Source organism: Heptranchias perlo, chromosome 41 (genome assembly GCF_035084215.1).
Source record: "Heptranchias perlo isolate sHepPer1 chromosome 41, sHepPer1.hap1, whole genome shotgun sequence".
Classification (NCBI taxonomy): Eukaryota; Metazoa; Chordata; class Chondrichthyes; order Hexanchiformes; family Hexanchidae; genus Heptranchias; species Heptranchias perlo.
Window position 1 is genome coordinate 2,301,591 of NC_090365.1, and position 144,179 is coordinate 2,445,769.

The 144,179-nt window shown below is 44.1% G+C and overlaps 2 protein-coding genes across 4 annotated transcripts in view; both read left to right on the forward strand.

Moving 5' to 3' along the window:
- The first annotated feature begins 27,520 nt into the window (after nucleotides 1–27,520).
- Nucleotides 27,521–98,669, forward strand: eml2 (EMAP like 2). 2 transcript variants are annotated; one of them, XM_067974863.1, is made up of 21 exons: nucleotides 27,521–27,701; nucleotides 33,917–34,099; nucleotides 35,596–35,725; nucleotides 56,369–56,397; nucleotides 59,664–59,793; nucleotides 61,309–61,458; nucleotides 62,522–62,591; nucleotides 65,176–65,286; nucleotides 67,494–67,589; nucleotides 69,638–69,772; nucleotides 70,780–70,879; nucleotides 73,623–73,777; nucleotides 74,776–74,901; nucleotides 75,735–75,866; nucleotides 77,835–77,902; nucleotides 78,743–78,831; nucleotides 84,365–84,462; nucleotides 85,379–85,466; nucleotides 86,284–86,376; nucleotides 88,271–88,401; nucleotides 94,568–98,669. In XM_067974863.1, exons 1-21 carry the CDS (start codon nucleotides 27,653–27,655, stop codon nucleotides 94,691–94,693), a joined length of 2,289 nt encoding a protein of 762 aa, XP_067830964.1. In that variant the 5' UTR covers nucleotides 27,521–27,652; the 3' UTR covers nucleotides 94,694–98,669. The 2 variants fall into 2 exon arrangements, with proteins under 2 accessions (XP_067830964.1, XP_067830965.1); XM_067974864.1 differs by lacking the exons at nucleotides 27,521–27,701; nucleotides 33,917–34,099; nucleotides 35,596–35,725 and adding an exon at nucleotides 51,374–51,519.
- Nucleotides 98,670–130,946: 32,277 nt separating this feature from the next.
- LOC137305921 (TNF receptor-associated factor 3-like) overlaps nucleotides 130,947–144,179 on the forward strand; it is a 40,137-nt gene continuing 26,904 nt past the window's right edge. For both annotated transcript variants that reach the window (XM_067974865.1, XM_067974866.1), the window contains exons 1-2: nucleotides 130,947–131,173; nucleotides 142,566–142,834. In XM_067974865.1, the coding sequence (XP_067830966.1) occupies nucleotides 142,584–142,834 (251 nt within the window). In that variant the 5' untranslated portion in view covers nucleotides 130,947–131,173; nucleotides 142,566–142,583. The remainder of the gene's footprint in view (nucleotides 131,174–142,565; nucleotides 142,835–144,179) is intronic.

Here is a 144,179-nt window from a genome sequence, read left to right on the forward strand (position 1 = left end):
TACTGACCTACTCTCAGGGACCCCCCTGCAATTATTGCGCACTGAGCCATAGAGACCAGGAAGGGCCCGGGTAGGCTCTTCACTCAATTGGAGTTGTTCACTACAACTAGTTTAAGCACTTCAGGGCAACAGAAAGAAAACGAAAAATCAGCAGTGGCTCCTGCTCTTGATCAGTGTTCAGTGAGCCCTCTGGCAAAGTGCTTGTGTGCGGACGTTTGGTGAGAACAGGATTGGGCTAGGGTGCGATGCTCCTCAAGGTTGAATGGCCTTTTGACCAAGATAGCGTCTCAGCGCCCATGGGACCACACCCCAGCAAGGAGACAAAGTCTTAAGGAGAGGAGAAAGTTGGTGGACAAAATCAAAAACGAAAATACAACATTAAAAAATATTTTAAAATTAATACAAAGTAGGTTCTCCTGAGAGTGTAAGTTTATTGGAATTGTTTTAGGAACATTAAGAGCAGGAATAGGCCATTCAGCCCCTCAAGCCTACTCCGCCATTCAATTAGTACATGGTTGGTCTGTACCTCAACCCCATTTAGCCACCTTTGCTTCATGTCCCTTGATACCCTTACCTAACAAAAATCTATTGATCTCAGACTTGAAAGTTCCAATTGACCCCCAGCATCCACGGCATTTTGGGGGGAAAAGAATTCCAGATTTTCACTAACCTTTCTGTGAAAATGTGCTTCCTGATTTCACTGCTAAATGGTCTGGCTCTAATTTTACAATTGGTTCTTGATTCCCCCACCAGAGGACATAATTTATCGATATTTACCTTATCAAATCTTTTACTCGAGGGAATACACACCAAGCTTATGCAACCTGACCTCATAATTTAACCCTCGAAGCCCCGGTATCATTATGGTGAATCTGCGCTGCTCTCCCTCCAAGGCCAATATATCGTTCCTGAGGTACGATGCCCAAAATTGAATGCAGTCTCCAGATGGGGTCTGACCAAAGCTCCGTACAACTGCAGCATAACTTCTTCCCCTTTGTATTCCAGCAGTTTTTTGCTGCATGGATTGTTTCTCAACGCAAATTCTAGAATGACAGAGTTGACACAGGAAGTTCCGGATTCTTCCTGCCAATTAACTATATAGAAAAAATATATTGCTACTAAGTTTCTTTCACTTTAAAGTCATGTAAATTTTCAGCTGTATGGAAATCTGAGGACAGCATATATCTGTCATACTGTCAAAGAGAGAGGACGGTGAGTTCACGGTAGTTTTTCTGACCTTGCTAAAGTGGCATCTCCCCTCCTTCCCCCCCCCACAAGGCATGAAGCCAGGAATTTACAAGCAGCCGCCAACCTACGGAAACATCCCTCAACAATCAACCTCTGATTGACCTCGGGTACCTATGCTATTCTCCCACATGGAGTGTGAACAGTGGCCTTAAAGGAGACGCCGCAGATTAGACACAACTCCATCATAAGCCGTGAAACATCTGCTTCACATCCCAGACCGCCTGCGAGCAATGAGGGGTGGGGTGGGGGGGGGGGGGGAGTGGTCTATAAGTAAATGGTATTTCTCCATGTAAATAGAAGGTGAATAGTTTTCATTTATAATTGCTGCATGTTATATGATTACACTCTTCTCTTACCTCATCCCCAGCCTCCTGTTCTTGTCCCTCACTCCCTGTCCCCTACCCTTTTACCTCAGCTCTGTCTCGGCTCCATTTAAGCCAGGTCACGTGTCCCTATTCCTCCACCGCCCCCCCCCATTTAAGCCAGGTCACGTGTGCATGTTCCCCCCCTCCCCCCCGGGTCTGATTAACTGAGAATCCCGAGGCGCGCAATTTTGTATCCGTCTTCGACCGTTGGGTTCGAATTTGGCGCGCGCGAAATGAGGGGGCGCGCGCGGGAGGAGGGGAGGCGGGGGTGGGAACGGCACGGGTGTTGATCCCTGATTGGACAGCGCCCGCGCCGAAACGGCGTGGTGATTGGCGGAGGCCTGTTGCTACCTGCGAGGGCAGCTGCTCGGAGAGGATGGCGCGCGAGCAACTGGGAATCTCCTCACACCGCCTCCGGGCGGTGTCCAGTGAGGGTCTGGCTTCACGTTGCCGCCGCCGCCACCGCTGTATCTCCCTTAAAATTTTCCGTCAGAATTTTAAAAAAAAATCTTTCAATCTCTCAATTTGTTATTCAAATTTCCCCTCATTTTTCCCTACTCCCAAAAGTTCTCTTTTTTCCCTCCAATTATTTGTATTTTGGTGGCCATGACATTCTCATATAATTAAATGTTGCATAATTTATAATTTAAATTAATATTGTTAGAATAATGAGAAAACTATAATTTTATTGCATTGTAATTTCTCTTAAAAGTTTCCCATTCAAAATCATTTCAGTATTTAAAAATATCAAAATCTTCAAAATATTTTTTCTTAAATATGTTTTTGGTGATTTCCAGAACTTCCAAGTTCGACATAAAAATAGGAATGTATTCCATGTTTAAAATTCAGGAATTTAAATTTTATATCATGGGTTGCAGACCAGTTTGGGATCTATAGCCAGACTTCATGAAAATGTTAGTTTTCATAGCAAACATTTTTCATTGAGAAATGACAACTTAAATGAAGAAATTGTGATTAGGAACAAGAATAATAAATATAATTTCTAACCGTAATATAATTACAATGCACAATAATAGTGTATTCTTGTGGTGTCAGCCTTGGTTCAGGGATAGCACTCTTGCTTCTTAGTCAGAAGATTGTGGGTTTAAACCTTACTCCAGAGATTTGAGCACAAAATCAAGGCTGGCACTGCATTGCATTACTTCAAAGCTGCACTGTCCAGCATCTTTCATATAAATTGTTAAACCGAGGTCCCGTCTGCCCTCTCAGGTAGATATAAAAGATCCCACGGCACTATTCTAAGCAAAGCAGGGAAGTTCTTCTGATGTCCTGTCAAATATTTATCCCTCAACCAAAATCACTAAAACAGACTATCTGGTCATTAATTTCACCGCTGTTTGTGGGACCTTGCTATATGTAAATTGGTTGTCATGTTTTCCTACATTATAAAAGTGACTATACTTTGAAAGTACTTTGGGATGTCCTGAGGTCATGAAAGGCCCTATATAAATTAAATCTTATATATAATTGCTGTTCTCCCGATCGGCCATCAAAATTTTGCCAGAAACCCTGGATACATTTGCATAAACGGGGTTTCTGCTGATCTGCCGAACTAATGGCAGCCGATTGGGAGAACCAGCGAGGAAATTCCCTCCAACTATATTAAAAGTCTTATTTATAGAATGCATTTCCTGTAACCGTCACGTTTACTTCATGTAACACTCCTTTGTTACACTTTGTTGATTACACACTATTGTGAAACAGCACACTCACTATGAGCAAAGCCATGGGACATCTGCTAGTAACATATAAAAGTAGTCTATATTGTTTGTAAGTGATAGGAATTTCTATATGTGTCAATCTTTTTTCAAGAAGTCTGATAGTTTATGAAATTTAAAGATGAGCTATATTGGACCTTTTTCCTTTTATGAGTAACTGTTTCCCTGCACCAACTGCAACCAAACAGCAGATAACATCTCAGTTTTCCACCAGTTCTAATGAACTGGTTGCTACGATTGGGTTTTGGATGACTCTCCTTCCAGTTTTCTGCCCCTGTGGGGAGGTGGCTCCTCATTGGCATAAGATAAATATGAATGAAAGAGGCAATTTGACCCATCCTATTTTAGGCAGCTAGAAGGAACCTGCAATAACTCATCACAGAATTCAGCTATTTTTTTTACCCTACCTGGAAGTCCAAGTCGACCACACTTGGTACGAAAGAGAATTTCTTGACATCAGACAGATAAGTCCTGGTGGAGATTGCAAATTCAGTGGAGTGGGGGAATGAACCTGTGTGCCACTTGCATCACTTATATAATTTACAACAGACTGATATCTCACATATTAGTCTGCAATGTAGGCTTCCTCAGATATAATTCCTGTGTTTTTTTCACTTTTGGGGGGAGAGCCCACAAGCCCCTCTGATGTCTCTATGATTCTAGAAATTAAGTCAACCAACAACCCAAGCAGTAACAACAATCCAAAGAAACTTGTGTTTTTTTTTGTTCAGCTTTTTCCACACACTGCTGGCATTGAACCAGGCCTGGATAACATCCTGAGAAACCATGTGATGGACAACAAGCCCCAGTGACATTAGCCTCACCATGCACCAATGCAATGATTCATTTTATACAAAAAGAAACCACTGTATGAACTCCCTACAAAACTCGAGAGAATGGGCAGGTGGGAGATGTGTAATATTGAGGATTGAAGAAGATCCTGCAAGCTTGGTAATCTTTCTATTCAGTCTGGTGAATGCTATGTTTTAATTATTTTGTTTGATTTTTTTTTTAAATGAAGGTGAAATAATGGCATCAGTTTTATAAAAGGATTCTGGATTCTAAGTATTAGGGTTAGGGGAGAGAGTTCTTCAGCTTGTTGTATATTAATACTAATGTAAAGATTAGTGGGATGATTTCCACTATTCAGATTTCTGACTAAGACACAAATATATTTTTTTGGAGCACTTACAATTTTGTTAGAAATAGAGAACATGCGCAATGTTCTTGCTATGTTTGACATGCCTTTAATACTTAGCGATCAGAGGAAACCTTCCCAGCAGATAGTGGTCACTATCATTGAAGTCCAGAGCGACGCTAACTTTTAAAGAAGGAAGCTCTTAAGCAAATTACTTTTTCACCAACAAATATGGGCCCGACTCTAAACCAGTGAGATTTATAACACATTCTTTATTTTAGCTCAATGATAGCACTCTCGCCTCTGAGACATAAGGCCATGGTTGAAGCCCCACTATGGTCTTATACAGTCTAATTGTAAACAATTTTACAACACCAAGTTATAGTCCAGCAATTTTATTTTAAATTCACAAGCTTTCGGAGGCTACCTCCTTCCTCAGGTGAACGATGTGGATTTCCACATCGTTCACCTGAGGAAGGAGGTAGCCTCCGAAAGCTTGTGAATTTAAAATAAAATTGCTGGACTATAACTTGGTGTTGTAAAATTGTTTACAATTGTCAACCCCAGTCCATCACCGGCATCTCCACATCATTATACAGTCTAGGCTGACACTTCAGTGCAGTATTGAAGGAATGCTACACAGTCGGAGGTGCCAAGGATCTATCTACCTCTTCAGGTGGATGTATAACATCCCAGGGCACTATTCAAAGAAGAGCAGGGGAGTTCTCCCTGGTGTCTTGGCCAATATTTATCCCTCAACCAACATCACTAAAAAAACAGATTATCTGGTCATTATCTCATTGCTGTTTATGGGACCTTGCTGTGCACAAATTGGCTGCTGCGATTCCTGCGTTACAACAGTGCCTATACTTCAAAAGTACTTCATTAGCTGTAAAGCACTTTGGGACGTCCTGAGGTCATGAAAGGCGCTATACAAATGCAAGTTATTTCTTTTTTATTGTTAACTCCATGCTAAATTAACAACATGGTGATGGTGTTGAAACTGGTTAAAAACTCACTTTGATCTTTTTACCCCCACTATATGTCTCATCCTTAGGCAGCTTTTATGCGAAACTTGTTATTTACACTTTTATATCTGCGTTACATGAAGTTAAGTTATGGAGGAAAGGTTGAAAAAGTTGAAGAATTCGATGTGGCCTAATTGACGTTTTCCAGATTATGAAGGGAATTGACAAAGTTGATCCAGACAATAATACATTCACTGTGGTGAAGGGGTGAAATCCCAGATGACAAAGGTTAAACAATTAGGAAGTTAGGAGTAAAGAAAGAAAGTCAGGTGGAACTTAGCACCCAAAAGGTAATAAAGTTATTGAATTAGTTACCAAGGAAGATCATTGAAGCAAGCAGTATGAATGCTGAAGAGACTATTCAGTACCATTCTGGAAAGAGAAAGGATTGAGGATCTGGTGAGAAGGTAGATGAGGGGGTAGGGGTTGGTCTTTCAAAAGGGGACAAGTTTGATACCCGGACTTCAAGGGTTAAGTTACGAGGAGAGATTACACAAATTGGGGTTGTATTCTCTGGAGTTTCGAAGGTTAAGGGGTGATCTGATCGAAGTTTATAAGATATTAAGGGGAACAGATAGGGTGGATCGAGAGAAACTATTTCCGCTGGTTGGGGATTTTAGGAGTAGGGGGCACAGTCTAAAAATTAGAGCCAGACCTTTCAGGAGCGAGATTAGAAAACATTTCTACACACAAAGGGTGGTAGAAGTTTGGAACTCTCTTCCGCAAACGGCAATTGATACTAGCTCAATTGCTAAATTTAAATGTGAGATAGATAGCTTTTTGGCAACCAAAGGTATTAAGGGATATGGGCCAAAGGCAGGTATATGGAGTTAGATCACAGATCAGCCATGATCTTATCAAATGGCGGAGCAGGCACGAGGGGCTGAATGGCCTACTCCTGTTCCTATGTTCCTAATGGTATTTTACTTCTCTAAAAATACTTATACTCTTTTGTGTTGTCTTTTAAAATTATTCCAGAAATTGTCTTCTGCTATCTACTTTCCTGCCTCTTATTTTTGTCCTGTACAAATTACAGTGTAATATTTCACATTGAGTTTATCTCTCATACATTCTGTTTCAATGTCTCTGTCTTCGACCTGCCATGTTTTGTGTGTGTGTTTTGTATATTTATTGCACATACAAGACATGGTGGCAAGAAAATTAAAACTTAATGCAAACTAGTCAATCATTGCAAGGCATGAAAATTGTAACCTTGTCAATGTGGGTACTAGAATGCAACATCACATAAGAAAAAGGTCAGATAAAATATACCCTGAAGAAAAAAACAGCAAATGTCATAATAAATTCTGTTCTCCCCTTATACATCCATTTGATTAGGTCTTTTCTCTCATCTTTCATGCTGTTGTATTGGAAAAACCCAGCAAACGCACTCTGTCACCCTCTTTCCCTTCCTTTTATTCTCTCCTCTTCTGGTCCATGATTGTTCTTCCTTCTACTCCCTCTGCCCCACCACATTTTCCCTTTTTGTCTCCTTGCCTCCCTGTCTTGTTGGAACAGGTAGTAACCCTTCCTCTCTCTTATGTTTCCCTGCCAGAAATCACCATCAATCTCTCTCCCTTCTGACCCCATATCCTCTCCATCATAAAGACTGTCTACTCCCACCTCTGTAACATCTCCTGCCTCTGCCTTAGCCCACAGGCTGCTGACATCCATGCCTTTGTCGATTATTCTCGACTATTCCAATGCTCTCCTGGCTGGCCTCCCATTTGCCATGCTCTATCAACTCCAGCTCATCCAAAATTCTGCTGCCTATATCCGATCTAACACTGGGTCCTACTCACCCATCACCCTTGCTGGACTACATTGGCTCCCCATCCCTCCAATTTAAGATTTCAACCTTGTTTTTAAATCCCTTCACAGCCTTGCCCGTCCCTATCTCTATAATGTCCTCCAGACCCTATCACCTCTCCCCGGAACTCCCCATTCCTCCGATGCTGGACTCTTGTGGATCCTGTCCTCCCCTTACCCCACCATTGGCGGCTGTGCCTTCAACCACCGAGACCCCACGCTCTGTAATTCCCTTCTTAAACCCCTCTGTCTCTCCACTTTCCTCTCCTCCTCTCAGACCCTCCATAAAATCCATCTCTTTCGTGTATGCATCTGTGAAGCACCTTGCAATGTTTTTCTATACTAAACGCACTATATAATGCAAATTGTTTCATTCTATTTACCTTTTATTTGCCCCCTGGAAATGAAGAGACTATTGTCTTTGTCACACACTTCCATCCCTCTTTCAGTTTGTCCCTCGTCCTCGTTCTTTGTATAAGACTACATAACTTTGCTGTTCTCTTTCCCTTTCATCTGTTCTCTGTCTTTCACTTTGCCTTCCTTCCAAACAGCAAGTCATTATGTTCAATATGAAAACCCAGTTGCTCGCTCTCCTCTTCTGCTCATTCTCCCTTTCGTTCTTGGCACGACTCTTATGGTGTCTTGCGTCTCTTTCAATGCTAGTCACCTCACTCGTATGCACAGCATAGCCATTAACGATGAACGCTGCCAATTGAATGTAATTGTCGTAATTAAGAAGCTGGGATTGATGGATCTGAAGTGGAAGCAAGAACATGGGAATTTGGAGTAATCATTCCCTGAGGATGCATTGGTGCATGTTATTCACATAGTGTGACTAAAATATGCTAATATTGCTTAAAGTAAACCAGAGCTTCATAAATTATATTATCTTCCTGATTGCTATTACCACTGCTAAGAAGCATATTTCTTAATGTCACTATGAATTATATATTCCAATGCTATTACCAGAAAACCTCTTTTCTTAAGTATTTTCAAGCATTTTACTTGTCAGGTTTGATACGTATACAGTAACAGCTGTGTTGGAATGATTTACAAGGCTGTAACTCAATTGAGGAACTCAGATAACATCATAAACTCCTAGAGAAGCTAATTTGCATCCCAACACTGTTGACAGCTTGTAACAGTCTGTAACACAACCGTTTTCTCTATTATATAAAGTAATTGCAGTAAATATGAATTATTGCTTTTTAATTATTTTGTTTTCTTAAGTTGCAAATTTAACACAAACTTATTCCACATGAGCATGCTGTTCTACATAAGCATGCATTATATAACTATGTGCGTGTTTAGATACATATCAATTGCCTTTCTGCTTTATTCCTGCTTTCAGTGGAAATTCTCGTTGGGCATTTCAACTTGAGCTTCAGTTCCTGAGTGGGTTTTGATTAAGACGTTGCACCATATGGTACTGAGTCCAGGATAGTTCCTGGCTGTGCTGAGTTAGCTGATCTCAATCAAGGCTGCGTTAGGAGCCTTACCGCTGGCCTTGGCAGCCCTGAGAGATAAGGGCGGGGGCGGGGGGGGGGGGTGGAGGGTGTGTGGACACTGGGTGAGGATGAAATCTGGCTCAGCTGTGATGGCCTTCATGATTGAATAGTCTGACACCTCTCAATGGTTAGGCTGCTCACACGTGAAGAAGAGCCATTTTGGCAAAATGCCAGAGGGCTGCTGTAATTTATGGAACTATACCCTACAGAAATCAGCTCCTTCAGAATAGAAGGGCTGAAAAATGAAAGGAAAAACACAAATCTCTCACCACACATCAGTGTTCCAGAGTGGAGAGACATTCATTTTCGATGCACTCCTTTGATTTCAGTGTATACGCAGTGACGGTTACTCATCTTGGATTAGTCAAACATTGTTTACAGTGAGAGCTACAGTCGAAATCTGGGCTCAAAAACTATAACTCTTCTAACATTTTCCAGTTCTGACGAAAGGTCTTCGACCTGAAACTTTAACTCTGTTTCTTTCTCCACAGATGCTGCCTGACTGGCTGAGCTTCTCCAGCATTTTCTGTTTTTATTCCAATTATACTGCAGCTTGTTTCCTGAACAGGAAGAGAAAAAAAACATGGACTGTTCATCCCTGATAACTTCTACCCTCCTGTGGCTCTCTTGCAGTGAACTTTCCTTGATTTGTAAAAATATTTTAAATGCTTTTCTGGATGGACATGATCATGTATGAGCTGAGTCAGTATTTTAAGTTGTCCAGCGGTGAAAAATCAATATTAAGACCAATTAATATGCTCAGACCCCAAGAACACAAAGATGTCATAATCTGGCCAACACAGCTCCACCCCATTTTTGCCATTTTCACAAAATCAGTTCTATAGTATCACTATCTGTTGTCTCCTTCCATAAGTAAGTTGCAAAACATATCATTACCTTTAGCACTCACTTGTCTATTTCTCTATTTTTTATATTGCACTTTCAGAAGTTCACATTTACATTCACATATATATTTTTGTGACGGCAATGTACATTTAGATTACATGGAAGGAGGATATTTCTTGGTCTGGTTGTGCTCCTGCTAGGAGTGATACAGGGTTGGTAAGGAAAGTTAAAGGAATCAGGAAAGGTTGACCATATTGGGTGTCTCGAAGAAAGCTTGGTGGATAGAACATGTGTTGGTTGCTTTTTAGTTGGTAATTGCGTATGATAGCATATGGGGAATTGACTAGGAGGAGTTAATGATTTTCATGGGAGCTGAGGTAACATCACCAAATACAATCTTTTCCCCAGGGTGTGTGCACAGTTTTGTTATTGCAACAGAGTGCTTGCAGCTGCAGTTATACTCTAGCTATCGACCTGAGACTAGAATCTGCTGGCTGTGATGTGTGGTCGGCAGACTAGTGTTACACTGCAGACTGACCTCAGTTTGTTCAGTGCTGAGGTGTAGCACCAGCAGAGCTCTGCACATGTAGCTCCACTCTGTGGCTAATTTTCAATACTAGGAGAGGCAGGTGGAAGCTTACTCTTTCTCCTAAGTTAAAAAGACTCTCTGCAAAGTTCCCATCGAGTCAAATAGACCCACATGGGTGCTTTTAAAACGCGACTCTGCATCAGACTGGGGTTATCCCACAGCCAGTATGAATTCAGACCTGTTTGAGGTTGCCTTTTGGAGGGGCTCTTAGATGGCTTGGCTTTATTGCAAAGAGTTGTCAGAAAGAGACCTGATGTTCAAGTTATACTGCAACATTATGCGCCCTACTCTCCTCCTTTGGTTACCAGTCCTCTTTCACAACTTCGTCGTTCGGATGCAGTAGCACAGGTTGGCGAATAGACTTGGAGACAAACTCAGGTTGCCAATTCACTCTGATTTGTTGTATCCACCTCTCTTCGACATACCCAATTATGGTGTCAACCTTTCCTGATTCCTTTGACTTTTTCTTATCCACTTGCTGGCGTGAAGGGTGGTTGGCTATAAATCACCGTATCATCTCCGACCCTGCACATAGTCAACCAGGTCTCAACTGGCCACATCATGGTTGGGCGCTTCTCACCCGCTTTTGAACTGGACAGGGACATTGTGCTTCAATTCTTCACCTATGGGGCCTTCATGACGACGACAAATGTCGTTGCAGACAAATATAAACCATGTCCAGAGTATTGTGTCCAATTCTGGACACTGCATTTCAGGAAGGATGTCATGGCCTTGGAGAGGATGCAGAGAAGATTTACCAGATTGGTACCAGGAATGAGGGATTTCAGTTATCTGGAGAGGCTGGGATTGTTCTCCTTAGAGCAGAGAAGGTTAAGGGCAGATTTGAAATTATGAGGGGTTTTGGTACAGTATATGGGAAGAAACTGTTTCCAGTAGCAGGAGGGTCGGTGACCAGACGACACAGATTTAAGATAATTGACAAATATTCCAGGAGGGAAATGAGAATTTTTGTTGTGCAGTGAGTTGTTATGATCTGGAATTCACTGCCTAAAAGGGTGGTGGAAGCAGATTCAATAGTAATTTTCAAAAGGGAATTAGATATATACTTGAAAAGAAAAAAATTGCAGAGCTGTGGGGAAAGCGGGGGGAGGGGGGGTCGTGGAGTGGGACTAATTGGACAGCTCTTTCAAAGAGCCGGCACAGACACAATGGGCCAAATGGCCTCCTTCTGTGCTGTATGATTCTATGTCCTACTTAGTTAAATCATGCCCACTAATTAAACTAAATAATCAATGGGAATGGGCGGTGTTTTACGTGCTGGTGATGACAATGCTGTAAGATGGCTGGGATTAAATGCGGAGTCTACATACACCAAATAATAAAATGCATCAATGCTCACCCTAAGCCGGTTTGCACTGATGTAAAGCGCAGTCTAATTGCACCTTTAGTTCGGCTCACTGACATTTTAACTGATTGCTTGGGGGTGCAAGAGGGTGCCTTTCAGTTTTTCTTGCCTCACAATGGAAAATCTAACTGAGGTGGGAACTCACTGTGAGGGAAGATTTGCCCAGTGAGCTAACTGTAGTGAGATCATAAATCCGTTTATAAAGAATGGGCTTATGATTTTGTTACACTGAGCACATAAGGGAAATCTTCCCCTATTGTGTTGCGAATTGTCGTCATAAGACCATATCCTATCATTCTGCAGCACGTTGATAAATTAACTTGTTGAACCACCCAGCTGTCATAATTTGGGGTTAACTTAATAAAAAATTCCAAGTGCTGTAAGTGTACAGTGACCAGACAAACAGCAGTTTGCTATTTCTAGATCTTCATATTCCATCTTTTTCTTTTGTTTTTCCATCCTTCTTCCTTCCTCTCCCAAAGATGCTGACTCTCGCTGGAGTACAGTTACATGGTTGCGCCAGTACCTCACCCAAACAGCCCTTCTTCATGTGTGAGCCTTGACGGTGAGCGTTGGTAGGCTATTCGACCACGGAGGGCATCACAACAAAGACTGATTATATTCTCACCCAGTGTCTACGAACGCACACTTTCCAGCAGCACTTACTGGATTATAATCAATGGGAGTGGGATGTGCTATTTCAGCCTGTATCGAGGCTCTGCACCCCCATTTTGAAAGCAAGCAGTTAAAAATAATTCTGATTAACTTTGTTTTCTTTTTCTCATCAGGTTTCGCCCCTGCACTCCACTCCTGAAACTGTTCACTCCTTGCTGGGATACAGATACTTGCGCATCATTTGCTCTCCATTACCTTGTCCAAGCAACCATTACTCATGTGTGAGCCACCACAGTGATTGTCACCAGGCTATTTGATCGTGGGGTAACACCAAACCCGATCCTTTCCTCACTTGGGTGTCCACGCTTTCCAGCAAGTCATTGGATAGAGATAAGGAGCAGGAACCCTGGCTAGTTTTGTCCCTGTTTAACTCATGGGGCGCTGAGACCAGTAGAACACACAACCATTGCTCTCACTCAGTCCGTTTCCAAGATCAAACCTGGAACCTTGCTGGCTGAGCAACAGGGGAACTATTACTCTGATTAACTTTTCGCATCTTCCTTGCTGTATTTGTTGCTGTTTGAGTATTTCGCACCAAGTCCCATTCACCTATCATCCCTGTGCTCGCTGACTGACATTGGCTCCCGGACCGGCAATGCCTCGATTTTAAAATTCTCATCCTAGTTTTCAAATCCCTCCATGGCCTTAACCCTCCCTATCTCTGTAACCTCCTCCAGCCCTACAACCCTCCGAGATCCCTGCGCTCCTCCAATTCCAGCCTCTTGCGCATCCACGATTTTAATCACTTCACCGTTGGCAGCTGCCTAGGTCCTGAGCTCTGGAATTCCCTCCCTAAACCTCTCCGCCTCTCCACCTCTCCTCCTTTAAGACGCTCCTTAAAACCTACCTCTTTGACCAAGCGTTTGGTCACCGGTCCTAATATCTCCTTATGTGGCTCGGTGTCTAATTTTGTTGATAATCGCTCCTAGGGCCATTTTACTAAGTTGAAGGCGCTGTATAAATGCAAGTTGTTGTTGTTTAGACAGTGTGAGTGCTGACAACACCATTGTGGGAAACTGGCAGGGAGGAATTGCACAGGTCAATAGTGTGATGGAGCTGAATCAACATCAGTAGCCATTCAGTGACTTCCATGAGCTCCTCATTTCAATTGTTTGTGTCAGCTCAGCGCCCTTGCACTGTCAGAATCAGTAACTGCTCCCAGCCACTTTCTATCAATGTTGCCGCTGTTTGTAAGTTGCAATATTTCAAGGCACCAACAAAAATAGACGAAGAATAAAGCGCAAAAGAAAATTAATGTTAATCACAATTTATTTTAACTATATTTTCTTTTAGCGATGATGAGATTCTTTCGCCAATGATCTGGGCTTGAAATGGTTAACTTAGAAAAGGTTTGAGCCCAAACATTCAAGTTGTTGAACATTGTCATCAAATACCATTTATTAAGCCGGCCTGGTTTAATTCGATTTCACGCCTAGTTTATCAGCTATTTGGCTGTGTACTAAGATAGTGGCAGTTCATTGGCTGACAAGAGGTGAAGTCAGCTGAGAGCTTGTTAATAAATTAGTCTCAGATGCAGGTAGTAGACCAATCGGCTCTCTAGTATGGATGGAACTGAGAGCTGGAGTTTGGAGAAGAGCATCACATCCTTAGGTGTGCTGCAACGAGTCGTATTTTTTTTTAAAAATAGGAATTAATCATCAATCCTTAATCAGTTTTTTAAAAATAAAGATGGTAGGATCAAAGCCTTCAGAGAAAGAAGCTGTAGGAAATGCATTTACATGAATTTTTTAGTGTGAGAGACATCGAAAAAAAAATTTTCATTCAAAGGCATGTGAAGGAGCTGGAGTGAGCTGGTTGCTATGGTAACAGGAGGCTGCAGAAGGCGCCTGAGAAAGTGAAATAAGGAGGAAGAAAAGCTTTTGTTTGTGTATTTTGTTTTTGAAAAGAGATTGGAAGAAAAGGGGAATGGCGGATCGAACCCCTGGCTATGGTGGGCTGTATGACACAAGCTCTCTGCTGCAGTTTTGCACTGGTAAGTTCTGATACTCTGGGGCCTTCAGGTTCAGTCAAGGCCTACGTAACAGAAGCTAAATATAGGGCTCTCCTATTGCAGTAGAAAGCTATGAAATGCACAACTGTTAAATTAATATGCAGCTTTAATATATGATAACCTGTATCTGATAGTCTGATTTTCAGTAGCTGGATAGATGCTTAAATGGTCTAAAAAAAGCTGACTGATTTCACCTGTTTCTGATTTATTTTTTTCTTTCCTGGGATAGTTCATTGCTGCCTGCAGTTGGGAGACTAGAACAGTTTGGGGCTGTATTCTGACACATGGCTGCCATTTAATGCTGCTTTTTGCCATAAGAAATGTGCATAGTTTTGGCACATTAGTACTAATTGTGACAGATATTCTACTCTTATTTTTCTCTCTGCTGTGCTCTATATAGAGTCTGGTTGATAACCAGAGAAACTTAGAACTGGTTTGTTGAAGTCTTTTTTTTTCTTGATTTGGGATTAATAACCACTCATGCCTTTAGAGTTGCATCAAATAGCACCAACCTGATTGAGAACAGGCATTACATGAGGTGCTTGGGAGTAGTGCTGTCGTGACCGTAAGCTTTTAAATGCAATAAAGTGGGACCTTGTAGGAAGCATGTCAAATGTGTATAAAGGATACACATGGGAGGGGATAGTGGATTATGGAAAATAAGCCACCAAGTGATGGCAGAACAAGTGTTTTTTATTCTGTATATAAATCACTGGTCCACTACATGTGTTCTATTTATTAAAGTAGAGAAGTGATTGACTGACAAATAATGTTATGGTATTTAATTGGTTAGCTTGTCAAGTTTGAAAACAATTTTACATTCTTGCTGGTTTTAGTGACTCTTTGAATGCAGAGTAATACAGTGTCTAGTCATGTTCTGTCAGCAACTTTATGATCTGATTTATCTTTTTTGCTTTTTCTTTTAACTTTGCAACCCTCATCTGATGCTCACGATTGACTTACAATATTACACTAGTAGCTCGTATGAACTGTGAACCACTGGCTGTGTGTGTGTGTGTGTGTGTGTGTCGTCTAGTGTACTACTAGCTTGTAGCGTAGTTGAACCAATGTAATCAACACGGAGGATGAAGATTGAGTAATTTCTGACATTTTAGCAGTACTAATTTTTTAAGTCTCTGATTCAGAAGTAATTTGAAGTTCACTGCTATTTGTGCAGCAGAAGTGACTGGGTGGAAAAATAAGAGAGTCAGAACCTGAATATGCATATGTGGCATTTCATGACTGTAGGAAACACGTTGGTTTTTGAAACTTGTACAATATATTAATAATTGTGAAACAAACGGAGGTGATGTATAGAGTGTGGTTGGCTTTGTAATTTCTGCGCATCTTCTCCTGAGTCCTGTCGCCCTGCCTCTTGAGTGTGATACACCCAGTGTTTTTTCTTTCTTACCCCATGGGGAAGAAAAAGGGAGACTTGATCCTCTTACAAAACTGGGAAATTTGTATAAATTCTGAGGCCACTTAAATGTGAATTTTAGACATTTGTGCCACAGAATTCATAGCTGCTATTTCAGTCGTTCCGAGGAAGAGATGTACACAGCTCCCACCTGGTGAATGTTAAATGTTTTTGAGTTTGGTATCAGGGCATAGGTGAGAATCCACTTTCTCAAAACGTTACAAGAAAAAAGCTCTGCTTAAGTTTATAAAGGTCTCGGTGACTCTCTCCATTTGTTTTGACACTGCACTGAAGCTATGCTCCAACAAGTGGTGTGAGATGGTCTCCCACTGATCCATCCTGGGGTCAGATTGGGGCCAGAATCCAGAATTATACTGTCAGTTTTGCATCGGTGATAGCCATGGCTCAGTGGTAGTACTCCCGCGTTTGAGTCAGAAGGTTGTGGGTTCAAGTCCCACTCCAGAGACTTGAACATATAATCCAGGCTGACCCTCTAGTGGAGTGCTGCACATTTGGAGGTGCCGCCTTTTGGATGAAACGTTAAGCCAAGGCCCCTTCTGCCCTCAGGTGGCTATAAAAGATCCCATGGCATAATTCAAAGAAGAGCAGGGGAGTTCTCCCTGGTGTCCTGGCCAATATTTATCTCTCAACCAACATCACTTTTTTTAAAAAAAAACAGATTATCTGGTCATTATCCCATTGCTGTTTGTGAGACCTTGTTCACAAATTGGCCGATGTGTTTCCTACATTACAACAGTGACTACGCTTCAAAAGTATTTCATTGGCAGTCATGTGCTTTGCAACGTCCTGAGGTCATGAAAAGTGTTAATAAATACAATTTTTTTTTTCTTTCTATAAGTGACCTTAAATTCATTGGTGTTTCAGTGCTGAAATGTTCATGTGTCTTACTATGATCCACTTAAATGAATTATTACTTTTTAGCAAAAGGTATATTTTGCACTGGAGGTCGCCATTAAAGCGTGTGAGAATTTTATTTTAAACATCCTCTTGTAGTGTGTTGCAAAGTCACAATGAAGAAAATAATTATGGTAATGGGAATAGAGGGGAGGATTGTAAAATGAAATATTGAGTGTGCTAATGGAATTTCCAGCTGAAAAATTCATTATTTTAAAGAGTGAGTGTCTTAATTTTCCTCTTCTCAACAAATGCTAATCAGGTTGCAAATGATTATTTCCAGTGTGTACATAGGCAGACTGTGCAGGCACAACTTTATGAACAATTCTTGGAACCAAGAAGATCTTTGCAGACTCATTTTCAACTTGCATCGGGATTAGTCTGAGAGCCTTGGAAAGGGGAGGGAGGCGGGGGAGAAACGTGGGCAAAGTTAAGTCCTTCTACCAAGATGACTTGAGGTGGGGACAACACCCTCTAAACCTTCCTGCATCCTATAATAGCTGCTCTGCTGGGCATATCTCAGTGTTTTAGGAAACAAAGATCATTTGACCCAGCTAGCTGACCTGTCGCTTGAGCCCATGTGCAGGACCTGCTCAGATCATTTTCATCTCCTCCTAGCTTGGCACCAAAAAGACTCTCCAGGCAAGTGCCCAGTAATGACTGCTTCCAACAGAAGAGATAGCTGTTCAGCTCCTCACTGAGGTACTTACTGGGATGGACAAGGCAGAAGTTGGTTGTAAGGACAGCACTTCCAAACTACATGAAGGTAAGTCTCTATTTTAACGTATTCCAATTCTGTCATTTTGATTTGGGGCATTCTGTGCTTGAGCAATCTTGAGTAAGAAATTGAGCATGTGTGGAATTGTATTGCATGTATGGTCCCAATGGATAGAGCTAGTTTTAGCTTCACTAACTACACTCTCTTGTTCATGTAGCTAGAGTTCTTGCATTGTTTAAAAAGTTGGAGAAGGGAGTGTTTTTAATGGTGGATATAGTCTAGTTATTATAGAATTGCTAACTGTATAAGACAGCCCATAAGGTTGTGCAGAAACAGATCTTACTGTGTTAAATGATAAAACATTACTGTATACAATAATGGAACCATACAGTGAACTGATTTTATCTTAAAGTCCATAAATAATAGTTTGGAAAAATGCTATAGTGGGGTCTGGAGCTTTCACATGTCAAAGATTGGCCTCCTGTGGAATTTATTGTGACATTCATAGCTTTAGGCAAGGCTCACTTTTTAAGCTGCTGCTTTAAGCCCTCAACACCAGAACACCAGAAGTACTGATATTTGAATTCTGTATCCACAGGCATGGCAGTAGTAACAGAACCATTCAGAAGAATCCCAGAGCTTCTCCACACTCTGAGACCGCTTGACATGACAAATAATGTGGTACTTCCTCCAGATGCCACAACTGACTGCTTCTAAGGAGACTGCCCCCAAAGGTCTGAAATAAAAGATTCTCTGGTGAAGAAGAGGTAGACCCCAGTTTATTGGTGGGAGGGGATGAAGATGGCTTGGTCAAGTATGATATAAATCCATTTGAGCATGTACGAAAGAGACCAACATCAATTTGGAAGGCAGCGGAAACTGCAGTCCTGAATTTATAAGATTGCTTAGGGTGGAATCTACCACAGTTCACAGTTCATAGTGAGTTAAGTGATCTGAGCACATGGACAGTGAATGTGGATACTTGGCCTGTCGTTCGGCGGGCATAGGGCAATGGAGCAACAAGCCACGATGCATCTCGCAGCACCTCGTCCGTTGTATGGGATATGTAACCTGGCAGGTTGCTCGTGGCACTAGAGTGAATCCCTGTGGCTTGTGATTGCAGAAAAATCTGGCCTTGGGTTTTCCATCTCCTCTCCCTCCCCCCAACTCAAATGCAGTCTTCTCCAAACTAGGAACCAAGCTGCCAGTCACAGGCCAACAGCACCAAATGGAAGTGGAAATATATTCCATGGGTTTATCAGCAAGTAAAAGTGATCAACTCATGATAAAAGTTCTGATGTTCCCTGCATTGTCCAAATAAAAGTAACTTTTTATAATTGTCTTTGTCATAGTTTTACAAGATTCAGGTACAGCAGGAACTTGTATACATCTGTTTATTTAAAAAAAAAAAATCCCCTTAAATTAAAAGCATCCCAACAGAAGAGAAATGGACTTCAAGCAGTGATAGAAAAGTTAAGGGAGTTCGGTCAAAACAAAAGGTTTTGTGGAAGCTCTTGAAGCTGGGAAGATAGGTCGTGAGGTGGGGGGATTTACGGATTGAGATCCAGAGTGTGGGCCGAGACAGCTGATGGCTGCTCCACCAAAGGTGGAGTGGACGGAGCTGGGATGTACAGGAGAATGCAGGCACGTAGGGCTGGAGAAGGTTGCAGAGGTAACGGCGAGCAAGGATGAGGATTTTAAATTCAGTGGGATGGGGGAAGTCACTGGAGGTTGGGCAAGTGGGACTAAATGAATATCAGGATCTGTGTGGCAGAACTTTTAGGTTGCAGTTTCTTTTCAGTATAGGAGTGTTCTGTGATCATCTAGCCATTGTTGTGATGTGTTTTCTTTTTGGAATGATTCAAACTCGAGTTACTCGGTGTGGGTGAAAGAAGAAAAATCTCATTTTTAGGCCAGTGATGTACATGGACACATGGTTAATAGAATTTATGTTTCTAAGGTCTAAGCCAAGTGCAGATCATAGTTAACATTAAGTATAAAAATGGCCTCGGAAATGTACACAAAACTTCCAAAGACAGATGCTGGTGCTGGATTACCAGCAGTAGTTCTAGAGAGATCCTACTGCTCATGGTGCTCTAAAGCTTTCATCTACATTATATTAAAATTCTTGTGTAGGTACACACTTCCTGTGTTTAAAAAAAAATGTAATGTCCTGTTAAGATTTCTGAACATTTCAAGTCTGCATTTATTATGGGAACTTCCTATTTATCTCGGGGAAACAATAGGCAGTCTTGATTCAGGCCTCCCTCCAATAGCTGGGGTTCTGGCGGCTCTTCTGTCCCCTCTCCCAGCAGTTTGGATTTTAGTATCGACACCTGTGAATCTCCTCCATCCTGCTGCAGCCTTTCTCTCCTTGAAGTTCATGTAAATCCTCCATTTTTTTTTAAAGAACTACTTATTTGCAGGCAACATGGAAAAATGTGCAGGGCTGTGGGGGAACAACAGGGGACTGGGACGAATTGGTAGCTCTTTCAAAGAGCTGGCACAGGCCCGATGGGCTGAATGGCCTCCTTCTGTATGATTCTATGATATTATGGGAGAATTACTTTCCTGAAAAATTGCGTCTTGCAGGAAAGCATTCTCTGTTTTGTTGCTCTCCCCTCCTGCCCACTGGTCGGGTGGTGATCTCTGTAATACCCCTGAGCTCAGCTGTGTAATGCAAGGACCTGATTGCTTATTAAGAGTGCAAACACACAATACTAGCTTACGGCGTTTACTTTGCAGGAGCAGAAAGCCTTAATCCGACATAAGAATCACATTTTGGTGCATCTCTGGTGGGGTTAGTTCCTAGACCGTTAGGCCACTTGCATTTTGAAGGGAGAGTCGCCAGTCTGAAGTTGCTTCCACTCCTGTAATGTAAACATAATTTTAACCTTCCTTCAGAAAAAGCAACTGTTTTCCCAGTGCACAACTGTTAAACAGAACTCAAAATGAAGGGAGCATACTTTTGTCGGTGTATTGTAACATGTCCTCAATTGATTTAGGCAATAGAGCTGTATCTTGAGAATGCCTGTAATATATTTGATGACATTAAAGCTGGGATTGTTCTGCTTAGAGCAGAGAAGGTTAAGGGGAGATCTAATCGAGGTGTTCAAAATTATGAAAGGTTTTGACAGTAAATTAGGGTCAGGAACCAGAGGACACAGATGATAATTGGCAAAAGAAACAGAGGGGCGATGAGTTTTTTTTTATATTCAAGAGTTGCGATTGTGGAAGGCACTGCCTGAAAGGGTGGTGGAAGCAGATTCAATAGTAACTTTTGAAAGGGAATTGGATATATACTTGAAAAGGAAAAAAAATTGCAGGGCTGTGGGGAAAGAGCAGGGGAATGGGACTAATTGGATAGCCCTTTCAAAGAGCTGGCACAGGCACAATGGGCCGAATGGCCTCCTTCCTTCTGTGCTGTATCATTCTATGACATTCCTTGGGGCAAGATCCGTGCCATTTTCATGTGCAGAAGCTTGCGAATGAAGCAGTGCAGTGACCGAGCCTTTTAGCCTTGGTTGCCATCTGTACCCATGTCCATCAGTATATGGACAGAGCGGGGGCAGAAGACACCGTCTTCTTCACCAAGTCCCCTACACTGCAACCCCCTTCCCCTCAGCCCCCCCCCCCGGAACACCTCAGCAAGAAGTGATTTGGAGTAATGTAAGTGCCGAACAGTCAGTTACAGTTTTTTGGCGGATGAAATCACTCTTGCCGTTTTTTTATCCCCCCGCCACCAAGCATAAGTACAAAATGGAAATTCCGGCGTTGTGTCCCACTAAAATTAACAACAGGAACAACTTGATTCAGCTTGACCTGGTGTATCCAGCAATTAAAGCTTATTCTCTTGGACACTGCTGCAAAGAACCCAGAAGAAAAACCATAGGGGCATTTTTTTTTTAAATAATTTTTTTTTTCATTTTCTTTGAATGCTTTTGTTTATTCATTTATATTTTTTTTTAAATTGGCTGTGTAAAGAGGCTGTTTGACTGGGTTGGAGGCGAGAGGTCATGTGATGAAACCTCCAGGAATATGTCCAATCAGAGTTGGCAACCCTAAACTTGATAGAGACTGGCATCAATTGGGATTTTTTTTACAAAAAAAAGGAATTTGGGGAACAAGTACATTTTGGGCGTCACCGTCTGCCTGCTGAATGTAAACCATTCTGATTGTTTCTTAGGGCTGACGTGGGGGTGCGTATGTTTCAGGTGTTCCTTAAAATCGGGGAAAATTAGGATTCGCATTTCAGACCTTATGTCATCTGTTGTCTCTCGTTTGGTAATTGTTGGGGGGGGGGGGGCGGGGGGAAATATTGCAGCCATCTGCTACCCTAGTGGAAGCAGCTTTTTGTATTATACAGGACTGGCTGAGCCCTGCAGTGTCACCTACAGGAGCCTGCAAGATGCCACAGGCATGAAAGGTGAGAGCAGCTGTCTCCTTCATTACTGCCAATAAAACTGTCCTCACTGCCCAACCTGTTCCCCAAATTTGACAGCTTGAAACAGAAGTTATTTTTTCTTCTGGTGAAGAACACCCAATTTGTAGTAAAATCACTAACCCAAGAGGGGCTCCTTTGCATAATCACCAAGTCCTACCTTTGCATCATGCCCAAGTAAAAATGATTCTGCCATATTCTCCTGGGTTCAGTTGTCACTAATAAACCCAATAAGGAGTTTAGGAGAAAATTCTTTACCCAGAGAATGGTTAGAATTTAGAATTTGCTCCCACATGGAGTAGTTGAGGCAAATAGCATAGGTGCATTTAAGGGGAAGCTTGATAAACACACGAGGGAGAAAGGAATATGCTGATAGGGCGGGCGGAGGCTCGTGTGGAGCATAAGCACCAGCATAAACCGTTTGGGCCGAATGGCCTGTATCTGTGCTGTAGGTACATATATTTCAGGTATCCCTTGAAATCGGGTAAAATTAGGATTCTCATTTCAGACCTCATGTCATCTGTTATCTCTCATTTGGTAATTATGGGGGGGGGGGCGGGGGAAAATATTGCTACCCTAGTGGAAGCAGCTTTTTGTATTATACAGGACTGCCTGAGCTATGTCCGTATTCAGTGCTTAAAATTCAACCAAGCATGTGCCACTGCCTTCAAAGACAGGAGGAAAACGTCAAAGATTTGCACTTGTATATCGCCCTTCGTTGCTTCTGGATTGCCCTCCACCCCCTGCAATGTCAGTGAGTGACTGCTGTCACTGTTGTTTTCATAGGCAAACATGAAGTTAATCTGTTGTTGGTTGAGGGAAGACTTTTGGTCAGGACACTGGGAGAAAAGTGCAGTGGGATCTTTTTACTGGAACTGGCACTTAGTTTATTGTCCCACCTGAAAGACTGCACCTCAAATAATGTAACACTTCCTCATTATGTGCAAAAGTCTTGGAGTTTGGTTATATAGGCAGTTTCCATTATAAATTCCTAGTCCACATTTATAATGGTGAGGGGTCATTGACAGGCAGTGCATGCAGACATAAGGTGTATATAATCACATTACGTATGCAAACCCTTTCCAGTCGGGGCCACTGGATAGTGGTGGGGTAAATAATAACAAATTAAAATTCCTCTCCTCTCCCTCCTCTCCTCTCTTTTCCCCCCCCCCCCCCCCCCCCCCCCCATATTTTTCCCCGGTGCTGTGGTCAATTGTAACAACCCAGCTGAGACCAGTTAACGCGGCACCTACTAGGAATCAATCCTGGAACTTTTTGGTTTGTACAGCCCAGAAACAGGCCATTCGGCCCATCTGATCTCTGGTGTTTATGCTTCACACGAACCTCCTCCCACCCCTCTGCATCTCATCCTATCAGGATAATTCCTTTCTCCCTCATGTGTTTATCTAGTTTCCCCTTAAATGCATCTATGCTATTCAACTACTCCTTGTGGTAGCAAGTTCCACTCTCTGGGTAAAGTTTTTACTGAATTTCCTATTGGATTTATTAGTGACTATATCTTATATTTATGGCCCCTAGTTTTGAGCCCCCCCCCCCCCCCATTGGGTGGTGCATTTACCCCTAAGGCTGTCAGTGTCCTTTGTATTAAAGGAGAATGAACCCATTGCCCAAATACTCTTAACCCTTGTGACGGGCTCTTTATTCTCTCCCATCCCTCTGCACTGAGGTTGAATCTAACCTGTGGTTTTCTTTTATTTTCCTCTCCAACTAGTGACTTGGATTGGTGCCACAATTTAAATAGAAGTGGCTATTGAGTCAGTATCTCTGCATTGATTGTTCTTTACATTTTTTTTCGCTGTGTAATTTTATTTCAGAAGCACTTCTGGAGTCGTGTGTCAACCTAGAACTAATGGCTTCAATTTCAGCTGAAAACATAATCTAATTAGAGCCTCTAGAGGGCACGTGAGGTTTAAATTTCATAATCTAAATGGATTTATAACATTTTGTGTGGAGAAGTCTCGATGACAGACCAACTTAACAAAGCAGCCTTGACGCGTAACGAGGGAGGAGAGGGTGCTTTTGAGAGAAGCCTCTGCCTCTGCTCAGCATAATGTGGTCCAGTTGTGGATGAACAGCCAGCCTATTTCTGGAGCTACTGTCAGGCTGCTAATGCACCCCTCTGTTGCCAGAGGGACTTGCCTTTCTTCTTTCTGTTGCTTCTTGTAGACGATAGTAGCTTTTGGCCTTTTCTTACCACTTCCCACCCTTCCATTTTGGGTAAAAATGAGCATTGTTCCATCAGGCAAGTTATTAATTTTTTTTTAAAAATGTGTGAATAGCCTGATACAGTCCCTACCACTTAAAATGTCCACGTTTAAAGCGGGCAGTTGCTTATGTCAGCCAAAAACGTGATAACCATTAACCATTTGCATTAACATCAATTTCAAAGTTGCTGGTTAAGTGCTTGGTTTATTTCGGGCAGTAACAGTTGTGCTTACTCGCCTGTGATGTGCACATGAAAAACTGCTGCATGATTTAAAAAAATTAAATATTTAACAAAAATAACACAGATGCACAATAATCCTAATTAGGCGCTTGGGTTGTTGAAATGGTAGCTCTGCTCCTCCAATTTCCTGATGCCCGCGGCCAGGTTGGCGCTGCGGAGCCCAGGTTCAGCAGTAGGGAGATTCATACATGTAGCGGTTCAGGGTGCTGATGAGAGACGCCAACATTCTTGTGGTATTATACCGGTCATCGTGTGTAACAGGCAAATTACATTCGCACGAACACGCCCACTATAAGCGGTGGGGACTGTACCAGCATCCTGATTACCGTTGCAATTCTTTTTCCCTCATTCACCAAAGCCACTGCGCAGTATCTGATTCATTTGAGGTGGGAGGGGAAGAACAAGCGAGAGATATTGAGGGTTATAGAACCAAGGCGGGTAAATGGAGTTTAGATACAGATCAGCTATGATCTAATTGGATGGCGGAACAGGCTCGAGGGGCTGAATGGCCTACCTTTGTTCCTAGGTTCCCTATGAGATCTGAATCAAATCTTGATTTAGCTTTGTGAAAGTTTATGTCCTGTCTCTGAACTCTGATTTGACTGTAACCTCATGACCTCTGCCCCCTTCCCTCCCATTGTATAAACTGTCTGAGTACATCTATTGTGCTGGAGTGACTCGAGCCCGAGCGTTTATAAATACAAGTTGAAGAGTGTACGGATGGACCTTGGGCTGCTGAGTTGCTGTGAACAAAATTTCTTTTTATATTTAAAAAGTATCAGCATTCTGACGTGAATCAAAATGAAATAGAGACTGACATTCTGACCATAGCGTTGCAACCCTGAGGGAGTAAGGTTAAAGTTAATCCCAGATCGGCAGTAAAATATTGATGTACAGTGTATTAAAAGCTGTACAGTATTTGGTAAATCTAAACAATGCGTATACATTGAATAAACTTTATACGTTTACAGTAAACACCACCAGGCCAGATGGCAGCTGTTTGTGATGAAGACGGTTTGTAAATTGTTTCCAAGTAGTATTACAATCTCCAACCAAGAGCAAGTCCCACAATTATTTATAAAGTGGGATGTGTAAATTGTTCCTGTAGCAACGTGCATTTATATAGTGTCCCTTGCATTGAAGAATATTTCAGATCGCTTTACAAGGAGGGAGGGGGAAGTGGCAAACACAAGATGAGAAAGGTTGAGGTGGATTGCACGTATAGTCGGAGAGATGGAGTTTTTGAGGCTCTGGAAGGGAGAGAGAAGTAGCAAAGCAAGGTGAGTGGGGCAGGGAAGAGGGTTGCAATGATTAGCAATACCCTGACTGAAAGGTAAGCCTCTGATGGTGGACCAGAGTAATCCACTGGGAGAAGCTCATGAAATTACATCGAATTTACTGCAAAGAAACAGGCCACTCGGCCCATCTGGTCTGTGCCGGTGTTTATGCTCCACGTGAGCCTCCTCCCTCCCTACTTCATCTCACCCTATCGGCATAACCTTCTATTCCTTTCTTTCTCATGTGTTTATCTAGATTCCCCTTAAATGCATCTGCTATTCGCCTCAACTACTCCATGTGGTTGCGTGTTCCACATTCTCACCACTCTGGGTAATGACGTTGGAGGGATTTAGAAGTCTACACTGGGGTCAGGAAGTTAAAGGAGCTTGGACAGCATGGGGGTGGGGTGATGATAATTTGGACTTTACCGTGGGCTTTTCTTTTGCTGATTTTGAGCGGCAATGTCTGGTCCTAAACCAGATTACACGCCCACTCTTGCAGTGGGCAATCGGTACAGTGGAGACTAAAGGAAGGAGGAGTGGCTGTTGAGAAAATGGCACAATTTTACTTTTTGTGTTTCCGTCTCTACGTCCTTAACTCATTCATTACTAAAGGTCTGCTGCAGTTGCTGGTCCTGGGAAGACTCCAGATGGTGGTATTGTTATGGCTGTGAGGGGGAGGGGTGGGGGTGAAGGAGGAGGAGAGACTCTCTGTAAGGAATGACCTGACCTAAGAGTGCATTGAATGAGTTAATGAGTGCTCAGACACACACATGGAGTCAAAGGCTGTGCACTCCTATATGTGTAAGTTGAAAACTGATCTCCTAGTAGATGGATTCTAATCAACAGTTGCATTTATTGCCTTATGTCAGATCTTAGCAGATCGTGTAGCTTGCCAGCAATTCAAACTTAACAGATTGAACCTTGATTCATTCGTATGGTTTGTTTTAGCACTATTAAGTTACTATGTCACTGAGTCGTATAACTGCAGGATGTAGGACTGTTTTACTGTCAGTAGCTGGCTACAGGTATTTTTAAAAACACTGAGGTTATTTGGAAAGGGGAGAGAAAAATAATTGCTGTATCTTTTTAAGCAGCTTATGTTATCCATTATCCTTCATCTAATTCCATATCTGGGCTGGAGCCAGTACTAGGGGTATGATGCATCGGGAAGCTGTATGCACAGAGAGAAGCCTGTGTATTATACAACACTAATCTTGTTGACTTGGAGGTGGCCACAGTGTAATACGCGGTGCTCATACATCAGGTTAATTAGCCAACGGATCTAATATTATAGACAACGGAATCATGGCAGGTGAGTAGACCGTAAAATCAGTCGTTTCTAGTGGTGTAGAAGAGTTGCTCCTACCTGTCCTGGTAATCTGTACACTGAAGCTGTGGTGTAATTTAGCAGAGTGTGCACCTGCTAAGGGAACAGAGGGAGAAAGAGGGGTGTTATTTAATGTACAAAAAAAAAACTCCCCTAATTTTCTCTCCATCTCCTGAATGTGCTGACTCATGCTGGGGAAATGGGCACTGGGTGCTGACTCATGCTGGGGAAATGGGCACTGGGTGCTGACTCATGCTGGGGAAATGGGTGCTGGGTGCTGACTCATGCTGGGGAAATGGGTGCTGGGTGCTGACTCATGCTGGGGAAATGGGCACTGGGTGCTGACTCATGCTGGGGAAATGGGTGCTGGGTGCTGACTCATGCTGGGGAAATGGGCACTGGGTGCTGACTCATACTGGGGGAAGGGTCGGAGGGGCACTGGGTGCCTCCCAATTCCTCACCCAATGGGATGGGACTTTGAATGGGGGCAATAGCTGAGTGGAGATTTAAAAAAAACTGTAACTATCAAATTAAAATAAAACCGAAAATGAAACATTAGCCCATCAGCTAATCTTTGCAGTGCAGACTCTTGGTCAGAGCAGAAAGCTGGGACATAAGTGAGCCCTTTTAATAGGACTGAACAAGAACATTAAGATGGGAGCTGAGAACAGCAGGAAGTCAAGTGTCAGATATATTATCGAGAAGAAACTGCAAATAGCTTCTGAACTATTAGAAATCTGGAAAGTGCTGAATGCATGAGTGGTTATGTTCGTGGTCTATAACCTAGTGGCCTGGACTAGTAACCCAGATAACAGTAAGTTCAAATCTCATCAGGGCAGTTTGAGAATTTGAATTCAGTTTTAACTAGAAATAAAAAGCTGGATCTTAACGGCTGGGCCTCATTCCATATTTTCTCGGTGACCTGCCCGAACCCAGCCAGATCCACTACCTGGGCAAGCGGGAACTCGGTGGCAGGAGGCCGCAGCTGGGGACCCGCAAGATCGCTCCCTGACAATCAAATAAGTAGGGGAGGAGGGGCTGGCCTGTGCCAAGGGAGGCTAAAGGCTTCCTTGTCAGGCCTAGGCCTGGCCCTGGCTCACCAGGAAACCTAAAAAGAAGGCTTGCCTGCCTGGGCCACTTCTAGCCCACAGCTCCCTGCTCCTGGCAGGTCTGGCCTGGGGGAGAAGCCACCACTGCTCCTCCCCGCACAGGCCTCCCAATTAAAATTGCAGATTGCCTTACTGCGGGTGCCCCGTTAACCTGCTCTGTTAAGTAGGCGAACATCGGGACCCGACAGGAAGGCAGCTGGATTGGGTGGGGTGGTGATGGGCGTGTGTGTTCCCTCTTTTTTTTTTTTCCCCCCCCCCCCCACCCCCCCAAAAAAAACCTGGTTTCCACTGCTGGAATAAGGCAGCGTGAATGGGGAGAGCTGGCTCATAGACATTGGGCTCCCAGAATACAAACTGACCAAGTTCCAGTGTAAAAGTGGTTTTAATTTATCCCTAAATTCCCTATTATTAAGTTCTAGCTACTTGGCTATGTGCCATAAGTCATTAGACTGCTCTTGGAATGTATTTATGGATTTTGCGGATCCATAAAGCCATTGGTTCGGTGTGTTTATTGCGTGGCGTGTAACAGATGGAAGGCGAACTTCTGACTTCCTGTCACCTGAAATATTAAAGCAGCTTTACAGATTCCAGGACTAGAGCTGTTTATTTGAGGTGTTCCGATAGTGATTCTGCCTCTTATACTTTGACCTCCCCATGCACCCTCCTTAGGTCAAGGAGACTCTAAGCCTGGCCTCGCACGCCTCTGCTGTCATGCCATTTTTAAGGTGGACGATAATGACCCAACTTCCAGTAGGTATTAGAAGCTCTGGATCACTGGCTCCTCCTAGCTGTGTTCTACCACTCGCTGAAATGCCATGTTGTTATCCTGCTATAACCCAGCCAGGGTTTGAGCTCTGGAAGATTAAACTTTTTTTATTTTTCAAAGCAGTATATCTGGACATTGCAATTGTAGCTTGCTCCCCTGTGATTAGCACAGTAAGTCAGGGGCTAGTAACATAGAGGTTTTAAGGGAATTTTTTGAGGTAAGATCAATTCCTAGAACATCCTATGTCTAATGCTTGGAAAGTTTGTGGAATTTTTTTTTTAGGAATTAATTGTTTTTCATTCATTTGTGTTGATTGAGGGGTTTTTTATTCATTCATGGGATGTGGGCGTCGCTGGCGAGGCCAACATTTATTGCCCATCCCTAATCGCCCTTGAGAAGGTGGTGGTGAGCCGCCTTGAACCGCTGCAGTCCGTGTGGTGACGGTTCCCCTACAGTGCTGTTCGGAAGGGAGTTCCAGGATTTTCACCCAGCGACAATAAAGGAACGGTGATATATTTCCAAGTCGGGATGGTGTGTGACTTGGAGGGGAACGTGCAGGCGGTGTTGTTCCCATGTGCCTGCTGCTCTTATCCTTCTAGGTGGTAGAGGTCGCGGGTTTGGGAGGTGTGATGAAGAAGCCTTGGCGAGTTGCTGCATTGCATCCTGTGGATGGTGCACACTGCAGCCACTGTGTGCCGGTGGTGAAGGGAGTGAATGTTTAGGGTGGTGGATGGGGTGCCAATCAAGCGGGCTGCTTTGTTCTGGAAGGTGTGGAGCTTCTTGAGTGTTGTTGGAGCTGCACTCATCCACACAAGTGGAGAGTATTCCATCACACTCCTGACTTGTGCCTTGTAGATGGTAGAAAGGCTTTGGGGAGTCAGGAGGTGAGTCACTCGCCGCAGAATACCCAGCCTCTGACCTGCTCTTGTAGCCACAGTATTTATATGGCTGGTCCAGTTAAGTTTCTGGTCAATGATGACCCCCAGGATGTTGATAGTGGGGGATTCGGCGATGGTAATGCTGGTGAATGTCAAGGGGAGGTGGTTAGACTCTCTTGTTGGAGATAGTCATTGTCTGGCGCGAATGTTACTTGCCACTTATGAGCCCAAGCGTAGCTGTTGTCCAGGTCTTGCTGCATACGGGCTCGGACTGCTTCGTTATTTGAGGGGCTGCGAATGGAACTGAACACTGTGCAATCATCAGCGCACATCCCCATTTCTGACCTTATGATGGAGGGAAGGTCATTGATGAAGCAGCTGAAGATGGTTGGGCCTAGGACACTGCCCTGAGGAACTCCTGCAGTAATGTCCTGGGACTGAGATGATTGGCCTCCAACAACCACTACCATCTTCCTTTGCGCTAGGTATGACTCCAGCCATTGGAGAGTTTTCCCCCTGTTTCCCATTGACTTCAATTTTACTAGGGCTCCTTGGTGCCACACTCGGTCAAATGCTGCTTTGATGTCAAGGGCAGTCACTCTCGCCTCACCTCTGGAATTCAGCTCTTTTTTGTTCATGTTTGGACCAAGGCTGTAATGAGGTCTGCAGCCAGTGATCCTGGCGGAACCCAAACTGAGCATCGGTGAGCAGGTTATTGGTGAGTAAATGCCGCTTGATAGCACTGTTGACGACACCTTCCATCACTTTGCTGATGATTGAGAGTCGACTGATGGGGCGGTAATTGGCTGGATTGGATTTGTCCTGCTTTTTGTGGACAGGACATACCTGGGCAACTTTCCACGTTGTCGGGTCGATGCCAATGTTGTAGCTGTACTGGAACAGCTTGGCTGGAGGCGCAGCAATTCTGGAGCACAAGGATATGGGAGATGCAGTCACAGGTGATCTTTTTCAAACTTTGGGACCAACTAAATATACTGCCATGGTCTCTTCGGATCTTGTACATTCTGTGTTGTGTGGGGTGACGTGACAATTGTGTCCGGCTTGGTGCAAGTTGGGGGAGGGCGGACTTGCATGGTGTTGACGTGACTGCTTCAAAGTTTCGAACCACTTTTATCCTCTCCAGTTTAGTAATCTCTAAAGAAAGAGTGTGGCAAAAAAAATGCAGAGAGCATCTGAAAGGGGAAAATAGGCTCATGTTTTGATGAACTTGAAGGACCGCACCTGAAGCTGCAGCCTGTCTGTCAATAAGAAGCTGACATAAGAACATAAGAAATAGAAGTAGGAGTAGGCCATGTGGCCCCTCAAGCCTGCTCCGCCATTCAATCGGATCATGGCTGATCTTTGACCTCAACTCCACTTTCCGATCTCCATATCCCTTGATTCCCCTCGTCCAAAAATCTATCCATCTCAGCTGATATATTCAATGACTCAGCATCCACAGCCCTCTGGGGTAGAGAATTCCAAAGATTCACAACCCTCTGCGTGAAGAAATTCCTCCTCATCTCCGTCTTGAATGGCCGATCCCGTCTCCTGCGATTATGCCTCCTAGTTCTCAACTCTAGTCAGGGGAAACAACCCCTCAGCCTCTACCCTGTCAAGCCTCCTCATAATCTTATGTTTCCATTAGATCACCTCTCATTCTTCTAAACTCCAGAGAGTATAGGCCCATTCTGCTCAATCTCTCCTCCTAGGACAACCCTCTCATCCCAGGAATTAATCTAGTGAACCTTTGTTGCACTGCCTCGTAGGTAAGTATATCCTTCCTTAGATAGAGACCAAAACTGTACACTGTACTCCAGGTGAGGTCTCACCAATGCCCTGTGCAACTGTAGTAAGACTTCCTTACTCTTGTACTCCAACCCCCTTACAATAAAGGCCAACATGTCACTTGCTTTCCTAATTGCCTGCTGTACCTGCATGTTAACTTTGTGTTTAGTAGTTTCTCACCATTTAAAAAATATTCTGTTTTTCTATTCTTCCTACCAAAGTGAAAAACCTCACATTTGCCCTCTCTCTTAACCTGTCCATATGCCTTTGCAGACTCTGTGTCCTCACAGCTTACTTTCCCACTTAGCTTTGTATCATCAGCAAACTTGTCCCTTCATCTGTCATTAATATAGATTGTAAATAGCTGAGGTCCCAGCACCAATCCTTGCAGTACCCCACTAGTTACAGCCTGCCAACCTGAGAATGACCTGTTTATCCCCACTCTCTATTTTCTGTCCTTTTTAACCAATCCTCTATCCATGCTAATATATTACCCCCAACCCCATGAATCCAAATATACTACATCCACTGGTTCTCCTTTATCTACCCTGCTAGTTACATCCTCAAAAAAACTCTAGTAAATTTGTCAAACATCCTACTGTGCATTTTCTGCGTTCAGATTTTCTGTTTTGTATCTTGATCCTCCGCTACGAGATTCTGCTTATCTTCCACAGGAGGCAGTGCAAAGTCAGAAGAGCACTTTGAGTATTTTGGTTTGGTTGGTGGGTCTTTGAGTTGCTGTTGTTGGAAGCTGATGGTGCTGGTCACTACCAGCAGGTGGCCTTGTCGCTACACTTCAGGAGGTGACTGGACCCTGTTTAATAATGTCACACTGGAGAGGTGGGTCTATGTGGTTGGCTGTCGTGGAATTTCAGCCGGTACTTGTGCCTGAATTGCTCCACATTGCATTTCCCCTCCTATCCCCATCATTGTATGCAACTGGCTCCTGAATGACCTGGAAGTCTATTCCAAGTTGCTATTTCTGTGAAGAGCTTATGCTGACCTCAACCCTAAATACGTCTTTCACCAACTTGAAACAATTCCCCTGTATCACAACTTCACATGATAATTAGGAAAGGATTCGAACGGGGAGTTTTGACTGACATGGACATGGAGCTGGGAGGTGACGATACGTTCAAGGACCTTGGAGAGGAAGGGACGGTTGTTGGAGACGATAGATGCTTCATGCGCTGGCTTTGTTGAAGGGAGGGCGATGGCAGTTTTAAAAAGGAGAAGGACAGTGACCAAGGAAAGAGAGCAATTGGCAATGTTGGCTATTATGGGTTTGTAGGGAAAGTTGAGTGGGGTTAGGATCAAAGGAGCAGGCGGTGAATCTCCTAGATGAGATGAGAAGCGAGCGCAATGGGATATGGGGGAGAAACTCGAGTGGGTAGGGAACTGGGGGAAGGTTGGGAGTGGGGGGAGAGGGAGAGGAAGAGCAGGTAGCTGCAAGGATCATCTCAATCTCAAAAGTGAATTCCATAAGCTCCACACTTTGTGTTGGAAGGGGGCAGAGGGGAAAGGGGGTGGAGGAGATGGTTAGTCATGTTTTTAATTTAAAAAAATGTTTTGGGTTGTCCTTTGTGTCCTGAGATAATCCTGGAGCAGTAGACTGTTTTCGCTGAAGAGACTGAGGCGTGGCTATACTTGATGTGGTCAAGCCAAATCTGCCAATGGATGACTGCAAATTTCAGGCCAGGTCCACTTAAGTGTGTGGCCCTCTGACAACAAATGATGGGAAGGTGTTTCAGGAATTAAGCATGACACGGGTGTGCACTATATTCAAGACTGTTAATAAATGAGCGTGTATACAAATAAATAAAATATTCTGCCCAAACCACGGGTTGCCATGACTCTTGGGTTCTGCTGACTGCACTTAGTTGCTCAGGCTTTATTTTTGTGGTTAGACTGCTGAAACACTTCATATAGACCTTGAACAAAGAGCAATTGTCTTGAAATTGAGTCAAGTTATATAATTGAGCTGTGCGATATTCATATACAAAATTATTTTTCTCTGCTGTTTCAACAAAGGGAGTGACTTGTATACAGCTCGTTAAAGTAGCTGACTGACCAATTTCTTTCTAATGCGACACCATGTTCTTCTTTAATAATACAAGGCAAATCTGTTTTCTGTAGTTGACTAGTTTGGTGACTGTATCTTTCAAGTCAATTTTGTTTGTATGTGTGTACATTTTCTCCCCTCATCCAGTGAAATACATGGCCACTGTTTACTGTGCCCTGTTCTGGAATGGCTGAGCTACATTACAACATTGACTACACTTCAAATGCATTTCATTGATTGTGAAGCACTTTGGGACATCCTGATGTCATGAAAGGTGCTATATAAATGCAATTTTTTTTCCTTGTTTTATAAGGCACTCTGTTCGAGCCAGGTAGTAGCTGTAAACCCATGTCCAATGTTGCTGCTTCTGATGAGGCTTTTAGCTGAGAAATAGAGTTTATGTCTTTCTGTTTGGACTGTTTACAGATGACAGCGTATCGGCTGCCAGTAGCATGGATGTTGACGACCGCATCTCTTATCTTGAGCAGCGAATGCAGCTGCAGGACGATGAGATTCAGGTGTTGAAGGCTGCGCTTGCAGACGTGGTCCGACGGCTGACGGTTGCCGAGGAGCAGCACTCCTTGCTGAATAAAAGGGGACCCACCAGAGGTACATTGAAGCCATTATTTCCCCTCCGGTCCTCTCCTAGGTGCTGACTCGGGTTGGGGTGGGCAAGTGATCCAGTATCCCTTGCCATAATGACCAGCCATTCTTTGTGCCAACCTAGACAGTGAATGTCTGAAGACTGGTGGGGGGAATAACACCACAGCAACACCTGAAACTGATCCTGATGATCCACACGAGTCAGTTGGGAAACTTAGCTAATTTTTATTCCCCCCCCCCCCCCCCCCCTTCAATTGTAGCACCCCTACTGAGATCATATGGCTCAGTATAGACTAAGACCCACAACAACAACTTGTATAGTGCCTTCAATGTAGTAAAACATCACAAGGTGCTTCACTGAGGCTTAAATCAGAAATAAATGGGACAGTGACCCAAAGAAGGGTACCAAAAGCTTGGCCAAAGAGTTGGGTTTTAAGGAGGGTCTTAAACATAATAATTTCCAAGTCACACATCATCCCGATTTGGACATATATCGGCCGTTCCTTCATTGTCGCTGGTTCAACATCCTGGAACTCCCTCCCTAACAGCACTGTGGGAGTACCTTCACCACAGTGGTTGAAGAAGAAGGCCCACCACCACCGTCTCAAGGGCAACTAGGGATGGGCAATAAATGCTGGCCTTGCCAGTGACTCTCATAAAAGATAAAGGTGGAGAGGCGAAGGATTTTGAGGAGGAAGTTACAAGTCCTGAGGTAGTATACTGCCTGGCTTCATTGTTTTCTGTTGCTGAATTGAGGGTGGACCAATGCATTTTGTAGGACAATCCAAGCAAGGGGAGAAAATATTATTTTAGAAAAGTTTATCTTGCATTGCAATGTTGCAGCGCTGCATTTCTGCCACTAGAGCCCCCTCCTGCCCAACTCAGACCAGCTAACTCAGCACAGACCGAGAATCGAACCTGGCCCTTCCAATTTCTGTACGGCTCAGCTACTCGCTCTGTAATTAGAAGGCTGGAGTTTGTTTTGAGGTTTTCATGATCTAATCAGGATTGTTTCAATGAATTGCACATAAATCGCTCTCTTCCTTTGCAAATTTCACTGGGTCCCCCACTGTACTGAATTCAAGATCTTCCGGTTCATTTCCCAATCTCTCATTCTCACTTAACCCTTTTTCTGAGTGACATTCTCTAGCTGTATGTCTCAGCTGCATCGTTCATGTCCCTTGCCTCTGGATTACTGCTCATTCTCCTGTCTCTCCACTCTACATCTGGAGAAGGCTTCATACCCCCTGCTCCTTTTGGAACCTCTTCCCAAAACCACCTGACCTCACTGTCTCTCCAACAGCCTCTCTTGTGTGTTCCACCCTCCCCTAATCCTTCCCCTCCACTGCTCAACATTGCATTTTCCCCTTCTAAAATACTTAGAGACTTTGTGTGTGGTGGGGTGGGGGGGGAAGGAAAGAGGATTTCTAGAAATGCTTGTTGAATTACAATCTGATTTTCTTTTTGTATCCGTTGTACTAAATGTTGCTTCTGTTTTGTAGCTCGTCTCTTCATGCAAGCATTGCCCTCTAAGCCCACCCTTAGCAATGGGACTGCGACACCTCCAAAAAGAAGCAATGCTATACCTCAGTCACCATCCTCACCCAGGAAGGAGGTGTCTTCTGCTAAAAGGTAGGAAGAGTCATTACATTTTATACAGAAGTTTCCTAAGCATTCCTGTGGCCTAATGGGTAAAGCCATCCTGGCCGGTAGATCATCTCTTCCATTCTTGTTCTATGCTGAGTTCATAGGATCATACAGCACAGAAGGAGGACATTCAGCCCATTATGTCTCTGCCAGCTCTGAAAGTGTATCCGTATAGTCCCACTCTCTCTGCTGTTTCCCCATAGCCCAACAAATTTCTCCATTTCAGGTATTTATCCAATTCACTTTTGTAAGTTACTATTGAATCTGCTTCCACCAACTGCTCAGGCAGTGCATTCCAGATCATAACAACTCACTGCATTTAAAAAAAAATTCTCCTCCACTCCCCCCTGGCTTTTTTTGCCAATTACCTTAAATCGGTGTCCTCTGGTTACCGACCCTCTGGCCAGTGGAAATAGTTTCTCCCCAACTACCCCTCATTGAGTTAGCTAATCTCATTTGGGGGGAGGGGTAGAGGTGGACTATAATTGGCCCCAAAGTCCTGGGTTAGGAAGAAGCTAAATTACCCAGAGCCCCAGCCCCGATCATTGTCCAATGACTCTACTGGAAAGTGTGAATGCCTGATCGGGACAGGATGGGGCTGAATTGAAAAGTTAAGAGCCCGCTGACTGTCCTTCACTAGACTTATAAATGAAGAATGGTCACATCGAATTGGAATGCAGCTGTGCCTGTAAAACTGTACTCCAGGAGAGGAGGGAAGGAAACCGGAGGATTTTTTAACGCGGGTAGGAGTAAGACCCACTTGGGACCAATGTCTAGAAGTTCTTGTTCGCACAGAATAGTGGAATAGACTTCTGGGTAGGGTAATGGAGGCAAAAACTTTGGAATCACCTTAAGAAGCTGTTGGATGCTGTGATGAGCAGACTGTACCTTCTGCCTGAATGATGAGGTAATAATGGCCAGCTAGTCTTCCTCGTTCATATCTAGCCTGCGACCTTGTGTAATCTGAACCTCTCAACTAGGTTACTTTATAATCATGGCTCCCAGGTGGGAAACCAATCTTCTCCGTGAAAACCTCTTCTAATTGTGCTGTATAATGTCTGCACGGCAAGTAATTGCTTATTGTTCTCTACACAGCAGGAGGAAGAGAAAGGTTATTGGAAATTCAATCTTAAAATGGTGACTGGTTCCTGTGACTTTGTATTGTATTGCTGCAGCAATCTTATTTCCAAAAATGTCACGGGGAAACGATATACCCTGCATGTAGCATCAGTTCCAACTTTCAGCTTGTGTTCATAGCCAGTACTAATAAATATTTCACACTTGTAAACTAGCAATTGAATTGTTTTAGTGCAATCTCCATATTGGTGGTTTTATTCATGCTATCAATATTCATAAATTGGAAGACAGAGGAACAAAGCAATGACTAATTGGTCATACCTGGGTTACAATAAGAGAAAAACTTCTTGAAAGCAATCCATTGATGTGGAACAGTTTTAAGTGCAGTAGCTAATGTGTAGACAAATGTAGAAGCCATTTTGCCTACAAGAACTTGAATTTATATTGGCCTTGGAAGCATCTTAGGATGTTATTCCACATTAGAGGCCTAATTAAACAAAAATGGATGCTGAGCCAAACTATTGGGAGGAGTTTTCAAAAGCATGGTGAAAGAGATGGGTTTTATGGAGGGTCTTAAAAGAAGACAGACAGACAGACAGAGGTGGAGAGTCAGAGGGGTTTAGGGAGAGAATGCCAAGGCTGGGATGGTTGAAGGCATGGCCGCCAATGATTGGGTGAAGGGAGGAGAGGATGCACGTGAGGCCATAGATGGAGGAATGGCGATTTCTGGGTGGAGGAGAGCTTGCCGAGGCCAAGAAAGGATTTTAAAATGGAGGGTTTGGGGACTGAGAGCCAATATAGGTCAGCAAAGATGAGTGATTTACTGAGCGGGATAGGATATGGGCAGCAGAGTTTTGGATGAGTTCAAGTTTATAGAGGATGGGACAGTACCTCGTGATACAAGAAATAAATGGTGTACAATTGTATGTAGACTTTAAAAAATATATATATACAATTCATTTGCTGCCTTGCCTCAGACTATAGGTGCCAGTCCAACAATATGATTTGGAAATATATCACCGTTCCTTCATCGTCGCTGGGTCAAAATCCTGGAACTCCCTTCCTAACAGCACTGTGGGAGAACCTTCACCACACGGACTGCAGCGGTTCAAGAAGGTGGCTCACCACCACCTTCTCGAGGGCAATTGGGGATGGGCAATAAAATGCCGGCCTCGCCAGCGACGCCCACATCCCATGAATGAATAAAAATGTCCTATCGCTAAGATTTGTAGTGCTTTTGAAAGTTATGATATCACAGCAGTGACGTAAGGTCAGGGGGGGGGGGGTTCATGTAATAACTGCATACAATCCTTGTCATTTTTGTTCCTCGTTCTTTGGATGTAAAAGAAAAATCCTGACTTCCTGATTTACAGCTTTAGAATCATACAGCGCAGAGGGAGGCCATTTGGCCATCCTGCCGATGCTGGTTCTTTGAAAGAGCTATCCAATTAGTCCCACTCCCCTGCTCTTTTCCTGTAGCCCTGCTCACTTACTTACTGGGACTTGTTTGAGTTTCCCCAATCCCGCAGGTTTATCACACTTCCATATCATAGTTTGAAGTCGCACGACGTGATGTTACTAACAAGCGTATTAATGAGTTTGACATTCTTCTGTCTGCTATTTTAATGAAGGTGTTTCCATTTTAAATTAAGCCCTTTGTAAAAGTAGCAGCAGCGGAAGAATTTTGTACAAATTTGTAATGTGCTCATTAGTAATATCGCACAGTATAATGTCAACTGGTTGCTGAAGGTGCAACCTGATATGTTGGAGTGATGGGAAAGTAAAAAATTCCCCCTACCTCTCCAAGAAGGAAGCATTGGATTACTGAACTGTTAATCCGAGGACCCATCTGCCCTCCCAGGTAGATGCAAAAGACCCCACCGCACTACTTCGAAGAAGAGCAAGGGAGTTCTCCCAACTAACATCACTAAACCAGATTATCTGGTCATTATCACATTGCTGTTTGTGGGAGCTTGTGTGTAAATTGACTGCCACATTTCTTACATTACCAACAGTGACTACACTTCAAAAAGTACTTCATTGGCTGTAAAGTGCTTTGGGACGTCCTGAGGTCGTGAAAGGTGCAATATAAATACAAGTTTTTGAGCAACAAATTGGTGTATTCTCTGCTGGAAACCATGTTAACACAACATTGTGTCTGAAAATCCTCCAGTTCCTTGACCAGATTTGCGTTTTTGTAACAAACCTCCAGTTTTGTTGATGAACCTGCGTGCTGAGATTTTTTTACAAATTGGATTTTATGCCTGTGGTTTTTAGGGCCATACAAACATCAAAATGTGTCCTTGTCAATATCTGTGCAGGACTAGCTAATCAGGATAACATACCTTATTAACATATCTATCAGTAAGCAACCTTCCTTCCACCTACATTCAGATCTGTTGACCTGTTTCATTAGAACAACCTACTGCTAACAAAGAAACCTTTCTAATGCCATGGAAACTCTGTTGTTCAGATGTTTTGGGACGGTGTCTTGTTCGAAAATGCCTGTAGCTGTTAAGTATTGATGTGCATAACACCAAAATGATAAGAATTTTTTAAAAATTCAGGTAAAATATGATGCATTTAAGGGGAAGCTAGATAAACACATGAAGAAAGGAATAGAAGGATATGCTGATAGGGTTAGATGAAGAGGGGTGGGACGAGTCTCGTGTGGAGCTTAAATGCTGGTATGGACCAGTTGGGCCGAATGGCCTGTTTCTGTGCTGTAAATTCTATGCAACAGATCTGGATCTGGAGGTTTAGGAAGAGCTTTTCTTAAGTGTTGCCACATTGGTTTATGAATCTTAAATGCAAACACCAGGTCCTAAGAAATTGGGCTGCGACGCACCAGTTTTTCAGGCGTTATGTGACCTACTAAGACACCAAAATGGCGGGCAGGAAGTGCGCGCACACTTCCGGCCGGAAGTGCACCGACAGCTATACTGGATAAGGACAAACAAGAGGCGTCCTTTACCCATGCACGAAGCAGGCATCAGGCGCTTTGCATATGCAAAGCAGGGGCCTAACTCCTGCTTGACATCCCCATTCCAACATTGATTTGCCCTGAGCTGAATTCCAGAGGTGAGGTGAGAGTGACCGCCCTTGACATCAAGGCAGCATTTGATCGAGTGTGGCACCAAGGAGCCCTAGTAAAATTGAAGTCGATGGGAATCGGGGAAAACTCTCCAGTGGCTGGAGTCATACCTAGCACAAAGGAAGATGGTAGTGGTTGGAGGCCAATCATCTCAGCCCCAGGACATTGCTGCAGGAGTTCCTCAGGGCAGTGTCCTAGGGCCAACCATCTTCAGCTGCTTCATCAATGACCTTCCCTCCATCATAAGGTCAGAAATGGGGATGTTCGTTGATGATTGCAGTGTGTTCAGTTCCATTCGCAACCCCTCAGATAATGAAGCAGTCCATGCCCGCATGCAGCAAGACCTGGACAACATCCAGGCTTGGGCTGATAAGTGGCAAGTAACATTCGCGCCAGGCAATGACCATCTCCAACAAGAGAGAGAGTCTAACCACCTCCCCTTGACATTCAACGGCATTACCATCGCAGAATCCTCCACCTGCAACATCCTGGGGGTCACCATTGACTAGAAACTTAACTGGACCAGCCATATAAATACTGTGGCTACAAGAGCAGGTCAGAGGCTGGGTATTCTGCAGTGAGTGACTCACCTCCTGACTCCCCAAAGCCTTTCCACCATCTACAAGGCACAAGTCAGGAGTGTGATGGAATACTCTCCACTTGCCTGGATGAGTGCAGCTCCAACAACACTCAAAAACTCGACACCTCCAGGACAAAGCAGCCCGCTTGATTGGCACCCTAAACGTTCACTCCCTCCACCACCGGCGCACCGTGGCTGCAGTGTGTACCATCCACAGGATGCACTGCAGCAACTCGCCAAGGCTTCTTCGACAGCACTTCCCAAACCCACGACCTCTACCACCTAGAAGGACAAGGGCAGCAGGCACATGGGAACAACACCACCTGCACGTTCCCCTCCAAGTCACACACCATCCCGAGTTGGAAACATATCGCCGTTCCTTCATCGTCGCTGGGTCAAAATCCTGGAACTCCCTCCCTAACAGCACTGTGGGAGAACCTTCACCTCACTGACTGCAGCGGTTCAAGAATGTGGCTCACCACCACCTTCTCAAGGGCGATTAGGGATGGGCAATAAATGCTGGCCTTGCCAGCGACGCCCACATCCCATGAACGAATTTTTAAAAAAGCAGTACTATCACGCGCTGCAGTCAGGGAAACCAGCCCTCGGGATCGCCTGCCAACCAAGAAGGTAAGTAACTTGCCTGAATGAGGAGCAGGAGTGCGCCTCCCGACCCCACGTTAAAGAAACTGATCGCCGCTACAAATCCTCTAACCCCTCTCTGTGGCAATGCACCCTGTTCTCCAAAAACCCTTTGCGTAAAGAAATTTCTCCTCACGACTCTCTGATTTTAAATTGATACTCCTTACCACTAATTCCCCAACCAGAGGAAATGGCCTGCTGTATCTGCCTTATCAGAACTATTCATAATTTTAACAACCTCCATTAAATTCCCTCTTGGCCTTCTCCGCTCCCAAGTATCTTAAGCCTGTCCTCATAACTATAATTTCCCATCCCTGGCATCATGTTTGATCTATCCTATAAACTATCTACAGCTGTAATGGCTTTTCCATAATAAAGCCCCTAATGCTGCATATAATATGCTAACTATGGCCTAACTTTCTCTGTACAGATTTATTATCTTTATTCTACTTTAGCCCCCTATTTATAAAACCCTAAGTGTTACTGGCCTTTTGTATAGCTTTTCCCCTGCACTCTGTTTCAAGGAATTATGTATTTAAATTAAAATTTGCTATTACCATGTCAAAGAATGATATTGGTTCTAATGCAACATGCCCCTTTTTATAAATTCCAATTCTTGTGCATCATTCATGACTGGTTCTGTCTGTTTTGATTTTGTGTGGTTTGTTCTAACACAACCAACCATTTTGTGGAATGATGCTTTTATTGTGTCTACCCATGTCAAAAGCACTTCACGTAATGAATTACTCTTTGAAGTGCGATCATTTGCTTTGCAGGCAAATGTGGCAGGCCATTTAACACTAGCGATGACCCACAAACAGCAGAGATGAATAGCCAGTTAATTTAATTTATGCTGGTTTTGAGTAAGAAAGGAATATTGACATGTAATAGTTGTTCTATAATTCTTTTAAACTGCTTCAATGATTGTAAGCATTAAATACTCTGAGGTAACATGGTGCATGGATTACACAGGCAGTGAAACTATGTGCTTTTATTTCACCAATCTTCACCCCTACTACACAAGTGTGATGTTTTCCATTTTCTACACCATCTGCATGACTTGCTGTGCCTTGAACTTCTCCTTCACAGTGAGAAGTGTCACAAAGGTGTGAATTTGTTTGTCAGTTTAAAATATAAATCAGATGTTGGACGTTGATTTAAATTGCTAATGGCTGCATTCATTTAAATCAGCAAATTTACTGTTTTCTGAATAAACTAATGAAGGTTCCATTGTCCAACCAGAGTTGGCAACTTTATCTATAATGGGAGGTTTGCGTTATGTACATCACTAGTCAATTCCACTTGGCACCATGACCAAAAGTGGATGAGGTGAAAAATGGGCTTAGTTTGCTTGTAAAGGATAATTAAATTAATATGAACATATACTTTAACGTTTATACTTGATCATTTCTGCTGAATTTTTTTTTTGCTTCACTGCTCCATTTAATTGTATGTAAATATTTTAGTTGCTTCAACCTGTTTGGAAATGACAGACCAGAATTTTTAAAGAGGATGTGGAATATAGTATGAAACTGCTTGATACAGTAAGTAGCTTAATGGAAGCAGAGTAATTGGTAATCCTTGAGGTCCACAACTTAGCAAGAGATGATTACTGAAAAGATGCAGTTTTGCGATCACAGGGGGAAAGAAATCATTGAAAGGGAAAACTATTCTACAAAATACCCAAATTTGTAACTAGCCGTGACATCTTTGGTTCTACGTGATGCTGTCTCTTTCTTTCTCAAATCTGTTGTAAAACTGCAACAGGATGTCAACGAAAATTTACAATCTACTTGACCAGAGCCCCGATACATACATGGTAATACCCTGGAAATAAAGCTGAGGGTTTGATTGATAGTGTGTTTGGATGAGATTTTACACTGGCCTCTGGACTTTTCACCCATGAAATGTGATGGAAAATTCCTTGCGAGTTGCTCCATTAGCTCTCCGCTTGCCCCTGTCATTTCAGGGATTTCCCACCAGCAAAGTAGGACGCGTCCGCTCAAATATGGGCGAGCACATCCAAACAGAAATATGTTACGTGATCGCTCCTCCCTATCTCTGTAACCACCTCCAGCCCTACAACCCTTCGAGATCTCTGCACTCCTCCGATTCTGGCCTCTTGCACATCCTCTATTTCTATCATCCTACCATTGGTGGTCGTGCCTTCAGCTGCCTAAGTCCTAAGTTCCAGAATTCCCTCCCTAAACCTCTCTACCCCTCTATCCCCTTTTAAGACGCTCCTTAAAACCTACCCCTTGACCTGTCCTAATGTCTCCTTATGTGGTTCGGTGTCAAATTTTGTTTGATCACTCCTATGAAGCGCCTTGGGACGTTTTGCTATATTAAAGGCACTTTATAAATGCAAGTTGTTGTAATTTCCATCACTTGGCCCCTAGTAATGCAGGATGTAAGAGGCATTTGTTGTTCACTAGAGTCCCGCATATCAAAATGTAAATGGCCAAAGAGTCCAAAAGACAGTGGTAATTGGGGTGGACGGGAGGGAACTGGGCTGGTATTTCTATGCTGGGGACGGGGCAGGGCGAGGTGGTGGTAAGCCGTATCACCGTAATTTGCCTTGTTCTGTGCCGCTATCCCACCCCATTTCAGGCAAAAAAAACTTGCATTTATAAAGCGCCTTTCACAACCTCAGGACGTCCCAATAACCTAACAGCCAATGCAGTACTTTTTGAAGTGTAGTCACTGTTGTAATGTAGGAAACGCGGCAGCCAATTTACACACAGCAAGCTCCCACAAACAGCAATGTGATAAATGACCAGATAATTTGTTTTAGTGATGGTTGAGGGATAAATATTGGCCAGGACGTGGGGAAGAACTCCCCTGCTGTTCAAAATAGTGCCACGGGATCTTTTCTATCCACCTGAAGACAGACAGGCATCAGTTTAATGTCTCATCTGAAAGACGGCACCTCCGACAGTGCAGTACTGCACTGAAGTATCAGTCTATATTTTGTGCTTTAGTCTCTGGAGTGGGACTTAAACCCAGAACTTTCTGACTCAAACGAGTGTGCTGCCCACTGAGCCACGGCTGCCTGATCGCGAAGGAGAATCCAGCCCATCTGTCTGTCTGGGAAGTTGGGGGGGAAAAAAACTGATTTTAAAAATTCAAACACGTTGTACCTTTTTTTCTTTTCATTAATGAACCAACCTTCAAAATACACCGTGAATTAAATCTGCCAGGGTTCTGAGTGTTACTTGGACAGTGTTGCATTTTGAGGATTATGATCATTTGTTGGCAGTGGGCACAGGGCTGGGAGATAGTCAGGGACATTGAACTGCCAAGGAAACGGGTATTTCTAGGAGTTCTAACTTCCAGAATGTCCAGCGTACTTTCTTGCAGCAATATAATTGGGGTTGTATGTGATTTTAAAATTTTTTAAAATAATGATCCTTGATAGTGTAGAAATGTATCTTCCAGGTTCTGTGAAAATATGATTACTGTGCTCTGCTCCTACAGTTCATTGTGTAACATAAACAAAGGAAAATAACTCCCTGGGTCAGAGGTTGCTGAATTGAATAGGAAGCGTCAGCACTATTTTAACAAGTCAAAAGCAAACCTGACTTTCACCAATGGGTTGCTATAGCTAGACAGTGGTTGAACAGTCAATGCAATTGTGCATTTTGTGGAAAGTTGTAGAAAACTGGCTCACCGCATTAAGTCCCAATGAAAAAGTAAATAAACCAACAAAGTTTTCATGCAGATTACAGGGTGAGCACATAAATCGCACCCATTTTGAACAAAGTTCTGTGAATTATTCTCTAGATCTCGGGCACAATTGTAATGGGGCCAAGGGCAAGGTGTTTAGTTCATGCTAGTACTACAGTACCCCAGTGTCTTCACTTGAGGATTAATGTTGGCAAGAAGACCCAGTGATTGCTCGGCCAATAGCTTCTGCCTATCCAGATGAATGTAGATAAGTGTCAACCAGGTGCCAGCATTCTTATGGTTTCCTTATTGGGGATGTGCTGACGGAATTACAACTAGAAATAGAAAATAGCATTGGAAGGACACATTCGTATGATATTCTCTGTTGCATCCTTTGTTAAATTTTCAGGTATCCATCTGCAAATTAAATTATACAACAATTTGCATTTATACAGTGCCTTTTAATGTAGTAATACACATCCCAAGGCGCTTCACAGGAGCGATTATCAAACACGTTTTGGCACCGAGCCACATAAGGAGATATTAGGACAGGTGACCAAAAGCTTGGTCAAAGAAGTAGGTTTTAAGGAGCGTCTTAAAGGAGGAGAGAGAAGTGGAGAGGCTTAGGGCCTAGGCAGCTGAAGGTACGGCCGCCAATGGTGGAGCGATGAAAATCGGGGATGCACAAGAGGTCAGAATTGGAGGAGTGCAGAGATCTCGGAGGGTTATAGGACTGGAGGAGGTTACAGAGATAGGGAGGGGGCGAGGCTATGGAGCGATTTGAACACAAGGATGAGAATTTTAAAATACTTGCAATTTTTGTAGTGAATTAATTAGTTTTGAAGAGGTAGTGCCTGAGGAGTTAGCCAAGATCTCAGAAAGGGTGCTTGATAGGAAAGAGGAGCTTGATTGGGACTGCACCTGGGCTGATCAGTGGCAAATGAAGTTTCATATTAACTGGTGCATGGTAATGTATATTGGAAAGAAAAATAGAAGATACTTGTATTCTATAAATGGGGCAGAACTAGTCGAGTGAAAAGTTGGGAGTCTTGAGCGTATAGGTTGACTAATTACTCATCACGTCCGCACAATGCAAGGTGGCAACAAACAAAGTGGACAGGATGCTGGATGAATTGCTACATCAGTTTAGTGCCAATCCCCAAGATATCCTGCTGGAGCAGCACGGTGCTCTGTTCAGGCCGCACTTAAGCTGTGTACAGTTCTCGTCACCGTGCCGAATGGGGGTTGCAAGAGTCATCGAGCTGATGGAGAGGCGAGCAATGAGGTTGATCTTTGGTGTTAAAGGGATGAGCTCTCTCTCTAGGAACATCTCTTGGGGGACTTTTAGAGAAACATATGATTCTTAATGGGATAAAATAAATCTGAGAGCGGTTCTTTCTGGTATGGCAGGGTACCAGATCACATCAAAGGAACATTGGTTCAGAGTTGTGAAGGGCAGATGTCAAGAATATTTCTTCTCAGTTTGCTGAGAATATTTGAGCCTTTTTTTAAAATGCCTGTACGGGTGACAGTGAGTTACCCCCAGTGTCACCAGACGGGAACAAAAACCATTCAGGCAAGTGCCCTAGGGCACTACAAGTATAAAACAAACAATAATAACTATGTATAATACAGTGACGTTACACATGTTCACAATCACATTATGATTTAATTATCAATTATCGCCTCTATACACTGCGGTGCCCACCGGTTGCGGAAGGCATAGTGTCCTGGTGGGCACTGCATACTCCCTCGCCAGGGCCACCAGGGCACGGAGAATGCTACGGAAGAGAGTCTGGCGACCAGAGCGACTCCCCCCGTGTGGGCCCCGTCCATCCTGGTCCTATAAATTGTTGTTTTAGCCAGGCCCAGGAGGCCAGGATACCAGACTTGTTTAAGAAGCAGCTGATACTGTAATGGGGAGACTGCAAGGTTGATATTCTGGTCGGGTGAGATCAAATAGCCAAAGGGTGTTCTTTATGCAAAGCTGTCTTGTGGTTGTTGCACATAATTTCTAGGCTATGACTTCATCTGAAGTACTCATTTAGATTACTGCCTTCTAAACATTCAGCTTTTTTTTTCCCCTGTTGTAAATCAGGAGCTGTTGAGACTGTATCAGCTACCTTCCCTTGGGACCCTTAAAACCCTTAATATCTAGACCAGCAGAGATGAAAGGACTGTTGTAACACTACCACATGAACCATAAGTTTCCAGTTTTCTCCCAGTGTTACATTCAGGATTGCAAATATACAAAGATCAATCCCTCTTGCAGATCTTTACAAGATGCAAAGAGTTGTTGATTTGGAAAATGGCAGGCAGCTGCGACGATTATAGGCTGTTTGCCTAAACAGCTAAAACTTTTTTAAAATAGCAGATTTGCACTGTTGAGTAAATACACTCCCATTTGTTAAACGTGACCAGTCCCCTCCTAGAATTGGCCGTAGCATATGTTGTGTGCCGAAGATATTATTTTGTAGGGGGATGTACACTATTTATACAGCTGCTGTACTAACCTAAGATGCTATTCTAACAAATACCAACCCTTTATACAACAGCTCAACCTATCCTGGTTTCCAGTGTCTGCTTCTCTTGTCTGTTGGGTATACAACTCGTGCCAGTCACACTTCTGATGGCATTTGTGTATCTGAAGCCACTTCGCATTGATGCAGGGTCAGTTGTATGAGTGAAGTCAGTGGTCTGAATGTGGACCATACTGAAGTCAAAAGTTGCGGACACGCTAGAAGGTAGTCTTGTACCCCTTGGGTTTCATTGGCTGAGAGTTGGTGCTTCTTAATCCCCTCCTTTCATATTAGCATTAAATACCACTCTGGAGATGGATATGATGGTGTAGTGGTTATGGTACTTGCAATCTAGAGGTTGTGAGTTCAAATCCCACCACGACACGTTGTGAAATGGATTTCCATAAATCTGGTAATTTGAGCTACAGTAAAAATGACCATGCAAGCTCCCAGGTTGTCGTACAAACTCAACTGATTAACAATTTTCCTTACGGGAAGCAAACCTGCCACTCCTACCTGGCCCGTCCTACAAATGGTCCAGTCCACACTGTGGTTGATTTTTGAGGCCCTCCGAAATGGCCTAGCAAGCCATTCAGTTGCACAAATAATCATTACCAACATCGTGGGAGAAACATCACCACAATGGCAGCAGCAGGTCAAGAAGACTGTTTACCCCCACCTTATCTGGGTGACCACAAATAACAAGTGTAACCTTGACAGACGTTGCCAACATCCCAAGATCAAAAATAGTTAATAGAATATGGTCTCTTCCAGTCCTGAATAGTCCTATTATGGTCCATTTAAGCTGGAACCAAACTCTGTATATATCACTCGCACATCCCTCAAGAATCTCTTGTATAAAATATAAAGAAAATGAGAAAGATTAGAGAAGCTGGAAGCTGAATCCACAGCAGAAACAAAGACCAGACTGGCAAAGAAGCACTGAAGAGATCGACCGGGAACAAAGCTCAAGGAAAAAGGCAACTGGGAATCGAAGTGGAGCCCATACTGGTACCAACACCAATCCAGACAGAAAGTGAAGGCGCCAGTGAAACGCCCTCAGAATTTACTGATGCGGCTTACCCTGCATAAATGAGCAAAGTTAGGTGTGTGAATTTGTACGTATAAGCAGAGCTCCAATATCACTGAGTGGAGAGCGGTGCAGTTGCTGGCATTGTCTCTGTCTCTCTTGTACCCTGGCTTGTATTGCACTCTGCAGGTTCTGGTCTGAAACAGGTATAACTAGGCAAGTTTACAGTGCACAGTCCCCGGAGTTAACCCAGAGCCATAGAGTACCAGATGGGAGCAATGCCTGCTTCCACCAAATGTGAACTAATGAGCTTCTGAGTGCCTTATATTGATGTGACCCTTTAACTAATGACTATGTAACCTCTTCACTGCTGTAAGATGTTTGACGTGCCCCCTTTCAGCTCAGTGGTCAGTACCCTCTGAGCTCACAGGGCTGCAGGTTGAATTCTCTGCGACTACTGATGGTTGACTGTAAGTCTGTTTTATAATTGAGTTGCTTTGTGGGTCGTTGTGTGGCTGTGCGTCACCCTATCATTGGAGCTGGGGGTACAAACAGTGTGGTAGAATGAACCCTGCTTCTCAGATGCTTACTATCTGAGTAGATCCTTTGAGACAGTTGCTGTGTGACTAGAGCTGGGCAATCGATTCAGTTTAGATTTCACTGTGATTTTTGTTAATGTTGGCCTCTTTTCAATAGTGCAGTCTTTGCCCAATTCATAATGTAAACAATTTTACAACACCAAGTTATAGTCCAGCAATTTTATTTTAAATTCACAAGCTTTCGGAGGCTACCTCCTTCGTCAGGTGATAAAATTGTTTACAATTGTCAACCCCAATTCATAATGGTCTCTGGCTAGGCTGTTGAATGTATTTGTAATTCATTTAGCTTAAAGGGAAGCTTCAGGCCTTATCGATGGCAGCACCTGTTGCTCCTATTTACATTAGAATTGGCCACGTGAACAGTTGCTAACTTTGGAGAGATCATCTCTCAAACTGTGCTTCTTTCTTGCTACTTGTCCCCGATGAACAGCATCCTTCAGCCCTGAGCCGATCCAATACGGTCAAAGCATTAAAAAAAATTCTGAGCAGGGATACAAGTTAATATTGAGGCAAAAAGGAGAAAAATGATCTTATCTCAGTTATCTGATGTACCTCAGCACTGCAACTGAGATGTTGGGCATGTTTAACCCCTCCCTCTCCCGCAGAACAGTTTCAAACAATGTATGCTGAGGGAGGGAGGGAAGAATTCCTTTAGTCCCTGCGTGTAACAAAATTGGAAATGTGTTCATTAAGAAGTTGAGAATGGGCTGCCTGCTGGGTCACTTTGACCAGGAAATGGTGTGGTTTGGGAGGGGAAAATTTGTTGAAGGCACTCAAAAGGTTATGCTTACTCATCGACTCATACAGCACAGAAGGAGGCCATTTGGCCCATCATGCCTGTGCCCTCTTTTTGAAAGAGCTATCCAATTAGTCCTACTCCCCTCTGCTCTTTCCCCATAGCCCTGCAAATTTTTCCCCTTCAAGTATTTATCTAATTCCCTATTCAAAAGTTACTGTTGAATCTGTTTTAACCACCCTTTCAGGTGGTGCATTCCAGATCACAACTCATTGTGTAAACATTTTTTCTCCTCATCTCCCCTTTGGTTCTTTTGCCAATTACCTTAAATCTGTGTCCTCTGATTACTGACCCTCCTACCAGTGGAAACATTTTCTCCCTATTGAAACTATCAAAACCCCTCATAATTTTGAAGACCTCTATTATATCTAGCTTTTGCCAAGGAGAGCAAGCCCAATTTTCCAGTGTCTCCACATAACTGAAGTCCCTCATCCCTGGAATCACTCTGGTAAATCTCCTCTGCTCCCTCTCTAAGGCTGTGACATCCTTCCTTAAGTGCGGTGCCCAGAATTGGACACAACATTCCAGCTAGGGCCTAACCAGAGATTTGTAAAGGTTTAGCTTAACTTCCTTGCTTTTATACTCTGTGCCTTTATTTATAAAACTAAGGATCCTGTATGCTTTTTTTTTAAACAGCTGTGCATCGTTGGGGTTACAGAGGCTGTAATCAAGTGTTCGCCTTGGCAGCTTTTACTGTTTTTTAGCACCAATAATCACTAACAAGGTTACAACTATGATACAGCCCCGTCCAGCTGGAGGTCACCTTTATTGTTCGATTAGTTGTAAATTGTCATCTTTGAGCAACTTCTCAGGCAATCAAATGTCAATTTTTGTAAAGTTGTCTCCTTTCCCAAATTGACTATGAGCGCAGGCAGGCAGAAGAGGAAAAGAAGTGGAAAAAGTATGAAATTAGAAGTGTGCAGGGGTGGAAGGCTAGAACAGAGTAAATAATAAAATGCCCTTCTCTAATACCCTGAATGTAGCAAAACATCTTAGGGTGCTTTACAAGGGGTGGGGGTAGGGGTACACCTGAGGAGGAGATGAGGGAGTTAGAGGATGGAAGGGTAGGTTTTAGCAGATTTTCAAGGTGGGGAGAGGTGTGATAAAATAGTTAGAAAAAGATTGAAGTTCTATTTAAAAATAGGACAGAGACATTGGAAGGGGACAGGGGTAGTCAGAGAAGGCAAACACAGGTGAAGTGTAACAATATTTACATTTTTTACAAAATGTATATTGGCATGTCAGTGATTTTTTTAAAAAAGCAGTCATTCTTTGAGCAGCTTTATTGCCAGAGTCCATGAGCCGAAAGCAAACACAAACGACTGGTCAGGCCAGGGAGAGAAAACTTCCCCGGAGCTGCTGGCAGTTGAAGAATTAATGGGGAGGACAATTTGCTAACAAAATTCTAAAGATCACATCAGCCGGTGCTTATTTTTAGATTTGGAAGTTAATAGTAAATTTCAAATGCAAAATGTATTGGTACTGAGTGTACTTTTTATAGTGTGTATATTATACCATGTCCAGGCACATTGGCTGCTTCTACAGTCCTATCAGATAATGCCAATTGGAACACGCCAAAAAGGAAGTGGTGCCTGATTGGCCCAGGAGTCTGGTGTTTTATGTACAGGTTGATTTTAGTTCCCTGTACGTAACAGCCATTCAGCTACAGTGCTGTCAAGTGAAGCAAACAAGTCTTCAGTCCTGGGAACAAGAGTCCAAGCTTCTAGTAACTAGAAATTCTTGACTCCCAATCAAGATGAGGAAAGCAGCCAACAAGTAGGTGCCTCTGCTGTGAATCATGTTTGCTTTCAAACTTCGTAAAATAAAGTTGAATTCAGTCCTGAGAAGTGAAAGAGCTTATTTTTTTCCCCCCTTCTCGAAACTAAAGGAAGTGGCCTCTAACCACTGTCTGGTGATCTTTAACTGCAGAATTCTTTTCATGTTGCTACTTCCAGTTATCTGTTTAACTCCAAATTCAACTTGTGATAAACACAAAATGCTGGAGATGAACAACTGGTCTGCCTGCATCTGAAAGGGAAAAGATTGATTAATGTTTCTTTTCCCAGTGTGTATTTTCAGCATTTTCTGTTTTCAATCCTAATTCAGCTTGTCTCCCAGTACTTGCAGAGACAAGTCTATAAAAGATCAGAGCCAAACTGGGATGTTGGGAGTTGTTCTGTGGTTTTAATATGTGGTTTGATTTCCAAAATTAATCTTTAAAATCAAGACCTTACATGCAGTGTTGACTTTTTTTTGTGTGCAGAATGTAAAATTACTTTCTTCCAGTAAGTGTAAAATTAGCCCCTAATATCAGTTTGCCCAACTTTAGTGCTCAAACCTTTTTTTATAGAATTATGTAGGTGTATTTAAGGGAAAGCCAGATAAGTAGATGAGGGAGAAAGAAATAGAAGGATATGCTGATAGGGCGAGATGGCGGAGGCTCGTGTGGAGCATAAACACCAGCATAGACCAGTTGGGCCGAATGTACAGCATAGAAAAAGGCCATTCGATGTAAAAAAAAATCAGATGCCAACAAATAATACTTGAAACTTCCAGTTGGATCGCTTAGAATGCTAACATATCCAAGTTTTGGATTGGCAAGATGTTATTGATAGTTGGGCATTGGGAGAATGTACTGTGTCCTGCCTGGAGGGTGGGTCTTCAATGGTCCTGTTTGTAGTTCTTAATTCCTTCGTCTGATTACATGGAATCACATAGAATTTACAGCACAAACAGGCCAATCGGCCCAACTGGTCTACGCCAGTGTTTATGCTCCACCTTACTTCATCTCACCTTATCACCATATCCTTCTGTTTGTTTCTCCCTCATGTGTTTATCTAGCTTTCCCATAAATGCATCTATGCTATTCGCCTCAACTACGCCATGTGGTAGTGAGTTGCACATTTTAACCACTCTCTGGGTAAAAAAAATTAGATGACAACATTTAGTTAATGCAGTTTTGTTATTGCTTAAATAGTCACTTTTTTTTGGTAGAATGTATTCAGAAAAAGGATCTTCCACTTGTGACAAGGTTGCGGTGTATTGGAAAACTCAGTCAGAAGGCACAGTTTTAATTGTCGTTAAGTTACATTGCACAATCAAGTTTCCCCATGAATTTCCCAGTCTTTGCTATATTGCATACTCCAATAAGTGAGTACCACAAACACTCCTTTCTGCATCACTGAAGTGCACCCAACCAAGGACTGAATAAAGGCACTAATGGCTGAATCTGTGAAGATCTCTTGGCACTATACCACCATCTCCAAAAGAAATATCACGGCTTAGGTTCGGGAGCTTACTTTAGCAAAATGACCACCTGTTCATGTTTGGTAATGTGACACATGTTTCTATCCCCGTTTGTATGAGTGCAGCTTTCCTAGAAGAGTCACTGATCACTAAGGTCAAGCTGACCTTTTGTTAGTGACGAAGGAGTCGATGATCTTTAGCTCCATCTTGAGGAAAGCAGCTACATACTGCTCTACACAGTATGTATCTCCCATAGGGTACATGTCCGACATGCACAACTGCTGTTGGTTCTAACATGGGGGAACACCTCCAATAAAGATTTAAAAATTCCAAATATGAAAGAAATTCCCAGCAGATCCATCAGAGAAATAATGGATTAACATTTTTGGGTAGAGATCCTTTATCAACATGATGCTCTGAGTATTGGAAAGCATTGCTGAAAGCAACCACTCAGCTGACTGATCACTTCATAGAAGCTATCTGTCTTTAAAATGACCTGTAGCTACCTCCATAAGGAGCATCCTGAACAACCTAAGAGTTATTGACTTAGTTTGATACAGCAAAATGCATCTTATCCCACGGGACTGAGAGAAAAGACCTTTTTAGTGATGCATCTCTCCATACTGAAATGCAAGCCAACTCTTTCACCAGCAAATGATTAATTAACATGCCAGGCCATTGCTCTAGAACAGATTTACGAGCTTAACCCTCAGTACAGTACAGTAAATCCTACTGTGGTGGGTTCTGAATGCTAATGTCAACGATACATTTACTTAGGAGTTGACTTTTTGTGCCAGTTCTGGTTGTTTTTTCTGTTCATCAGTCGCTACATAACTGGAACTTCATACATTCCTACATTATAACAGTGATTAAACTTCAAAAGTACTTCATTGGCTGTAAAGCGCTTTGGAACGTCCTGAGGTCGTGAAAGGTGCTGTATAAGTGCAAGTTCATTCTTCTGCTTTCTTTCATACTCTGAAATATGAGCCAAACCTCCAGGGACCTTTTTAAAATAAACTTTGCAGACAAAATAGTTGTTACACCCACCTAATGCTCTGAGCGTCTTCAACCTTGAGCAATCATAGGAATAAAAGTTACAACATCCTCCTCCACTTTCCCCCAAAATAGGAAAATTATTTCTAATTAATTATTAGCAGACTGAATTTTAAATGGTCTAAATTTTTCAGAATTGCAACAACAGGTTGTATTTACACAGCATCTCTTGTGTGACGAAACTCACCAAACTGCTTTACAGGAGTAGTAGGAAGCAGGAGAGAAGTTGAGGGTGTAACTTGAGTTAAGTTTTGAGTTGAGGGGCTTAGTTGCTGACGGTTCTGTTACCAATCATGGAGCAGAAAGACTGGGGCTGGGGAGAAGGCATGTTAATTGTGGTTGAAGTTCCTGCATGATAATGCCACCATGATATTACCACTGAAATGCACTACTGTTGTAGGGTACAGAAGTGTGTGGTCTTGCCAGCATCACCTGCAGCTCCTAAAATGTAAAAAAAACACCAGCCCTCTCTCCCCACAAGACTCTCTGCAGCCATGTCGACAAAAGGGCCTTTCGCACTCTCTCTGTCTGGAAAAGAATCTGAGTAAAGTTGATGTGGCCGTCAACTGCAGGGAACCCGCGTTATAGGAGCAAATAGCAATGTAATAGCGACTGTAGCCAGTTCTCCAATAGGAGTACTTAATCCAACTTTATGTATAGATATTAACATTAATATCTATAAGAACGGTCTACAGAGTAGGCCATTCAACCCCTCTAGCCTGTTCCTCCATTCAATTAGATCATGGCTGATCTGTATCTTAACTCCATCTACCCGCCTCGGTTCCGTGACACTTTATACCCTCACCGAACAAAAATCTATCAATCTCCGTTTTGAAATTTTCAATTGACCCACCGCCGCAGCCTCAACAGCTTTTTCTTGAGCAGCAAGCGTTTAAAATTTTTGTTGAACTCTTTTGAAAGCTGCACTTGTGATGAGTCTCCCACTTTTAATATGTGAGCATTAAATACATGTTGAAGGCTTTAATTGGAAAACAAAGTTGCCTGTCAGTAGGGCTGTGTAAATGGTAATTACTGAAATATGAAGGTACTGCCTCCAGGCAGGGTGAGGTTTTAATCATGAAACAAGTACCATGCAAAAATAAACAACAAGCAGCTGACTCCCAAAATGTATATGTGGGTAGATTGGTTGCTTTTATTGAGAAATAAATTGAAGGCACTGATGATTAGTAATGTTTCAGTATCTACTCGCATTTCAAGTATATTTGTGCTGCTGTGTTGACGTTTTCTCCCAGAACTGTCGGCAGAGTTGATTCAGAAGTCCTCCTTTCCTATACTTTTTAGTGAGCAGTCCATGAACCCATAGCGGTTTTCTGTGCAGAACAAGGCCACTTGACCCATCGTGTCTGTGCCATCTCTTTGCTAGAACAATCTAGAACTAACCCCATTGTTCGACTCTCTTCCCATATCCCTGTATCTTTCTCTACTTCAAATATTTATCCAATTTTCAATTGAAAGATCAATGATCAACAACAACAACAACAGCTTGCATTGATGTAGCACCTTTTCATAGAGGGGGTTGCAGAGGTAGCAACGGGGAGGCGTCCATTAGATAGAAAGAAAGAACTTGCCTTTCATGACCTCAGGTGACATCCCAAAGCTCTTTGCAGCCAATGGAGTACTTTTGAAATGTAGACACTGTTGCAATGTAGGGAAACGTGGCAGCCAATTTACGCACAGCAAGATCCCACAACAGCAATGTGATGATGACCAGATAATCTGTTTTAGTGATGTTGGTTGAGGGATCAATATTGTCCAGAACACTGGGGAGAACTCCCCTGCTCTTCAAAATAGCGCCATGGGAGTTGCAGAGGTAGCAATGGGGAGGGGTCCATTACTACTGTGGGAGGAGCTGGCGGCATGGAAGAGAGCCAGTGTTGGCCCTATACTGGATTTTCTTTTCTTGTAGCTCCCAAGTGGGTGGTACTCTGGAGAACAGTGCCACCTATCTTGGAGCACCAACTGGGAGGTCTCAACGGTGAGTGAATTGCTGTGCCTCGGAGATCATCTTTGGAGGACTGGAAGGCAAGTAAGATGAACAGTTAAGTTTAATCATGACAAAAAGCAATAGATGTGACTGCAAAGTGTAACCGGAGATAAATCTTTCTTGACAGGAAATGTGTGCATATGCAAAACTTTTAACATTATAGACATAATAAGCTATTGTACAACCAAAACATTCTTGCAAGTCCTTCAGAATTCCTGCTGAAATGATTCACATAAAATGGATTGACTGGACTCTATTGGAATAAGATTTATTTTTGCCTGGATATCTCTTAATTGTTTTCTATTCCTTTCCTTGTTACAGTAAACAGAAGGACTCCATCTTCAGTGCGGGTGAGTGAGACTTTTGTATCTTCAGTTGCCTCCTTGTGAATGCAGAGTGCTGAAAATAGTATCTCCAACAGAGATAGGTACAATGGTTATAATGCCAAGTTGGGGTTTTAAGATGTATCTCAGAATACAGCAACAGCCTGAAGAAATAGCAATGCTTAACACATATAAGCAGCAAGTTGTTATGATCTGGAATTCACTGCCTGAAAGGGCGGTGGAAGCAGATTCAATAATAACTTTCAAAAGGGAATTGGATAAATACTTGAAGGGGAAATTGCAGGGGAATGAGACTAATTGACTAGCTCTTTCAAAGTGACACAGGCTTGATGGGCCAAATGGCCTCCTTCTGTGCTGAGAGATTCTATAAGGAGTTTAGAAGCTTGTACTAAGCAGGAGGCTACTTAAGAACAGTTCATAAATATTAGATTGAATGAACTTTAACTAATGGATACTGCATCAATTGGAAGTCAATCACTAAATGGAATGGACAAATCTTAAAGCAACAGGGTCTGTGGTGGGTGACTCTGGAAGTGAGAGAAACGATTGCATAAGCCATAATTTTATTCACCCTCACTGCCTAAAAAGAATTGCATCAAATTGTTCCAGGGTGCACTCTGCTTAAGACCTTTTGTGGAAAATGATTTGATGCGTGATTATTGAATTTACTGCACTCGCCTTACAAACCTGCTGGGGCACTCACAACGTGCAATGTCAGCTGAAAGCCCTGCCATGCTTTCACTTCACCAATCACTCAGGCTGCTCACCAATCTGACAGTATTGGTTTTGACAGGAGTGCTGGCTGCAGCAGAAACGGTCAATAAAATCCTACTGAGAGCGGGTCAATCGCTGAGATTACTTGTGGCAATTTCCATCCAGGTCCCTGGTGGACCGTTCATAACACGAAACTGCATTTAAATTGGACCGTTTAATGCAAACAGGCCACAGTATTTGCTCATTATCGGCGCATCTAATCCTTGATTTTCCTGAAATGGCTCGTGGACCATGAAATGTTGAAATTCAACAGGTCATACAAGATCATTTCAACTAGTCAATGTTGCCGAAATCAGTAACTGTTCACTTTCCACATCCACAGTTCCCCTCCCCTTCAAAACTATCATCAACTCCCTAAACCTGTCTGCCCCTCTCCTTTTTAGGATGCTCCTTGAAACCTACCTCACTGACCAAGCTTTTGGTCACCTGTCCTAATATCATATGTGGTTTGGTGTTAAATTTTGTCCAGTAAAGCTCCTGTGAAGAGCCTTGGGATTCTTTTCTACATTAAAGGTGATTTATATAAATGCAAGCTTGTTGGCCAGCATCAGCCTCCTCAAAATGCCTACTATTAACCCCGTGTCCTCTCTAGCTACTTTTTTTTTTTATTCGTTCACGGGATGTGGGCGTCGCTGGCAAGGCCGGCATTTATTGCCCATCCCTAATTGCCCTTGAGAAGGTGGTGGTGAGCTGCCTTCTTGAACCGCTGCAGTCCGTGTGGTGACGGTTCTCCCACAGTGCTGTTAGGAAGGGAGTTCCAGGATTTTGACCCAGCGACAATGAAGGAACGGCGATATATTTCCAAGTCGGGATGGTGTGTGACTTGGAGGGGAACGTGCAGGTGGTGTTGTTCCCATGCGCCTGCTGCCCTTGTCCTTCTAGGTGGTAGAGGTCGTGGGTTTGGGAGGTGCTGTCGAAGAAGCCTTGGCGAGTTGCTGCAGTGCATCCTGCCCCATCTCTAACCTCCTTATCCCCCTATAAGATCCTCGAGCGTACCATTATCATTCAACTCCACGTTCAGCTCTCCCGCTTTAGTCTACTTTCTGTCATGATAATGGCCCTGAGACCACCCTGGTCAAAGTGATGAATGACTTCCTTTGTGACTAGAAACTAATTTAGTATGTGCTACTTCTGGACAATAATACACAAGAAGCTCTCCAGCTGAAGACCAGGCAGATAAGGATTGCTCCTCTATTGATTGCTCTGATTTCACACTTTCTGTAAACACTGGCAAAAAATTTGACACAATTGTATCTGCTGTATCTGACGCTATTGGCTAAAATCAATCGTCTACGTCCTTGTGTCTGTCATTAATTAATCTCGTGTAAACTGAAGGAAATGAGCAGCATAGTCCCACACAACGCCTAGAATTTCTGACTTGTTTTTGTTCCTCGTGAAACTTGTTCACCCCATTTTGTTCACTGCGCTTCCTGGTAGTTTGAGGAACCACAGTCATTGCTGCTGTGTGATTGATGGGCGGTATGGGCTAGATCAGTCTGTGCACTACAATGCTACGTTGCAGTTTACACATCTACAGACAAGAACTGAATGCAATCGTGATGCTTGCAAAATTAAAAGATTTTGGATAATTGCAAGACTGGTATATTCTGAACCAGTAACAGTAGCAGCAATAACTTGCATTTATATAGCAACTTTAACATTAAAAACGTCTGCTTAGGAACAGCAGGAGGCCATTCAGCATCTCGAGCCTGATTCTCCATTCAATTAGATCATGGCTGATCTGTATCTCAACTCCATCTACCCACCTTGGTTCCATAACCCTTACCTAACAAAAATCTATCAATCTCAGTTTTGAAATTTTCAATTGACCCCCAGCCTCAACAGCTTTTTGGGGGAGAAAGTTCCAGATTTCCACTCCCCTTTGTGTGAAGAAGTGCTTCCCGACATCACCCCTGAACAGCCTAACTCTAATTTTAAAGTTATGCCCCCTTGTTCTGGACTCCCCGCCCCCCCCCACAACGGAGGAAATAATTTCTCTCTATCTACCCTATCAACTCCTTTAATTATCTTAAACACCTCCATTAGATCACCCCTTAATCTTCTATATTCAAGGAAACAAATTGAGGACAGGTTGCATAGTTTAACTCTCTTAGCCCCAGTATCATTATGGTGAATCTGCTCTGCACCCTCTTCAAGGCCAATATATCCTTCCTGAGGTGCGATGCCCAGAACTGAATGCAGTATCTCCAGATGGGGTCTAACCAGAGTTCTGTACAGATGTAACATAACTTCCACCCTTTTGTATTCCCGCCCTCTTGAGATAAAGGCCAACATTCCATTAGCCTTTTACATTTGTTTTGTACCTGTCCCACTATCTTTTAGTGATTTCTGCTCACAGAGGAGACAGTAGTGGGAAATGTTAAGAGAAATGACCCCAAAAAAGCATGGGTGATAAACCAGATCAGGATAGTTTTCAGGACTCAATGGCTGGCTACTGTGTGTCTCACCCTCTTGTATTTTTGTTCCGTGCCTTGTAGAGGAGGGATACGTGAAGATGTACCTGCGTGGTCGCCCCATCACTATGCACATGCCACAGGCATTGACTGGATCGTACAAGTTGCAGGCTGCTGCCGAGCTGCCGGCACACAAACTGAAGATGGAATGGGTGTATCCTCCGCGTTAGCAAATCTATAACAAATTTTTCTTCTTATGACTTTGCAATATGTAACACTGCATGGAGTGGTTTGTTGCTGATTTTTGATTCTTGCTCCCCATTCTGGCGAGTTCCTGAATTCAGCAGCAATATGTGAACGGGGCCAGAATATTCTGCAATTAGCATTCGGGCTCTCAAATTGCCCTAGTCGGTAAGGAGTCTCTCCTGCTCTAAAGAAGAGAATCTCTTATGAGACCTGAACCCCCTCCTCCAGCACAAAAATTAACTCTTAAAAATAATCTAATTAAAAAGGATATAGTTTACGTTGGCCACCCAGTGGACTCGCACCAAATTCCCCACACTTTTTTTAATACAAGTGTTAATCCATAGCATAAAGAGAAACTTCATATGAGCACATTGTGTACCTATGGGGACAGTCTTAATCTGTACTTTGTAATACAGAATGGGGGAACTAACAACCTTGAAGAGTAGGATCTGAGTATTTTTAAAGCATAAATACCTTTTCTATTTTAACCCCCCCCCACCCCAAGTAATGCCTTGTCTGCATTACTGGGATAAGAAATCTTAGATAAGCATCCCTGGATCTAATCCTTTTCCAAAAACAGTGAGTGACACCTTTTGATTAATTGCACTTTCACCACTGCACAGTGGTGCTGCTGTGGGAAGGCTCCAAGAGGCCAGGCACTGGGAGTTGTTGCCCAGACGATTTTACTTATCCCTCCTGGTAGCTGCCTCGATCAGTATTCTTGGACAGCTGATTGCAGATTACCTAACCACTTCCTCTGCCACAAAAGGTTCTTTGCCTGAGAAGTCCACAAGAGATGGGTTAGGAGAAAGTTTTTTAAAAAACCAACATGGCATAAAATCTTTTTTTTAAAAAAGACAGTATCTTGGGTTTCCAGCTAACTCAATTGGCAAACATAGCACCTAATGTACTAAGCCATTCACATTGGAAACCCCTTGGTTCAATCCCTAATCTGTATTGAGATAGCTGATCTCAGCATGGGGTAGGGTTACGATGCTCCAGTTTGCCTGGGCACCCTTGGGCCAGTAAGGTTAAAAATCGGCCAGCGTGCGCACATCTGGTCTCTCCTGGGGAAAGTACATCTATCTGGCCATCAGGTGATAGATGAGCTGATCAGACTTGGTCTCGATGCCCCTGTTGTTTGCCGTCACTCAAATGTCTATGCTAATGCACGAAGAATGGCCACTTGGCCGGTATCCATACATCCCAGCATGAATTGGCAACTTCGGGAAAGGAGGGTAAGAAACTTCCCTTACCGTCACTTGAAGAGACTGATTATCAAAATCCTAATTGGAGGTCATGTTTTTGTTCTTTATAGGTTTCATCTGTTCTTTGTTAAATGTCACCAGTTTAATTACCACTTTGTGAGTTTGACCGCACATGGATTGCAGATTCTAGTGCACATTGTGCTCTACACAGTTAAGTGTTGTTATACAGTGGCTTATAGTCCTCTCGTATAGATGGCCTTAATCAATCCCTCCAGGTATGGTTATCGTGGGCGCGATTGCCGTTCCAACCTTTATCTCCTGCCGACAGGTGAGATTGTTTACTTCATCGCATCAGTCGTTGTGTTGTATAACGTTGAGGAGCAGCTACAACGTCACTACCTCGGACACAATGACGATGTGAAATGGTGAGTAACACATCATTCTCTAGATTAGAGCTTGATATAGTAACGTACCTTTTCTGTACAGTAGGGCTCAGTGCAGTAATGTATCTTTCTCTACGTTAGGGCTTGGTTTAATAACACGCCCTTCTCTACAGTAGGACTTGATGTAGCAACATGCCTTTCTTCAAAGACAATCACTGAGGTGACTTGATCCCATTTCCCATTTGGTAACCCACTAAAAGTTTGCTTCTAGCTCAAGCTTATTCCTGTTCTCAACACACTGCTGTTAAAGTTTACCAAACTTTCATGTATTAGAAATTTTGTGATGGTGATAGGCTGGTGGAAGACTGAGCATCAGCAAAATGATTCTCCAAGGTGAGGAGTGTCAGCTACTGACTTAAGGGCATCTTGCCTGGAAGTAATTGAGGGGAGGAAGGAAAGAAAATTGCAATTCTACCAAGTTTTTGATCTGCGTGATGAAAACGGGGTAGCCAGTGGTTGATGTATAATTTGCAGAACAACATTATTCCAGAGAATTTGCTGAGCTCCAGGTGATTTGTTAGGGTATAAAATGGCAATAGTAGCCAGGGCACTCGAGTGTCTCAGGACAGGTCTTGCTGCACTGGCTTCTCTCGCTCATGCTCTCCATGTTTCTCTGCTGACCCGGTTCAGCCTCTGAGCATGTGGACACCGTGCATTGAATGCGCTGTCCTGTACTCGCTTTAACACAGTGACCACTTCATGTGCCCATTACTGTTTTTGAGCAAAATCTGGCTATCCGGGGAATTCACAGGATTTCTTGAGGAAGGTGAAGCTTCAACAAATTTCCTTGGGGTGTCTCGGTCTCGGTCTCTGTCGATAGCAAAACATTGTCATGTAAAGAGACAAACAAAGGGAAAGGAACAATGTGTTAAATGGAAACATGAATGGTACATAGAATAGAGTAATATGTAATTGGTGGACCCTATCACACTGCCCTGCGTCCAGTCTCTGAGCCTTATTTTGGCCCTGGTACTATTTTTGAAGAGGAACAAAAGGCCAACATAGTGATTCATCGGTCTTTTTATTCCTAATCTCTCTTTCTCAGCCTTGCAGTACATCCTGATAGAGTCACCATGGCAACAGGACAGGTGGCAGGAACCACAAAAGATGGAAAGGTTTGTATATATTCAAATTTAATTTTAATTAGTCAAATACAGAAGGTAAATTTTCCTGTTATTCCATCTCCTCCCGTGTAGCATGCGCCGAAGAAAGGTCCCATTATCTCAAGCTGTTGCTTCACTGCAGCAAGGGAGAGGAAAGCTGCAGAGCACTCAACTAGTGTGTCTTAGTGTCCTGTCTAAGAGCAGTGGAGATGTGGGAACAGATTACTTTGGCACCTGCTGGGTTGGTAGATTATGCAAGGCAGAGAGAGGGTTGGGGGACAAACGGAGGTGGGGAAAAAATCATGTGAAATAACTCCAGCAGCAAACAGTTCATAGTCATAGAACCGTACAGCACAGAGGGATGCCATTCGGCCCATCGTGCCTGTGCTGACTCTTGAGTGACACTGCATTGATTAATTCCTTCATAAAAGGAATGCAATAAAATATGGGGAATAGATTTCAAGATCACAAGGACAGTAACAGGCTCAGATCATCCATGGGATAGGATAGTCCTTTACCCCTAGGGTGTGGGTGATGGAGGTGGAGTGGAAGGTTTGTCTGTGGAGGGGCAGTTGACCAGGATTAATGAGTGTGAGGATGGATAAGTGTTCTGCACTTTTGCTTGACTAACTTTTTGGGGGTCAGGGATGATTTTATGCAGAACCTTCCCTAAAGGGAATAAATAGATGGCATAGATTGGACACGACCTGTGGAAGGAGCAGGCTTGATGGGCTGAATGGCCTATTCTCACGCCGTGCTTCTTTGCAAATAAACCAGAGTCTGAGAAACTGGAAAAGAAAAGTTCTTTCAGAGAAAGAAAGAAAGAACTTGCATTTATAGAGTGCCTTTCGTGACCTCAGGACGTCCCAAAGCGCTTTACAGCGAATGAAGTACTTGTGAAGTGTAGTCACTGTTGGAATGTAGAAAACATGGCAGCCAATTTGCGCACAGCAAGGTTCCAAAAACAGCAATTAAAGAAATGACCAGATCATCTATTTTAGTGATGTTGGTTGAGAGATAAATATTGGCCAGGACTTTGGGGAGAACTCCCCTCCTCTTCTTCCAATAGTGCCATGGGATCTTTTAGGCCACCGAAGAGGGCAGATGGGGCCTCGGTTTAACATCTCATCCAAAAGACATAGGAATTCCTAACGTAGAAATGCACAAACCGGAAGAGATTGTCAAGATCTGTGTCGCTGGTCCCAAAATTCAAAAAATGTCAAAACTACTCTCATACATCTCAATCACTGTCTCTGGCAAATATTTATTCAGTTCCGTCATGAATTTCTTGATAATTTCCAGCTCCTGCGGACAGTCTGATCCATATATTCACAGCCCTTTGTGTAAAAGAGCTAAATTAGAACAGTTCAACATCCCTGTCCCGAGCGCGAGTCCGTGACCATGGCTGTAGCGTTTGTGATCATGGAAAACAAATTGGAGATCGATTTATCTTGATTGTTAAGATGGGAAGTTTAGCTCAGGTGATGTCAACTAACATTGTTGAACAGTCACTGTTTGCCTTTTGATTTATTTGTTTGTTTTTGAATAGAGATCATTCAACACTGACTTTTTTTAAAAGGGCCAATTTTTAGAATTTTTTTTCCCCCCCGTGACCATCTATCCACCTCCTCCTTTTTCACCAGTTTATAGTTCCATGTGTACAAGGTACCCTACAATGTCGTCTGAGTGACGCCCTAGACAACGGGATTTGATGGGCTATTCGACCACGGAGGGAGTCATAGCTGGGGCCAGTCGTCATCCGACAATTTCACACGAGCATTTCCAACAATGGTCACTGGATAGCAATCGAGTGGGTAGTCTGGCTGTGTTTTTTCCCTACCCAGGGTCACTGAGCCCAATTGTAGTGCTCCTGTTATCAATTATATAAATCAGGTGACAACACAAACCAGAGATTGAACCTGGGATCGCCTTGGTTTGTGCGGCTCAGCTACTTGCTGCTGAAGCATAAGATGACTGAAGCTTTTTTCCTGCCATATTTTCACAATATCAATCTGTCCCTGCGGTTTCAGGTTATCTACCATTGTCGCAGAAAGCACTATTTTCCCTTTAGAAGGGTGGGCAGACAGACAGAGTGTTCCCAGACCTCCTGAAGTCAGCATGTACGAAACTAGAAGCACAATCTCTTGTCAGCAGTATGGCCCATTGAATTGCTGTGATGCTGCTTGTTCCAACCATTGTGTTATGCCACAAAAGAAAACTGGGGGGGAGAAATAGTTATGGGGGGAAAAGAGTGGCTTGTTAATTTGTTGCACTGAGTAGATGATCTCTGAGTTACAAAAGTATTTAGGGATCATTTTCTGGTCACATCAGCAATTCCCACAGACCTCCTGAGTTGTCTTTTATCTATTCAGGTTGTCACTCTGTCAGTTCTATTTTTGGAAAAGTATTGTGTTTGCACTCTGGTAACTTCTGTCTACAGGGAAAGATTTTCTCTGTTCATTAACCATAGTGGAATCAATAATGAGTATCAAAACACGTTTACAATTTCACTACAAAGAGCAGGCAGAGGAAATCCTCCCCCTATATAATTTAAAGACAAGTTTAAAGAACTTTTTCCATCCCCCCCTCCTGACAGCAACTGCCGCCTCATGTTCGCATCTGGGACTCTGTGAGCCTGAACACCCTGCACGTGATTGGATTGGGGGTCTTCGATCGAGCCATTTCTTGTGTATCCTTCTCCAAGTCTGTAAGTCTGTTTCTTTTATTCTTTTTGAGTCCATTTGGTGCACGGAGGAATTATTCCTGTGTTGGGGATGTTTCTACCTGGGTGTCCGCGTATAGCCTCTGTGTACTAGGGCTAAAAATTCCACGCCGACCATCTGAAATCTGAACCGAAGCCACTTTGCAATGTCGCAAAAGTGGGAGTATAACTTGGGGGGGGTGGGGGGCAGAACTGGTCTGACGCTGGAATACACTGTCGAGCAGTGTGGGATCCTTTCCAGCTAACTGTTTCTCAGTACTTAGGCTTGTCGCTGTGTAAATTAGAATTCTTGTGTAATGTGAAAAGTACCCAGGCAACCCATTAAAGCTATTGGGCACTTTAGAATTTTGTCTGTTTTAATACCTCAAGAACACACTCATCCTTCTGCATTAGAATCATATAATAATACAGCACAGAAGGAGGCCATTCGGCCCATCATGCCTGTGCCAGCTCTTTGAAAGAGCTATCCAATTAGTCCCACTCCCCCTGCTCTTTCCCCATAGCCCTGCAATTTTTTTCCCCTTCAAGTACATATCCAATTCTCCTTTTTTGAAAGTTAGAATTTGATCTGTATCCACCACCTTTTCAGGCAGTGCATTCCAGATCATCATAACTGCTCGTTTTTTAAAAGAAAAATTAATTCTCCTCATCTCCCCTCCGGTTCTTTTTGCCAATTACCTTAAATCTGTCCACTGGTTACTGACCTTCCTGCCAGTGGAAACGGTTTCTCCTAACATTAAACTAAAGTTACTGGCTGTGATTGTGTGTGCACACCAGGCTCTTTCTTGGCAGGCACAGTATGATTCACAGCCAGCAATATAACTCTGGTCTTTCCAGCTGTGCTTTGCACTCTAGTGGTCTTTGACTAGTACTACAGCCTAACTCTTTAAGGAAAGCAACACTTGTCCAAAATTTTACGGTACAGCTGTTGAAGTGTACAACAAAGAACATGCTTCGCAGAACAGACCGGAAAAGGGGGCTCCAAGACAATGAGTGTTATGGAAGGTAGAGGAACAGTATAATGACCTGTGTCCCCCCCCCCCCCCACAAATTGTAATTTGTACACTAGGAGCCTGATTTCTTCACTGCACTGATTCAAAATCATAGGAACAGGAGTAGGCCATTCAGCCCCTCGAGCCTGTTCCGCCATTCAGTTAGATCATGGCTGATCTGTATCTCAACTCAATCTACCTGCCTTGGTTCCGTAACCCTTAATACCCTTACCCAACAAAAATCAATCGATCTCAGTCAATTGACACCCAGCCTCACAGCTTTTTTTTTCCAAGAGGAGAGGAGAGTTCCAGATTTCTATTACCCTTTGTGAAGAAGTGCTTCCAGACATCACCCTAGAACGGCCTACCTCTAATTTTAAGGTTATGCCCCCTCATTCTGGACTCGCTGCTTTCAATGGCGATCGTTCAGAATAATTCCCATCAGTGACTGAATGGAGTGGCCTGACAACGAGGCGGAGGAAACTGATGTGTTTCCTCCGAATTGGAGGAGCGTAGAGATCTCGGAGGGTTGTAGGGCTGGAGGAGGTTAGAGATAGGGAGGGGGCGAGGCCATTGAAAATAAGGATGAGAATTTTTAAAAATTGAGGCATTGCCGGACTGGGAGCCAATGTAGGTCAGCGCGCACCAGGGCAATGGGGGAATGGGAACTTCCTCTAACTCTGACTTCCTGGCTGAGATCTACAACTCTGCCTGTGGACAGTTGGTGATAGGGATGAGCTTTAATCTCTCCAGTTGGCAGCAAAACGAGTCCATACCTGCAGTGACTCCGCACATCCCTGAAGATCGGCATAGGAGTCATAGCTGTTAGTGAGGCCTTGTCATAATAACCCAGTCACCATGGCACAGTTATCGGATAAATAAGTTACTGATCATAGATTGTACTGATGCTTTGGTGAGAGCCTTTTTTTGTTGTTCAATACACTGGTGAACAAATCAGTCACTGGATTTTGAGATTAAAAAGTGTTGAAAATCTGAAATGAAGAGAAGTCTTGCTGAAAATTCACAGTAGCTCAATCAGACATGAAAGAGAAAGATGGATTACCGAACCTAAACCATGCCCATGGTGTTTATTTTTGCACTCTTTCAAAGGCTGCTGGATTGGTGGTGTATTTCCACCTGTTTTTTTATATTGAATTTGGCGAGCCTCGTACAGTAACCGATATTTTGTTTCATTAACAGAATGGAGGAGCTCATCTGTGTGCAGTGGATGATTCCAATGAACACATCCTCTCCGTATGGGACTGGCAGAAAGAAGGAAAATTGGCTGACGTAAAGGTAGGATGCCATTTTTGGATGGCTGTTTTCACCAGGCGATTTGTTTTAAATGCTAATCTCGGAGAGCGGGCTAGTTCAGACCAGCTCCTCTCAGAGAAAGACTTGCATTTATGTAGCACCTTTCATGACCTCTGTGCTTTACAGCCAATGAAATACCTTTTGGAGTGTAGTCGTTGTTGTAATGTAGGACTGGCAGCTGGTTACCTTTAAACCTGTGCCTGTTTTTGAAGTAATTTTTTTGGGGGGAATAAACAGGCCAATTCACCAATTGGGCATTGGGAAGCCATGGTGCAGAAGGTCCTGCAATGACGGGTGGTCCTATGTGGAAGGGCCATTAGCAATACGGATTTTTTTTTTCCTGGCTTCCCTTGAAGTGCCCATTTTAAATGAGCGCTGAGCATCTGCAGCATTGCTCGAATGCTTCAGGCACCTTTTTATTGGTGCTTGTTTCTAATTATCATAGGTACAGCACAGGAGGAGGCCATTAGGCCTGTCGTGCCTGTGCCAGCTCTTTGAAAGAGCTATCCAATTAGTCCCATAGCCCTGTAAATTTTTCCCCTTCAAGTATTTATCCAATTCCCTTTTGAAAGTTACTATTGAATCTGCTTCCACCACCCTTTCAGGCAGCGCATTCCAAATCGTAACAACTCGCTGCGTTTAAAAAAAATGTTTCCTCATGTCCCCTCTGGCTCTTTTGCTGATCACCTTAATTATCACATGAATCATTATCTTGTTGAGTCTTGGCACAATGGATGAGCACTTTGAACCTTCTCAATGTGCTACTGGGTCACATTGCAATGTGTTGTGCGCATCAGACATGGAGTAGGCCTGAGGCCTCTCCATCCAGTAATGTTGTTCCTTCAGGTGTCAGGGACCACATTATCTGCCTCAGTGTTTCCACTTTGACTTGTGCAGCTGAACGGTCAGATTATTATTTTATTTCTCTAGAACCTGGCTTTTGTTGAAAGTAGTTTTTAAAGGTGAAAGAGTTCAATTATTTTCCCCCACACACACTAGTAATAGTTTTCTTATTTTTGTTAGGCAAATAAAACCAAGAAGTAGTCTCTAATATTGTCTGGTTTTATGCCTGCTATACCTCGGCTTTGTTGACCCAAGTAAGTGAGTAAATCGCACAGATACATACAGACACTGCATTTTAACTGCTGTAGATTGGGATTTTACAGTGGCAAATAGGAAAGCACTTTGTGCATCTACGGTGGCACCTAGAGACAGGTCATAAATCCTTTTGTTTGGATTGTAACATTCCAATTGATCACCCAAGAAAACCTTGTTGCAACCAACCGGATACATGAGAATACTAGAGTGCATTACATGGAGTGCAGAACAATCTACTGAACACAGATGGAGGGATCTGAGGGAGTTATCAACATACGAAAATAGTGAGAAAAGATCAGGCCCTTCGATGCTCACTCTATTGTGGAATGTACTTCCTGAAAGGGCGGTGGAAGCAGATTCAATGGTAACTTTCAAAAGGGAATTGGATAAATGCTTTAAAAGGTTGTAGGGGAGTGGGACTAATTGGATAACTCTTTCAAAGAGCTGGCACAAGCACAGTGGGCTGAATGGCCTCCTTCTGTGCTCTATGATTCCACTCATTAAATGATGCAACTTCACTTCATTCACCACCGCCCCCCATTACTAGTAATGCTAACTCTTGGGGGAGGCAAAAAAAAACTGTCCAATTTCAGGAAAAACTGGGACATCCCTTCTCCAGTCCTACAGGTAATCAAGCAAGTTGAAGGAACCATGGTTACCCATGAGTTGATGAGCTGCTTCAGCTGCTAACAAACATGCTGTGACTGTCTGCTTTTAGTGAAATATATCTCCTGTGGCACATGTACCAATGTATGCAAGCATGTGATATAAACTGGTTACGGTGTCTTGGTTTAGGGTGAAGTTACAGCTTCTCGGTTAGTAACGGAACAATGGGCACAAGGTGACTAGAGGGCAGTAAGTTGGGTTTCTCTGTGACTTGGTCCTAGTCTAAGGGGCACCTCTCTAACCGCTGTTTGCTTCTCTTTTTGCAGTGTTCCAACGAGTCTGTGCTGGCAGCAAGCTTCCACCCAACTGAAGCCAATCTCATCATCACTTGTGGCAAATCCCATATTCACTTCTGGACAATGGAAGGCATCACTCTCTCCAAGAAGCAGGGCATTTTTGAGGTGAACAACATTGCTTTACCAAATTGCGTTGGCAGGTGAGGGGGGGCTGATGGAAAAATGATGGAGGGCCTTTGTTAAGTTCAGTACAGATTGACGGGAAGTGTAAAGGGCAGCAGTTCTTCAGAGCAATTTAGCTGTCGTTTGAGAAATTTATTGGGGAAAAAATAAATCTGTAAAATTCAATAGGTTTAATTCCCTCTGGGGTATTGGTAGCTCATCTGGGGCGTTCTGCCTTTCAACAGATGGACCAGGACGGGTGACACTGAAGCTCTCTTGCAGATGCAGTGTGCCTGCCCGCTCCCGTAAATGGCCACGTCGCCGGGATTTGGGACGTGATCTCTGACTTGGGATTAGGGCAGACGGGAGCTCTGCTCTGCCACACTTGTTCCAGTGGACTGAACCCCCTCAGGAATTTAGAGTCCCGGGTTTCCGTTGATGAGAGACACCGTTAGCTTACTGAAACTGACCGAGCGATTTACATAAGAAAAGAGTATTGGGGACAACCCTGAACTGTAACATCTTGTAAGTGTGTTTTTAAATAAAGCATAATCTGTGTGCCTCCCTATGGCTTGGAAAGACGATCGACTGTGTAGGAGTCATTGCTTTCCCACATTCCATCAGCCAAGATAATACAAGATACAGGCAAGGAAGAGAGAGGGAGTCTCGCACAGAGGGGACATGGGAATGTGAGGGTGATAAGAATTGTATGTGAATAGGGAGAAGAATTGCCAGGAAAATGCAGCAGAATTGTAGATGTGCAGATGCCTCCTGGCTCTGCTTATGCTGCTGAACCTTCACACCCAGTGAGTTAGAAAATTTAGAGTGTTTAAAAGTTAATATTTTATTGGCTAAATAAGTCATTTCCCGCACAGGGGCTGGCAGTTTGCTGAGGTCAAATTCCATGATTTATCATCAGTTGCCTTTTCTATAGCTGCCTTATTTTTAACCACATTGTAATAAAGCTTCAGCATCACTTTAACTATTTTTTAAAAAATAATGTTTTTCAGAAGCAAGAAAAACCCAAATACATTCTATGTTTGACTTTCTCTGAGAACGGGGACGTGATCACTGGCGACTCCAGCGGAAATCTGATCATCTGGGGAAAAGGTGAGGAAGTTGCTTGTAACCTGTTCTGCAATTTTAACATTCATGGGCCCGCTTTCTCCCCTGAAATTTGTCAAATACACGAGGAAGAAAGACTTGCATTTATATAACGCCTTTCATGACCTCTGGACGCCCCAAAGTGCTTTACATCCAATCATCTTTTTGAAGTGTAGTCACTGCTGTTACGTAGGAAACGCGGCCGTCAATTTGCGCACAGCAAGATCCCACAAACAGCAATGAAATAATCGGTTAATCCATTTTTGTTACGTTGGTTGAGGGATAAATATTGGCCAGGACAATGGGGAGAACTCCCCAGCTCTTTTTCGAAGTAGTGCCGTGGGATCTTTCACATCCACCTGAGATGGCAGATGAGGCCTCGGTTTATCATCTCATCTGAAAGACCACACTTCCGACCGTGCAGCACTCCCTCGGTACTGCACTGAAGTATCAGTCTGGATTATGTGCTCAAGTCTCTGGAGTTGGGTTTCGACCCGTAACCTTCTGACTCTGAGGCGAGAGCGCTACCCGGTGAGCCATGGCTGACACCTGAAATTAGTACTACTTGAATCAAAACTGCACTGCTGGCTTTTAACATAAAAACAATTAAATGCTGTTATTACACAGCAGTTTGGTTAGCATCTGAAAGACCAGTTAATGTTTAGGATGTAAACGTTCATTATTCTGAAGAGACATACTCAAAGTGCAAGTGGGTTACCAGGGCTAAAAGTTAAATTATGAGGACAGGTTGCATAGACTAGGATTTCTTCCCTTGCATATAGAAGATTAAGGGGTGATCTAATTGAGGTGTTTAAGATGATTAAAGTAGTTAATAGGGTGGATAGAGAGAAACTATTTCCTCTGGTTGGGGGGGGAAGTCCAGAACAAGGGAGCATAACCTTAAAATTAGAGCCAGGCCGTTCAGGGGTGATGTCAGGAAACACTTCTTCACACAAAGGGGAGTGGAAATCTGGAACTCTTTTTCTCTTTTTTTTTTCCCCCCCACCCCACCAAAAAGAAAGCTGTTGAGGCTGGGGGTCAATTGAAAATTTCAAGGGAAAGGGTTATGGAACCAAGGCGGGTAGATTGAGTTGAGATACAGATCAGCCATGATCTAATTGAATGACGGAACAGGCTCGAGGGGCTGAATGGCCTCCTCCTGTTTCTATGTTCTGATTCACAAGTACTATAATATTAGTGCTGTACTGCAATGTTGCCAGGAGATGGCATAGGTCAGTTTACAGAGCACGAGCGCTGCTTGGTGGGTGAATGTTTGTACTGCAAGAGTACAAATGTGAAAAATTCCTCCTCCAATTCTGATAACTATTTTAGATCCTGCTCGATATAAGTATTGTAGGGTGATGATGAGGTTAATATTGATTCAAGGTGACCACTCGCATTCCATCAAAATTTTTCCTGTTGTCACCTAGACCCTTGTATTAGATTACAACCAGTAACGAAAAGGCACCTACTGAATCTCACCAGGTATGGAATTGCCTTCTACCAAAAGGATAGAGAGGCACCTGAGCTTTTGTTTCCTTGCCATTGTGGCAAGTGATTTGATGCCGGGTGACAGCATGTGACAAATCTCAAATGTGCAATGAGCCGTACATGGTATGAATTGACTGCCCAAATACTGCAATTATTGCATCAAAAGCACTGGAGGTGATGAAAATGCCAGTTTCTGAGCCATAACCAATCGTTCGCCCTACTTGGCATCAAATCATTCCATAATTTGCCTGTTTTCATACCCTTCTGATGCGTGGGTAAGCTGTGCACATTGTCAGTAAAGTGCTTCCCACTCATTGTAACGATGTAGTGTCAGCGCTGGGAAGCACTACATCGTTACAATGAATGGAGCCACTAACACTTTTTTTAAAAATAAAATTGTTCTTGGGGATGTAGGTGATGTGGGCAAGGCTGCATATATTGCCCATCCCTAGTTGCTCCGAGAAGGTGGGGGCCTCCTCCTTAAACCGCTGCAGTCTTGTAGTGATGGTGCTCCCACAATCCACAATGCTGTTAAGTAGGGAATTCCAGGATTCTGACCCAGCGACAACGAAGGAACGGCACCATATGCTCAAGTCAGGATGGTGTCTAACTTAGAGGGGAACTTGGAGGTTTTAGTGTTCCCACACATTGGTGCTGCTGGTTTTTGGTGGTAGAGGTCGAAGGGAAGGGAGGTGCTGACTAATTCTGACCTCTTGCGCTGCCCCGATTTTCATTGTTCCACCTTTGGCGGCAGTGCCTACAGCTGCCTAGGCCCTAAGAATTCCCTTGCTAAGCTCCGCCGTCTTTCTATCTCTTATCCTTTTAAGATGCTCCTAAAAAGCTACTTCTTTGACCAAGCACCTGTCCTAATATCCTAAGTGGCTTGGTGTCAAATTTAGTCTGATTACGTTCCTGTGAAGCGCCTTGGAACGTTTTACCACATTAAAGGCACTGTGTAAATGCAAGGTGGTGGTGTAGTAAACTTGGGTTTATTGCCTTTCTTTAATTGGTATAATATAATTTCAAACTGATAACTTTAATGAAAGAATGTCTCTTTAGCTTTGCACATGGAGGCGAATATACTTCTGTTTCCATGCAGTGATGCATCTTTGTTTTATAGGATATAGTTTGATGTTCTCTGAATTGTTCTGTTACTGTCTTGTTTACCGACTTTTCGATATGTTGTCCTAGGTTTCTAACCTGCTACAAGATGATTTTTCTTCTAGTATGTAATCTTTTCTGTGGTCATTGGTTGTAGGAACAAACCGGATCAGCTCTGCAGTTCAGGGGGCTCACGAAGGGGGTATATTCAGCCTCTGCATGCTGAATGATGGCACGCTAGTATCGGGTGGAGGGAAGGACCGCAGGGTCGTCCTCTGGGACAGGCAGTACCACAAACTTCAAGAAACAGAGGTGAATAGCAAATTTGGTTGGACGCTTGCAGCTTTGGATAACCATTAGTGGATGTGAGATTTTGTAAGTATGGGACTATGATGCAGACGAGGCACAGTTGCCTGTGCCCCACGTGGCTGACCTCGGCCCATGATGTGAGGGCGGTTTATTTCAATATTCTTGACGCACTCCTGACATTTCCTGTACTGGAAGTACCCACGGAGGGTTGCAGCTGGATTGTCAGGCACTGTGCACATTGGCACAAAGTAAAGAAAGATTTCCATTTATGTAGCATCTCTCTCGATCTCTGGACCTCCCAAAGCGCAATGTAACCAATGAAGTACTTTTGAAGTGTAGTCACTGTTGTAATGTAGACAATACGGCAGCCAATTTGCACACAGCAAGCTCCCACAAACAGCAATGTGATAATGACCAGATATTCTGTTTTTTTATTGATGTTGGTTGAGGGATAAATATTGGCTAGAAACACCAGGGAGGACTCCCCTGCTCTTCAAAATAGTGCCATGGGATCTTTAACGTCCACCTGAGAGGGCAGACGGGGTCTCAGTTTCACCTCTCGTCCGAAAGACGGCACCTCTGACAGTGCAGCACTCTCAGTGCTGTACTGGAGTGTCCGCCTAGATATTGTGCTCAAGTTTCTGTAGTGTAACTTGAACTCACAATCTTCTGATTCCAAGGCAAGTGTGCTACCACGTCTGGTGCTGAGTCGGCCTCGCGTCTGATGGCGTGCTCCAGTGCTTAAAGTGCTTCAGGTGCCGACAGCTCCAATATCTGTTCTTTTGTTTGTGGGCGAGCTGTGCCGTTAACTGGTAGGACATGGAGCTAAATGAGAAACTGGTCAATATGAAGTATTACAGATAGGTTGAAAAATATGGGATGTAACCATACAACTAGTTAAATTAAGCTAGCACAGGAGACTTGGAAAAGGACCTGGAAGTAATAGTAAACTTGTTGCTTTTGGTGTCTGGAAAGTGTTTGACGTTTTGTTTTTATTACAGACCCCAGAGGCATTTGGCCCAGTTCGAACAATTGCAGAAGGAAAAGGCGATTGTTTATTCATTGGCACAACAAGGAACAGCATCCTACAAGGCACACTGACTGGGGGATACTGCCCTATCGTACAAGTAAGAAAGCACATGGATCGGAGCATTGAAATAAATGTTATCCCCTTCACATTGGGAGCCTTCAAATCATCACTTTGGGGAAAGACGTCAACAGCAGTTCACATTTCTATAGCATATAGCATAGTGGGCAATGAATGAGCACTGGTTGGGAAGGACCAGGGGCAAAAATGTTTGGGTGGAATATAATTGAAGACAAGGGCCTTTTGGGGCTTTCGAAGGAGAGGCGACTAGGTGGACGGGGTATAGACGTTGAAGGAGAAATGCTGTTGCTGGAATGGTATATGAGGAATGGAGGGTGCACACGGGATGTGTGGCTGGAGGAAGTCACTGAGGTGGAGAAACTCCTATACAAGATAAGTAGCTTTACAGATAACACGTGGTCCATGTGATTTCCTGGTCTGGTTTCAATCATCTGAGGGAGTTGGAGAGGAATTTTCTAGTTTTCTTTTCCCCTTATTGGCCCTGGGTTTTTCTCTGGGTATTTTCTGCCTCTCCCAAGCGAATACATGGTTGTCAGGGAGTAGGAAGTGCCTAGTCCTGATGCTTCAACTATCATGAGTGTGGGACAGGATGACGGACCAGCTGGTCTTTTCCTCCTGTCATTTTCATATATTAGGTAGGGAAGGGCAAGGCCATACACCACATCTAGAGGAAATCTTGCCCCTCTCTCTTAAATTGGCTTCTGTTCTAGACTAGTGACATGTACTGAAAGTGTCATGTACAAACAGACTTGGGGGTGGGGGGGGGGTGGTGTATGATGCACTAGATGACTGTCTGTCTGCTTTCTGTCCCAGCTGATTTCTAGTCATAATGTTTTGTTGCTTTCTGTGCAGGGTCATACAGATGAGCTCTGGGGACTTGCCGTTCATCCAAGCGAGGACCGGTTTGTGACGTGTGGGCAGGACAGGCTGATCCACTACTGGGATCCCACATCACACCAGCCGGTTTGGAGTAAGACTCTTGACGTAAGTCAGTGGGAAAACAAAGCACGATATCTTTACTACTTAAAACTACTTAGCTGGTTACGAGATGCTTTTATATTGCACCTGATGCCCGTTTAGCTGTGCAAAGGTGTCAGCCGTGGCTCAGTAGGTAGCACCCTTGCCTCTGCGTCAGCAGGTTGCGGGTCGAAGCCCCACTCCAGAGGCGTGAGCACATAATCTAGGCCGACATTCCAGTGCAGTACTGAGGGAGTGCTGCACTGTCGGAGGTCCCGTCTTTTGGATGAGACTTTAAACCGAGGCCCCGTCTGCCCTCGGGTGGATGTAAAAGATCTCATTGCCACTATTTAGAAGAGAAGCAGGGGAGTTCTCCCTGGTTCCTGACCAATATTTATCCCTGAACCAATGTCACTGAAACAGATGATCTGGTCATTTCTGTTTGTGAGACCTTGCTGTGCGCAAATTGGCTGCCGTGTTTCCTACATTACAACAGTGACTACACTTCACAAGTATTTCATTGGCTGTAAAACGCTTTGGGAGATCTTGAAGTCGTGAAAGGTGTTATATAAATGCAAGTCTTTTTTTCTTCTACACCTTGACTTCATTCGATCTATGGAAATCGTGGGTCTACAATTGTGCTGTCTGGTTAAGAGAGTTGGTTCCATTGATGTCTACACTGGGTGACAGTCCCTGCTTTTACACTCTATGTAGCAATTGGATCTTTGCCTTACACAATGGAGCAGAATCCAGTAAAAACCCAGCCGAAGAAAGCTCCATACCAACATATGGAGGTTGACCTCACTAAAGAGGAACAGTTTAAAAACAGGCGGTGTAAAGGTGTCTGCACTGCACCAGAGGTCTAAGAACAACCTGTCACCCCACCTTCAGCCAGAGAGAGAAAGGAGAGGAGGACGTTTTTTTTTCTTCAAAGCCAATAATGGATCAGCATTGACAAACATTGTGACCATCCCAGAAGGAAACACTGAGGGACAGTGACTCCAGAATGGGGAAGAGAAGAAAATAACTTGTTGGGAATGCAGAATTGGTCCTTATTACAAGGAAACAGTGCTCAAAGGAAGTGAAGGTTGGGAACTGGGCTACCGCATTGTAATCTTGATTTTTCCAACATGCTCCCCTTTTGAGAATGCAAATTCAGCCTTCTAAAAACACTTTCCCTCAAAATGAACTATTTAATGGCTCTGATAAACTAAATCCAGATTATTATTTTAAAGTAAGGCTGGATAACAAAGCCAGAGATCTTGCATATAAATAAGAATTGGAAATTAAGAATTGGGTTGAGGCTGCCAAAGATTTCTTTCTCTTCCAGCTGTAAGGATTCAATGTGAGAGGAGACTTTCGTCCCATCAATCTGGCTCCAAACCATGTCTGAGATGAAGAATGTTTCACAGTTCTACCCTTCTAGTATCATTACCATTTAATGCACAGTACAGGGAATGCCTGCTTTTGTAAAATAGTCAACAACAACAGCTTGCAGTTATACAGCACCATTTAATGTAAAACGTCCCAAGGCGCTTCACAGGAGCGATTATCAAACAAAATTTGTCACCGAGCCACATCAGGCGATATTAGGACAGGTGACCAATAGCTTGGTCAAAGAGGTAGGTTTCAAGGAGCACCTTAAAGGAGAAGAGAAGTAGTGAGGCGCAGAGGTTTAGGGACGGAATTGCTTAGGGCCCAGGCAACTGAAGGCACGGCCATCAATGGTGGAGCGATTAAAATCGGAGATGCGCAAGAGGCCAGAATTGGAGGAGTGCAGAGATCTCGGAGGGTTGTAGGCCTGAAGGAGGTTACAGAGATAGGGAGGGCCGAGGCCATGGAGGGATTTGAGCACAAGGATGAGAATTTTAAAATCGAGGCGCTGCCGGACTCGGAGTCTATGTAGGTCGGCGAGTATCGTTAGTTGATTTAAGAAACTAATAGGTAAATTTTTTTTTAGGGTTTACTTTTTTTAACCTTTTTTTATCCTACCAGGATCTAGCTCAGTCGGTTGGTTTTCATCCCAGTGGATCTGTTGTGGCTGTGGGAACACAATCGGCAAGGTAAGGCAAAGTACAAACTACTTTCTGCTGTGCTCTGGGGAAAATGCTGAATACAAGCAAAGTACTTATTCATAGGGCGGCAGGAAAGTCATGCTGACCTGCATTTTTGTGTACCTCGATTCTAATGTGGCGCAAGTAGAGGTTTGAGATGTATGTGTGTTTGTTCTTTCTGCCAAGGAACAGTGAGTAATATGAGGAAAATGGAAAGCAAATGAGAGAACTTTGGGGGAAAAAAATGTATCAAATAACTTAATAGTGAAATTTCCAAAACTCATCACTTGCTGCAAAATGGTAAATAAGGCCTTTAGCTCCCCAATGGCACAGCTGTTGGAATGCTCTGCCCTAGTTTAGAACAGAAGGTTTCTGGTTTGATCGGAGGTGGGCTGCATTAGCTGACGTTAGCAGTGATGGCAGTGTACTTGGGGGTTCAATCCTGCAGTGTGCCAGTGGGAGGCAGTACAATTTTTCTCCGTGTCCCTGAGATAGGGAACAGGAGAAATGAACACTGGTTTCCACTCCTGATCCCTGAGGAAAAGTGCATGTATGTAGACACTGAACGAGGACAGGATTGGGTTTGACGGTGATGTTCCTCCATGTTTGAATAATCTTGTCAACATTCACTATTTCTGCTTACTGTGGTTCTTGGGTGAGGCACTGTGTACTCCAGCAGCTTAAGTCCAGAGAGAAGGGGGTGTAAAATGATGAAGTGATACTCATTGTACCATTTGTATCCTTAGCAATGCCATCCTTGGAGTGGATTGCAGGGAGAAGTGTTTCTGCTATTGTTTTTTTTCCCTTTAATGATAAATTGTGACCCAGACTGGCTCTTGTCTCTGGCAGGTGGATGGTTTTCGATGCAGAGACTAAGGATCTCATCACTGTGCACACTGATGGTAACGAGAAGCACTCGGTGATGCGCTATTCACCAGGTATACGAAGCCCATTGTACAAACAAGCCTTAAACTGTGTGGTTGACTAGCTTTCTTGGGATGGGAGCCTGTCGTGAAGATATGCAGCTGGAGTCATTTTGCTGACTAATAGTCAGATTTGATGAGTACTGCTCCCTCTCACCTGCTATAAAACATTATCTTCCTATATCAGTTTGGATGAGAATGAGTCCAATTTGATGGTTGACATTCTAAACAGATAGAAAGGATCCAGGGAGACTTCATTGATCAAGAAATCTTCTTTTGCTGGAAAGTATTTTTGTTTATCCTATGCCTCCTCCCTGAGCAACTCAAGCTGTCCTTCTGTTGTGCACATTACATTAACCTGCATTCCAATTAAATGCCATATAAATTAGAACCTAACCCTATCAGCATCATCAAAGTAAAGCTTGGTGCAGTATTGATTATATAGTTTTAACAGCACAGAAACAGGCCATCTGACCCAACTGGTCTATGCTGGTGTTTATGCTCCACATGAGCCTCCTCCCACCCCTCTTCATCTCCCCCTATCAACATATCCTTCTATTCCTTTCTCCCTCATGTGTTATCTAGCTTTCCCTTAAATGCATCTACGCTATTCGCCTCAACTACTCCTTGTGGCAGCGAGTTCCACATTCTCGCCGCTATCTGGGTAAATAAGTTTCTCCTCAATTCCTTATTGGATGTATTTGTGACCCCTTGTTTTGGTCTCCCCCACAAGTAGAAACATCATCTTTACCTCTACCGTATCAAACCCCTTCATGATTTTCAAGACCTCCTATTAGGTCACCCCTCAGCCTTCTATTTCTAGAGAAAAGAGCTCCAGCCTGTTCAGTCTTTCCTGATAATTGTACCCTCTTGATTCTGGTATCATTCTTGTAAATCTTTTTTGCACACTCTCTAGTGCTTCTATATCCTTTTTATAATATGGAGACCAGACCTGTGCACAGTACTCCAAGTGTGGTCTAATGATCTGTCAGCAGAACATTTAACATTCTAGAACTTTATCAATTTACAAAGCATGTTAAAGACTTTTAAAACCTTATTATTGCATTGCTTCAGTCCAGTATCTGACTGCTGAAAATTGGACATGGGAATCTGAATGGACCCTAGTTTGAGGATCCCTCATTCAACATGCCTGTTTCTATCTACAGCCGCCCCACACCATCCCTCCCTCCCTCCCTCCCTTGAGTTGACAGAAGAGCATGGAATGAACTATAAAATTTCTCTATGCACACACCAACCATAGTATTCCACATCAGTTGCCCAAAGTTCCTTCTATGCACCACAGGTTGGACAATATCATTTGCTTTCTCTGTGAGGTGGAATGACTCACTCTTGCAGCCTTCCATCTACTGGTCTGGCGAGTAACGGCTATTCACCCGAGTGAGTTGGAGCGATGGGTAGCAAATTGCTTGTTGGAATTCATGTTCTGAAAGCTTGAACTGCTTGGCCACTATCTGCCAATATAATATGTTCAGTGAAGTTACTTAGAGAGGTGACTTACTTTGCCAGAAAAGAGAAGCTGACCAAAAAAAAAACCAAGACTTCCATTGATGTAATGCTTCCTCATGTCTCTTATAAGAACTTCTCATACAATGACATATGAAGTGCAGTGTCTTGTTATATGGGCAAATGTAGCAGCCATTTCATGCACAGAGGAGTCCTAAAAACAGCATGTGATGAGTGACCGATAATTTGTTTTTAGTGGGTGTTGGTTGAGGGGGGAAATGTTGACTCGGAAAGAAGTCTCTGCTCTTCAAAGATTGCCATTTACCATCCACCTGAACTATTGGAACTGGCCTCGGTTTAGCGTCACACCTGAAGGACCACACCTCCAACAATGCAGCATTCCCTCAGTGCTGCAGTGCGGTATCAACTTGCACCCCCTGCGTCTGCCCTTTATTTCAGACATTTAGCTGCAACAACAACTTGCATTTAAATAGCGCCTTTAACATAGTAAAATGTCCCAAGGCGCTTCAGGAGCGTAATCAAATAAAATTTGACACTGAGCCACAAGGAGATATTAGGACAGGTGACCAAAAGCTTGGTCGAAGAGAGAGGTTTTAAGGAGCGTCTTGGAGAGAGAGGCGGAGATTCCCTTTAGTGAAGGAATTACAGATCTTGGACCTAGGCAGCTGAAGGTACAGCCACCAATGGTGGTGCAATGAAAATCAGGGATGCACAAGGAGACAGAATTAGAGGAGTGCAGAGATCTCTGAGAGTTATAGAGCTGGAGGAGATTAGAGATGGGGCATGGCTTGGAGGGATTTGAAAACAAGGATGAGAATTTTAAAATCAAGGTGTCTTCTTCAGATGACCAGCTCTTTTGGGAGAGGGAAGCAAAGCCAGAGAATCATTCCAAATCAATCTTTGCTCTTTAAAGAGGTGGTTCTACGGGTAAGTACCAGTGCTGATAGGTACTTACCCATCCACTTCCTCCTTGACCTTGAGTAATTTTTGTACTGTGACTGCTGTTCCCCTGACGATCCCTGTAAAAAATCAATATGAGGGAGTCAGTTCTGTGGATCAAGTTTGGATGCCATCAGCCAGGGGAGCCCCTTCAGCAAGTCTCTTCCACAAAGTTATGATCTCAATTTTCTGGTCTCGTAAAAGCAGTCATCGATATTTTCCCCAAAAAAGTTTCTGCCGAGCATTGGGCACAGTGGCACCTGAATTATTCACCATAATAAGAGCTGACTATTAGAGTTCTTTTGAGGATGTAACTAGAAGGGTAGATAAAGGGGAACCAGTGGATGTAGTATATTTGGATTTTCAAAAGGCATTCGATAAAGTGCCACCTAAATGGTTGCTACACACGGTAAGGGCTAATGGGAATGGGGGTAATATATTAGCATGGACAGAGGATTGGTTAAAGGACAGAAAACAGAGAGTATGGATAAACAGGTCATTTTCAAGCTGGCAGGCTGTAACTAGTGGGGTGCCGCAAGGATCGGTGCTTGGGCCTCAGCTATTTACAATCTATATTAATGACTCAGAAGAAGGGACCGAGTGTAATGTATCCAGGTTTGCTGACCATACAAAGCTAGGTGGGAAAGTAAGCTGTGAGGAGGACACAGAGTCTGCAAAGGGATATAGACAGGTTAAGTGAGTGGGCAAGAAGGTGGCAGATGGAGTATAATGTGGGGAAATGTGAGGTTATTCACTTTTTGGTAGGAAGAATAGAAAAACAGAATATTTTTTAAATGGTGAGAAACTATTAAATGTTGGTGTCCAGAGAGACTTGGGTGTCCTCGTGCAAGAAACACAACAAGTTAGTATACAGGTACAGCAGGCAATTAGGAAAGCAAATAGCAAGCTGTCCTTTAATACAAGGGGATTGGCATTCAAGAGTAAGGAAGTCTTACTGCAGTTGTACAGGGCTTTAGTGAGACCTCATCTGGAGTACTGGGTACAGTTTTGGTCTCCTTATCTCAGGAAGGATATACTTGCCTTAGAGGCTGTGCAATGAAGGTTCACTAGATTAATTCCTGGGATGAGAGGGTTGTCCTATGAGGAGAGATTGAGTAGAATGGGCCTATACTCTGGAGTTTAGAAGAATGAGAGGCGATCTCATTGAAACATATAAGATTGTGAGGGGGCTTGACCAGGTAGATGCTGAGAGGTTGTTTCCCCTGGCTGGAGGGTCTAGAACTAGGGGGCATAGTCGCTATATAAAGGGTTGTCCATTAAGACTGAGATGAGGAGGAATTTCTTCATTCAGAGGGTTGTGAATCTTTATATTCAATGACTCAGCATCCACAGCCCTCTGGGGTAGAGAATTCTATTGAAGGCTGAGATGGTTAGATTTTTGGACTCTAGAGGAATCAAGGGATATGGGGGATCAGGCAGGAAAGTGGAGATGAGGTCGAAAATCAGCCATGATCTTATTGAATGGTGGAGCAGGCTCGAGGGGCCGTATGGCCTACTCCTGCTCCTATTTCTTATGTTCTTATGTTCTTATGACTCACTATCGATTGTTTTACATATCGCACAAAGTCAAAATGTTCTGTTAATAAAAAAAACCTGACTGCTGCTGGTTTCCAGGATCTGAAGCCCTCCATCCCATTAGTCTCCCAGACCACAGCTAAACTTCAGAGCTGCATTAATGGTAAATTAATGATAGGGTTAGATGAAAGGGTTAGATGAAGTAGGGAGGGAGGAAGCTCATGTGGAGCATAAATACCAGCATAGACCAGTTGGGCCTAATGGCCTGTTCCTGTGCTGTACATTCTATATAAATGTCACCAGATACCGAATATCTATTTCCAGGTTGAAATGCTGTGGGGGTTTCACTAGTCTCCCGTTGCCATTTTAGTGGGAGACCAGTAGAGCCCCCCCACCGCCCCCGGCAGAATTTAAGCCCTTAATTATTGTGCTGGATCAAGAACTCAGCCTTTGGAAAAATTAATTTAAAAACGCTCCATTGCATTTTAGTTTTTTTTTCTGCAAAACTGAGGCCTGACTACTCTCCACACACTCCCAAAAAAAATTCTAGCAGAATTGATGTTCCGGTGAAACAATGTAAAAAAGAAATCTTGAAGTGTAACAGGGAAACTTGACCATGTTGGTTTTTGTGGAGTAGATAGAAAGAAGGAACTTGCACCTTTCACAATCTCAGAACGTCCCAAAGCACTTTACAGCCAATTAAGTACTTTTGAAGTGTAGTTCACTGTGTAATGTAAGAAACGCAGCAGCCAATTTGCGCACAGCAAGATCCCACAAACAGCAATGAAATAAATGACCAGATAATCTATTTTTAGTGGTGTTGATTTGAGGAATAAATATTGGCCAAAAGGGATTCCCACTAGCATCCTACACACTCCTTACCCCAAAATATTCCCTTAATACATTTAGCCGAAATCACGTGTAAGGATTTCACTCTTGTTTCTTTGTTCCAGTTGACTGATAAGACGAATACTTCTGGCTTGAAGGTGCACAGTACAATGTTTGTAACCAAGACATTTGCATGAAATTTCTCATTTTCTATAAAAAAATTTAAAACTTTTCTTATTAATATCGTATAGTGTGATTGCAACCCATTGGTAGAAACATCAACAACTTGCATTTATATAGCGCCTTTAACATAATAAAACATTCCAAGGTGCTTCACAGGAGAGTCATCAGACAAAATTTGGCACTGAGCCACCTAAGGAGATATTAGGATAGGTGACCAAAAGCTTGGTTAAAGAGGTAGGTTTTAAGCTTCTCAAAGGAGGCGGGAGAGCTTGGAGCCCAGGCAGCTGAAGACGCGGTCACCAATGGTGGGGCGAAGGAAATCGGGGATGAGCAAGAGGCTGGAGGAGCGCAGAGATTTCAGAGGGTCGTAGGGCTGGAGGAGGTTAGAGAGATAGGGAGGGGCGAGGCCATGGAGGGATTTGAAAGCAAGGATGAGACTTTTAAAATCGAGGCGTTGCCGGACTGGGAGCCAATGTAGATCAGCGAGCACAGGTCCAATTTGTGAAATGGAATGACCATTGTGTCCTAGGCCGTTTGAAGTTGACCATTTAATCAGACTTTTTATTGTTCCCTACAGATGGCAATTTCCTGGCCATTGGATCACATGACAATTATGTTTACATCTATGCAGTGGCAGAAAATGGCAGGAAGTACAATCGAGTTGGGAGATGTTCGGTAAGTAAAAATTTGACTAACACCTCGAACTTTGATCGGTGCATTATAAAGCCTCCGTATCATCTCTGTAGACTTGTACTATGCTGTTCTGGCTTGTATCTGAACATTCTATTGCTTTTTTAATTGCTGCTTCTTACTCTCATGACACTGAAAGTGACAAGTTTAGAATCATAGAAGTTACAACACAGAAGAAGGCCATTTGGCCCATCGTGCCTGTCCTGGTGCTAGCTCTTCAACTGGAGCTGTCTGCTCTTCTGCTGTGTTTATACTTTTCCTTTTCAAATATTTAGCCAATTCCATTTTAAATTATGGTTATAGTTTCTGCCTTAATGGCTACTTATGGTAAAACATTCAATGTTTCAAAAGCCCTCGTATGGGGGGAAAAAATGTATTCTTCTGCCTGAATTCTGCAGGCGTGAGCTTCATTGGGTCAAATGCCCCGTTCTCATCCTGGACTGGTGCGTTCTTGAGAGTTGATGTGACAATAGCATCACTGGAGTTATATGAACATGCAGATGTGGTGGGTTCCATTTTTTTGGATGTGGAGAAGGAGTATCTTGGTGCAGTGTGCTGATGCTCCAATGCACTGGGCCCTTAGAGGAATAGGCCATAGGTCAATATTCAATGACTTGTGTGAAGGATTTCTGATCTTGGTCATGCAGATGTACCGTGAAATGAAGAGGCCAGGCACCCAGGCATCTCTTGTGCACCGACTAATAGCTGATTATAGAGCAGCATGGCCAGACACCAATGAGCAGATCTCTAGCCTGTACTCCACTGGGGCAAGTATGTAATACGAAGGGAAAGCAAGAAAAAAACGACACTGGGGGGAAAGGCAGTTGGCTTTTCTGGAGAGGCAGGATGGGGAAATTAAAGTTTTAAAAACTTGAATGAAAAAATTTTATTCTGATTTTAGGGACACTCAAGTTTTATAACCCATCTTGACTGGTCAACCGACAGCCACTACATAATCACTAACTCTGGCGACTATGAAGCCCTCTGCTGTGAGTACAGATAGTTTCAAACGCTTGTCAACTCTTCAGCCCCGACCTGTTTGTGTGAAGGCTTTCCCATGTGTGTCCTTTTTTCATTCATTCGTGGGATGTGGGCATCGCTGGCAAGGCTGGCATTTATTGCCCATCCCCAATTGCCCTTGAGAAGGTGGTGGTGAGCCGCCGCTGCCTTGAACCGCTGCAGTCCGTGTGGTGAAGGTAGTCTTAAAGAAGAGGGTGTGTTATGTTGGGAGTGGGACTTTTACTATTGTAACTTTTTGATCTTGGTGATAGTAACAGCACCAAAAACTTTCAAACAGTTTTTAGTATGGAAATATGTAAACGCTGTTTATGTTACCTAGGAACTGGGTCGAAACTGGCACATAATCATTTTGCTGGCGACGCTTAGAGCTGTTGAAAATAAAGGGGTATATTGGCTTCATTCAGTTAGTAGCATTCTCGCCTCTGGGTTTGGGAGTTTGTGTGTTTTGAACCTATGTAACAACTTGAGCATGTAATCTAAGTTGAGATCCCAGTGCAATACTGAGGGAGTGCTGTGCTGTTGGAGGTGCTGTTCTTTAGATGATCTCTCATATCGAAGTCCTGTCTGATCAGGGAGATATTAAAGCTGATACGGGAACATGGAAGGGTTGCTAGTCTGGGAAAATGGGCTGAAGGACTTCTTGTGATGCAATCTTGTAATCGCGTCAGTCTACAGTGAACAGACAATATTCTGACACTGCTATCCAGTTTCTTGCCTCTTATTTTCACCCCTTCCCTTCTCTAAGATTTGTGCTCCTAATTGAAATTTCTCTGCTTCCTCCAATAGGGACTCCTAACTGTAAACAGGTGACCAGTGCCGATGTAGTGCGGGAGTTGGAGTGGGCTACCTCTACCTGTGTGCTCTCGTTCCCGGTGTTTGGTGAGTAGAAAACCTGGAGCTGGATTCTGAAATTCATGACTATACTACGACAGAGCAAAGATGTGAAGCCATTAATTTCAGACTTTTTGGCTGTGGCATTATTGTGGAAACTGTTCAGCTTTGGGTCCCTACGATGGATTTCTTCCTCTTGTGGGTGTTGTGTTCCTGAGGTAGCGAATAACCTTGTTGGTTGCTTATCCTTATTGGTTACTGTGTAAAAGTATTCACAGAATCTCTTCATAAATTCTAAAGCTTTCCTAGGAAGGGTGGTTTTTTTTTTAAACCTAAAATTGTTGGATGCAGAATTAGATATCTTGCCAGGATCATTACAAATTTGTTTTGGTTTTCAAAAGTTCAAGCAGAGCGGAAGTCCTACTCTGCTGAGCTGGAGGGAAACAAAACCCTGCCAGGTTAGCGATGCCCTAGACAAGCTGGTCTTATAAAACCTGAAAGAGTAAGCTCGAGCTTTTGGATCCCTTCTATCCTCCCTTCCTCAATCGATAGATGGTTGAAAGGTAAGAGTTTTATTTTGAGTTCATGATGGATGAATTGCTCTGCTCACCGCGTGTAGCAACATCATTACTGTGTTCACAAAGACTCCTCTGTGGCTGGTATTCCTAACAAAATCCTAATCCTGTTCAAAAAGAGGAATTCTTATTCCTCTCCACCCTCCCACACCATTTTACTGGCTAATCCATAGTGAGTGAGAATAATCTCAAACATAGAAGAGGGAGGATGAAAATACAGTTTAGATTTAACGACTTTTCTCCTTGCAAACTATCGCCCAGTTTCCAGCCTTCCTTTCCTTTCCCAAGCCCTTGAACATGTTGTCACTTCCCAAATGCGTGCCCATCTTTCCCGCAGCTGCATGTTTGAATCTCGCCAATCAGCTTTTTGCCTTTGCCACATTCGCCGAAACAGCCCTAATCAAAGTCACGTGATATCCACGGTGACTGCGACCATGGTGTATTTTCTCTTCAGGTTCCTATGTAATAAAATGTTTTTTAAAAAAAAATCTTCAGCAACTTCAGTGACGAGAAAATTCATATTGATGAGCAGTCAGACGACATTTGGTTCAGTGACAATTGTAGTGTACATTTGCTGGCCAGATATTCACTATCGGATGTGCAGTGTTTTGTTTTGTTTCACAGGGCTGACTCTTGAGGTCAGTAGCAGTTCCACAACATAACAGGAGTAGACCATTTAGCCCCTCGAGCCTGTCCCGCCATTCAGTTCGATCATGGCTGATTATCTTAACTCCGCCTACCTAGCTTGGTTCTATTACCCTTAATACCCTCGACTAACAAAAATCTATCAATCTCGGTCAATTGACTCCCAGCCTCAACAGCTTTTTGGGGGAAAGTGCTCCAGATTTCCACTCCTCTTTGTGTGAAGAAGTGCTTCCTGACATCACCCCTGAACGGCCTGGCTCTAATTTTAAGATTATGTCCTCTTGTTCTAGATTTCCCCACCAGCGGAAATAGTTGCTCTGTATCTATCCTATTGAATCCCTTTATCATTTTGAACACCCTGATTAGATCGCTCCTAAAATTTCTAAATTCAAGGGAATACACGCCAAGTTTATGCAATCTGTCCTCAGAATTTAACCCTTTTTAGCCCTGGTATCATTCTGATGAATCTGCTGCATCCCCTCCAAGGCCAATAAGGTTGTGGTAGCATCTAGCAAGGCGTTCCTTAATGCAGGGCTTCATTCAGGGATGGAAACAAGTGCTTTAGGAACAATTTTTGGTGTTACTCTGCTCTTGTCGCTGTGTAAGGTAACTGGAAATAAGAACATTAAACTACTCAAAATCTAGGTATGTACTTATCGTCCCAGAGAGTCGGCACAAATTCCACTCACTTTCTTTTATTTGTGTTTTTTTATCCCCCCTAGGCGTTTGGCCAGAGGGGGCCGATGGAACAGATATAAATGCTATCTGCCGGTCATCTGACGACCAACTCCTTGTCACAGCTGATGATTTCGGGAAAGTGAACTTGTTTTCCTATCCATGCTCGCACCCTCGGGTAGGTGTATGATGAAAATTTGGGAGATGGGCTGAGAGAGGGTGGTGGAGTTAGATGATCGCTCTCCTGAAACATTAGTTCCATGTTGCGATGAAATTTCAACATGATTTGAACCCCACAATTCTTAATTTTGTATTAAAATTCATAACCTGAATGGGTTAACTGGAGCCTTTGTAAAGAGAGAGAGAGAGAGACTTGCATCTATCTAGCACCGTTCACAACATCTAGATGTCCCAAACACTTTACATCCGATTTAAACACATCTGAAGTGCAGTCACTGTTGTAATGTAGTAAATGCGGCAGCCAATTTGCGCACAGCAAGATCCCACAAACAGCAATGCGATAATCTGTTTGTGATGTTGGTTGAGGGATAAATATTGGCCAGGACACCGGGAAGAACTCCCATGCTCTTCTTCAAAATAGTGCAATGGGATTCTTTACGTCCGCCCGAGAGGACCGACAGGGGCCTCGGTTAACGTTTCATCCGAAAGACAGCATCTCCGATGATGCAGCACTCCCTCAGTACTGCACTAGAGTGTCAGCCTGGGTTTTATGCTAAAGCCTCAGCGCGGGAGTTGAACTCGCAACCTCCTGACTTCAAGGCGAGTGTGCTACCCACTGAGCCAAGGCTGACACCTAGTTGAGATGATGTTCACACTGGGTGTGCTGCACATGTGGACATCTGGAAATTGTGCACCGGATGTCCCCATCCACATTTTAAATGAATTATTCAAATGAATGTCTCTCCTCCCGCCCCCACCCCCGCCCCCCCCCCCCCCAACCAGTTTCAGACAGGAACTTCCTGCTCCCACCTCAGTTTTCCCAGAAATGCGAGTCTTGTGCAAAAGGGTATTACATCTATTTTTCTGGCCTATCACACCCCATGCACGTATAAAATAATGACAAGTAAATCAGTCCCAATAAGTAAAATTCTGTCTTTATTGTATGGGATTTGAGGTCTTTTAGCCAATCACAATCTACAATGCTGTTCGGTTTCCAAGAAAACTGAAAAGCAGTGGCTTTGTTTATAGGTCACTGAGATGCTGAAACAAATACGTGTTATAATAACATAGCTGCTTAGAATCCTGAGTTCCCATTGGTACTCCTAATAATGTCTGGAAGGTATCACCAGATTTAATTAAAATCAACTTTCAAAGGGAACTGCTAGAATGGGACGTGGGGGACTTTTTTTTTAAATGAACAACTTACATTTTTATAGCGCCTTTAACATAGTAAACGTCCCAAGACACTTCACAGGAGCATTATTAGACAGAATTTGATACCAAGCTACATGAGATATTAGAACATGTAATCAAAAGCTTGGTCAAAGAGGTAGGTTTAAGGAGCGTCTTAAAGGAGGAAAGAGGTTTAGGGAGGGAATTCCAGAGCTTAGGCCTAGGCAGCTGTAGGCACGGCCGCCAATGGTGGAGCGATGAAAATCGGGGATGCGCAAGAGATATCAATAAATTTGTTCCAATAGGAACTAATGGGATTGCTAAAAGTTTTAGCAATTCAACAGGCAGTCTTCCATTAGGCTACATATTCCACTTCGGATTAGTTTTCCAATCTTGAGTTCAAATGCTTTTGAAATGTGAAGTCTCAGCATTATAATTCGCAGAATAGTGGAGTTAATGGTTGAGGTGGCATTGTGCAATGTTAACTTGTTGGCTTTCTGTTTTTGGAATTGCACAATAACTCTCTCGGTACTGATCACTGGGCTAAGAGTGAATCTGTGTAGGTGGGTGTGTGAGGTCTACAAATGTTCCAAATTGGAATGACATCCTACTTACATCTCTGGCCAGAGACCACGATGTGGTTTTGAAACCGTTCGTAGTATTTGTTGCTATATATGCGAATGGATGCAAAGCAGATTCTATGAAGAGTGCGGGAATTTTTAAATAAAACCAATCAGATTCTTATTGAGTTCTTGACTATAAATAGCCCAGGAAATTCAGACTGGTTCCTCCAATTCTAGCCTCTTGTGAATCCCACACTTCCTTTTGTGTGTCTTCAGCTGTCTAGACCCTAATCTCTGGAATTCCCTCCTTAAACCTCTCTACCCCTCTCTCTCTCTCTCTCTCTCTTCCTCCTCCTCCTCCTCCTCCTCCTCCTCCTTTTAAGACGCTGATTAAAATCTACCTCTTTGACCAAGTATTTGGTCACCTCTCCTAAAGTCGTCTCCTTGGCTTTGTCAATTATTTGTCTGATTACGCCTGTGAAGCACCTTGGGACATTTTACTACATTCACGGCGCTATATAAATGCAAGCTGTCGGTTAGTTAATATCTTTGTAATGGAATTCAATTACGTTTTTCCTGTGAATATGACTGAACATGACACATCTGTTGATTCACAAGAAACAGTTCAGTTGGAGAGAAACTGGTGATTGGTTTTACTGTCTTATGCCTCATAGACCACTGAAATGGCTTGTACAGAAAAGTAACATACAATCAGAGAATTTTACAGCACAGAAGCAGGCCATTCGGCCCTGTGTCATCTCTGACTTAGTCCCATCCCCCTGATTCTTTCACATACCCTTTTGAAATTTTTATTTTTCAAGTATTTATCCATTTCCCTTTTTTAAAAGCTATTATGGATTCTGTTTCTGGTAGGACATTCAATGTTGCTAAACACCCTCTGTTTTAAAAATATATGTATCATTCTCCTGTCCTCTCCATTTATTCTTTTGGTCAATTTATGACTTCTAGTCATCGACTGCTGGAAATAGTATTTTTCTAATTTATTTATCAAAAGATGGGTTCCTGTTTCATACAGAACCAATATCCTTCTGAAGATTAATTGATGTTATTTAGATGGCTGTTCTATTCAAGACAAACTTGTCGATTGCTAGCACAAGGTCTCCAATGAAAGATGATCAGACAAGTTATAGTAATTCAATATAAAACTGGAGCTGCTGGTGGAAGTCCTTTTTTGTGCTTTGAGACCATGGTAGAGGTGTATGTAGGTGTTTTTGGGTGTCGGTCAAACAGACTTGCCCTTCAGAGTGTCGGGTCCTTACATTGTGCCCGAAGCCTAGTCGGTAAGGAGACATTCACCTGGTCGCAAGTTCAGACGAAGATGACTTTACGTCCCATTTGGTTTTGTCCTTCTAGAATACCAATCCTACCATCGTCTCATCATAACATCCAATTGATTCTTTAATAGTTCCCGAATCCTGGGACCATTCACCCTTCCTAGCAACCTGATCATTGCTCTCTGTGCAAAGAAATACTTTCAGGCATCTGTCCTAAATTTGCCCTTTTCAGGTTTGAATCTGTAACTGTTTCCTGCTGTCTTGGCTTGTCTGAAAGTATAGTCCTAGGTTTACTTTCTCAATGTCTTTTATTTACTCCGATAAGGTCTTTTCTGAAATATTCTCTGATTGCATTCTGGACTAACTTGGGTATTCTCCTATTGTAAGCTCAGATCGGAATGCCACAGGAACATTATCAAATTTGGTCCTAGTTAGAGTTTTTTCAACTAAATTAACTGTAGCCATTGGGAATATTTTTGAATTGACTGATGCATGATGTTCACTGCTATTTTCATCTGTAGTAGGCACATAATTAAGGGGTTTTTTTTTAAAAGAAAGTTGCACCAAATCATGATTTTAGTTCCTTTTCTGAAACACTTTTTTTAAATGGGAAGGATGGTCTAGGAGGAGTCAATTTTTGCCAGGAGGACTGTGATGTATCCACAAGAGATTGACCCATTGTACAATCATGTACGTGGCTACACCATGCCTGGATGGGGACGGCTTGATGAAATAGTTACCCTACTGAAGTTATCAATTATGCCTGTTTAAACTAAAATCATTCCATGAAATAAACAGGAAAAGAAAAACCCCAAAATAATATTGGGTTACTTTCAATTCTCCATTCAGCGTCCTCCATATAGGACTAGAGTCACGCTGTTGTTCTGGTGTTTTGAGAACACCACTAGCTGGTTGATGCTTCCTCCGCTGGTAACATTTTTGACATTGACGCACAACAACGCCAAATAACATGGGATGCTGCTAGGCCACATGGTCCAGCTCACGAGTGTCAAGAGTGCCAGTTCATTTTTCTTCGAGGATCAACATCTTACCTCCTGTATTGCATCAGGATATAGTTGTGACTATATAGATAGAATTTTTTTCCCAGACTTATTTCAAACTTGCTGTTTTGTTGGCTTACAAAGCTGCTGTTGCTGTTTATGTTGCTTTCATTAGCCATGAAAAGCTACCAATCATGACCTACTAGGTGGGTAAGGAAAACCATCAGATGTGAATTAGCAACCAACAAAAAACCAATCAGATCAGAAGATAATTACGGATGAGGAAGGCAATTTGACCCATCTTAGTTCATTCGTCCAGAAATACCCTACACCCCAGCCCCACCCCCTCCCCCCTATTTGTTTCTGAAATGATTCCAGGGTTTCCATTTTGAAGACCATACCACATGTTGATCACTCTCTGTGTGAAGAAGAGCTTCCCGATATTAGTCCTAAGTTTGCTTGTTACTAGTTTTAACTTGTAGCTCCTTGTTCTACTTGCTCCCTCATTGTTTCCTGGCCTGGCCCGGCCCGGCCTGGCCAGTTGGCCTGATCCCATCACTCCTTGATTCTTCTAGCATTGTACCCTTCCTCTTCCCTCTGGATCTCAGCCTGCCCATTGCCTCTCTTCCAGAACTGACTCTGGGGTCCAGCTTCTTGCTCTCCCCACCCATGCAGGCTTGCGTCCAGTGTTTTGTCTCTGTCCTTGGTCAGCATCCATAAACAGCAGTACAGGAGATCCCTTGGCATTCTGCAGGTTCAGTAGGAATAGTGTTTTGCTTAGTTTAACAGCATTCAATGTTAGTCGCTCTGATTAGGAGGCTCATTGATGAGATGTGATGACGTTTACACTTGACTGAATCGGTGCAGATTCGTCTAGTGACAATTTGCAGATTCATGAGAAATATCATATGGGGTATTCCTCTGACATCAAGAAGTGCTGCATCCTGTCAGTTACCATATTATAAATCATATTACGAAGAATTATGACCACCTTCATTTTACTTCTCAAGTGGTATTCTGACTAGTTTGCCTAATTTAGCAAGAGCTGATAGCCTAATGGGGAAGTGTATGAGAAAAGTCCAGTAATCTAATGGCCCATTAAACTGGGTGTTTGAAGGTTTGAAGGTGTTAATTTAGTATCCGCGTTCCATTGAGCTTACAAACCCCTCTAAACCACTTCCTCAACGTCATCAACTGGTGTGTTTTCAATGAAGCAGTTGGGTTTAAACACAGACAGGAACAGTTTAGCCATACTGGTTGTTAACTTTTTTTTTAAAAAAGTACTAATATTATGACTCTCTTCCTATCCTCTGATAATGGACCGCATTGTGTGTCCACTTGCCTACGTTGATTGCAGTCTTGCTTCTGAGTCAGAAGGTTATGGTCTCCAGCCTATATCAGGGTTTTAATTTGCAAATTAAGCTGCTACTCCAATGCAGTAGTAGTGAGGTGGTTCTGCATTGTCAGATGTCTTTGGATGAGATGTTAAACCAAGGTCCCATTCTGCCTGTTCTAGTGGGTGTTAAAGGATACCATTATACTACTCAAGGAAGAATAGGGAGTCCTCCTGGTGTCCTAACCTTCCACCCTCAACCAACACCAACAAAAGCAGATTAACCAACCATTCATCTCATTATTGTATGGGACAGTACAGGCACATAATGACTGCTACTTTTGCGTATATAACAATGTCTTTGCACTTCAACAACAATGTACGCTTCTATAGCACCCTTCATGTAGGAAAACATCCCAAGGTGCTTCAGAAGGCAGTGTTGGACACAAAAAAGGAACAGGAGGAGACCATTCAGCCCCTCGAGCCTGTTCCACCATTCAATTAGATCATGTTTGATCTGTATCTAAACTCCATTTAACCGTCTTGGTTCCATATCCCTTAATACTTTCACCCAAGACAAATCTATCAATCTGTTTTGAAATTTTCAATTAACCCCCAGCCTCTAGCTTTTGTTGGGGGGTGGGGGGCGGGGTGGAGAAAGAGTTCCAGATTTCCTTGGAATTGGGAGAAGAATTAGAGGAACTGATGAGGCATGGCTCAAGATGTATTTATATAAATGTGAGTACTGTAATAATGGACATCCCAGTGAGGTCCAATCACGATTTATTTTGTGTTGCAGGCACCAAGTTACAAGTACAGTGGCCACAGCAGTCACGTGACCAACGTTGCCTTTCTCCATGACAACACCCATCTGATCTCCACTGGTGGGAAGGACATGAGTGTCATTCAGTGGAGCGTCGTCTAGGTTACCGCACTTTATCCAGTGATGCATTCCAGCTGTGTGGGTTGGGAGGTGGTAGGGCACTGCGCAGCATGATTCCATTCCTCAGTGCACCATCTTGCTGAATCTTTTACTTTTAGAGGGAGGGTGTGGGGCTCTTGTTGCCTCACCTTGTAGTCAACACCTGCACTGTGTGCTTTTCTAGGTGACTCTCTTTTCAGAACAGTTTTAACTAAACTTGAGGACAATCCCAATGCTCCATATATCCATCTTAAAACTCACCATAAACTGCACGGTTTGTCTCCTCCTCTGCTGCAATTCCCTGTTGCAAAAGTCATGCATGTGGTATAGAAGTCTGTGATATAATAGTTAATGTGGAAATCAGCTCCCAAGTTAAATAGCAGGTTCTCACAGGATTCCGGTAAGGACATTTTCAGGCAGGCCTGCAAACGGACGAACAGTACGCCTGCCTGTTTTGGGCTGGAGATTTTTTAAATGTGTAAATCCGGGTCCTATGCCATTTTAGGACTCCCATTGGAATTTTTAAAGGGGCAGGGTGTGCACTGCCAATCCTTACATGAAATTGAATTGGATAAATTTTTATAATCTGGACTGGCACCAGAAATAAATTTTGCCATGAAAACTGCCGGATTATTGGAAAAAGCCAAATAATTCATTCATTTCTTTCGGGAAAGGGAACCTGCCAACTCAATGTGGTCTGGCTCATGCATGACTCAAGTTTCACACTACGTGGTTGACTCTTAATGCCCTCTGAAATGGCCTAGCAAGTCATTTTGTTATAAGAAAATACTCAAAGCAACTAGAGACGGGCAATATATGTGGCCTTGCTAATGTCACCCACATTCTAAGAATGAATATATATATTCATTCATTGAAATAATTTAACAATTGCATTGAGCATTTCTACTGCAGAGAAATTTAAACTCCACAATGTTTTAATTTTCTGGAGGCTGAGACAAATTGTACAGTGAAAATGGGGTGATGGTTATTCCAAACTCTCAGCCAATCACAATTTTCCTGTAATTTCCTAAACCTTGGTTAGACGCACAACAATGAACAAAATGTGTAACTTCCAACAAGCAAGGATGGGGATGTGCTTCACGCCCTCTCAACCTCCAACACAAGGTGACCTATAACTGGGAGTGCTCTTTCATTTAAAAGAAAAAACTTTAAAACTGTTTCTGAGAAATAGGAAGTGTGAGAGAGGGGAATTTCCCTTCAAATAATTCTAACTTTTTAAATCTCTTTTTTGCAGCACAGAAGGAGGCCTTTTGGCCCATCATGTCGGTGCTGGATCCGCAAAAACTAATTCCACTGCCCTGCTTTCTCCTCACAGCCCTGTATGTTCCTCTACTTCAGATATTTACTCTCTTTTTCCCTCAAAAGAGGTAATGGCCTCTGCATCAGCCACTCCCTGTGGCAAAGCATTCTGTGCTCCAGCAACCCCCTCTAAGGAAATTTCTCAGGGCCTCTCTCCTCACTTCCTTGGTGAAATTTTAAATTGAAGAGCCCTCAATGATTCTATGGAATTTTTTTTTTTACATAGAATCATGGACATTTCTGACACAGGAGGCTATTTGGCCCATGTCTGTGCCAGCCAAAAAAGAGTGATCCAGTCTAATCCTACTTTCCAGCTCTTGGTCCATAGCCTTGTAGGTTACATTTAAAGTGCATATATATCCAAGCACCTTTTTAAATGAGTTGAGGGTTTTTGCCTCTATCGCCCTTTCAGGCAGTGAGTTCTAAACCCCCCACTACCCACTGTGGGGGAAAAAAAAAATTTCCTCAGCTTCCCTCTAGTCCTTCTACCAGTTACTTTAAATCTATGCCCCCTGGTTATTGACCCCTCCACTAAGCGAAATAGGTCCTTCCTATCCACTCTATCTAGGCTCCTCATAATTTTGTACACCACAATTAAATCTCTCCTCAGCCTTCTCTGTTCCAAAGAAAACAACCCCAGTCTATCCAATCTTTCCTCATAGCTAAAATTCTCCAGTCCTGGCAACATCCTCATAAATCTCCTCTGTACCCTCACTAGTGCAATCACATCTTTCCTGTAATGTGGTGACCAGAACTGTTTACATAAACCTTTTTTACAAAAAGTAAAAAAAAATTTCTTCTTCGATCAGCCATTTGAAGTATACTTAATTCGATCTGAAGACCTAAAAGTGTGTATTTTCTCCCATTGCTAGGATGAGATTTCTGGGATGAAATCATTTGTGCAATGTTGGGAATGCACGTTGATGCAGTTGTATGAAATTCCTCCAACTGCTACTTTAACCCTAACCCACTTGTTTTAAATTAGTTAACTCCTGCATTACGAGAGCAGATAAAGGAATGTCACACGATCGTGCTCCTCCGTAATAATGCCGCCATTTAAACTTGCTAGTGGTTGGATTTGGTGCCAGTTGAAAAGGTGGTGGCTCACTGCAAAAAAAGACAAAGAAAAGAAATTGATGTAGTTCTAACCTAACCTGCCCGGTGGGAAACTGATGGGATGGGATGGGATCAGCCGCTCCCTTTTACACCCCTTGAAGTCTGTTTCCCACTGGGCAGGTTAAGTTAAAATTGCCCTCAATGCCACTATCTATGAATGTCTCGCAGCAGTTAAATGTTGGAGGGAATTGCTTTCATTTTCTTTCCCTCTACATTCTGCCTAGCACCAAATAGGAGTGTAGCTTGTCTTGACATGCGAGTCACAGCACAAGCAGGATGTGGTTTCACAATCTATTTGGGATAACAATGCACAAAAATTGCTCTGGTTAAATGTGTTCAAGTTTTCCCCAATTGCTGATTCTAGCAGAACCAGAGGACACCGGTTTAAGGTGATTGGCAAAAGAACCAAAGGTGACGTGAGGAAAAACTTCTTTACACAGCGAGTGGTTAGGATCTGGAATGCACTGCCCGAGGTGGTGGTGGAGGCAGATTCAATCATGGCTTTCAAAAGGGAACAGGATAAATACTTGAAAGGAAAAAATTTGCAAGGCTACGGGGATAGGGCAGGGGAGTGGGACTAGCTGGATTGCTCTTGCATAGAGCTGGCATGAACTCGATGGGCTGAATGGCCTCCTGTGCTGTAGCTTTTCTATGATTCTAATGGGACAGAAGGTTGTACTGTCTATTGGGAAGGGTGAGCAAGAATACGCCATTGATTGATTGCCCTTCTATTGGTATGTACAAAAGCAGAATTATGATTTCTCTAGAAATAATGAAAAGATGATATGTACAATCTTGATTCACATTACAACCAGAGGAATTCTTGCTCATGGCTCCTTATCTCTGATAGTGGGACCTTTAACTTGATTGTCAGCAGAGAACAAACACAAAAATCCCAATGAAATGTATGATTGCAATAGCCATAGACTGATGGGTAATTTAATGGGTAATTTTTCAGAGTGTGTGCTCGAAGAGGGGATTGCCACTTGCCTGCAGCCCATATTGTCAAACATGGGCAGTGCCTGTGACTTTACAATCTATATGGCTGAGCTACTTACAATGCTATCAAAAGAGCCAGATATTTAAGCTGCTTCTTGCTTATATGTGTCAATCCCATGACTATTCCCTCTCTATCTGTTGAATTTGATAGCAAACATTGCCCAGCAAAAAAGCATTCAATTACTAGTAGAAGAAGAATTCTGATTGGCTGAAAGCTGTTGGATGACTTTACCCAGAAAAGCATTTCATTTCATTTGCCTCGATCGGTATTGGGGAAAATAGAAACCATTCAGTTGAAGGCATTGTAATGTAAACCTGTAATGTAAAGGCATTAATTAGTGGAAAACTGTGAACTCAAGTTTTTTTTTAAAAAGTGTACCACAGTTTTTTTTTTTCGCAGGAAAATCCATTGCTTCCTTTCAAAGTGGGCCCAAACGTGTTAAAACCCAATGCACATCACCTCCTTTGTTAGTGCCTGAATGCTGTATTGGTGTTTTGCTTAGTGTGACGTATTAGTAACTAAAGGGGAACCTATTGCACATCACTAACCATCTATTTTTTTTTTACTTTTCACCCCCCCTCTTTTCCACCCCCCACCCCACCCAAACAATAAAAACAAAGCCCAGGGCGGGGTGGGGGGGAAGACAGTCTGTAGCAGTAATTCAAACGATGAGTGCTTGATACCCAACTAAAGGTTGTGAGGTTAGCCGACGCGTATGGGAGCATAAGCCAAACTTAACAACACCTGGTAAGACAAGGATCTACCATTAGTTCAGGGACAAGGCATCACAAAAAGGTCTTTTCAACACATGAACGGTCAGCGACAAATGCCAACTTCAACGGCCAAGCCACTGGGTCAAGAACTGGATGCAAGTGAAGCTCAAGCTAAAGGATGTACAGTGGACAGATCCTGGGATAAGATACTTTTAAACTTTAGATATTGATGGGCTTCACCTGACAATCCAATCCCTATGCAGTTTTCCTGGAGACTTGTTCTCGGTGGTTAGTCGTGTGTACGGGCGCTGATTAACATCTGATCTGCTGTGCAGATCCACAATTTATTCTTCATCTACTAATGGTGCTTCTGACCCTTTCGTTATGCTGCTAGACTTTGTGAGAAACCTCAGGAGTGAAGAATAATTCGTCACTAAAGTGGTTGGAAACTAGCAAAGAACTCCTGTTGCTCAGCACGGAGTGGGGGGTGTAAGGCTTGAAAAGCAAACTGACACAAGGGCTGCTTTTGTATGTCGTAGAACGTCAAATGAACATGCTGTCGCGGTTGACTGGTTTCATGGTGTCTTTGCGTGTTCACAAACGTATAAATGTGGCTAATGGGCTAAGATCGAGGGAAAAGTAAACCAAACCCAAGGGTAGGTAGTAAAAAGGACATATTAGTGATTCCTTGTTAGAATAAATTCATCGCTTTCTCTTCTCCAAATCCAAGCAGACCCACTCCATTAACAGAAGAATGTAAGGGACTACCTTTTTCATTCTCTGGATCGGGATTTAAATTCAGCCCTCATTACTGAAGAGAAGAAGCCATCTGCTGTTGGCTGAAAGAACCTTGCATCTCATTTTCCAGGCCCATAGCACAAAAGATGCGCTGAATTTGGCACTAAATTAGCAATCGTACTCAGGAGTCACTGGATGGTGGGCATGGGAAATGGAAAACTGTCATATAGGGGGCGTTCTTCTGAGGTTTGGGGTTGAGGCTCATTGTTGGGATAGAATCTGCAATCCAGGCTATACCTGACGTGGGAGTGCTTGATGCCACCAAAAGGAACCCAATACTTGACATCCCTCATGTTCTTTTACCAAAAAAAAAGTTTGTGTTGATAGTGATGATTTCCTGATAGCTTCACTTGCTTCGGGGGTCCTAATGTGTCTAGTTTAAAAAAAAGTTTGGATTGCGCTTAGAACGCATACAATACAGTAAAGTAACCCTAGATAAGGGGAGATGGCACAATCTTCTACCAATTAAGTGTTGCTAATGGATATGAATCACTGAACAGCAAGAGGAAGTTATTTTCTTTCAAGTTTATGTACTGTTAAACTTCTTTGCCTCTTCTCCCCGCCCCCTTTGTATTGTCCTTCCCCCTTGCCTGGGCCCACAGGACACACCAATTCCTGTCCAAGAAAGTAGCTGGGGCCTCTTAACACTGAGTAATTAGCCACTGGGAACTGTACGGGAATGGCCCTGGTTAAATGCACTGTGGCTTTAATTCCCTACCCCCCCCCCCCCATTTTTTTTTCAATGGGGAAAATGCCCAGCTTCTGCTCAGCATTCCTTCATTTCTTCTCCCCCACTCCTGATGGTGTGGAATAGCCCAAGTTGTGTTGGGGAGCAGACAACCTGCTCTAACCTTTCCATAACAGAGAGGTAGGAGCACCAACACCCAAGTGCAAAATATCGGACAATGGTGAGCAAGCTTGGGATGAATATCTCTGTCCTGATTCTCCGGAATGTTGTGGTGCTGGACCTCTGCATTCTGAATGGACTGCGGCGATTGTGGTATGCATTTTATGAAAGATTGTGCAGAGTGAGAGTGCTAAAAGCTGCCTACCAGAATGGAGTGGCCTAATGTGCGCACAATAAATTATTATATTTGATAATTCTCTTACAGTAATTGGACACATTCTATTCATTTGAAATGGTCCAATTCTTCACCAGCTGTGACTCTAATGAAATTTATCCTCTTCCTCCCCCCATCCCCATGAGGATTGTCAACTCTCCAGGAGTCTCCAGGAATTAAAGACTAATCTCCAGGACACTGCTGTGAGCAAAACCAGGAGAACAATCATAGGGACAGTTTGTTTTAAAAAAAAATCTTTGAACATTTTTGTTTTATTAGTTATAAAATTATTGGCCGTGGGGGCAGGGGGAGGCTGTTTGACTGACAGTCTAGAATCATCCAATCGGATAATGAAGAGTCTATTCGCTTTCCAATTGGTTAGAGAGGGCGGGGTGCCGCGAGGATGGACATGCTGGGCGACCAATGGCAGGAGTGTGGGGGTGGGAGGTTGAAGACATCATCAGGTGATGACATCTCCAGGAATACGTCCAACCAGAGTTGGCAACCCCTACCCCCAACCCATGAGGTGGAAAAGTTGTCAAACCCAACTTTCTTAATTTACAAAGTTTTTTTTTTATTTGGGTGAGACTGGACTTTTTTTTTGTTCTATTGACTATACAAGGTAATGCACATGATGTGGGAGGAGCCTTGTGCCTCCTGATAACATTTTTGATGTCTCCAGTTTGGAAGACTGCTGGGTGGGGCTGTGATGAGGGCTGCATGTTGGAAATGCTCAAAGGCAACAAAATAAATATGAAACAAGCTCCAGGAAAGGTCAACAAGTACATGAGTTAAGGATCAAACTCACAACCATGTGCACATAAGAAAAGTCAAGGACTAGGAAGGCCATTCTTGATGTTTCGTATTTTTTGCAGATGTTTACAAGTTTAGTCCTTCACTCACCCATCCTTTGGCCTATCGTGGCACAGACTGGAGTTCTCGTTTCCTTTCCAAATTGTGAGGGGAAATTAAATTGTTGGGGTGCATATTCATGTGATAATGGGAGAAAAATTAACTTGAGGCTCCTTTGAAGAGGTGTGAGCAGGATGATGAGGTAATTTGATGGAAAGTGTTTGAGACGGAAAGTATTTTCATTTTTCTAAGTTGGTTGGGGGCGTTGGTAACGAGAACTGTGAGCAAAGCAGAGTTAATCTGTACATTTAGGAGTTGGAAGAAGGCGTTTAGGCAGAAAACTGGCCAAGAGTAAGTCTGGGAAAGAGATTTGTCTGAAGTGCACAGTTTCTTTTTATGATTAAAATACAAGTCTGACTGATAAAAGTTGGTAATAATTGATCTCAGCCAAGATAACTGAGGGGCTGCTACGATTGACTTCAGCACCCCCTGGGCTAGGGAGAGGCAAAATCAGCCAAGGTTCCCACTAGTGATTGCTGTCCACTGACCCTTTCTGGAAGCTGTAGATGTGTGGACACCAGGCGTGGACAGCATTGGTTCGGCTGAGGTTACATTTGGTGGACTAACCTGTTAATACTTGCTATCTAGGTTTACATATGAAATCTATCCACTTGGGTGAGCTATCAGAGGCAGGTTCTAGTGGCACTTTACTCAGCAAGAGTCAATACCATCAGGACAGGCGAAAATTGGAGGAACACAAGAAAGTGAGTTCTATGAAGGCAACCCCTTGCATTATTGTTTATTAAATATATAACTAGTTTTGGTCAACTCTTGTTTGCAAATATCCAACATGCATCATGAAACAAACTGCCCAATTCTTAAATACCCACTGTGCTCTTCTCAAACTCCACAGCTAGCTTGGGAAAACTTTCCCTCTGGATTCTTCCTGGAGAGAAAGTATTTGCAGTTGCTATCCTGTACTGGAAGGCATCCACAATGGCAGCACATGCTGATTGACATCTGTGCAATACTTTTTCGTTTTGAATGGGGTGGGGAGAAGAGAGATTGTGGCCAGAAAGTGGTTACCATTTACAGGGTGCTATAGGATGCTGATAATGATCTGTCACTACGAAGTACTTGAATCAAGTCCAGCAGGAACATAGCAAGATGTTTTTCTTTAAATGAGACAGTGTTGGCTTGGGTCCTTAATACCATGATCTTGCTTTGCGCCTGAGGGAAACCAGTGCTGAATCTCAGTACTGGCTGATGGCATCAGGAGCTGGGCTGGCCATTGAATGGAGCAGAGGGAGGATGCTAATGGTTACCGAGTTGGTTGGCTCAATGGTAGCTATGGCCTAGGGAGAGGGGATAACGTTTTCTTCCCATAGGCTGTGTGCTCTGCAAGGAGTGAGGCTTCATCTTGACCCAGTTTTCGGTGAACGTGATTCCATTGCACAAAACTGTCCACATAGTTCCCAACTGACTGAGAGAAAATGGGGGAAGAGAAAGCAAAACTTGTTACCATAATAAAACAGGAATAATTTGGACTGAGATAATTGAGCATCAACTGTGGGCAGTGAGGCATTTTGGTAGAGACATCAATGAAAGCTCAAGTAACCAGTATGGTGGTTGAGTGCAGAAGCTACCAGTCACCCTTCCCTGGACATCCTGTCCTCAAGGGTAAGACCCAAAAATAGCCTTGGGTAGCACCAGTCAACAGGACAAAGCCACTGTGAAGCCTGAACTGAGCATGTTTGCTATTACTGTAAAGGAGTGATATATTCAGATTGCTGGAGGTCAGTTACAGTGTATGCATGGTATTTTTATATCCTGGGAGCAAATCTTTATAACCAAAATATACTGTTATGCTACAAGGCTGGAGAAACAGAAATATGAAGATGGCTTTTTAGCTGCACTGCAGTTTTTTTAAAGAAGAAAATTTATGTTGTATGTGTACATTTTGATCAAATAAAATATGGAAACATACTTTCATGTCATGAAGTATTTTTGGCAACCTCTGGTACCATGCTAAAATAAACACATGAGGGAGAATGGAATAGAAGGATATGCTGGAAGAGTTAGTTGAAGAGTGGTGGGAAGAGGCTCTTGTGGAGCACAAACACCGGCAGTTGGGCAGAATGGCCTGTTTCTGTGTTGTGCATTCTATGTAAAATTAAATCCACTGGATAGCAGTCTTTTATGGATTTGTAGAATGCCATTTCCAAAATAACAGTAAAACCCTGGAACTTGATTTATTCAGTCAATTAAACCACTGCTGCACCTAGGTCAGACTGGATAAGGACAGCAGGTTTCCTTCCCTAAAGGACAGTAATGAACCAGTTGAGTTTTTAAACAGTAATCTGATAGCTTCATGGTCACTTTTACTGATACCATCTACCATCTTTTTATTTCCAAATAGTATTTTTGTTTAAACTGAATTTAAATTCTCAAACTGAGATTTGAACTCTCATTCTCTGGATTATTAGTCCAGTAACATAGCAAGGGTATGGTAGTATAGTGGTTAAGGGGTGGATTAGATGGTTGACAACCTTAGGGGGTTCTGTCATTTTGTAACCAAACGAATAGACTTGCACAACTGCACTTGGAACAATTCTCAAACCTCATTCAGGTGACGGAAACCCTTTGCTATGTTTTTTTTTAAAGCTTGGGGTACAATATAAATCCCCCCCCTTATTCAAGCTCATTGTACATCAGTTAATGCCATTATCTCATTGCTGTTTGTGAGACCTTGCTGTGAACAAATTGGCTGCTGCGTTCCCTACATGCCGGCCTCGCCAGTGACGCCCACATCCCATGAATGAATTTTTAAAAATTACAACAGTGACCACGCTTCAGAAGTAATTCATTGGCTGTAAAGCGCTTTGGGATGTTCTGAGGCTGTGAAAGACTCTATATAAATGCAAGTTTTTTTTTCTTTTCTCTTTTTTTCTTTTGAGTCTCTTCTTTCCCTTCCTTACATTTCAACTGACGCATCATATTTGCATCACATCATGATGACAAGAGCAGTGGGTCCTACCATTTGGAATTCCTGTCCTAACCCTCTTCCCCCTTTGAAAAGCTTCTTAAAACCCATCTCTTTGACCAAGCTTTTAGTCACCCCTCTTGATCTCTCCCTTACCCCTGCTCGAAGTGGTTTTCCATACACTTAGTCTGTGAGGTGCCTTAGGCTGCTTTTTTTACATTAAAGGTGCTATATAAATTGTTGTGATGACACGACAAGAATCACTCTCAATCCATACCCGTATGTTTTGGGATTAGCGTAACTTCGTAATTTTACACAGGGGTTTGAACCTCTTCCTGATCTCGCCTGCAGTATAGGGTTTGGACACGACATTCTCCCTATCGTCAGCCTGATCTTGGTGCAATTGGATTTTTACAACAATCCGACAGCTTTTCAGAGTCGATCTCCCTGGTTGTAGCTGGTGGAATTTGAACTCTCGGGTTGATTTTAACCACCCAGCCCAGCGAGAATAGTGCGGGGGGAAGAGAGTTAAGATCAGGCAGAGTATGCTTACTGGCCCGAAGCCTCACCAATTCTCTCTCTTCTCCCCCACCCTCCCATAGCATCTTATGTGAACCAACTTTGAAGTTTGGGCGTGGTTTCCTGCTGTAGGCGAACAAGGGGCTAATTTAAATGTAAAAATCACATCCCGATGATATCAGTACTGCGATGTGACTTTTACAAAGAGTGGGGGGGGGGGGGGGGGGAAGTGGGGGAGGGAGATGCCCGTGGGGGAGGGGGGAGGCCCGTTGAGGTGACGATGGGGGGAGTGCGATGGGAATCAAGGGGATTGCCCAATGTCAGAGCCACAGGAAAACCCTGGCAGGATGCAGCAGAGTGACTAGAAGAGGCCAAGATAGGTAAAATTATTGAATCTTTGGAGGATCAGGAAGAAATCCTTGGGCCTCCCTTTCCCTGGCCCTCCCTCGCCCTCCCCACACCGGTATCTGTTTGGGGCCTAACCCTCCCCCCCGGCACTTGCCTTAAGACGAGGCCTGTTCCCTGCGGGTTCCCAGCAATGCTCCACTCCCACCTCGATTCCCGCTTCTGGCCTTGACATCATTCCTGTTGGTTTCGAGCTGAACACCGATCTCAATTGTTCAATTCTGGCCCTTAAGTTAAAATCAGCCGGGGTCTCGTTTCCTTCATGACGGCTGGGTGAGCTGCCCGCTTCGGGCCTCCCAAGCACTGTGCCTGCCCCCTCCATTTCCCCCCCCTTTCAAAATCGGGGCCTCAATCTCTTTGTTAGACCAGTACCATAACCGTTTGGCCCGCTATTCTAGAGATCCAAGTTAAAGTAAGCCTAGGTCATGTTTGAAAATCACAGTAACGATAATAAAAATAGCTGACGTGGTGCACCACACATTGGTTTCAGCAAATTGTGGTCACACAAGTTTCATAAGCCACATTAGGCTGACCCAACACCTCAGTTGAGTACCTTAGATCTGCACAGCGCATGGTCCCGGATTCACTGCCACGTTTTTGACCAGGAGTCATTCTGATGGTTTCGTTTTATTGCGCACGTTATTTTTTTTACAGGAATATAAAACCCCCCCGAGTCAGCTATTTAGTTTTGCTTTGAATTGGGTGAAGAGTTTTAAGTTTTGGGGATTTGTGTCAAGCTAACACTTCTGAAAGCAGTGTTGTCATTCTGCAGCTTGTGACTAAACATTTACTGCTGGATGATTCAAACAGTGCCTGGCAACCAACCTAACACATCTGTTTATGACTTTTTTTATGTCTGGTGGTTCGACATTGACACTTGATTGTTAAAATAAAGATATTGGAATCCCTTTGGAACCAGTAAGAGTAAAAACGATTGCTTACAATGCAGTTTCTCGCTGGCACCCCCAGTGATGCAATAGCTAAGGCACCACAGTGTAGCTTTAATCCATCTAGTCCCAGGCTTGATTGCTGGTCATAGAATCATAGAAAGGTTACAGCACGGAAGGAGGCCATTCAGCCCATCAAGTCCACGCCGGCTCTATGCAAGAGCAATCCAGCTAGTCCCACTCCCCCGCTCTTTCCTCGTAGCCCTGCAAATCTTTTCCTTCCAAGTACTCATCCAGTTCTCTTTTGAAGGCCATGATTGAATCTGCCTCCACCACCCCCTCGGGCAGTGCATTCCAGATCCTAACCACTCGTGTTTTTTTTAAAAAAGTTTTTCCTCATGTCACCTTTGGTTCTTTTGCCCATCACCTTAAATCTACATCCTCTGGTCCTTGACCCTTCCGCCAATGGGAACAGTTTCTCTCTATCTACTCTGTCTAGACTCTTCATGATTTTGAATACCTCTATACCTGGTCTGTGCCAAGTTAGCTGAGAAAGCAGTAGTGGGCATTACTAATGTCCTTGATGGCACTGGGCTATGGAGGTCTTTAGGATGTCCGGAGGATGTGATAGGCGATATATAAATACTAGCTCTTTCTTTTCTGTAATTGCCTGTTTATGTATGTGTTCTTTTGGAAGGAATATGATTCTCCTTTCGCACGAAAGGATGAAAATGCAAACATGGATCTGTTACAAATCTTGACTGGACCTGGAGTCAATGCTACTTCAATGGCTGAGTCCCAGACTGACTTGCCTTCTCATATGACTTCAAAAGGTTTGTTTGGCCAACCAGACACTTGGGAGAAAAAGAAAGGAGGTATGCCATACACACTGGATAAAGTTGAGTAAGTTGCATATCAGAAAGTTGTGTGGACGTTGGAAGATCTAATATTAATTAATGCTGATGTAAACAATTAACATCCCCTAAAGAGATTGTGCAGTTTCCCCTTACATCAGCATCCAGACATTTACACAAGGCCTCACTGTAAAGGCAAAAGGTGGATTTTGCTTGTGGATAAATTCTAAGTTCCCTTTTGGCTGTTATTTCTGACTGACCCAAGTTGATGGGCCTATTGAAAATGAAGAGATATAGATCAATATCCCTGCTATGTAGCACTCATCCCTTCTGAGTCAGAAGATTATGGGTTCAAGGCCCACTCGAGGACTTGAGTACATAATCTTGACTGACACGTCAGTGCAATACTGAAGGTGTGCTGCATTGTCAGAGGTGCCGCCATTTGGACGAGAAGTTAAACCAACCTGTTCCAGCAGTTCTGGTGGATATTAAAGATCCCATGGCACTATTGGAAGGAGCACAAGGAGTTCTCCTGGTCTGCATTCCTCCCACAACTGGCACCACCAAAATAATTTAACTGGTCATTCACCTCATTGCTATTTGTAGGAACATGCTATGTGCAAAATGGCTGCTGCATTTGCCCACATAACTGTGGCTGCACTGGATTAAAAAGTGTGCTTATGAAAAAGGAGGGGTATATCGTCAGAGAGAGAGAAGGTGTTGAGCAGAGGGTCAGTGCTTGGGTCCCTCCTGAACAGGATGCAGAAGTGAATTGTAAGCTTGTCAAATTTACAGGTGATACTAAAACAGCTGGAGCAGTCGGGTAGAGGATGGAGTTAAGAAATTGTAGAAAGATTTAGATGGATTCCTCATTTGGACACACAAATGGCAAATGATACTTAACACCGACAAATACAAGTTTTGCATATTGTCTGAGAAAAACGACATAGGTATACAAGGAAGGGAATAGAATACAGGGAGAGTTTGAAAGAGACGTGGGAGTGACAGTTGACTCGTCACTCTCAACATTAAGACAATGTGGAAAGAAACTTTTTTTAAAAAAAAACAATTAGGATGTTGGGATATATAGAACAGTGGACTGGTCTACAGAGGCTGCATTGAGTCTTTAAAATGGACTGGTCAAATCACACTGGGCATATTGTAAACTTTGGCCACCGCACTTCAAAAGGGACCATGAGGTATATTTTCCTACCAGTGCTGTTTCCGTATAACATGTACTAAATTCCTCCGCTTTTTTTGAATGCAGATGTTAACCCATTTATTTTTGGATATGAGTGCTTTAAACAATTGTACAAGAATAGCTCTGGTTGAACTCCAAGGGTTAAATTACGAGGAGAGATTATACTAACTAGGGTCGTATTCCCAGGAATTTAGAAGATTAAGGGGTGATTTGATTGAAGTTTTCAAAATATTGAGGGGATCTGATAGGGTAGATGGAGAGAAACTATTTCTGCTGGTGGGGGATTCTAGAACTAAGGGACAGAGCCTAAAAATTAGAGCCAGGACTTGAACTGTCTTCCGCAAACAGCAGTTGATGCCAGCTCAATTATTAATTTTAAATCTGAGATTGATAGATTTTTGTTAATCAAAGGTATTAAGGGAAAAGGGGCTAAGGCGGGTATATGGAGTTAGGTCACAGATCAGCCATGATCTTATTGAATGGTGGAACAGGCTCGAGGGGCTGAATGGCCTACTCATGTTCATATGTTGGAAAATACACCCATCACATACACTACAGAGAAGAGCAATGAGAGCGAACCCAACTGAGCTGAGCTATAAGGAAAGATTAGACAAGCTTGCACTCTGCAGTCTAGAGAAAAGTTTAAGAGGCAACTTCATTGAGGTTTATAAAGTATTTAAGTAAGTAAAGAATCTTTTTCCTCTATATATAGATATATATATCTGTTTTCAATTTACTTTTCACTAATTTAATTTTATGTCCTTTGCAGTGCGGTGACTCATGCTGGGTTTATGTTTCTGGCCTTGTCTCCAGTACATCAGTCAAGTGACCATTTTACATGTGCATGCCTGGACACTGAAGGATTTCATGCCCTAATTTTAATGTCGACCCATTTAAAATAAAGAATAAAACAGGGTGGCCACTGTATTAAAACAGCACAAACCTCGGTAACCAGTGTGCACCACCAGCGAATACGAAGCCCCTAAGTATCAGCACAGTTCACTATTCAACCGAGGGGCACTTCACAGCCAGGCCCAATTATTGACATCCAAGTAATTAAAAATTGCTTCTTTAAGATAGATAGATAGATAGATATATAATATATAAAATGTTTGTTACTTCTTAGTGTTTCTCTTGGATAGGAGGGAAGGGGACGCATGCAGGACACGAGTTACTGTAACTTTTATCATTTTGATATTATACGAGAATTGCAGCACTGAGTTTGTGTCACAGACTTACCCAGCCAGTAGTTACTGCATTTACAATTTTCTTTTTTTTTCTAATTTTTTTTAATGTTGGGGACTTTTCAGGAAGACCCAAAATAATTTTTTTATTAAAACCATTTGAGAGTTTCCCTGATGGGTAGCTCTGGCCAATCAGTACTCTGGTTTTCAGTAATCCGGATCATATACTGTCGAGCACTGAGTAACTCCGACTGAAGATTCATTACCAACCTGATTGAGAAGTGTTGTAAAAACCCTCAATTTTATTGCGCTCAGAACGATTGCTGTTTTATTGCCCTCGGAACGATTTACTGAACTGCTGTAAAGGCTGGGGATCGAGGTCAATGAGCAGATGCAGTTTAATTTATTACAATATATGTATTTTATTGCCCTTATTTCTGAAAATCAACTGTTAACACCCAATAAACTTGTGCAATAATCGCTAGCCCTTCAGCGAGTGTTGTCAAGACGTTTGACTGATAGGGACCTCACAGCCCAGCTCAGTTTTGTCCTAACCTCACGCACATACACACACCCCTTTCCAGCAGGGGTTACTCAAGAGCGAGGAGGCAGGGGAACCTTGGATGATTTTTTTTTTTCACCCTTTCCTACCGGTACTGCTACAACAACTTGCATCTATATGGTAAAACGTCCCAAAGAGCTTCATAGGAGCATCATCCATCAAAATTTGACACTGAGCCACATAAGGAGATATTAGGACAGGTGACCAAAAGCTTGGTCAAGGAGCTAAGCCTTAGGAGCGTCTTAAAGGAAGAGGAGAGGGAAGTGGAGAGGTTTAGGTAGGGAATTCCAGAGCTTAGGGCTGAGGTAGCTGAAGGCACAATGAAAAGGGGCGATGGAAATCGGGGATGCGCAAGAGGCCAGAATTGGAGAAGGGAAGAGATCTCGGAGGGTTATAGAACTGGAGGAGGTTACAGAGATAGGGAGGGGGCGAGGCCATGGAGGGATTTGAACACGAGGGTGAGAATTTTAAATTTACCCCAACTGGGGATCAAACCTGAGAACTTCCTGGTCCGCATGGCTCTGCACTGTCACCAGGCAACCAACTTCCCAACTCAGCCCCTAACACTCCAACACGATATCATTGATAAAATTACACTGGAGTCCATTGACCACAGCCAAAAGCTTCTGTTGGTCAAAAAGACCTAACCCGACACTGAATAAACCCACACTGTCGAATTGACCGTACAATTTATAAAATAGTGGACACCCCAGAGTGACTTCAAAGTTGTACTTTCACCTTGGGGTTGAGATGACTGTTACAAACCAGTGGAGGTTTATCCTTGTTGTTTAGAGAATGAATCTGAACAAGTTGCGATTATGGTCTGCCAGGGGTCTGATACCCCTGCTGTAGGTCACTTTGAGTTGTAGCAAATAACTCCCTCTGCGTTCTATGGGCTCCAAGCTCTTCCCTCCTATCCCAAAGGCGCTGATTGTCACTAAGGCACGGGCACTAGCTGTCCTCCAGTACTTTGCCCAAGTGGCATCTTTCACTCTTGGGGATCAATTTTAACCTAACTCGCCAGGCAGAAAACCCATAGGACTGGGTGGAATGCTGTTTTTACATCCCACACAATATTAATTTCCATTGATTTCAGTCGGGCTGGGTGTAAGACCAGTGTTGCACCCAATCCCATCAGTTTCCCGATGGGCGATTTAGATTAAAATTGCCCCGAGTTGTCAGAAGGCTCTTCACCCATGAGGTGCTTCACAGCAGAGCCCAATCCTGTCGTCATCCGATATCCTGCGATATGCACATGTCAATGATTTCCACAGGACAACACTGGTTTAAATGATCAGAAATTGGCACCAGAGCCCTTATTTACATGACGGTGTCACTTGTGGCTGAGGGGTTGGACCTTTGCCTCCGAGTCAGGTAGTCATGGGTCCAAACCCCACTCCAGAGACTTGAATCACAAAATCTAGGCTGACAATCCCAGTGTCAGTACTTGAGGGAGTGCTGCACCGTCGGAGGTGCCGTCTTTCGCATGAGTCGTTAAACCGAGATCCCGTCTGCCCCCTCGGGTGCACGTAAAAGGTCCCACAGCCGCTATTTCGAAGAAGAGCAGGGGAGTTCTCCCCGGTGTCCTGGGCTGATATTTATCCCTCAACCAACATCACTAAAAAAAACCAGATTATCTGATCATTTAACACATTGCTGTTTGTGGGATCTTACTGTGTGCAAATTAACTGCCATGTTTTCCTACATTACAACAGTGACTACACTTCAAAAGTACTTAATTGGCTGTAAAGTGACATCCTGAGGTCATGAATGGCGCTATATAAATACAAGACTTTCTTTTTTTTACAGTCTCTACTTTTATTTTGAAAAGTATTTCGTTTCAACAAAATCACTAAGTTTGTTCCCATTCTCGGAACAAGCCACCCCCAGTTGAGAAGGAGCTTCCTTCTATACAATTTGCAGAATTATCTTTTTTTTCTGGGACTTTCAGAAGTGCAGAAAGTTTCCTGTAAACTAGACGTGGTTTCCCTCACCAGGCAAATGTGAGTTCTTCATGAACTGGATTGGGGATTCATGGCCAAAAATGGGCTTCAGGTAAGGAATATTCTCATTTAATCCTTAACACTGCACAGGATTTTATTTTTATATGGACAGGAGTGTGTGTTTTTCTTTAAAAAAAAGATTATCATGCAGTGACCCCTGTGGGTGAAAGGAAAAAGACCTCAGCCATGACTCAGTGGGCAGCACTCTCACCTCTGAGTCAGAAGCTCGTGGGTTCAAGTCCCACTCCAGAGACCTGAGCACATAGTCCAGGCCGACACTCCCAGTGCAGTACTGAGGGAGTGCCGCACTGCCGGAGGTGCCGCCTTTCGGAGGGGATGTTAAACCGAGGCCGCGTCTGCCCTCTCGGGTGGAAGTAAAATGTCCCAGAGTTGCCCAAAGCTAACCCTGAGTATTCTGAGAGTGTGAAGTGTAAGCAGTATCGGTAGCTTGCCTGTTCTAAGCACTACTTTAGGGAGATCTTAGTTGTGCTTTTTGGGGAATACTTTTAGCATTGATTGGAAATGTTTCCTCGATCACTTATGTCATAGTGGCTAGGGCTGGGAGTGGAGGGAAATTATCAGAGGCGTGCAAACTTAGATGTGGGATTTTTTAATAAAAAACAGCACTTGAATTTCTGGAACTATTTAGAAAGAGGGTGAGCTTTGAAACCTGATTTATTTGAGAAAACACTTGTGTTTATCTTTGCTGATTGATGGGAAATATTATCTGTCAGAAACATTTCAACACCCCTCACAGGCAACCTTTAGGAGTTCAGTGACTGTTACATGTAGGCTAAATGATTAGCGTCCTAATTTATCTCCCGTGGCAATATTCACGGGCAGACTGGGTCTGGAGCACAATTGTGATGTTTAATTGGTCCGATGCACCAACTTGCGTTTAACCTGGCCTGTGTATAACCTGGTCTGCGTTTGTTTACCCTGGTCGGTGTATAACCTGGTCTGCGTTTGTTTACCCTGGTCGGTGTATAACCTGGTCTGCGTTTGTTTACCCTGGTCGGTGTATAACCTGGTTTGTCCCAATTTTTTGCCTCTTCATCTCCTGAAGTTGCTATTTCTGAATGGGGTGGACCCACTTATAATGGACACTGGTCTCCTTCCAATACCTCCCAGAAGTAGCCAGTCTTCATGTGTGAACACAGACAGTGAGTGTCAGCAGACTATTTGGGAATAGAGAATCTGAGACTGAGCCTGTCTTCACTCAAAACGCCACAGACGCAGACGCACACACAGACGCAGACACGCACACCCCCACCAGTAGGTGTGACTGGATGGCGATCAGTAGCTGTCACTGATGCCGATTGTAGTGCTCCATCTGCCACCCCCGTCGAGATCATTAGACTCAGCACAGATGAATAGTCAAACCCAGGTCCTTCTGGTTTATAGGCCCAAGTAGATGTCCCCTTTAACAACTGAACCATTAAGAGAAATTGGGGGAGACGGTGGCGGCAAGTTTTAGAATATTAGCGCAATAGACCAAAACTAAACCATACTCATTGGCTTTGATTTTAACCCCTTGGGCAAGAGAGGGTCATGGCCGCAACTTCAGTGTAACTGGGGGGTGAGGGGAGGGGGAGACCCGATGTAACTGGGGGGTGAGGGGAGGGGGAGACCCGATGTAACTGGGGGTGAGGGGAGGGGGGGAGACCCGATGTAACTGGGTGTGAGGGGAGGGGGGGAGACCCGATGTAACTGGGGGTGAGGGGAGGGAGGGGCCTGAGTTGCCGACTCCCGAAGGTAAGCGCTAAAGATCTGGGGGTCGAGTTCCCAGTTTGGGCGCAATCGGGGAAATTGCTGCCAAAATGCAATTGAAATTGTGCTGGTTGGTTTGCAGTTCAAGTTTCCGCTAAAATTAATTTGAGTTATCACAAACATAAAATCTTGCATAAACCAGCAAATCGGGCAGCGTAATGGAATGGAATGGAATGCTTTCTTCTTTCTCTTTCAAATTAACAGTATTCCTTGATGTATTTAAGAGTGGTAACCCGGGGCAGTTTTATTAATACAGCTGAAAATGGGATTATCACCAAAAAAAAAAGCATTTTTAATAAGTGTCCAGTCCCCCACTTGTGAGTAACCTGATTTTAAAATCACTGAAAATGACTTTAAAAGAACCTTTTACTAGTTTCATTGATGTCCACTAGTCAGTTTCTTAGTAAATTAAATATTTTTTGATATGTTGAAACTTTTAAAACGTGCCGACATGTGCCCGTGCGCCTAGGAAAATGAGCCCAATTCGACGAGCTTCCCGAGCCAGCGCGATCGGGGGACTCTCGCAATGCCGACCTGGGGGGTGTGGCCAGTTTTGTGGGCGGGGCCTGATCCGGGTGAATTGAGCCTTGAACCAGCGTAAAAGAGCGCGGAAAACACGAACGTAAGTGATTTTGGGCGTGACTCACTCACGTTTAAAATCCCCCGATCTTTTGCGCTGGCTCGGCTGATTCTGCCCAGATTGCACTGATGTTACTGGCGGAAGTGTTGAGTCAGGATGCGCCAGTTATTATGAGTGTGGGGCAGGCTTGACGGAACAATTGGTCTTTTCCTGCCTGTCAATTTTGTATGTGTTTGTATAGAATATCTTTCTGCCTCGTTTCACTCTGCTCCTTGGGGAGCTTCTTTTGGAGATTTACAAAAACTTAACAACTTGGAATTTTCTCAAATCTCAAACCTCCTGAGTGAGGTAAGACTTCTCATAAAACATCCCAGACCGTGCCTTGCAAGAGCCAGGGAGTTCTCCCCAGTGTCCTGGGCCCATATTTATCCCTCAACACATCACTACTAACAGATTATCTGCTTATTATCACATTGCTGTTTGTGGGATCTTGCTGTGCGCAAATTGGCTGCCGTGTTTCCTACATTACACTTCAAAAGGACTTCATTGGCTGAAAAGCGCTTTGGGGTGTCCTGAGGTGGTGAAAGGCGCGATAGAAATGCAAGTCTGTCTGTCTTTATACAAAGGATGATAAAGTAATGGAATAAATGACCAAAGGTGACCAATAAAGTGAACCGTATGAATGGGGTCAATAGACAAGTAGCTATGTTTCTGGAGAGAGAGGAATTGGGGGATATGGTGGAAGATTCTGCTGTGATACTCCTCCCACTCAAATACCCTGCCAACGCTCACTGTCGGGGCTCACATCTGAAGATTGGTCATTTGGGTGAAGTACCAGAGGGACCTGGGGGGCTGTCGAGCTGGATCCCAGCAGAACAGGAGAATACTGGATGGAGAATATAAACACACAACAGAAGATGCAACATGTCCCACAGGGCCCCCCCTTCAGAAACCTCTGCTCGAACAGAAGGCTCCACTGAAAGTGTCGGAGTCTTGCCTGATCACTTGCTGACCAATCACACAATGTTTTGACTGGAGGTGAAATGTTTTAAAAGTATTTGTATTGCACATTGTCACATAGAATCACACAGAATTTACAGCCCAGAAACGGGCCATTCGGCCCAACTGGTCTATGCTGGTGTTTTTAGGCTCCGCATAAGCCTCTTACTTCATCTCACCCTATCAGCATATCCTTCTATTCCTTTCTCCCTCGTGTTTATCTAGCTTCCCCTTAAATCCGTCTCTGCTATTCGCCTCAACTACTCCGTGTGCTGGCGAGTTCCACATTCTCACCACTCTCTGGGTAAAGGAATTTCTCCTGAATTCCCTACTGGATTTATTGGTGACTATCTTATATTTATGGCCCCTCGTTGGACACCCCCCTCCCCTGGATTGTGTGATGAAATCGCTAGAATGGCTCAGCGTGCTTTTCAATCCCAATATCCTGATTCCGACCCCATATCCTTTTCATCACAAAGACCGCCTACTTCCACCTCTAACATCGCCCGCCTCTACCCCTGCCTCAGCCCATCTGCTGCTGAAACCCTCAGTCTGTGCGTGTGTGTGTGCGTGTGTGTGTGCGTGTGCGTGTGTGTGTGATACACACAAGGTGTGCAGTTTCCTCTTTCAAATTCATAAAAAGATTTTTTTTTAAATCTTTCTCCTGCAGCGTTTCTGGAAAGTTGATTCAAATTTCCTCTAAACCACTTCAGCTTACCCCCAACCACCCCCTCCCCCACCCTCCGCCCCTCTCCCTCCCTCCGTCAGTTTAAAAAAAAGCCCAGCAACTCATAGCAGACAGAAACAGCTCACTTCAGGACAGGAGTGCAGTCAATGAGTCACCGCAGGGAAACCTATCCATCTGAGGAGATTTACATACATGTAAATCAGAACTGTCAGAACGTCCTTCGAGGGAAGAGAAGAGCATGATAACACTTTTTAAAAAATGTGCGTTACTTGCGTCGATCAGCAAAAAGGACCCTTGTGAGTTACGGACAGCTGGGACCGTAGAGCTGGGATTGGACAACGTGGACAAGTCAAGATCATTGCCATAAGAGCACAACTCACAGGAAGGAACTATAAGCAGCACTTCAGTCTGAGACTCTGGATGTGAATCACACAAACTCCTGAAGAGAAGCAGGTCAGTTCATTTTAATTTTTCCTTCACCGTGAATTTTAAGATAATTGGCAAAAGAGCCAGTGGGGAGATGAGGAGAATTTTTTTTTTGACGCTGTGAGTTGTTCTGATCTGGAATGCGCTGCCTGAAAGGGCGGTGGAAGCAGATTCAATAATAACTTTCAAAAGGGAATTAGATAAATACTTGAAAAGGAAAAAAATTGCAGGGCAAGAGAGTGGGACTAATTAGATAGTTCTTTCAAAGAGCCAGCACAGACATGATGGGCCGAATGGGCTGCTTCTGTGCTGTGTGATTCTATGACTGAATTCCTTTGTCCCTATTCTGGAGGATTTAACTGCACGAGGATTCCTTGAGTGAGAACTCTCGCCACTAAACTCCAATAGGCAACCTTCCTGATCTTGTCTCTCTGTTCGCTTTCCAACGCGTATTTAAAAAACATATTTCAATGATGTAATGGTGGATATGCCTTCCCATCAACGGTCAAACGTTGGGTTTACGGCTGTACAAAACACTCATCCCAATCTGTGTTAGATAAAAATATTTGGTCCCACTGTTGTACAGTAGAATTTCGAGGTTGATTTGTTGGTGTGAAATTGAACTTCTGACTTGTCAAGACTCATTCAGTTCGATCCAACATTATAATCCATTTTGACGTATCTCACTCTTAAGTTAAACATCTCCACGTGTTTCGATGAATTTGTGATCTGTCTCACTCATCTTGATCATAAATCTCACTCTTAATAATTCACCAGTGATGACAACTCCATAATCCCCTCGGTTCACACACCTGTTACACCGATTGGGCATAAAACAGACTGTTTAGTCCCTTACCCACACCTTCCCAGCCATCGGTGAAGCACTGTACGCTTCTTTTACCTTAGTAAATGCCTTTTTACCAGAGCAAGTGACTGCCTTAAACAAATGTTGAATTAAGAGTGTAATATATCCCCCCTTTTTACAAGGGGGAGAAATGACGGTGTTTAGTTGGAGGGAGTGGAGAAGACTGTATGCTAATGTGTGTAAGTGAGAGTTGACACAGTCGGGTCGACTCTGTTAGTAGTGGATTGACTCATGATGTGCACGTGTGATGCAACCACAAAGCGGTGCCTGCCGTGTTCTGCAATCAGAATGGGCGCCATTTCCACGTGTTGGGAAGGAGCATGTTCTTCCCGTTCACTGATCATCACGTAGTCAATCCCGGTTCAGTGAATATTTCTTCCAAGAGAAAGGAACCAAAAAAACCTCCTAAATCCAGTCTGCACCTGTAAATTCCCATTCAGCCAATACTTTTTCTTCCTATATTACACACTTGTTAACTGCTCTCATTTCCACAATCTATCAAATAATGTAAGGTTTAAACTGTTCATAGTCTGAAACTCTTTTGGCATAGATAGTTTTGAGTTGCAATTAAAAGTGCGCAGCAGAAATGATTCCCCACTCCAGTGAGCTTCTTTGCCTCCTTGTCCTGAAGACGAGGACTCCTGCCGAGTGTGGTTCCACAGGGCATGGCTGCCTACCAGTACATCACACATGTGCCACTCTTCACCCATGGGTCTAAACAATAAGGGAAGAGGGGGCGTTGCAGGCGAGCCTGGTCCACACAGGTATGCCCCACAGCAGAGGTCACTGGGTGGCGACCGGGTTCAGGGTTCCTGGCCAATTTTTTTTTTCCCTTGGTCAGGAGCGCTGAGAAAAATTGTAGTACTCCTACAACAATAACTTGCATTTATATAGCGCCTTTAACATAGTAAAACATCCCAAGGGGCTTCACAGGAGCGATTATCAGACAAAGTTTAATACCGAGTCACATAAGGAGATATTAGGGACAGGTGACCAAAAGCTTAGTCAAAGAAGTAGGTTTTAAGGAGGGTCTTAAAGGAGGAGAGAGAGGTGGAGAGGTTTAGAGAGGGAATTCCAGAGCTTAGGGCCCAGGCAGCTGAAGGCACGGCCGCCAATGGTGAAGCGATGGAAATTGGGGATACGCAAGAGGCCGGAATTAGAGGAGCGCAGAGATCCTACTCCTGTCTCAGCACAGACCAAGGATTGTGCTGAAATGTTCCTGCTCTGTATTGCTCGGGTGTTGCATTTACCAATGAAAGCGTTGATGGGCCAGGAACAATTAATAATGTTTCAGAGTGCACTCCTAATAATTGAGTAACACACACACACACACACACACACACACTCCTCTCTCTCTCTCTCTCTCACACACTCACACACACACACACACACACACACACACACTCCACACTCCTCTCTCTCTCACAGACACATACGTCTGCTTGCATTTTCTGTCAACATTTTCCATTATACATTCCTATGTCCACATTTATAATGGGAACTTCCTATGTAAACTTGTCACACACTGTAATTACACCTTCCCTCTGGTGGAGGTGCTGAATCGCCACCACTGGTAGGAAGGTGTAATTACAACTTAACAAGATGACATCTGCAGTTTCCATCATAAATGCGGAGCTTGGAGTTTGTAATGGAAATATAGAAGAATTAAGTCTGCATGTCTTGGTTCAGTTATTCCAATCCTCTCACACCCCTTCACCTGAAGTCTCGACTCCCCGTGTGAGTCCAATGTAAATCTCCATGACTATGAAGATGCAATTCTTCATCTCTCTCTGCTCTTCCCCATGGCAAAAGGGCATTGTGTGGTGCATACCACGTAGGAGATAAAGTATTGTGTTCATTGACAGTGTGAGGGGGTGGGTCAGCTCCAGGAACAGTTGCTGAACCCCTGAATTTGGTTCGACAGTTCTCGTGGCTGCCCCAGAAAATGCTGGAAAGCGCTCAGCAGGTCAGGCAGCGTCTGTGGAGGGAGAGAAACGTAGATTTAACGTTTCAGGCCGATGACCTTTCGTCAGGTTCTGAAACGTTGGTGCAATTTTAACCTAACCCATCTATTGGGAAACTGATGGGATTGGGGGCAATGCTGGTTTTGGACCACACCTGATTTTAATCTCCATTGAAATCAACGGAGAGCAATATTGGGCGGGGTGTAAAACCAGAGTTCCACTCGATCCTGTGGGTTTCTCACCTGGCGAGTTGGGATAAAATTAACCCCCTTTTATTCTGTTTTTCTCTCTCCACAGAGGCTGCCTGACCTGCTGAGGGTTTCCAGCATTTTCTGTTTTTATTTCAGATTTCCAGCATTCGCAGTATTTTGCCTTTTTCCCCTCTGAGACGTTAAACTCCAGTTGGTCCCGTACCAGACTGCATTGCCCGCTGTTCGATCAGGGGACGAACTTGAGCTGGTGACTCGTCAGAAAGGCTGAAATTTGCATCTGGGATTCTGACTTTCTAAATCTAATCTCTCTTTCTGAGTGGGTGGTCAATTCCAGATTTACTTACCGTAACAAGCAAAGCAAAACTGAGACTGGGGCAGACTAAGAACATGAAGAGAAACTGAAGGAACGAATTAAAAAAAGAAAGTAAGCTGGTAATTTCTTTCTGGTCCTGGGACCTAACATCCCACAAATTGAGAGTCACTTCACTTCAAAAAAGGAATTCACTGGTAAACCACTGAGACGTATAACGTTCTCCGCCTCTCTCCCCTCCTTTTAAGACACTTCATGAAACCCACCTCTTTGACCAAGCTCTCCGAGGTCTCTGCCCTCCTCCAATTCCGGTCTCTTGCGCATCCCCGATTTCCATTGCCCCACCATTGGTGGCCGTGCCTTGAGCTGTCTAGGCCCTAAGTTCTGGAATTCCCTCCCTGAACCTCTCCGCCTCTCTCTCCTCCTTTTAAGATGCTCCTCAAAACCTACCTCTTTGACCAAGCTTTTGGTCACCTGTCCTAATATCTCCTTATGTGGCTCAGTGTCAAATTTTGTCTGATTTACGCTCCTGTGAAGCACCTTGGGATGTTTTACTATGTTAAAGGCGCTATATAAATGCAAGTTGTTCTATCCATGTGAATATTATTAACTGTACACAGGGTGGAAGAGTGTGAATTCTGATCTGATTTGACTGTGTGATTTTTGCCTACTCTCTTGAATGCGCTGGCTCTTCTTAGGGTATATTGTAGTGTGCTGGCAGTCCTTCAGTACCTCGCCCTAGTGGTCATTCTCCATGCGAGAGCGTGGACAGTGGTTGACGGTAAGCTATTTGACCTCGAAAGGCATCACAGCTGCATCCCGGTCCAGCCTTCATCCGGTGTCCATGCAGGCACAAACCTTCCAGTATGGGATGGGGGGTGAGGGGATGGGGGTCACGAGATAATGATCAGGAGTGGAAACCCCGGCTGGTTTGTATTCCCCTCTCCCTAACCCAACGACACTGAGGCCAATTGTTGTCCCCTTACTCCGCTGTGATAAACTGACTCCACATAGACCAGCGATTGGACCTTTTGGGTCAACATGGCCGAATGAAGCCTTGTTACAAGTGTCACATTGTAATAAACTCTTGCGTTCTCCTGGTGGAAGTTCCCTTGTGCTACTTCCCTGATGCATACTGGGAATAAGGAGTGCTTCATGGTCATATCATGTTGACTTGGTAATTCCCCCCACCCCAACCTCCCCGATAGGTTAGCATTACAGTGTGGATTCTTGGCTAAATCAGGCTCACTCTGACCAGTCACTTTGGGAACCGCATGAGAAATCCCAGCCACTCCACCCTGTATCGCCCCGTCGACTGCAGCTCAGGGTTAGACTGTAATGAATACTATAAATATACACTGAATGTTGTTACTTGGTAATTACCCAATCACAGTTATAGTAGTGACACCGTACATGTTAAACCTTCAGCGTTCCTGCTATTGTGCATCAGCTATCCTGATGTTGAATACGGTGGGAATGCTTCAGTGTTATAATACAATGAGAGACATAGATAAGGTGGAAATAAATTAATGACTTATCTTGGGCAGTGAGTCCCGGACTGGAGTGGCTAAGGACAAAATCTAACAAGTGCAAGTTAGAGATTAGGGAAAACTTTTTGCCCACAGGATAGAGGCTTACACTCCCAGAGAAGAGAGTTGATTTGGGGGCCAATGGGCACCTTTAAAAATCAGCTCAATCGATAACGGTTGACCAATGGGGACTGAGGGTTGGAGAGATATCAAAATCACTGTTGGGGAAGGAGATTAGTGGTACCTAAAGTATAGGAACAATAGATGGTGTGGGAGGGAAGTCCATCATAGAATAATCAGATATGTGCCCTGAATGGAGTAGGTTTGATGGGCCAGATGGCCTTTGCTCACTCCTGATTTTCTTATGTTCTCAGATTCTGATTGCCATTATTTTGGATTTGCACTGTTTTACGTTGAAGGGTAGTTTTGGCAGCATCAAATCTATGCATGTACAGTTGCTTCCTCCCTAAACCTCTCCACCTCTCTCTCCTCCTTTAAGACGCTCCTTAAAACCTACTTCTTTGACCAAGGTTTTGATCACCTGTCCTAATATCTCCCTATGTGTCAAATGTTTGTCCAATAACGCTCCTGTGAAGCACCTTGGGAGAGCTTTCTGTGTTAAAGGTCCGACATAAATGTAAGTTGTTGTTGCTCAAACAATGAGACTTTGCCGTTCTGTCTGCGGCCCCTTAAGAGGAAGAGTCATGTTAGATCAGATGGCTGGTCTATACTGAGCCTAGGAGCAGGATAGAGTTGCAGCCCTGGAGATAAGAAGACAGGAAACATTTATCTTTGCCGGTCGCAACAACTTTGTTTCTGGAGCAGGGACATGATATAAATGGGACATCAGCACACAATCTTCTGCTGGGACATGTAAGACTGGCAAAATTAAAACCATGGAAACAACATGAGTCAATTATTTTATTCTTTGTTCTCAAGAGGTGGGTGACGTTGGCGAGACCATATTGATGCCCGGCCCTAGTTGCTCTGAGAAGGTGTTGGTAGGCTCTCTTGCTTGTTTTTACAACTAATAGGTGACTTTGAAGGATTTTCAGAGCCATCCATATGGTGTGGACTAGAGTCACATGTAGGCCCTGAAGGGCATTCGTGAACCAGTTTGGGTTTTTATGATGAAACGGTGGTTTTCACACTCATTATCTGGTCCCAGCCCACAAACTACTAGGTTTATTGAATTCACTTTCACAACTTGCCACATTAGGATTTGAACTCATGACCTTTGGGTTTTCAGTCCCGAATCATAACCACTGCAGTGTCATACCCATTTCCTGCTGCATAACCCTGGAAATAACACCGTGCGATATTATTAGGTGACATTTAATGCATTTGGATAAAATACCTCTATCTGCAATTTTAACAGAGGTACTGAACTCTTTATAGCAGGCAAGGTTAACACCTCATCAAACGAGGGAACAGGGGAACCTGAGTCAACCACATTAAATGTTCACAAGAACTATTGGAGGTGTGATTTCCAGGCCAATAGAAGAACTTGCATTTATTTCATGGCTTATCATGTCCTCAGGACATCCCAAAGTGTGATTCGCTTCCAATGAGCTAAGTTTTGAAGTGTAGTCACTGTTGTTATGTTGGCAAACGGGAGTCGAAATTGTAATCATTATTTCAGTGGGCGCCTACACTAGGTTTCAGCCAGTAACTTACTGTCTGGTATCCATTGTTCCTTACATGAGGTGGTGGGTTCAAGTCCCACTCCAGAGACTTGAGCACAAAATCTAGGCTTGACACTCCAGTGTAGTACTTGAGGGAGTGCTGCACTGTCAGAGGTGCCGTCTTTTGGATGAGACATTAAACTGAGGCCCTGTCAGCCTTTCAGGTAGAGGTAAAAGATCTCACGGCACTATTTTGAAGAGGAGTTCTCCCCGTGTCCTGAGCCAATGTTTACCCCTCCATCAACATCACTAAAAAAACAGATTATCTGTTCGTTATCACATTGCTGTTTGTGAGAGCTTGCTCTGCACAAATTGGCTGCCCTGTTTCCTACATTATAGCAGCGACTATGCTTCAAAAGTACTTCATTGGCTGTAAAGCGCTTTGGGACGTCCTGTGGTTGTGAAAGGCGCTATATAAATGCAAGTTCTTTCTTTCAGTTCACTTCCTAATGGGCCAACAGCATAAAACCATCCCTAGTGTGACACTTCAACATTTACTGCAATGACTCTCTGTGCACCGCACTCACTGTGAGAGATGTTCCTCATCCTTATCATCTTTCTATATTCCCCACTGGGTACTTCCCAGCCTAAGCATTAAACTACTTTCAGTCTTTACTTCAGTCTCCAGGGGGTATTATACTGACTTACTTTTAGAGGAGTTTCAATTCCCTTTTGCCCATTCCCCCCGCCCCCCATCCAGCGCCCCCACCTTCAGCAGTCACTGGGGAATCCGAGGGGAAAACTATCATGTCAAATCCAGAAAAGAAAAAAAAATTAGTTGGGGGAGGCAGTGGGCCAAAGAGGAATCTTAAAAAAAAAATAATATTTTTTTAAAAAGAAAGTTTTATTCTGTAGTGGAAATGTTTCACAATACAATGCCAGGCGGATTTGGCCTCAAACTGGGAGAAGGGTCCACGTAGAACCATGAGATGAAAGTTGCATTTCTGGCTGTAGGTTGAAAGTGTGGAACGAGATGTGGCCCTAATGGTAAACACCAACCATCGTGTTAGCTGTCTGAATCACATTACAACACTGTATCCAGAGGCTGTGCTATCTTATAGAAAGAACTTGCATTTATATAGCACCTTTCACATCCTCAGGACGTCCCAAAGCGCTCCACAGCCAATGGAGTTTCTTTTGATGTGTGGCCACTGTTACATTGCACACGGGCAAGGTCCCACATGCAGCTGTGAGGTAGATGAGCAACTAATCTGTTCTGGGAGTTTTGGGAGACCGTCTCTGTTCTTCTGAAAATAGTGGCATCTTGCATGAGTGCTACCAACTGAGCCACAGCTGAGACAGCAAAGCTCCCTCCACTTTACCCCAACAATATTCCTCAGCCCCAACCTTGGAACAGCAACCCTTGTATGTGTGACATTTCGATTGTCCACACTCGCTCTCCTTGAGTGGGATTGCCAGTTTAGTGTGATGATGTGCTGTGGGCCTGGGTGTGCTTAGTTCTGGGTTGAGCTGCCCAAACTCTTGGGGCGAGAATCTGGACCGTGTAGCGCCCGTTGTTTCAGCGCTACGCGACCTCCCGAAGTGCCAAGATGGCGTCTTGGCTGCACATGCACGTTTCCAGCGTGATGTGCGCCAGATGCCATTTTGGTGTAGGTATTAGCCGGCTGCATGTAAAGTAAGGAGAAAATGGATACAATCAGCGTGCAACGCTGATTTAAAGTGATAAGTTCCAAAATGGTATCTCATGCTCAACTCAACACAGTCTTAACCACAACCATCTGAACGTATCGTAGAGTGCCTGGAGGATCCCCACCAGAGCTATTTAAAGGGACCATGCAGGATTTACAGGTTAGTGGCTAGATTATTGCTTCAGGCTGCCGACACATTTGTACCTGTTTTTGGAGGTCTCCTATACTTGAATACTAGAACGTGGGGACATAGCCTAACATTTAGAGCCAGGACGTGTAGGAGTGAAGTTAGGAAAAGCTTCTACACACAAAGGGTGGGAGAAGTTTGGAACGCTCCTGCAAATGGCAGCTGATGCTAGCTCAATTGTGAATGCTAAATCTGAGATTGATAGATTTCTGTGAACCAAGGGTATTAAGGGATATGGGGCTAAGGCGGGTATATGGAGTTAGGTCACAGGTCAGCCATGATCTCACTGAATGGTGGAACAGGCTCTAGGGGCTAAATGCCACTGGCACTTGCTGCCTCCTGATATGCGCCACCTTCTCCTGCAAGAAAGTGGGACGTGTGTCTGGGTGATGTGCCTGTCGTGGTTGAATAGCTGCCAGAGTGTGTGGCCTGTGAGTTGTGGGTGGGTGGCTTGCAACAGTGGTAATGTGTAAAGGTGAGGGGAAGCATCTGGTTGGAAGAGTTGCGTACTGATGGAGAGAGTTTGTTGGTAGGTGGGTGATGTGGGGTGTAGTGCGTCGAGCAGTGGATGCAGCTAGTGGTGCAGTTGGTTGGAGACGCCATTTGACAGTTGACCTCACTCGCCTTGACCACTCATGTCAAAGCACTGAACTTCTTCCTGCATTGCATCCATGTTTGTGGTGCTGTGCGCCTGGCATTGACTTCATCCCCCGCTGCCTCCCACTGCCTTTTGGATATGTGTCTGGAGGGTCTCTTGCTCCCCTCCTCCCCCGCGGATATAGGATGTCCCTCCTCTGTCCACCTCTTGCACCAAGGTCTCTAGTGCATCAGCTGAGAACCTTGGTGCATGCACACTCGCAGGCCTGGTACCAACTCAGAACGGCAGATTGGTGAGGTCTGGCATGCAGATTGGAGGATGTGGGATTTAGTAGTGCGCAACCTTTATTCAATGTTTTAACATAACTCATAAGTTTGTAAACATAGGGACAGGACTTGCATCTATGTTTTACATGTGCAATGTCTGATCTCCTTTCAGACTCAGTGCAGACAGCAAATAATAGGTACCAGCTACCTTTAAGAGACAGCCTGCCTTTAAGGGATTGGGGTTCCCTCTGCTGGTGGAAAATGCGAATTGCATTGATTCCTCGTGTCAACGTTAATTTCCAACGCTGCTTGAAAGTGAGTCCTCAGGCCCGACGAAAGTCTCGTCCTGCCTGCGCAGGGACCAGCTGGTTAATAGCAGATCATGCTACCCGCGCCCAATAATAGGCCTTATCCAATTTCCCCCCACCCACATTGTGCCCAACATGTAGAGGGAAGTTTCATCAGTCTGAGCTAGATTCAAATTCAGGTCCCAAAACTCAAAGGATGATGTTTGACACATTACACCAAACAGTCCCCAAGATAGAAAATATTTTTAAATACTCAGGGGAGCAGAAAAGTTCTGCTAATGACATTGCCACCTGATTAGCTCTCTGAGATATACTTTCTTGGTATTTGGCCAAGAAAAACAAATGTGTCTGTGGTAACGGAACAGTGATAGGGTTAAAATGGGATGACTAATTGCGGTATAGTGCAAAAGTGATATAGACGTAATCTCAGCGCGTACTCTGGAATTCCCTCCCTAAACCCCTCTGCCTCTCCATCTCCCGCTCCTCCTTTAAAACCATCCTTAAAACTCACCTCTTTGACCAAGCTTTTGGTCACCCCTTCTAATATCTTCTTCTTTGACTTGGTGCCCATTTTTGTCTGATTATGTGTCTGTGCAGCTCCTTGGGAAGTTTTGCTATGTTAGAATTGCTATATAAATGCTAATTGCTGCTGTAGTGGTAATGGGAAGGTGGTCGAGATGTTATTGGTTGGTGGTAGGGCTGTAATGGGAAGGCGGTGGGGCTGTAATGGGAAGGCGGTGGGGCTGTAATGGGAAGGCGGTGGGGCTGTAATGGGAAGGCGGTGGGGCTGTAATGGGAAGGCGGTGGGGCTGTAATGGGAAGGCGGTGGGGCTGTAATGGGAAGGCGGTGGGGCTGTAATGGGAAGGCGGTGGGGCTGTAATGGGAAGGCGGTGGGGCTGTAATGGGAAGGCGGTGGGGCTGTAATGGGAAGGCGGTGGGGCTGTAATGGGAAGGCGGTGGGGCTGTAATGGGAAGGCGGTGGGGCTGTAATGGGAAGGCGGTGGGGCTGTAATGGGAAGGCGGTGGGGCTGTAATGGGATGGCGGTAGGGCTGTAATGGGTTGGTGATAGGAATATTAGGAAGGCAGTAGGTATTCTGAAAGAACATAATTAAATCAGCTGAATGCTTTCTCCATTCAAACCTGTATTATCACCTTGTGGGGAGTTTGAACCAAGGCTGTCACATTATGAATCAGTGTGAAGGTTCACAAGAGACTCAGTCGCTCCATGTACTGCCCATCGGGATGCCGTCCCTGGTCTGTGCTGAGGCTCAGTGGTCACACAAACATTACACCTGGTCTCACTGTCTCTGGGCTAGTGAGAGGGAAACAATTAGCCAGAGTTCCCGCTCTGGATTGTATCCTGCATTCTGGTGAATGTCAGGTGAGGGCCAGGCTTCGCTGTGTTGCCCTCTGTGGTTGAATAGCTTAACTCATTATCCATGCTCAAATATAACAATTGGATAAGATATTGGAGTGCTGAAGACAGCTCAAATCATTAAAAAGCCACACTAATGTTACTTTACCTGGAATGTACTGCAGGAAGGAGAGGCAACAGCTATAGTAGTACTAGTAACAGTAATAGTAGCAGCAGTAGTCATAGGTCAAAGTTTTGGTCCAATTGGTAGCACTTACAGCACTAGGTCAGAAGTGTTAGGAGTTCAAACCCCAGATTGAGGTTGGAATTACTAACAGGCTGACAGCCCACTGAGGAAGTGCTGCATTGTTAGGTGATTCCTTTCGGGTGAGATGTTAAACCAAGGCTGTTTCTGATTACTTTTTTTTTTATTCGTTCATGGGATGTGGGCGTCGCTGGCGAGGCCGGCATTTATTGCCCATCCCTAATTGCCCTTGAGAAGGTGGCGGTGAGCCGCCTTCTTGAACCGCTGCAGTCCGTGTGGTGAAGGTTCTCCCACAGTGCTGTTAGGAAGGGAGTTCCAGGATTTTGACCCAGCGACGATGAAGGAACGGCGATATATTTCCAAGTCGGGATGGTGTGTGACTTGGAGGGGAACGTGCAGGTGGTGTTGTTCCCATGTGCCTGCTGCTCTTGTCCTTCTAGGTGGTAGAGGTCGCGGGTTTGGGAGGTGCTGTCAAAGAAGCCTTGGCGAGTTGCTGCAGTGCATCCTGTGGATGGTACACGCTGCAGCCACTGTGCGCTGGTGGTGAAGGGAGTGAATGTTTAGGGTGGTGGATGGAGTGCCAATCAAGCGGGCTGCTTTGTCCTGGATGGTGTCGAGCTTCTTGAGTGTTGTTGGAGCTGCACTCATCCAGGCAAGTGGAGAGTATTCCATCACACTCCTGACTTGTGCCTTGTAGATGGTGGAAAGGCTTTGGGGAGTCAGGAGGTGAGTCTCTCGCCGTAGAATACCCAGCCTCTGGCCTGCTTTTGTAGCCACAGTATTTATATGGCTGGTCCAGTTAAGTTTCTGGTCAATGGTGACCCCCAGGATGTTGAAGGTGGGGGATTCGGCAATGGTAATGCCGTTGAATGTCAAGGGGAGGTGGTTGGACTCTCTCTTGTTGGAGATGGTCATTGCCTGGTACTTGTCTGGCACGAATTACTCTTGCGGTTGAGGTGGATATTAGAGATTCCGCTATTCAATGGAGAGTAGGGTGTTCTCCCAGTTCCCCAGTGTCCTAACCAACGATGATCTCTCAACAAATACCATTTTTAAAAAAGGATAACTGGTCGTTTGCCTCTTTTGCTGTTTGTGGTCCATGTTTGCCTACAAAATAAGTCACTAAACTTCAAAAGTAATTCATTATGTGAAGTGCTTTGAGAGATTTGGACATGATGAGGTGCTATATATATTCTGATATAATACCTCACTGAGGCGATAAGGTCCCCTTGTGCATTTATATTGTGCCTCATCATGTCAAAGCATCTCAAAGTACTTTACATAATGAATTACTTTGGACTGTAGTGACTTTAGATTTAGGGAAAAACACAATTGCCATCAGTACAGTTGTTATAATAAGAAGGTTAGTGTGTCTAGGGCTAAAGCTACATTGTGATTTTTAATCTTAAATTTAATTTTAAAAATTGAAAATCTGATAGCTGCTTTATTAAAAGGCCATGGTGCAGCAGAGGAATTGTCCCTTGGATTTCTCAGAGTCTGGTCCCGTCTGAGTTCTTTGCAGGAAAAAATAACTTCAGTTAATCTCAGTAAGTGCACTTCTCAGTGTGGTACAGATTCACGCACCAGGAAGCTCTTAGTCTGTGCTGACCTCAGAATGTCCCAATGCGCTTTACAGACAATGAAGTACTTTTTGAAGTGCAGTCACTTGTTGTAGTGTAGGAAACATGGCAGCCAATTTACGCAAAGCAAGGTCCCACAAACAGCAATGAGATAAATGACCAGATAATCTGTTTTTTTTTTAAATGATGTTGGTTGAGGGGTAAATATTGGCCAGGACATGAGGGAGAACTCCCATGCTCGTCTTCGAAATAGTGACATGGGACCTTTTACGCCCACTTGAGAGGACATAAATCAGGCTTGTTTTCCCTGGAAAATGGAAGGTTAGGGGGTGATTTGATTAAGGTTTTTAGGATTTGGAAAGGAATTGATAGGGTAGATAGAGAGAAACTTTTTCCACTGGTGGGAGAGTCTAGGACAAGGGGACATAACCTTAAAATCAGAGCCAGGCCATTCAGGAGAGAAGTTAGGAAACACTTCTTCACACAAAGGGTGGTAGAAGTGTGGAACTCTCTCCCACAAAAAGCAGTAGATGCTAACTCAATTAATAATTATATGTCTGAGATCGATAGATTTTTGTGAGCCAAAGGTATTATGGGACATGGAGCCAAGACGGGTAAATGGAGTTAGGATACAGATCAGCCATCTCATTGAATGGGGAATAGGCTCGAGGGGCTGAATGGCCTACTCCTGGTCCTATGTTCCATAGTCTGTGCTGAGTTAGCTGATCACAGTCAATCGGAGACGTTACACTATGCTTGAGGGCCAAGGAGGCATAAAATCAGCCAGGGTTCCTGCTTATGATAACCACCCAGTGACACCCACTGGAACTTATATAGGTGTGAGCTTTGGACGAATGCAAGAGCAGGTTGTGACGCTTCCCATGGTTGCATAGCCCACTGATAATCACTGTCTAGGTTTGTATGTAAAGACTCTAGGGTCATTGAAGAGGTGATTAGTTGCTGGGATTGGTGGGGTGGGGTACTATGGAAGGAAAGGCTAGATGGTCCCCGTTAGCTGTACTCCTCTTTATGAATGGCCACTTGGGTGAGGCACGAGGGAACATTCAATGAACAATAACCCAGAGAGAGTGAGTGCCTTCAGGAGAGGGGAGGACAGGAGTGGGTGGGAGAGAGGGGACAAAATTAGTGGAAAAAGGAAACCATTAAAAAAATAATAGAATGAATGTGGAAATACTATCTGTGAAAAATGCACAGCAACGCCCATGATCGTTCCTTCAGCCTCACTGTTTCATAATCGCATCTCCCTCAAGGAATTTGATATAGCCAATATCACCTACTTAATTTGAAGAAAAGAATTCCGGGAAAAGGGGCAGACCTGAGTGCCATAAATCACACTGGCTGGCTTTACTTGTTTTTTTTCTTTTCTAGATACAGAAATGAATTGATGAACTTTGTGTGGAAGGGGTTACACAGAAGAGGAGTGATCATAGGTCAGTGCCGAATTGGGGATTTCCAAAGGAAATCGTTTTTAGTTTATTTGGAAAGGGGCCAATTAAGAAAGAATTACACAACTCAGGGGTACTTTCCACAGCAAGAAATCAGCAATGCAGAGACCTAGCTGAGCAGAAAGTGAGATAGAACCTTCCTGAGCACATCCATTTAATCCAAGCTTGTGCTTTTGCCATTCTGCTGTCAGCTGTGCACGAGGAGTATGTGAGGGATTCGAGACTGGGTGATGCATTGATCTGGGTCACAAAGGGGTCGTTTTTTGGTTATTAGCCTGACTCTGCAGACCAATCTGGTTATGGTTCAGCAACTTTCCGTAAGGTGAGTGTGTTGCCTTTTCCCTGGGCTCATTTTCAACATTGCTGAAGTTAGCAAATGGTGAAATCTTTTTTTTTTGTAAGTGACGGTAAAGTGTGGACTACACGCCCGAAGAATCGGGCAGGGCTGGGGCTTATCGTTTTGTAGTGAGATAGAGAAGGCATTTTTTTTTTCATATGTAATGTATTGATGTATGTTATTAATACATCGTTACTATATCGTGACTCTCACTGGAGTTCAGGTGAGAACTGCTGTTGATTTTGCAGCCTGCTGTTAATTTGCCGGTTGGTGAACTTTAGTGGCTGTGAGACTAGAGATTGCAGCTGCTGATATTATCTGAAAAGATATAAAGAACTTGCATTTATATAGCACTTTTCACAACCTCAGGACAATCCCAAAGTGCTTCACAACCAATTGAGTACTTTTTTGAGGTGTAGTCACTGTTGTTATGTAGGAAACGTGGCAGCCAATTTACACACAGCAAGATCCCACAATCAGCAGATAACTGGATAATCTGTTTTTTGTTAGTGACGTTGGTTGAGGGATAAATGTTGGCCAGGACACCAGGGAGAACTCCCCATCTGTTCTTTGAGATAGTGGCTGTGGGATCTTTTATGCCCACCTGAGAGGACCAGACAGGGCCTCGGTTTAACGTCTGATCTGAAAGACGGCATCTCCAGCAGTGCAGCACTCCCTCATTACTGCATTGGAGTGTTGGCCTGGATTATGGGCTCAAGTCCCTGGAGTGAGACTTGAACCTACGACCTTCTGACTCCAAGGCGAGAGTGTGGCCCACTGAGCCACGGCTGACATTAAGTGTGTAATGGATGTACACTTGAACACATTCTGATGGCATTCCAATATCCACTATTTGAATGGAGGCTTTAAAATAGCAACGTAATGCGCTCAAAGTGTGTTAAGTGTCTGTGGTTTGTTGTATCCCCTCTTTACCTGTGTGTGGTGTTGCCCTTCTCCATCTTAAGGGACCGAGTGTGTACCCATTTGTGCCAATAACCTTTTTGAGTTTAATTTTTTAAAAATTCATGGATAACTATCAGGGCTGTGCTCGTCCAATAGCTCACTTGGTAGGTGCATTGCCTACTGTATAGTTAGCCACACCAATCAGGAGAGTCCCAGCTTCAGGGAAAGGCCCGGATGAAATGTATCCCAGGCTGTCAAAAGAAGCAAGGGAGGAAATAGCGGAGGCTCTGACCATCATTTTCCGATCCTCCTTGGCTACAGGCGCGGTGCCAGAGGATTGGAGGACTGCTAACGTAGTACCGTTGTTTGAAAAGGATAGACCGAGTAATTATAGACCAGTCAGTCTAACCTCAGTGTTGGGGAGGTTGGATAGACTAGGGTTGTTTTCTTTGGAACAGGGGAGGCTGAGGCGAGATTTAATTGAGGTGTATAAAATTATGAGGGGCCTAGATAGAGCGGACAGGAAGGACCTATTTCCCTTAGCAGAGAGGTGAATAACCAGGGAGCATAGATTTAAAATAATTGGTAGAGGGATTAGAGGGGAGCTGAGGAAAATATTTTTCACCCAGAGGGCGGTGGGGTCTGGAACTCACTGCCTGAGAGGGTGGGAGAGGCAGAAACCCTCATCACATTTAAAAAGTACTTGGATATGCACCTGAAGTGCTGCAACCTACAGGGCTACAGACCAAGTGCTGGAAAGTGGGATTAGGCTGGATAGCTGTATTTCGGCCGGCACGGACATGATGGGCCGAATGGCCTCCTTCTGTGCCGTAAATTTTCTATGTTTCAGTTCTGGGTCTATCAGCTGATCTCAGGCAGTAGGAGAATCACAGTTGGACTCAGTGCTCTGGGGCTAGAGGTAGTATGTCAGGCTCAGCATTGGTGCCCCCTATAAAGACCATTTATAAATGTTGCCTTGGATATTTCTTATCAGTTTGCGAACGTGATTTAGAGATGTTCCCTTAACCAATCGGTCCTTGGCAAGTGTGTCGATTAGGCTCTGATCCACACTGTATTAGATGGAGCCTGTAAGCAGAGATTGTGCTGCTGTACATAAAATTGCTTTAAACTTTGATAAAGGTACAGTGAACCTTAACCTTTCTACACCAGCTACGGTCAAGTAGACTGCCTGTCTAAGCTTGCGCATGGAAAATGGCCATTTGGGAGAGGGACTGGAGAGGCCAGTCAGTACCGCGGGAGCAATAATCCAGCATGAGTTCGCACCTTCAGGGGGGAAGGAGAGAAACTGGGGAAAAGCAAGTCATTTGGTTCATTGGCTGGCTGTTGGGGGGTTGCCAATCCTCCAGGATTGTCTCCAGGAGTTCAAGATTAATCTCCTGGACACGACTGCGAGCAGCACCCGGGAGAAAAATCATAGGAGCATTAAAAAAAAATTGTTTTTTTCATTTTCTTTGAACACTTTTGTTTATTCGGGGGAGGAGGAAGAGTGTTTGACCAGGCGAGGCGATTGGAGGCAGACGGATATGTAATGAAATTTCCAGGAATACGTCCGACCAGAGCTGGCAACTCTGCTGGCTGTCGAGTTCGAAAGGGTTTGTTGTGGAATGCTGTCTCCAGTTATCTTGCCGATCACCAGCATCGCAATTACCACGTGCCCAACTCTTACCGGCTTTACAGAGTCGATCACTGTAGAAAGTAGATTCCTTTCAGAAAATAACATTTTGTGACACAGTACGTGAGTAATTTGAGAATTGACGTGTGAAGTACAATGTTCGGGAGGAACAGGCGACTTTGGACCTGTGGTTCCCAAATCTCTCCACCACTGGGGCTTTCCCCCGCCTCATGTCTGGGTCTGTCGGAGACTTATTGATAGAGATTGATCATATGATTGGTCAACAACTCCGTTGTCGTTGTATCATGGAACTACCTTGATGGTACAAGGCGAACTAGATAGACCTTGATCTTTATTCATCCAGCAATTCCTATGTGTGTTTTTGATGATCAGACACCAGCTGGACTGAGATTCTGAAATGAATTGACCAACCCCTCTCTGACTGCAGGCCCTGAGAGTTCACGTCTGCTATAGCAGTTAAATCATGAAAAAAGAAACATTGGCCAGGACCCCTGCCCTTCTTCAAATAGTGCTGTGGGATCTTTTATATCCACCTGAGAGGGCAGACGGGGCCTCTGTTTAAAGTCTCATTTGAAAGGCAGCACCTCCTGACAGTGCAGCACTCCCTCAGTACTGCACTGGGAGTGTCAGCCTGGCTTTTGCACCCAAACCTCTGGAGTGGGACCTGAATCCACGACCTTCTGACTGCAAGGCGAGAGTGTGAGCTGAGCCACAGCTGACACCTACAGTGAAGGTAATACTCTGACTGTCGGGCTCTCACGCTGTCGCCATGTGCTCCTGCGGGATTATTTGTTTCTCATCCCTGTTTCCACCCCCCCTCCCCCACAAAATGTCTTTGAAGCTTTTCATTGTAATTTCCAATTGGATCTCTGACCACGATCTCCTGTCAATGAGTCCAATCTGGAAGATTAGACATTAATACATTTGCTGTATGGTTGGAGTCGGTGCCCAGAGGTTTCACTTTGCATCGATACTAAAGTTTTGTAAACCTGGGGTCTGACCTGACTCCCTGATGGAGGAAAATATTCGGCAGCAACCTCTCTGGCGTAGGGCTAGTGCAGCCCAGAATAACTATCTGACCCTTCCTTGGATCCTTTTCATAGAATTGGGAGAGCCCAGACCGTGAAAGGTTTAAGAGATCCACCAATATCTATTATAAGCCCACCGACTCCCTTGATTACATTTCCTCCCACCCTGCTTCCTGTAAGGACACTATTCCCTTCTCCTAGTTTCTCCGTCTCCGTCATATCTGCTCTGATGATACCACCTTCCGCACCACTGCTTCCAATGTCTTCCTTTTTCCTCAACCGAGGATTCCCCTCCACTGTAGTTGACAGGGCCTTCGACCATGTCCGTCCTATTCCCCACACTTATGCCCTCACCCCCTCCCTTCCCTTCCCCCCCCAAAATCATGATAGGGTCCCCCTTGTCCTCACCTTCCACCCCGCCAGCCTCCACATTCAACGCATCATCCTCCGCCATTTCCACCACCTCCGGCGTGATCCCACCACCAAACTCATCTTCCCCTCCCCTCCCTTTTCAGCATTCCGAAGGGACTGCTCCCTCCGCAACACCCTGGTCCACTCTTCCAACGCCCGGTCTCCTCCCCACAGGACCTTCCCGTGCGAGCGCAGGAGATGCAACAGCTGCCCCTTCACCTCCTCCCTTCCCACCGTCCAGGGCCCCAAACACTCCTTCCAGGTGAAACAGCGGGTTACTTGTACTCCTTCCAATTTACTATACTGTATTCGCTGCTCACAATGCGGTCTCCTCTACATTGGGGAGACCAAACGCAGACTGGGTGATCGCTTTGCTGAACGTCTCTGCTCAGTCCACAAGCGTGACCCTGACCTGCCGGTCGTTTGCCATTTTAATTGACCTCTCTGACCTCGGCCTCTTACACTGTTCCAATGAAACTCAACGGAAGCTCGAGGAACAGCACCTCATCTTTCGATGAGTCACTTTACAACCTTCCGGACTCACCACTGATTTCAATAACTTCAGATCATAACCTCTGCTTCCATTTTTTCAGTCAGCTAGTGCTGGTAATGGTTCTGCTGCTGCCATTTACAGCTCCTCTAGACCCATCTCTTGTTTCTTTACCTGTCCCATTACCACCCTCCTTGTCTTGCACCATCATCCCTTTTGTCATTTAATCACTCCTGTCCTGCATCCTATCACAGATCTTCCCTTTTGTTCTTCCCTCCCCTCCCTTTCTTCCATTCCCCTTCCCCCCCCCCTTTCCCTGGCTCTGTACTTGCTTAAAAACTGTTATCTCTTTACCATCTTCCAGATCTGATGAAAGGTCTTCGACCTGAAACATTAACTCTGTTTCTTTCTCCACAGATGCTGCCTCACTTGCTGAGCTTCTCCAGCATTTTCTGTTTTTATTTAAGAGGTTCAGTTTCCTCTTGTAGCTCACTGGTTAATGCATGCATGTTGTGCATTATTTTAACAAGTGTATGACGCTGTCATTGGAGCTGTACCCCAATAAGATCCAGGAGAGGAGGGGAGGGGAGAGAGTCTACACCTTCAGGAGTTGGGGGAGAGAGTCAGCACCTTCAGGGGTGGAAGAGAGTCGGCGTCTTCAGTGGGGGGAGGGGAGAGAGAGTCAGCACCTTCAGGGTGGGGGAGAGAGTCGGCGTCCTCAGTGTGGGGGGGGAGGAAGAGAGTCAGCACCTTTGGGGGGGAGGGGAGAGAGTCGGCACCTTCAGGAGGGGAGGGGAGAGAGTCGGCACCTTCAGGGGGGAGGGGAGAGAGTCAGCACCTTCAGGGGGGAGGGGAGAGAGTCGGCACCTTCAGGGGGGAGGGGAGAGAGTCGGCACCTTCAGGGGGGAGGGGAGAGAGTCGGCACCTTCAGGGGGGAGGGGAGAGAGTCAGCACCTTCAGGGGGGAGGGGAGAGAGTCGGCACCTTCAGGGGGGAGGGGAGAGAGTCAGCACCTTCAGGGGGGAGGGGAGAGAGTCGGCACCTTCAGGGGGGAGGGGAGAGAGTTGGCACCTTCAGGGGGAGGGGAGAGAGTCGGCACCTTCAGGGGGGAGGGGAGAGAGTCGGCACCTTCAGGAGGGGAGGGGAGAGAGTCGGCACCTTCGGGGGTGGGGGGGAAGAGTCCGTATGTAAACTGGGAGAACATGATTCTGCACTGGGTGCCTGAAATGGAAAAGTGCTGTAATAATCGGGGGCTCACCTTATCTATACCATTTAATATTTCATAAACTGTGATGAGGTCCCCCCACCCCTCGCCTTGGAGACAGAAGGTCGTGGGTTCAAGTCCCACTCCCCCTTACTTGAACACATAATCTAGGCCGACACTCCCAGTGCCTGTACTGAGGGAGTGCTGCATTGTTGGAGGTGCCGTCTTTCAGACAAGACGTTAAACCGAGGCCCCGTCTGCCCTCTCGGGTAGATGTAAAAGATCCCATGGCCACTATTTTGGAGAAGAGCAGGGGAGTTCTCCCCGGTGTCCTGGCCAACATTCACTGCTGTTTGTGGGAGCTTGCTGTGCACAAATTGGTTGCCGCGTGTCCTACATTACAACAGTGACCGCACTTCAAAAAGTACTTCATTGGCTGTAAAGCTCTTCGGGACGTCCTGAGGTTGTGAAAGGCGTTGTAGAAATGCAAGTCTTTCATTCTTTGTTTCTTTATCATAGAATCATACAATATCGGCGGGTCCTTTTGTTTCCTTTCGAATACAGGCCTGAGAGTTTGAATTAACTTATAAGATCAAAGTCATTTGTTTCCTTGATCTAATTAATGGTGCTTTCTTGCATGTAAGAGATTGTGTTTGTCCCGGTGTGTTGACTTGTGTACGATTGGCACAAGATGGGTTACTGTTGGTGGGTGGGCAGGCTGACTGAAGATTTCCAAACATTACCCATCCCAGTCCCCCTGGGGAATCTGGTTTAATCCTCCACCGTGGAACTGGTCCAGTCTGTTTGGTGTCTGCTGTGAAACGGATGATGTCACTGAGAAGCTGCTTTTATATATGAACGTAGGAAAGGCAGGCTGCCAATCGAGTGTTGCTAGTCGGACCCTGGCTTGACGCACCCACTGATCTATGTCCTGACCACCTAATCTGGGAATGGGCCCAAAAAAACTAGGGTGGGGGGTGGGAATAACCCACGGCGTTTTGGGGGAAAACGGGTCTTCCTGGCTCTCTGGTAATTTTATTTTGGTGTTTCCGTCAGCTACACAACACCCACGTGTAGGGAACGAACAGTACCAGCGCAGTGTGCACATCTAGTGCCCGCTCAGGTGGATGTAAAAGATCCCATGGCACTATTTTGAAGAAGAGCAGGGGAGTTCTCCCCTTGTCCTGGCCAATAGTTACCCCCCAACCAACACCTAAAACAGATTATCTGATCATTTATCACATTGCTGTTTGTGGGATCTTGCTGTGCACAATTTGGCTGCCCTTTTCCCCTACATTACAACAGTGGCTACACTTCAAAAAGCATTTAATTGGCTGTAAAACGCTTTTGGATGTCCTGAGGAGAAGAAAGGTGCTATATAAATGCAAGTCTTTCGTTTGTCCTTTCTGGAGAGGCTGTCCGTAATTCTTGGCTCACAGATTTAACAGCACTGAAAAAGGCCATTCGGCCCGTTTTGCCTGTGCCGGCTCTCTGAAAGAGCAACTATCCACGTGGCCCCACTTCCCATATCCTTTTAAATTTTTCTTTTTCAAATATTTCTGCACTTCCCTTTTGAAAGTTATTAAGAACTCTGACCCCAGCACAGTCTCGGATGAGCGTTCTATGTCCTAAACAACCCCCTGTGTGTAAAAAAAAATTCTCTCGGTTGGTTCTTTTGGAGTGAGCCTTTGGCTCATTGATTGGATTCCTGTCTCTTGAGTCAGAAGGTTCAGGGTTCAAACCCCGCGCCAGACAGTCCAGACGAGTGGAGACCGGCGTTCCGGGTTGATATCCAGCGGGATTGTTGTGTTCGGTAGGTGTGTGTGGCCACCCCCCCCCCCTCATCGTATGGGTCATGGGAACCCATAAAGCCCTCCAGCCATACAGGACTGACCCACCCCCCCCGCTATCGGCTGGAATAGAGATGGTTACGGTCATGGAAGGAGTGTTCACATCACGGCCTGTCAGACCGCTAATCAGCCTGTGAATCCTTCCACTGCTTCACATTCTTCTCCAGGGGAAGAGTGCAAACTTGTGAGAACAATAACAACCAGACTATTAATCAGCCCTCTTGTTACTAACTCAAAAGCTAAAATAAGCCTATCCGGGGTCATCAGTCAAACAGAAGGACATCTCCTGGCAAAAGAATAGGATTTTTTTTCAAGTGTTTTTTTTTGGGGGGGGATTTTTATTTTAGCAATCATTACGCCACTTGAATTTAAATTTCTAACATCTCAGTGTGTGGCCACAATTTGTCTCCCAGCAGTGACTCGATGTGACACTGATCAACCCAGCTCCGTCCATTTAAAGAAAACGGAATGCTTCTAATCCATGGAGTTAGAATCCATTTGTGTACAGTGTGGAGACCTTTGCTTCAAAATAACTTGGGCCTGCAGCTAAGATGGGATCCCGACTGTCAATGTCCATTTTTTAAAATGGGCCGTGACAGCACGACTTAATCACTCAAACGGGTTCTGTTGGCGAAACTCATTTATTAAAGATGGCTCAGGCTATATTAAATTAGAGCCAGGCCGTTCAGGGGTGATGTCAGGAAGCACTTCTTCACACAAAGCGGGAGTGGAAATCTGGAACTCTCTCCCCCCAAAAATCTGTTGAGGCTGGGGGTCGATTGGAAATTTCAAAACGGAGATTGATAGATTTTTGTTGGGTGAGGGGATTAAGGGTTACAGAACCAAGACAGGTAAATGGAGTTAAGATACAGATCAGCTATGATCTAATTGAATGGCGGAACAGGCTCGAGGGGCTGAATGGCCTTCTCCTGTTCCGATGTTCCTTTCCAGAAGGAGTGCTAGTGATGCTGATCCTTCTTTAGAATAGGTGCGATGCCCAACATGGTTAAATAGCCTGACAGCTCTCACTGTCTCCAGGAGGAATAGCTACTTGTGTGACGACTGGAGGGCCCCGACCCCCAGCAATTATGGGTACTGTACCCCAGTGAGTGCCAGCACCTTCAGGCCACTAAGATCAGTCAGGTCACGCTCGAAAAAAAAAATTTTGATAGTTTGTTCGAGGTTGCAAGTTGTTCAGTCTTTTGCCTTGTGGAATGGGTGCTGATTGTATACGGTTTCTAATGTGCCAGGGTACGACACTGGCACATTAGGAACCGTGCCAGTGTCGTACCCTGGCACATTAGGCCGGTGACTTCTCAACATGAGCCCATGTGCTCTGAAGTCGAGGACCACCAGTCTCACTCGCTGAGTCTTTAAATTCCCCACCTGAACTGCGGACATGAAATAACAAATCTGAAAATCACGGGACTCGAGGAGATTGCAGCTATTGGCAGCCCTTGTGGGACACTCCTTAGGGAAGGGAGCAAGTAAATTTAAAGAACACTGTTGCTCCAATATCTCAAGTCTCTCTCCTTAACGATAGTTTCCCACCTCTGGTAACATCCTGAGTGGAGGCCAGTTCCCAGTAAGCAGGTAGTTTGGTCCTTGGCATTCATCAACCCCATGAACATGTGCATGCATGTTTGTTTGGTGTGTTTGTTTGGTGTGTTTCTGTGTGTGTGTGTGTGTGTGTATGTGTGTTTCTGTGTGTGCGTGTACTTGTTTGCGTGTGTGTGCGTGTACTTGTTTGCGTGTGTGTGCGTGTACTTGTTTGCGTGTGTGTGCGTGTACTTGTTTGCGTGTGTATCTGTGCATGTGCACGTGTTTCTGTGTGTGCGCATTTCTGTGTGTGTGTTTCTCAGCATGTGTGCATGTGTGAGTGAGTGCATGTGTTTCTGTGCGTGTGCGAGTGTGCGTGTTTCTGTGTGCGTGTTTCTCTGCGTGTGTGTGTGTGTGTGTGCACGTGAGGAATCAGCAATGCAGAGATCCTTACTTGGGACTGGAAGCTGAAACCTCGGCTGTGAGTTCAGTGTGTCTCTTGCTGCCTCTGCCCTCCGCGGAGTAAAGGGATTTTCCAGATACGGTGTGAGTTTACCCTGACACATCACCTGCTAACTGCTGGGAACATTCTTATGTTGAAACTGCAAGTGGAAGTACTTTAGCATAAAACAAAAGCCCTTTTTTAGGCAAACCATTGCTCAGTAAGGTATCCTTTATTTTTTTTGCTGAGACGGATTGATAGCACTCAATCATGTCTCTCAGAAAGATTTCAAACAGCTTCATGTACAATGAAATACTTAGAAATTTGGAACTCTCTCCCCCAAAAGGCTGTTGAGGCCGGAGGGCAATTAAAAATTTCAAAACTAAGATTGATAGATTTTTGTTGGGTAAGGGGGTATTAAGGGTTACGGAACCAAGGCGGGTAAATGGAGTTAAGATACAGATCAGCCGTGATCTAATTGAATGGCTGAACAGGCTCGAGGGGCTGAATGGCCTCCTCCTGTTCCTACGTTCAGTGACTGCTGTTATGTAAGCAAATGCAGCAGCCATTTTGCACACAGCTAGATCCTGCTCACAGCACAAGATGGCTGATCGGTTAACTTGTTTCTGAGTGTTGGTGGTGGCTGAGTGAGGATAGTTTGCCAGGATGCTAAGGAAAGTTCCACTCATCGTTTCTGAGGGGGTGGGCAGAGAGAGAGAGAGAGAGAGAGAGCGTAGACACTCATCCCCTCAGCCAGGACTGGCTTCAAACACAGGCCCCAGAGGAGAAATGTCACTGCTGAATCCATAGCGATGCTCCACTAAAGAAGTTGGAACTGAGACAGCTGCTATTTTCCTGCCAATCGCAACAAATAGCATTCCTGTGGGAACTGCGCGATGGGGAATTCCCCCCCCCCAAGAAGGAAGTGTACTTAAAAAAAAACCCACAGCTGTAAACTTTGCACCATTCCTTTAACTGAGAGACACTTACTGGAGCAGTGCGGGGCAGGGGTGGGAGCCAGTGCAGGCTGGGAGACCATTAAGCCGTCATGTTTTAGCTTCAGAAATGCCACAAAATTGGTGTGACCGGAGTGGGAGATGGGGTTTGCTCAGCTTTTCCAAAACAGTATGTGAGTTGCCTCACTTCCTGTCCACATATTATGACACAAGGCATAAAAAAAACAGGAGCAGGAGTAGGCCACACTCGAGCCTGCTCCGCCATTCAATAAGATCATGGCTGATCTTCTACCTCAACTCCACTTTCCCGCCCTATCCCCATGTCCCTTGATTCCCTTAGTGTCCAAAAATCTTATCGATCTCAGTCTTGAATATACTCAACGACTGAGCATCCACAGCCCTCTGAGTAAAGAAATGTTTCCCCATCTCAGTCCTCAATGGCGGACCCCTTACCTTGAGACCATGACCCTTAGCTCTAGACCCTCCAGCCAGGGGAAACGGCCTCTCGGCATCTCCCCTGTCAAGCACTCCAAGAATTTTATACGTTTCGACGAGATCACCTCTCATTCTTCTAAACTCCAGAGAGTATAGGCCCATTCTACTCAATCTCTCCTCACAGGACAACCCTCTCATCCCAGGAATCAATCTAGTGAACCTTCGTTGCACCGCCTCTAAGGCAAGTCTATCCTTCCTTAGGTAAGGAGACCAAAACTGTACGCAGTTGCTGCCCTTGGCCCTACACCTGGGCTTCTCGTACAGAAGTATACAAGGGTAGAAGCCATGATCTTATTGAATGGCGGAACAGGCTCGAGTGACTGAATGGCCTCCTCCCGCTCCGGTGCCTTCCATTCCTTCAATATCGTGATGTTAACTTTTGTTTTCGTCTCTTTCTCTTCCTCAGAGTGGGTGGAAAGTGTTAATGGCGACAGGAAGTGGTTCAGACAGGCTAAAGTCATGCTTATATCAGCCTCCCAAAAACTCTCTCTCCAGCGCCTGCCGTCAGCCTCTCGGCTCGGGGATTGAGCCGCTGGAAGGGGGCTACGCTGAAGAGTTTGTTCAGCCAGTCGATGACAAGTACAAGTGTGAGCTGTGCCACCGAGTGCTGTGCCATGCCAAGCAGACTGAGTGCGGGCACCGGTTCTGCGAGTCCTGCCTCAACTCCCATCTCAGGTAAGACAGGCGGGGCTTGGGATTATCGGGGCAGGTTCTGGCCAGTAGAGCTGCCAGCGTTAGGACGTATTCCAGACGTGAGCTCTTCAGTCAGAAGGTTGCTAAAACATCGACGTTTGTGGGAGCTTGCTGTGCGCAAATTGGCTGCCGCATTTGCCTACATTACGACAGTGACTACACTTTAAAAAAGTACTTCATGGGCTGTAAAGCACTTTAGGACATGAAAGGCACCATATAAATTTAAGTTCTTTCTTTTTCTATATGGTTAAATGCTGCATCTCTCCTGTGGGGCTGCTGGGTATGGTCTCATGGTATTAACCTATTCGTAGTATCGTAGTAGGTACCGCACAGGAGGAGGCCATTCAGCCCATCATGCCTGTGCCGGCTCTTTTGAAAGAGCTATCCAATTAGTCCCTCTCCCCCTGCTCTTTCCCCATAGCCCATAAATTTTTTCCCCTTGAAATATTTATCCAATTCCCTTTTGAAAGTTATTATTGAATCTGCTTCCACCGCCCTTTCAGGCAGCGCATTCCAGATCATAACAACTCGCTGTGTTAAAAAAATGTTTCCTCATGTGGCCTCTGGCTCTTTTGCCAATCACCTTAAATCTGTGCCCTCCAGCTACAGATCCGTCTGCCACAGCAAACAGTTTCTTCTTATTTACTCTATCAAAACCCTTCATGATTTTGAACATCCCTATTAAATCTCCCCTTAACCTTCTCTATCCCTTTATCCCTCTTCCTCACCTCACAATTCAGCTGGTTCTAAGAATTACATGTTTTGATTTCTCTCACCGGAGACCATGGGCCCGATTTTAGCACCCGCTATCGGGTGCGTTCTCGGCGGGGGGGCCTCGAAAATCGTGAAATGCAGGATCCCGACCGGATCCCGCCCACTTCCGGGTTCCCCGATGACGCGCCGGCGTGCGCGCGCAGCCCCCGCTGGTGGGAATCCCGCAGGCAATTAAAGCCAGCGGGATGCCACTTGAGAGTATTTATTTAGCTATTTCAGGTCATTAACTGACCTGATTAAGGGACTGTGTGTGATTTTTGATCAACATGGGACTGTTTCCCACACTGGGGGAAACACTCCCAGATCGAATGGACGTGTTGCAGCTGTCAGCCTGTGGCAGCTGCAAAGGTCCATTTGACAGGTGGGGGGGGGGGGGGAAGAGACCCTCACCCATTGCAGGAGGCCACTCTGTCACTTGGGACAAAGTTTGGCCTTCACCACCCTCCTCCTGACGGTCAAAGTCACCAACCTGCACACTTACCCCGGGGTCCGGAGACATGTACCTACCTTGCGGACCCCCTCAGATGGACATCTTGTGGATGGGGGCCGCCGT

What these genes read in the sequence shown, in the direction of transcription:
- eml2 (XM_067974863.1), top strand. Translation starts at nt 27,653, where the DNA reads ATGTTCGTGGTCTATAACCTAGTGGCCTGGACTAGTAACCCAGATAAC. An exon ending in GAACCACAAAAGATGGAAAG is followed by an intron (nt 62,592 to 65,175) that starts GTTTGTATATAT and finishes CCCTCCTGACAG; the next exon opens with CAACTGCCGCCTCATGTTCG. An exon ending in GAAAATTGGCTGACGTAAAG is followed by an intron (nt 67,590 to 69,637) that starts GTAGGATGCCAT and finishes CTCTTTTTGCAG; the next exon opens with TGTTCCAACGAGTCTGTGCT.